We start from the raw sequence: 120,985 nt of genomic DNA on the forward strand, positions 1-120,985 counted from the left end.
TCCTGCCTCAGCCTCCCGACTAGCTGGGATTACAGCCATCTGCCACCACGCCCGGCTAATTTTGTATTTTTAGTAGAGTTGGGCTTTCTCCATGTTGGCCAGGCTGGTCTTGAACTCGTGACCTCATGAGCCGCCCGACTCGGCCTCCCAAAGCACTGGGATTACAGGCGTGAGCCACCGCAGCCGGCCCCATATCTTTTTTAGTACTACTCCACTTGATGGATGTTTCTGCCTCTAAGCTTGTTGGTCACCATGTGATTTGGGAAGGAGGGGACATGGGGTGAGTTAAGGGGGCTAGTTAGGGGACTGGCAGAGTCGTGCAGGTGCAAGAGGCTGGGACAGCAGAGGGCCTGGGCAGGTGCAGGAGGTGGGAGAGCTGTTTAGAAGGTAGAAGCAAGCACTGCTGGTGACATTCTGTACAGATGGTCACCAACAGAGAAAGAGGCATCAAAGGAGAGTCCCAGGTTTCTGGTGTGCGTGTGACTACTGGGTACCAGGCAGATGGGGTTCCTCTAATCCAGAAGAGAGGCCCTGGAAGCTTTGGTGCAGGCAGACGGTGGGGAAGGTGCTGAGTTTGAGATTCCTGGGTGACAACCTGGTGGCAGGCAGAAATAGGGCCAGGAGTCTGAGGCTCGGCCTTGTTGCTGAGATGGGCCCTGTCGGTATAGACAGGCCTTTGCTGGTTCTGGGCCCACAGCTAGGAGAAAAGGGGCCAGGTGAGGAATACAGGTTCTATTAAAGTCCCTCCAGCAGGGCCCTGGGGCTCCACCAGCGCTGCCTGGAGCAGACCCTCTCTGCTTTTGCCCCCCAGACCTCTGAAGGTCATGGCATCCCACGCCTTTCTTTCTTCTTTCTGCCTGCAGTGGGCCTCAAGCAGCCTCAAGAGGAGTCTTTCCCACGGCAGGATTCCCCAGGAGAGAGGCTTCCTCCTTGTGCCGCTTTGTCCTCTGGCGGCAACAAGTCTCGGGGGCTCAGGTACCCGATTCCCTTGCAAATCCCAAGGGGGTGCCCTGAGCTGTTGCCTTTGGGTGGAGAGGTTGAGCTCAGGCTCTCAGGCTGGTGGAAACCCGCTGGGGTGAGCATTCACTGCTCTCCACAGTTGCCTCCCAGGTCTGGGGGCCACTCTCCTGCTGACACCCAGCTCCGCACGACTGTTCTACCGAGATCGTGTCCACAAATGCATCCCCAAACGACAAGTGCGCACAAACCATCCAATTACAGAAGCCAATAGCAGCCCAGAGAAGGTTAGCTCGTAAGCCACCCAAGCTAGGGATGAAAGTAAGCAAGCTGAGACTGGGGGAGAGGGAGTTCTTTGGCGAGGCCCAGAGGCAGGAGAAGGCTAAAGAATAATGAAGAGGGCTGGGCGCCACGGCTCACACCTGTAATCTCAGCACTTTGGGAGGCTGAGGCAGGTGGATCATGAGGTCAGGAGTTTGAGACCAGCCTGGCCAAGATGGCCTTTAGTAGAGACAAGCCTGGCCTGTCTCTACTTAAAAAATAAAAAAATTCGCCGGGTGCAGTGGCGGGCACCTGTAATCCCAGCTACTCGGGAAGCTGAGGCAGAAGAATCACTTGAACTCAGGAGGCAGAGGTTGCAGTGAGCTGAGATCGAACCACTGCACTCTAATCTGGGTGACAGAGCAAGACTTTGTCTAAAAATAAATAAATAAATAAATAAATAAATAAATAAATAAATAAATAGAATAACAAGGTGGATACGAGGAGGCTCTGGAGGCTGCCAGGAGACCGAGGGTCTCAATGACCTGGCAAAGGTCGGCTGGTGTCAAGTGGAATCGGAAGTAGTTGGATGCCGATCAAAGGAGCCCCAGCAGCGTCTAGAAGACCAAGTATCATTTACTCCTGCATGCTTCATTCCTCCCTGTGCCTACCGTGCTCCAGGGGCTGGTCTGAGATGCGGAGAAGGGATACAGTCCTGTTCCTGGACTAGTTCACAGCTGTGACAGGCAGAGGCAGGGCAGGACCCTGGGCACAGTCTGGAAGGTGCAGGGCTAGTGGTCGGTGACTTGGAGATGGTGGGACCCAGCTGAATGTATCCTGAGGGAGAAGTAGCAGACATCCAGGTAGAGAAGGGGTGGGGGAGACCCAGGGAGCGGAAATGCCTTGCAAAGGCGGGAGGCGGGAGAGAGCCAGGGGGCTTGCTAGAGCTGGGGTGTATACACACTAGTGTATCTACGTGCACAGAATAGCAAGAAGTGAGACAAGGCTGTTTAAGCAGCTATAAGGCATCTGCCTTGCCAAATGCCCGGTGTGCCCTTCTGCAACAGTTGGATACAGTGGAGCATATTCAGATGACACAGAGTGACAAGGTAAGATTTGTGTTCTGAAGGCAATGTAGCCTGCTGAAGACTGAAGCTAGAGAGCAGCTGGTTAGGAAGCCTTTGCAGTATTTCATGCTAGACGTGATGGAGGTCTGAAAGGATACGAACAACAGCCATGCTTCCAAGCCGGGCTTTGTTTTCCACCTCTTTACAGAGTAGTTCAGTTGATCATTACAATAGTACTACCAAGTAGGCACTGTACAACTATTATGTCCACTTTGCAGGTCAGGAGACTGAGGCCCAGAGAAATGAAGCAACATCTTCAAGTTCCCCTGTCAAAGCCCCAGAGTTGGCTGGGCACAGTGGCTAACACCTGTAATCCCAGCACTTTTGGAGGCAGAGGCAGGTGAATCACTTGAGGTCAGGAGTTTGAGACCAGCCTGGCCAACATGGTGAAGCCCCATCTCTGCTGAAAATACAGAATTAGTTGGGCGTGGTGGTGCACGCCTGTAATCCCAGCTACTTGGGAGGCTGAGGCAGGAGAATCACTTGAACCTGGGAAGCAGAGGTTACAGTGAGCCAAGATCATGTCGTTGTACTCCAGCCTGGGTGTCAAGAGCGAAACTTCGTCTCAAAAAGAAAGAAAGAAAGAAAAAACCCCAGAGTCTGTGCTAAATGGGAAGGCCCTGGCTGTCAGTGTAGTGAAGAGGGGACAGACAGGCAGATGTCAAGGAGGAGCAGTCAGGCTGACCTGAAAGCTTCTTGGGAGTGGTGAGGGTGAGAGAGAGTGAAAAACCAAAGATGAGGGTAAGGGAGCATCCTGGGTCAAATCACTGCTCCCTGCAAATTCATGTTCACTCGGAACCCGTGAATGTGACCTTATTTGGAAATAGAGTCTTTGCAGACATAATCAAGTTAAGATGAGGACATATTTGACTGAAGTGGGCCCTAAATCCAAAGACTGGTGTTTTTTTGTTTTTTCTTTTTTGAGATGGAGTCTCACTCCACTGTCCAAGCTGGAGTGCAGTGGTGTGATCTTGCCTCACTATAACTGCCACCTCCCAGTTTCGAGTGATCCTCCCACCTCAGCCTCCCAAGTAGCTGAGACTACAGGTGTGTGCCACCATGCCCAGCAATTTTTTTTTTTTTTTTTTTTTTTTTTTTTTTTTTTTTTAGTAGAAATGGGATTTCACCATGTTGTCCAGGTTGGTCTCAAACTCCTGACCTCAAGTGGTCTTTCCCACTTGGCCTCCCAAAATGCTGGGATTACAGGCATGAGCCACCACGCTCAGTCAAGACTGGTATTCTTATAAGCAGAAGGAAACTTGGACACAGGTACAGACACACAGAGGGGCTTTGTGAAGATGAAGGCAGAGGTGGGGTGATGGAACGCCCAAGATTGCCAGCAAACAGCAGAAGCTAGGAGAGGCAAGAAAGGATTTTCCCCCAGAGCCTTCGGAGAGAGAGGGCTCTGCCAACACCTTGATTTCAGACTTCTGGCCTCCAGAACTGTGACAGAATAAATGTCTGTTGTTTTAAGACACCCGGTTTGTGGTCATTTGTTATAGCAGCCCAGGAAATGAATACACTCTCCCCACTTTAAAGAAACCAGGCCTCGGCAAGGGGGATGGTAGCATATCCACCTGAGTCAGGTAACATTCAACACATGGAGGGGCCTGGCGTGGTGGCTCACGCCTGTCATCCCAGCACTTTGGGAGGCTATGGTGGGTGGATTATCTGAGGTCAGGAGTTCGAGACCAGCTTGGCTAACATGGTGAAACCCTGTCTCTACTAAAAATATAAAAATTATCCTGGCATGGTGGTGGGTACCTGTACACAGCTGGTTGGGAGGCTGAGGCAGGAGATTCGCTTGAACCCAGGAGGCAGAGGTTGCAGTGAGCCGAGATTGCACCATTGCACTTCAGCCTGGGCAAAAGAGCCAGACTCCATCTCAAACAAACAAATAAAAAACAAAAAAAAAAAAAAAACAAAAAAAAAACACGGAGTGAAAGGGAAGGCAGATCCTACAGGTGAGCCTTGAAAGGAGTTGAGCCAACCTGAGTCGAGCCAACCTGAGTCATGCCAACCTGGGAGGCCCTTGAAAATGAGATTCTGACAGTGTAATCTCGAAAGGTCTTGATGCGAAGGAGAGAAGGAGCCTGAGAGACAAAGTGGATCATCGCAGGCTGGCAGATGAGCTCGGACTGGGAAGGACACGTTCAAAGCTGGAGGAAGGGCACAGAACCAAGGGCAGGAATGAAGGAGCAGCAGAGACAGCAAGAATAAACCTGGCACGCTGCAGCCTGCACAGAGCTGAGGCTTGCAGAAAGGCCCAACCGCAAAACAATTTTTTGAAGGTGGGGGGAAGGGCAGGTAGGGAGTTTGAAAAGTTTTCTAGAAACAGGAAGACCTGCTTGGGAGTGAGGGCTAAGTTGGCACTCCAGAATGACAGCTATACCCAGATGCTGTTTGTCATTGATCTTCTCTATAAAGATAATGGGGGGAGCATCCTTTTTTTTTTTTAATGCAAAGGGTAGCATAAATATTAGAAGGAGGAAATTAAAACTCAACTGGATTTTTTCTTCTTTGAGACAATGGAGTCTCGCTCTGTCACCCAGGCTGGAGTGCAATAGTGTGATCCTGGCTCACTGCAACCTCCACCTCCCGGGTTCAAGCAATTCTCCTGCCTCAGCCTCCCGAGTAGCTGGAACTACAGCTGTGCACCACCACGCCTGGCTAATTTTTTTGTATTTTTAGTAGAGACAGGGTTAGCCAGGATGGTCTCGATCTCCTGACCTTGTGATCTGCCCGCCTCAGCCTCCCAAAATGCTGGGATTACAGGTGTGAGCCACTGCACCTGGCCCCGATTGGGTTTTAATGAGATACCTGTAAGATGATGAGATCTCTGTCATAGGAGGTATTCAGAGACTGGGGGAGCATTTCATCAGAGGTGTGGTAGAGTAGAGGAGAGTCCTCTGAGACTTTAGAGCGGACACAACCCCTTGGTCCTTGCCAGGCCATCTGACCCTTAGTTCTGCTCCAACATAGGGGAGACAAGCGGGGTGGTTGCCTAGAGCTCTGCCTGCTCTGCATTGGTGAGGAGGCAGCAGGAAGACAGTCTAGCTGCAGGGCCACGGCTCAGACTAGGTAGTACCAGGGAAACCATAACCCTGTGAATGCGATGGTTTTCTTGCTGTGAAGATTTTGTGATGGTAAAAGTACTAACCTAAGTTTTCGGCTTTGTTTTTGTTACCAAGCACCGAATGCAACACGACATCACCAAATCCCCCACCCTCCCATTCCATGCCCACCTTTCCATCTTTGGCCTCCCTCCATCCTTGACCTTTTGCCCAGCCCTGCCTATCCGCAGTGGCCTTGTGGCTGAGGAGCAGAGGAGCAGGGCAAGCCCCTCTCCCTGGTGGCAGGGGGTCTCTCCTCTCCCTCCCTCCTGTGCCTGCCCTCTTTGTTCTCCGTTTCTCTCTCTGCCTCTACAGCTGGCAGGATGAGCTGGCTGGGGATGAGGCAGGGTGAGCCCTTGCAGACCCTGTTGTCTGTCTCTCCAACAAAGCAGGGGATGATGGAATCATTAGGAGGCTCTCGAAAGCGCCTTTGCTCCCACAGTGCAGGACGCACACTCCTCCCAGCCACGCCTGACCTGGTTCTCCTCTACTCAGGTCTCCCCAGAAGCCTGGGTCTACTCCTTGTGTGCTGGCTGCAGGTGGGGGAAGAAAACAGAGAATCGTGCCCTTGGCTGAGGACAAGAATCTGCATGACGTTTTCTTTGACCTTGAGAATGGCTTTTGCCTGCCCCGCAGAGCAGGAGAGGAGCTGGAACATTCCCCTTTGGCTCTGTCAGTCAAGTGTGGCTTCCAGTTCTCTAGGGACTGATGTATTTTCTCATGAGTGAGTCAAACGCCCAATCTGAGGCCTGGGAGACACGGTGGAGGAGGGGAGCTGGGAAAGAGATACTAGCATCAACCTGGGGTGGGAGGATTAGGCTGAGGCCTGCCTGGGCTACTGGTGTGTGTCCTTGGGCCATCAACACCATTGTCATTTCAATAAACAGCGGATTCGGGCTGGGCTGACAGAGGTTTTTCTCCTTTTTCTTGGTTCCTACTTTGCATCCCCTGCTCCTCTTTCATTTGACAGATTTCAGATGCTACAACTCCTTGTGTGACAGCTGGAGAGTTACTGCACCTGTCTGGGCCCCATTGAGTGACAGAAGATCAGAATGGATAGTCACACGCCTGCCCCAGCATGGAAGAAGAGCCTACACTTCCATCCATGCTGGCCTCTTCCACGTTCCCTTCATTTTTCTCTCTAAGATCAAATAAATAGGCGTGTTGCTATTATTTTTATACATTTCATACATGTTCATGAAAGAAAAGAAGCCAGGGATGGGCATGGCAGTGCACACCTGTCATCCTAGCAATTCGGGAGGCTGAGGTGGGTGGATCACTTGAGGCCAGGAGTTCCAGACCAGCCTAGCTAACATGGTGAAATCCTGTCTCTACTAAAATTTAAAAAATTAGCCAGGCACGGTGGCACACGCCTGTAATCCCAGCTACTCGGGAGGCTGAGGTGGGAGGGTCACCCGAGGTTGAAGCTGCAGTGAGCCAAGATCTCTCCACTGCACTCCAGCCTGGGCGACAGAGTGAGACTGTGTCTCAAAAAGAAAAGTGAAGGAAAGAAAAAAGAAAAGAAAAGAAAGAAGCAGAAAGGCTATAACAAGAGTCCTCGGCCGGGCGCGGTGGCTCAAGCCTGTAATCCCAGCACTTTGGGAGGCTGAGGTGGGTGGATCACGAGGTCGAGAGATCGAGACCATCCTGGTCCACATGGTGAAACCCTGTCTCTACTAAAAATACAAAAAACTAGCTGGGCGTGGTGGCGCGTGCCTGTAATCCCAGCTACTCAGGAGGCGGAGGCAGAAGAATTGCCTGAGCCCAGGAGGCGGAGGTTGCGGTGAGCCGAGATAGCGCCATTGCACTCCAGCCTGGGTAACAAGAGCGAAACTCCGTCTCAAAAAAAAAAAAAAAAAAGAGTCCTCACCTAGAAAACAATCGCTATTCACATTTTGGAGCATTTTATTTTCTTTTCTCTCCCCATTCATTCCTCTGGCAGACACTAAGGACTTCTCTGTGACAAGACAGGCAGGATTCCTTCCTTTCTGCTGCCTACGTGTGAGCGGGAAAAATTATACAGAATCTATATAACACCTACAGACAAACAAGGCAGGGCTCTCTCCGGAAGTCCCCTCTCCTCTCTGTCTCCATGTCTATTGCCGTTGATTTCCTCCCCAAGAACCCTTCCTTTTCTTCTGCACATCTATACTTCAGCAGAGACGGGCTTAGTATACCGTGGGAGGGTGCCAAGGCCCAGGTCTGGGTGGGCTGCATGCTGGGAGTGTGCCCCTGGGCAGGGGAGAAGCAGCCCTACCCTTGGTGGGAGCAGGATTCACAGGGACCCTTGTCTAGAGAGCTCAAGGCTGTTAGTGGTCCTGCCTGGTGTCAGCAAAGCGTCACTCTGATGGGCGGAAGGAGAGCCCCTGCAGCAGCTGGGCCCAGAGAAAGGTCCGGTCACCTGGCCCGGTCACAGGAGCCACGGCTTGGTTTGTTCCCATGAGGCTTGGGACCTCCCATGGCCCTTTCCTTGTACCCCAAGTGGTGTGAAGGAGAAGGAGGGGTGGTGAGGCAGCTGAGGAAGGAAGGGAAAGGGAGAGGCAGGAGAACCAGCTTCGTTTCCATAGCAACCACACATGTGAGCCAGCTGCTGTCACCATGGAAATAAGGGGAGCCTGTTCAGAGGCTGCACTGTCTCAGGGGAGACACAATTTTTGACCAAAAAAAAAAAAAAAAAAAATATATATATATATATATATATATATATATATATATCTCCTTTGATAAAAATAATGAAAGCCACACTGCCTGGGATTCGAGGGCACTGCAGAGTGAGGTGACAGAGAGGAGGGGGCTGGGCTGTGCAGAGGATGCTGTGGCTTCTGCTGCTGCGGAGAATTGCCGAGTCAGGGTTTTAGAGCCAAAAGGGGCCTCGGAGACCACCCCCCGCTTGATGGATGAGAGAGGAGGCGCTGGGGAGGGAGGCTGGCAGCTCCTGGAGGTCCCAGGGCAGGAAGAATCAGTGCCGGGAAACCCAGGGCACCTGGGAGAAAAGCAGGGCCACACTGGTTCTGTGGGGCTTTGCTTTTCATGAGCTGGCGTGTTGAGCCTCGAGGGAGGGAGAGGTAGGCGGGCAGGGGCAAGCCCCTTTAGCTGGGACAGGAGGTCCCGCAGACGCCTTGGCCTCTTTCTTCCTCTCCCTTTGCCCCACCCTTCTGCTAGGTTCGGGCTGCCTCTCTGGGAACAAAGCTGGGTGAGCTCTCACCAGTGGGCAGGAAAGGACCAGGAGGGATCCTCCCTGCCTAAAGAAAGGGCAGGGGGAAGGGTAAGAAATGCCTGGAAAACAGCCCTGTCCCGGGAAAGCCACACTGGCCTCAAACTCAGTCTGGTGGCGATGGGACAGCAGGAAGTGGTCCTGGCGAACTGGTCCTTGACTAGAGATTTATTTGGCCAGAAGGAGATGCTCTTGGTAACAGTCAAGTCTGGAAAGATCAGGCAACACACAGGACAGGAAGATGGGGCCTTAATAAATCATATATATATGTTTTTGTTTGTTTGTTTGTTTGTTTGTTTGTTTGTTTGAGATAGAGCCTCATTCTGATGCCCAGGCTGGAGTGCAATGGCGCGATCTCGGCTCACTGCAACCTCCCCCTCCCAGGTTCAAGCAATTCTGCTTCACCCTCCTGAGTAGCTGGGATTACAGGCACACACCACCATGCCCAGCTAATTTTTGTATTTTTAGTAGAGACGGAGTTTCACCATATTGGCCAGGCTGTTTTTGATCTCCTAACCTCGTGATCCTCCTGCCTCAGCTTCCCAAAGTGCTGGATTACAGGCGTGAGCCACCAAGCCCAGCCCCATTTTTTTTTTTTTTATTTAAATCACAGGGCTTTTTGACTGAGGGGTTTTATGAAGTAGAGCTGGGCCCCAACCAGACAGGAGAGGCAAAGGGTGGGCTCTGTCGTCCAAGTGTCCTCCCATGTCACCAGAAGAGTCTCTGCTTTTATCTCCTTTATATGCTTTTTTTTTTCCTTTCACAAAGCACGTTCCTAAATGTCATCTCATTTGCTTCTCTCATCACCCATGAGAGGAGATGTGCCTGTCCTTTTGTGAGGATGAGGACACAGCCTCGGAAAGGTTAAGTTCCAGCCCTGAGGTCCCAGAGCGCCCAACCAGCCAGAACAAGAATCCCAACCTCAGTTCCGGGTGCCGACCCCATTTCACAGGCGGGGAGACTAGACACAAGCAAGCAAAGGTGTGCATCCCGGGCACGATCGTCCCTGGCCTCCTCGAGAACAGCCCAGAGCTTCGAGAAGACCCTGCTCCGGGACAGTGACAAAGGTGAGCCCAGGTCAAGGGCACATCTAGGGGCAGTGGTCTTGCCACCTCTTTGTCCTGGAGCTCCATCGCCTCTTTCCCTAGGCTTTGTGCAGCCTCTGCTGGGAGCCCTGGAGGTGAGGGTGAAGGGTGGGCAGAGCCCACAGGGGGCTGGGTGGGTGGGGCTCTGCCAGGGTGATGGGGGGGCTGGTGGCAGAGGGAGTGGGGGCTGGTTTGACTCTGCCCTCACCTCTGGGAGGCTGGTGCCTCTTGTCAGCTGCCCTTCACTCCCTGCCATCCCCCAGCCTCTAAGGCAGCGACCACGTGGGTGAGTTGCCATGGAAACTGTGGAGTTCTATTTGAAAGCAATACACGGTGTAATGTGAGATGGCTTGTTGGGGGTGACGGGGGTGGGGGAGTGCGAGAGGCAGGTGGGGCATCTACACCTGTCTGGCTGAAGTCCTCCCAGGTCATCTCTTACCACCAAAAACTGTTCGGGGCCAGGCCACCGTCTTTCCCACAAGAAACTCAGCCCCACAGTCCCACTGCCACCACCACCCACCTTCCCCAACCCTGTTTCTTTTTTTTTTTTTTTTTTTTTGAGACGGAGTTTCGCTCTTGTTACCCAGGCTGGAGTGCAATGGCGCGATCTCAGCTCACCGCAACCTCCGCCTCCTGGGTTCAGGCAATTCTCCTGCCTCAGCCTCCTAAGTAGCTGGGATTACAGGCACGCGCCACCATGCCCAGCTAATTTTTGTATTTTTAGTAGAGATGGGGTTTCACCTTGTTGACCAGGATGGTCTTGATCTCTTGACCTCGTGATCCACCCGCCTCGGCCTCCCAAAGTGCTGGGATTACAGGCTTGAGCCACCGCGCCCGGCCCCCCAACCCTGTTTCTAATCTGAGGCAAGAACCCCCCAGGCTCTGTCCTGCCTACCCCCCACCCCAGAGAAGGAGCCATTATCCCTGAGACACGATACTAGGTGGCAAGGAACCGCAGAGGTCATTTTGCTATGCAAGGGGCAGGCCAGAGCTGCAGGGATTATCTGGGTTACAGGGTGCCTGTGTGGGAAGGGGTGGGCAGCGTTGGGGTCCCAGTGCTCCAGAGATGGACATGTGAACTCCCTTCTTCCCCCTCCCCACTGAGGGTTTTTTTTCCTCTTTGAGACAGAATCTCCCTCTGTCGCCAAGCTGGAGTGCAGTGATGCTATCTGGGCTCACTGTAACCTCCGCCTCCCGAGTTCAACTGATTCCCCTGCCTCAGCCTCCTAAGTAGCTGGGATTACAAGCACGCGCCACCACACCCAGCTAGTTTTTTGTATTTTAGTAGAGACAGGTTTCACCATGTTGGCCAGGATGGTCTTGATCTCCTGACCTCGTGATCCACCTGCCTCAGCCTCCCAAAGTGCTGGGATTACAGGCATGAGCCCCCGTGCCTGGCCTCCCACCAAGGTTTAACAGCAAGGCTGGCCAGCGTCTGAGGGCTTGCAGGAAGCAGGAAAGCTAGTTTAAGGAGAGATGGGCTTGACACAGCCTCAGAATTTCCCTGTGGCCACGCCCAGTCCTTGCCATTCCCTGGCTCACGCCTGGCTTAGTTCCTGCTCTCGGTCTTGCCTGCTGTCACTTTTGCTGTGCCCCCCACTCCCACCCACACTCCAAGTGATAGCAGAGGAGTTCTGAATTTGCTCCTCCATTTAGCTGTGTGACTTGGGGTAAATTGCCTAGCCTTTCTGAACCTCACCAGCTTCTTCCATGAAACAAGGATAAGGAAAAAAAAAACCCTGCCTCATAGAGTTGCCGGGGGATTAAATGAAACAATGTATTCAAAGCGCTCAGCATAGCGCCTGGTGTCAACAAAAATAGAAGTATGATTACTATTATTATCCATCCTTCAACACTCAGAACCAACCCCATCTCCTCCAAGAAGCCTTCCTTTCTCCGAGGGAGGAAGCAGGGCTCAGGCGCAGCCACTGCGTGCCAAGAGCTTTGATGCGTTTTCTAGCTGCATCCTCACAACAGCCCTGGGAGGGCCCTGCTGTTTTCATCATCCCCATTTTACAGAGGTGGACACGGAGGCGCAGCGAGCGTCTTGCTCAAGGTCGTTGGCTAATAAGAAGCAGGTTCAAGATTCAAACTCAGCCTGTCTGGTTTCAAAGCCGTGTTTTTTCTACCTGGATATGTACCTGATAGCTGGTCCAGCTCCTTCCCCCGCCATTTCCTTCTAGTTCAAAGCAGGTCATCATTATTGCTTCTGATTTCTTTCTTGCCTTCTTTCTGCCTTGATTCCCTGCACCAGGGCAAAGAGTAAGGAGGTAAGCCCAGCGCTCAGGGAGGGTCAGGAACTCTGACATCTCCTGTTTACTGGAAGCTTATGCAGCAGAGAGCTAGAAGCCAAGGTGTTTGTGGGAAGCAGGTGACCGAAGCAGGTGACCCAGGTGGGGAAAGGGTTCCAGGTGCTGGTCGAGGTGGGTGAGATGCCAACAAACTCTCCCCAAACCCACTCTCTGATTTTCTGCTTAGCTCTGGCTTTGGCTTCTAGACCCCAGCTTCTCAGACCAGGGCTGGTGAGGGCTTGATGGATGATCTTTACCTGGTTTTGTCGTTTGGGGGCTTGAACTGTTTCCTTTAAGGAAGAGAAGAGAGAAAGAGAGAGACTAAGAGAGAGAGAGAGAGACAGAGTGAGAAGGTTGGGGGAGAAAGGAGAAACAGGAGGGAAGAAGGAGGAGGGAGGAAATGGAGAAGGGGGAGGGAAAGACAGCCGGATGGAGAGGGGAGGGCAGGGAGGAGGGGCGGGAAGCCAGCCCCGTGTGGTTGTGAGCTCCGAGGCAGAAGAAAGGATGAGAAAGCAAGAAATCAGCTTCAAGGGAAGGACAAAGCGGGAGGGAGCCGAGGTTGGTGGGAGAGCGAGAGAAAGAGGAGGAGGGCGAGAGAAGGAGAGCGAGAGAAGGAGAGCGAGAGAAGGAGAGCGAGCTGGGGGCAGGGAGAGAGAGGGTGGGGAGAGGCCTGGGGAGAGACGGGAGAACAAAGGCAGACATCGAGGAGCAGCAGGCAGCGCTGCTTTCCCCTCCCGCCACACTACGAGGCCTCAGAGGGCTCTGAGGGGCTGAATCAAGCTGGAGCCAGTCATGACTCAGCCTTGGGGCGCTCCTGCCCCACAGACAAATCCTTTCTGGCTCAGCATTTTCTGCTCTGTTGAGGGGGGTGTACCATCCTCCACCATCAATCCTTAACAGTCCTCCACCGTCCATCCCCCACCGTCCGTCCCCCACCGTCCATCCCCCACCGTCCACCCCCCATCGTCCACCCCCACCGTCCATCCCCCACCGTCCATCCCCCACCGTCCACCCCCACCGTCCACCCCCCACCGTCCACCCCCCACCGTCCACCCCCACCGTCCATCCCCCACCGTCCATCCCCCACCGTCCATCCCCCACCGTCCACCCCCATCGTCCACCCCCACCGTCCACCCCCCACCGTCCACCCCCCACCGTCCTCCACCATCCATCCTCCACTGTCCTCCACTGTCCACTCCTTTCCTGGAAGGGAATCTTCCCTGAGCCCCTGATGAAAGCCCCACCACCCAGGACTTTGTGGCGGGTACCTGCCCTGAGTTCTCCCAGTTGCATGCACTGTCCTGGACAACGCTTCTAGAACCTTCCAAACAGGCAGAAACTGATTGCTGTGCTGGAGGAGTGAGGAGTGGATGTGCATGCAGTCTGAACAATCTGCGCGTCCCCCCAGCTGCTGAAGCCTGGTACCTTTCTAAGAGGTAGTGCCCAGGAACCAGCTCTTTCTTAATAAAAGAACTAAAATGTGGCCAGGTACAGTGGCTCATGCCTGTAATCCCAGCATTTTGGGAGGCCGAGGCGGGCGGATCACAATGTCAGGAGTTTGAGACCAGCCTGGCCAACATAGTGAAACCCTGTCTCTACAAAAATATGCACAAAAAAATTAGCTGGGCATGGTGGTAGATGCCTGTAATCCCAGCTACTTGGAAGGCTGAGGCAGGAGAATCACCTGAACCCAGGAGGTGGGGGTTGCAGTGAGCCGAGATCGCGCCATTGCACTCCATCCCGGGCGACAGTGCAAAATTCCATCTCAAAAAAAAGAAAACCACCAAAAACTCAAATGTGTTGAGAGCTTAGCAGGAGCTAAGCAAGTTTTATGTTGTATCTCATTTAATCCTCACAGCAACCCTAAGAGGTCATGGCATTCCTGTTTCCAGAAGGAGTAATGAGAGTTAAGGAGGTTTGGTTATTTTCCCAAGCTCACATAGCTAATAAGAGGAGGAACCCTGGTGTCTAACTCTCACCTCCCAGGGGCAGAAGTCATGGCCCTCCTGGGTTGTAACCCAGGGCAGGGGCTGCGGTAGGAAAGTATGGGATTAGCTAATGGTTTTGATGGCTTGGGCACATCTTGGAAGTCTCTGTGCCTCAGTTTTTCCATCCAACATCTCAGTTGCTATAGGAGTGGTGGGAGGGAGAGTTGGCCCAAGGAGTCACGACACAAGGTCAGTAAGGCAGTGTTTGAGGGTTGTGTCCTCTCGCAGGGAGGAAGGAAGGCCCCAGGTACCTGGGAGGAAAGCTCTGAAATGGTGTTCCCCTGCTGGCAGCCTTCTCAGCATCTTCTGGGAAGACCAGATGGATGGTAACAAGGCCTCGTTTTCATGGGGCTTCCAAGAACCTTTCTCCAAAGCACTTTCAGATACGGGTAAACACACATGCACAGACACACACACATACACATGCACAGAAACACACAGACACATGCACAGACACATACATGCAGACACACACATTCACAGACACAGACATACATATGCGCAGACACACACAGACACACAGTCACATGCACAGACACACATACAGACACAGACACACGTACAGACACGTACACGTACACACACATGCAGACACACATGCACAGACAAATACACATGCACAGACACACACACATGTATGCACACACACGTGCAGACACAGAGACACGGGCACACACATACACATGTGCAGACATATACAGACACATGCACAGACACACACACGCACACACAAACACATACAGACACACACATGCATACACACATATACACATACACCCACACACCTACAGACACACCCACACCCACAGACACACACGCACACCATTCTTATCGTCAAAGCCACCTTCCATGCACGTAAAATCCACCCGGCTTCTTTTTATATGGCTAGGCGCCTCAGCCGGAGAAGGCCAAGGTCACATAGCTGGGAATAGGGAGAGCAGATACCACCTGGATGCATGGGTAGTGACATACAGATTCTGTCCTCAAGGCACCTCACAGGCTCTCAGGGAATCAGTAGGCACACAGCACCCACTTGCACCCGGCCGCAGCCTACCCTTGCCCACCGCCACAGTGCCTGGGGGTCATCCTGAAGCCACTGCACATGCCATGGCTTCCCCTGGCACCACCCTGCAGCCTGCCTATGCCCCTCTCCAGCCTGAGCTAGGGGTGCATCCGCTTTCCTCCCAGCCCAGAGCCCTGGTGAATTCCTCCTGTCACCTTCCATCAAGGTTCATGTTAGAGTTCCAGTTTGGAAAAAGGCTTCCCCCTCCCCCTCCCTCTCCCACCCCTCTGCCCAGATGGCGGCTCCCCTTCCCTAGGGACCAGTGATGCAGCAACTTGGGTAGCCTGCAGTTGCCATGGTGATAGCCCTCTTTTAGGTTTCCATGAAGTAGGGATGACAGGGAGGGTGAGAGTTCGTCCCATTTTCAGCTCCAGGTGAGGAGGGCTCGTGGAGTGGAATCCCGCCCTCCTCCAGTGGGGTCTGATCCTCCTCCCAGCTCGGACCCAGCCAGCTCAGTGGCATCACAGCAGCTGGGCAGACTGGAAGACAGATAGGGACACTGGACTGAAGAGAGATGGTGGGGGTGGACATGGGCATTGGCACAGTTGCCAAAAAATGGAGGCCAGGACCTGGGGTGGGAGCCAAGGCATGAGGGAGCTGGGAGGCGGGACAGGCTGGAGCCTCGGAGCCTCAGAAGAAACCCAGAAAGGGTGGGTCCCTTATTTCTGCCATCCACCCAAGGGGTCTCCCGCTGCGCTTCCCCAGTCAAGAGAAGGCCCCTCTGCTCTTCCAACATGATCTGTAATTTCCGGCAGACATTTGAGGCCCCTGACATCTGCATAATGTGGGCCAGTCTCTTAGCAACGGGGAACAGCTGTCTGGCATTTCCAAGATTAAACTGTAACTATACGCGGTCCTTGCCAGGGGGAGGGGGTGGGGGAAGGGGATAAACACTGCCTCCTGGCATTTTCAAACTCATTTAGCTTTTATTCATTTCCTGCCTCCAGTAAAGAGGCCAGGGATTTGGGCTGGGCTGGGCTGTTACTGCCCTTGCCGCCGCCGCCTGCCACGCGGCTGCCACCACCTCTGATGCTGAGATTGCAGACGGCTCTTCCCCCAGATCTGCTCGCATGCAGGTCGGGGAGAGAGGATTCAGCACTCGCCTTTTTTTTGTTGTTTTTTATTTTATTTTTTCTGGGTGCTTCGATCCTGGCACTGTAGCTGCAGTCCAAGAAGAAAAGCCAGGGTGGGCCATCAGTGAAAGCCCCCCAATCAGCTCGAAGCTGGGTTAATTCCGTCAAGCTCCTTGGCTAATAGCAAGCTGCGTGACCTTGTGCCAAATTCCTTCACCTGCCCGCACCTTCACTTCCCTGTCTGTACAAGGACATGATGCTACCCTGAGGTGGCTGTGAAGACTGCGTATGCACTCAGGCACCGGATTCATGATTAATCATCGTGGCTCTCTGCTCCTTGGATTACCTTCCGGCCTCCATGCTCTGTTAGTGACCTCGGGTCCTGCCACTGTGGCAGAGAGACACAGGCCATTTATTTGGGAGCTGCCACCTTGAACTCCATTTCCCTGGCGCCTCAGGCAATGACACTTTTGCCCTGCAGGACTTAAGCAGGGCTCAGCCGGCCCTAGCAGGGCCCTCTCTGCGGCTGGCCAGAGGTGTCCTCATCCCCTGGCCTGCTTGGGACAGGCAGCTCCTGTTTCCCAGTTCCTCTGCCAGCTCCTGCCACTTGGCCGCAGTGCCTGAACTCGTGAACGTGGTGTTTTGGTTTTGCAGCAAGAAACAAAAATAAAAGGGCGGGTGTGGGGCTGGACGGGAGGGTGAGAGGGAGAGAGAGGAGGAGGGGAAAACCCTCCAGCCGCCTGTGCTGGCCAGTTCCAGGAATGTGTTCTCGGACGTCAGTGCCAAAGCAGTGACCCAGGCGGCGGCCAGGCCGGGTCTGGAGGCCTTCCCAGGAGAAGGGAGAGGCTGCTCCAGGGCCGGGAGGCCGCCTCGTCTCCGCCTCCCCCACGCCGCCTCTGCTGACTCATCGCTGCCCCAGCTGGCAGGAGCCTTTTCTGGGGATGGCTGTTGCTAAGATTCCTTGGAGATGACTGATTGCTTCTCCTTGAGCTTTGTGAAAACATGTTTGTAGACGGCACGCAAACACACACATGCACTCCTGGGGGCTTACACGCCTGGCCTGGACACCTGTGCATGGGCGTTTGTGTGTCCAAATGTGTGTGCACATGGAGGACCAGAACACGCTCCCATCCCCATCACCTCGGGGCGCACGTGTACGGGCCCGCACGCCCCCCACTCCACCCGAAAAGGAGCTGAGACTCGCCAGGCTTTCCTGGCAGTAGGGGAAGCTGCCGCTGTGCCTGCTCTCATCTGAAGGAGTTTCAGGTTGCCTTGAAACATTCTTGGCCTCTGTCCCTCCTGCCCTCTCTGGGTTTTTGGTTTGCTTCATTCTGCTGTAATGATCTAATCTTCCCTTCTCCCCAGGCCTGCCAAGTTTTTGATGTCTGGTGTTTCAGGCACTCAACTGGGAGCTGCTTGAGATCAGGCTGCCTGGCTTGGAACTGACTTGTCGAAGAGGCTCCAGGGAGTCTCAGAGCCTCTGTTTCCCTCCTGGGAAGAGAGGAGACTAGTGATGGCATTCACGGAGGGGAAGCGCTGGGCCTTTCTCTGAGCTCTGCTGTCGAATGCTGTGGGAGGTGTTTGTCCCTTCTCTGTGCTGGGCGGGGCCTTGGCTGGGGTGAGTGTGGGGTGCTCAGTGCTTAGCCTGCAGCTCTGGATGCCCAGCCTCCAGGGCCTTGTAGCCAGCGCTGTGTGTGACCTTAGTCACACTGGGCTGTTACTGCCTTGGTTTCCCCACCTGCTGGGCTGAAATTGGACTCCTTGCTGAGTCTTCCAGGGTTTTAATATGACAGGGCTTGGCAGGCACTTGGACACCAGGCAAGGTTGTTTGTCACCGGTTCTTGAAGGGGTGGAGGGACAGGCAGGCCCCGGGCCAGCACAGAGCCAACACTCTCCTCTCACAGGCTCTGCTAGGCTCAGGCTCAAGTGTGGCTTCTTTAAATGGACCCACCACGGGGGCCAGATCCCAGGAGTGCTCTCTGCTGTGATTCTCAGCTGTTGCTAGGGAAGGCTGTGAACCTGGCCTCCTGGGATGAGCTGTGGCCAGCCTGAATTCAGTAGGCTTGGCAAAGCTCGCAGCAGCCACAAGAAAAATATCCCTCTGTGCTCAGGTCCTCATCCCAAAATGAGGACAAGGCTGGCTTCAGAATTCCTGCTGCTTTTAACAGGCAATGATATGGGTGGGAGCAGGGTTGGGGCTTGGGAGGTGGAGTGGAAATTAAGAGAGTAAAGCAAATGATAAAACTAAAACTAAGTGGCACATAAAATAACAGCTCTTTTTGGGAATGCCAGCAGCCTAATGCAAGCTCCCCAAGGCAGGAACACTCGACTAGATGTGTTATTTTGGATAGCGCCACAAGAGTGGCAAATCGTAACGGTCTCAAGGCAGGAGAGTACCACAGCACTGTGTCCCTCAGACGCCAGCCTCATCATTCAGGGTGCATCAGCCCCATGCCCAAGGCTCCCAGCCCACCCACGACCCTTGCTGCAGCCTCAGGACAAAGCAGGACACCGAGCAATTTGCCTGGAGTCCTTGTTTTCACCAGGAGGTGGCAAGCGCTTCCATATGAATTGCCTGTTGGTCAGGTTTGGAAATTACAGTCAGTCAGTAACCACAAAACCTGTGAGCCGGGAATCCCCGATGGGTGAGCTCTAGGCCCTAGCAGAGGTCTCACAACTGAGGCGGACGTGCTGGGATCTGGTGGTGAGGGTGCAAGTGGAGAATGACCGTAAGGACGCATCTTTGTTGAGCTTTTTAGTGCGTGCCAGGCACCTTTCTAAGTTGCTGCATGCATCCATCCGCTGATCTTCACAATGGCCCTCTGAAGGAGGAAGCTTCAAGACCTGTATTTTCCACATGGGAAAACTGAGGTGCGGTGATGTTAAGAAGCAGCTGGTCAGTAGAAGTTTGTCTCCAAAGCCTAGCCCTTAGGCACTTTCCTTCACTGCTTCCTGCTGATTGCCATGCAGGCAGTCATGGCACCAGGTGTCACCATCTTCTCCAGTGCTGCCACAGGCAGAGGAGAAATCTAAACTCCCATGCCGATTTTCCATTTCCACAGCGCTTCTGCCTCTAACCTCTGGGAACTCACGTATCAGCCAAGACAAGCCTGGTGGCAAATTTTATTAAGGTGTTCTCGGGCTGGGCTCGGTGGCTCACATCTGTAATCCTAGCACTTTGGGAGGTTGAGGTGGGCTGATTACCTGAGTTCGGGAGTTCGAGACCAGCCTGATCAACATGGAGAAATCCTGTCTCTACTAAAAAAAATACAGAATGAGACAGGCATGGTGGCACATGCCTGTAATCCCAACTACTCGGGAGGCTGAGGCAGGAGAATCGCTTGAACCTGGGAGGTGGAGGTTGCGGGGAGCTGAGATTGCGCCATTGCACTCCAGCATGGACAACAAGAGCCAAACTCTGTCTCAAAAAAAAAAAAAAAAAAAAAAAAAAAAGGTGTTCTCTCGCTGAGTGACCAGAGCATGTGATTCAACCCTTTGGACTTTATCTTCTCCCCTTCTGTACAATGAGGGACCTGTGAGACCCCTCAGTTCCTTTGCTTTCCTGACATGCAACAATCCTAAGAAACAGCTTTCTCCCAGGACTCCCAAGCACATTACAGATGCTACTGAGTTGCCTGGTCACACGTGCATGCGCACACACGAGCGTACCTACGGGTGCAAAATCTTGAACAGAGTCCCACAGATGCGCTATGGAGCCTGGGCAGGGCTTCCAAAAGACTTGTATTTTGATTGTACTTTTTATGGTAGCAACGATCAGGGAGCAGCATCAGGCTGTAGATGCTTACGAGCAAACATTTAATAGGGCCTCACAGACGTGAACAGCTGTCAAAGGATTTCACAGCCAGCGTTGTTTGAGATACTCATACGTGTGTTCTTGTTTGTAAGTCTTGTCTTCCTACTCATAACACGTTTTAAAACAGGATTTTTTTTTTTTTTTTAATGGAATCTCACTCTGTCGCCCAGGCTGGAGTACAATAGCATGATCTTGGCTCACTGAAACCTCTACCTCCCAGGTTCAATCGATTCTCTTGCCTCAGCCTCCCAAGTACCTGGGACTACAGGTGTGCACCACCATGCCTGGCTAATTTTTGTATTTTTAGTAGAGGTGGGGTTTCGCCATCTTGGCCAGGCTGGTCTCGAACTCCTGACCTCAAATGATCCGCCTGCCTCGAACTCCCAAAGTGCTCAGATGACAGACGTGAGCCACTGTGCCCTGCCCACCAGGATGTTCTGTAGTGTCTCCCTCATACTGCCTGGCATAGTGCAGCCCCTAATAGGCAATCGATTTGTATTTGTGCGTTGGTGGCTACTGGAGACAGGTGAGTTAGGCTAAGAATTGTTTGGCAGTATACATCCACCATCCCCATGACACGTTCGGAAGCCATGATCTGGACAAACCCCCCAGTCTGCTCTGCAGGCCAGCTGCTCACTCAGTGGTCCCACCCCCACTCCCAGCAAGTGCTAAGGCCGCACCCTGCACCTCCTGCTCCTTTTATGTCTCTGCCTGCCTTCCTTTTCCATCTCCTGCACGGGAATTTGAGTCCATGCTCTGAACGAACGCCTTTCCTCCCTCTCTCCTCCTCTTGATTTTCTTCTCTGAGAAGAGCCAGGGGGAGGCCTCTGAGTGGCTGTTGGAGGGGAAGGACTCGAAGCTGGAGGAGCAGGCCCCAGGCCTGGTGGGGGTGTCAGGTGGAGGAGGCGACTCTACCCTGGCTTCTCTCCTTTCCTCTCCTCTTTCAGACCTTTCCTCCCCAGGCCCACCTGGGGAACCAGAAATGCCAGAGCTGTAACTCCACCTCTGGCATCTGCAAGGGGAGCCCGTGGCAAGTCCGAGGGTGGGTGGGGTCTGGGCGAGCGACGAGCAAGCCAAGCAAGCTGGAGGAAGGTCCTGCAGTGTCTATGGTCTCCTGTGCTGGGGCCTCAGGGTTCAGAGCCTGGAACCGGTGAGGATAAAAACAAGTGCGTTCCCCACGCTCCCTCCCCAGGCTGAGTTGATGGGAAGGAAGCCAGCGTTGGGCGTGGGGGCTGCTGGCTTCTGAGTGACAAGCCTTTAGATTAGGCTGGAAATGGCCAGTCAGAAGCTCCCAGTGCTCCCTGGCTTTGAACTAGGCTTGCTTGATCGGAAGCTAATGAGAAACCAAAGTCTCCCAGGTGGCCCTGCAATCTACCTGGTCCAGGCAGGACCCCAGGAAGCTGGACTGAGCTCCTGGACAGGGGCGTGGGGGCGGATGGGGAAGGTGGTGGTGCCTCCTGTCCCGCCAGCATCTTGCTGGGATGAGAAGGTCTGATCTGTCCTTCCGCATCACCCTCAACTCATTTCAGGTCTTTGATGGAAGGCTTCTCTGTCCCCAGGCTTGTAGACCAGGACATGCGCCTTCTCGGGGGTGCTTCTGCTGGCCTTGAGGGTAGGGGACAGGGCCACTGCTCTGCTCCAGTCCAGGCTTCCGCCTTTACTTCCCCAGTCCCTGGAGTGGATGCTGGAGAAAGGCCTTCCACCATCACTCTTCATCTTGCTGGCTACACAGCGACACTGGTGGATCACAGGCACCATCACAAGGAGACCTCCCAAGCCCCACACTGGCTGAACCACGGGTTCTAACCTCTGAACCTCACCCGATCTCAGTTCATCCCCCCAGGGGGCTAAAACCCACCATTTCCCTCTGAGCCCAGAGGCCTGGGCACTGGGGACCACTGGAAACAAGGAGCTGAGTCTGGGAAGGAGCCAACGTCCCATCAGGCAAGGACTTCCGGGAGCCAGTCCAGGTCATAAAGTCAAAGTATTGGCCGCTAGGGTTGGATGAGGCTGCCAGAAAGGTCTGGAAGGGACTGGGTCTGGGGGTCAGCCCTGGGTCTGGGGGTCAGCCCTGGGTCAGCACATGGGGCTGTGTGGGCATAAAGCAGATTCTGCTGCCCTCCTCAGGACCAAACTGGAATCCACACCAGGCCCTGAGCTTGGATTACACCCCAACTCCCCAACTCCAGGGGCACGCTGGGTGAATTTATTCTACACTCTACCCTGACGGCACTGCCCTCACCCAGGGTCTTGCCTGTGGGCTTTTGGTTTGTTTGTTTGGTTTTTGTTTGAAATGGAGTCTCACTCTGTAGTCCAGGCTGGAGTGCTATGGCACTATCTGAGCTCACTGCAACCTCTAACTCCTGGGTTCAAGCGATTCTGCTGTCTTGGCCTCCCGAGTAGCTGATATTACAGGCACGCGCCACCACACTCAGCTAATTTTTGTATTTTTAGTAGAGACAGGATTTCCCCATGTTGGCCAGGATGGTCTCGATCTCTAGACCTCATGATCTACCTGCCTTGGCCTCCCAGGGTGCTGGGATTATAAGCATGAGCCACTGCACCTGGCCTGTAGACCAGGACATCTGCCTTCTTGGGCTGAGCTCTTGATTTTGGAGAGATGCTGCCGAAAGGTCGCATTACTTAGGACTGTTTCAGTTGCAAGTTATAGAAACCCAAATCAAACTAGCTTAAGCAAAAAGAGAGTTTATTAACCCTCAACTGGGTACCACCTTCAGGCACAGTTTGATCCAGGGATTCAAACAATGTCATCAGGGTTTTAGCTCCTTCTTAGTCTCTTAGCTTTGTCTCCTTCTATATACTGGCTTCACTCTGCACATGGGCTTTCTCTTGTGTCAGAAAGATGACAACTAGTAGCTTTAAATTCACATCTTTCCAGTCTAATAATCACCAGAAACACAATTTCTTTCTTTCTTTCTTTCTTTCTTTCTTTCTTTCTTTCTTTCTTTCTTTCTTTCTTTCTTTCTTTCTTTTTCTTTCTTTCTTTCTTTTTGAGATGGAGTCTTGCTCTGTTGCCCAGGCTGGAGTGCAACAGAGGAGTCTCTGCTTACTGCAATATCCACCTCCTGGGTTCAAGTGATTCTCCTGCCTCAGCCTCCTGCGTAGCTGGGATTAATTACAGGCACTCACCACCATGCCTGGCTTATTTTTGTATTTTTAGTAAAGACGGGGTTTTGCCATATTGGCCAGGCTGGTCTCGAACTCCTGACCTCATGATTTGCCCGCCTCAGCCTCCAAAAGTGCTGGGATTACAGGTGAGAGCCACTGCACCCAGCCAATTTCTGTCTTTCATATACTAGGGAAGACTCTTAACTGACTCTTTTTTTTTTTTTTTTTTTTTTTTTGAGACGGAGTTTCGCTCTTGTTACCCAGGCTGGAGTGCAATGGCGCGATCTCGGCTCACCGCAACCTCCGCCTCCTGGGTTCAGGCAATTCTCCTGCCTCAGCCTCCTGAGTAGCTGGGATTACAGGCACGCGCCACCATGCCCAGCTAATTTTTTTGTATTTTTAGTAGAGACGGGGTTTCACCATGTTGACCAGGATGGTCTCGATCTCTCGACCTCGTGATCCACCTGCCTCGGCCTCCCAAAGTGCTGGGATTACAAGCTTGAGCCACTGCGCCCGGCCTCTTAACTGACTCTTTAGGGACCATGCCCATTAAAGAATCAATCAACATAAGGAGCAGCCTCTGGCTGGGCTGTCAGGGTCACCTGCCTACCCTTACATTCTTGGAAACAGGTAGGGAGAGAAGTTCCCCATGAAAACTGGAGAAAGTTGGTTGGGGAAGCAAGTTGGGTATGCAAAGCCATCACTGCCATATTCTTCTTAAAGTGACTTGAAGTTCCCAGGAGGACTTTTCTTTTGTTTGTTTGTTTCTTTCTTTTTTTTTTTTTTTTTTTTTTTTTGAGATGAAGTCTCCCTCTGTTGCTCAGGCTGGAGTGCAGTGGCACAATCACAGCTCGCTGCAGCCTCAGCCTCCTGGGCTCAAGCGATCCTCCTTCCTCAGCCTCCCAAAGTGCTGGGATTACAGGTGTGAGCCACTGTGCCCTGCTGCCCAGGAGAACTTCTGTCTTCACATTGGAATGGCAGCACAGGAAACTTAAAACTTGTCAGGTCCACCCCAGCTCGCTTGACAAACCAGAGGACTGAGGCCAAGGTGAGTGCCTTGCTCAAAGCCATCCCTCATTCTCCGGCAGAGCCATGACATCACTGTCAGCTCTATGTCTAATTATTCCAGTCAAGATCCAAGTGCCTGGCCAAAGGGTTGTCTGAGAATCCCCGCTTCCCCCAGAGTGGAGCAGCAGTCAGGAGGTGAGGAGGGTATTTCAGGAGGCTCCTTATTGATTACCCCAAGGTGTCTAGGCTACTCCTCACTCTCCTCAGGGTCCTGGGCAGAGAGCCCTCTCACCTCTCTTCTGCCAGTGGAGGCCAAAAAGACTGCAAATGGCTGTCAGGATTTGAGAAGGTGTGGCTGGGAGACTGGCTAAGAATGCATGGAGATCGGCCAGGCACGGTGGCTCACACCTGTAATCTCAGCGCTTTTGGAGGCTGAGGTGGGCAAATCACGAGGTTGGGAGTTCGAGACCAGTCTGGTTAACCTGGTGAAACCCCCATCTCTACCAAAAATACACAACATAATCTCAGCTATTCGGGAGGCTGAACCAGGAGAATTGCTCGAACCCAGGAGGCAGAGGTTGCAGTGAGCTAAGATGCTCCACTGCACTCCAGCCTGGGTAACAGTGCGAGATTCCGTCTCAAAAAGAAAAAAGAATGCATGGAGATGACAATACAGGGAGATGGGTCATCTCCACATGTGGTCCATATGATTCATCTGAGGGTCTGAATGTCAAGCTCACCTCCTGGGGAGGAAGTGAGCAGTGAAAGGCATGGTGAATTCTTACCAACATGGGGTCCTCAACCCAAATCATCTATAGGTGCTGTCTTCATTGGGTTCCTCAGCCAAGGCAGGATGTGATGTCAAGAGAGAAGCCCAGAGGGAAGGCAGCCACGCCTCCTCACCACAGGATCACAGCTTTGCTCTCTTCATGTGTACACGGCCACCCTGACCCATTTCACATGCTCTCCACACAAGCCACCTACCTCCTGCTATGCCCATGCCGTTCCATGTGCCCTGGCCACTAGAACACTGGCCCATAGAAAGCATAATTTTTTCCTATTTTTAGTAGAGACAGGGTTTCTCCATGTTGGCCAGGCTGGTCTTGAACTCCTGACCTCAGGTGATCTGTCTGCCTTGGCCTCCCAAAATGCTGTCATTACAGGCATGAGCCACCGTGCCCGGCCAGCTTTCATTATTTCAATCAGTGGTTCTCAGGGTTGAATCTCCTCCTCAAGGAAGAATTTTGGAAATGTGTGTGCCCTTATGAGCGTTGGTGGTGGTGGCAATGTTGCCTTCTTAAGCAGTCATGCCTAAGCATTTACATACAGAATGCAGTCATTAATGACCATTTACATATTGAAATACCTGTTGTTTCATTTTAATTTTTTTCTTTATGATATAGTTATATTTTTGAAAAAAGTATATATTTGAAACGGAGTTTCACTCTTGTTGCCCGGGCTGGAGTGCAATGGTGCCATCTTGGCTCACTGAAACCTCCACCTCTTGGATTCAAGTGATTCTCCTGCCTCAACTTCCCAAGTAGCTGGGATTACAGGTGCCTGCCACCACACCTGGCTAATTTTTTATATTTTTAGTAGAGACATGTTGGCCTGTTCACCATGTTGGCCTGGCTGGTCTTGAACTCCTCACCTCAGGTGATCCACCTGCCTCAGCCTTCCAAAGTGCTGGGATTACAGGCATGAGCCATGGCGCCTGGCCAATTAAAAATATTATGTCAGTAGATAGGTTATATTATCAACACATTTACTTTCAGGTTGCTTGCAAAATATTTAAATATCAATTTTAGACGGAATATCATTGGGTCTCAAGGGGTTAAGACCCACAGTTCTAGATGACTGGACTCATATTGCCACTCTTGTTTTAAGACCAAATCTTGCTCTGTTTCCTAGACTGGAGTGCCATGGTGCAATCTCGGCTCACTGCAACCTCAACCTCCTGGGTTCGTGTGATTCTTGTGCCTCAGCCACCTGAGTAGCTGGAACTTCAGGCACAGGCCATCATGCCTAGCTAATTTTTTTTTTTCTTTTTCTTTCTTTCTTCTTCTTCTTCTTTTTTTTTTTTTTTTAGTAGAGATGGGGTTTTGCCATGTTGGCCAGGCTGGTTTCAAACTCCTGGCCTCAAGTAATCCACCTGCATCAGTCTCCCAACGTGCTGGGATTACAGGTGTGAGCCATAGCACCCAGCCCACTCTCATTATTTTTAAGCAGGGCACGTTCCCCTCTAAATTTGGCTCACACGCACACATTTAAGCCCCTGTCACAGCTATCTGCACCCTCTCTGTGCACGTCCAGGACACATCTGGTCCAATTCTGTCCCCTCCCTACCTTTGCCTGCCCCCAGCAGGCTGGTACTCCCAGCACTGCAAGGTCAGGCCCAGACTGGTGGAACTCAATCATGTGTGGACTCAGAGAGCCAGCCAGGGTATCCAGCCTCTCCTGCCTGCTATTGAGTCTAGGAAAAAGATGACCAAGTGTGGTGGCTCATGCCTGTAATCCCAGTACTCTGGGAGGCTGAGGCAGGAGGACTGCTTGAGCCCAGGACATCAAGTCTACAGCGAGCCATGATTGTACCATTACATGATTGTACCATTGCACTCTAGCTTGGGTGACAGAGTGAGATTCTGTCTTAAAAAAAAAAGAGATACAAATGAAAAAGGAAAGAAGATGGATGTTGTGCTGGGTGTGGTGGCTCACCCCTGTAATCCTGGCACTTTGGGAGGCCAAGGTGGGTGGATCACTTGAGGTCAGGAGGTCGAGACCAGCCTGACTAACATGGTGAAACCTCCTCTCTACTAAAAATAAAAAATTAGCCTGGTGTCGTGGTGTACGCCTATAGTCCCAGCTACTTGGGAGGCTGAGACAGAAGAATCACTTGAACCGGTGGGCAGACGTTCTGGTGAGCCAAGATTGTGTCAGCCTGGGCAACAAGGGCGAAACTGTGTCTCAAAAAAATAAATAAATAAAATAAAGGAAAAAGATGAATGTGTTCCTAGGAAAGGCATTGCTTCTCACCACACCCTCTTACCTGCTCAGCCATCATTCACAGAGCCAGCCCATGAGCCCCTCATCACCCCGCACCAAAACACCACCTTCCCCAAGCGAAGTACAGCCTGGGCTCTTTTAGGTCAGGTCTGTCCTTGTTACAAAATGATCATTGTAAGAAAAAGGAAGAAAGCCACAGAGTAGAACTCATACCTACTCCTATTATTCAGAGAAAGCCCCTGCTAATACTCTGAGTTCTTCTTGGAAATCATACCTCCATATTTTATGTTTTATCTTTTGTTTTTTTGAGACAAAGTCTCGCTCTGTTGCCCAGGCTGGATTGCAATGGTGCAACCTTGGCTCACTGCAACTTCCACCTCCCCAGTTCAAATGATTCTCCTGCCTCAGCCTCCCAAGTAGCTGGGATTACAGTTGTGCACCACCACACCTGGATAATTTTTGTATTTTTAGTAGAGATGGGTTTTACCACATTGCCCAGCTGGTCTTGAACTTCTGACCTCAGGTGATCCCCCTGCCTCGGCCTCCCAAAGTGCTGGGATTACTGGCATGAGCCACTGTGCCCTGCCCGTATTTTATGTTTTAATAACCCCTCCGCACATGCTGTTTTGTACCCTGCTTTTTTTCCCCCCACTCATTTACCCATCTTGAACATTTTTCCAGGCCTTAACTATTCTTCTACCAAGAAATGTCAATGGCTGCCAGTATTCCATAAATAAACCAGTGTTTACTTCACCAGCCTACTGATTGCTAGACATTTTGTACCTCAGTCGTGACTTTGTTTGAATCTCGGCTCTGCATTTACTAGCTGTGTGCTAACAGGAAGGTCACTTCTGCTCTCTGGGCCTCGGTTTGCTCATCTGCCCGCTGAGCAGCCTAATGCCCCAGTACCCTTGGACATTGCTTTGAAGATCCCCGAGTGGGTGGATGACGCAGCGCTTGGCACAGTGCCGGTGACACGTCCCCCTAAGTGTTTTCTCAATGTGAGTCTTCATCAGCTTCTCTGCTGTGCCTTCTTCAGCTTGTTTGTGAGTTCCTGGTTCATCCTGACCGCTCTGAAAGGCCACCCCAGGGTTTTCCCCTAACTGTCCTTCTCTCTCCTGGTGTGTAAGTCTCTCTCCTGGTTCCCAGCAGGAGCGTGGGAATGAGTGCTTGTCCCGGACGCCGGACTGGAAACCAGCACTTAGTGGTGACCGGACTAGGATGGCTTGGGCCAATTTCTTTCCAGGCTGTCTGGATTTCAGATCAGTTCTCCTGGGATAGAGCCCTCGGGAATTCCCATGATGCGAATGTTCCCGGGCCAGCAGGAATGGCTGCCTACCCACCTCTTCCAAGGTGAGGGTGAAGATGTGCCCAGGTCCCTGGGTGTATGCCAGGCTGTGTGCACTCACCTTGATGTCCAGAGATGTGACCCTCCTGGACAGGGGCTGTGCTCTAGGAGCCACCCACACCTGCCACGCGTCACTCTTTCTGGGGCTGTCTCTGGGAAGGTCTGACTATGGCTGCGCTGGACCAGCTCAGTAAGCCTTGCTACTTCAGCCAAGCCTCCCCTCTGTCCAGCCACTGGCATGACTCATCACGGCGCCCATTTCTTCTGCAAAAGGAAACGCTCAGACCCACGCCCCTAGTTACAAAAGAGGCCACTTAGCTGAGGATCTGCTTCCAACAACTGGAATGCAGACCCTGAATAACCCCAAGCAGAAACCTCGTGTATGGAGCTTATGTGCGCAAGCACACACACACGCATCTTCTCACGCACCCTCCCACGCGCTCTCACTCTCCAGCAGGCCCATCCTGTCTGCTTACACGTTCACACACATGTGTGCATGCACGCACCTACCCTGCTCCTCTGCCAGGCGGCAGTTACTCTGACGCAGCTTATGTTTTTCCTCATGTTGTTCTGCGAAAAAAGAGAATATGTTTGGAGAGACCCCAGCTGCCAGACAGTAGTGCTTTTTTTTTTTTTTTTTTTTCTCTAATTATGGCCCCATAGGTCATATCTCAATTTTTTCTTTCTTTTTTTTTTTGTTGAGACGGAGTCTGGCTGGAGTGCAGTGGTGCAATCTTAGCTCACCACAACCTCTGCCTCCCAGGTTCAAGCGATTCTCTTGCCTCAGCCTCCCGAGCAGCTGGCACTACATGCCACCATGCCACCATGCCCCGCTAATTTTGTATTAGTAGAGACAGGGTTTCACTACATTGGTCATGCTGGTCTCGAACTCCTGACCTCGTGGTCTGCCTGCCTCGGCCTCCCAAAGTGCTGGGATTACAGTCATGAGCCACTGTACCCAGCCAGATCTCAATTTTCTTTACCACTTGAGCAGTGAAAGAGAAAGGGGCACACACTGCAAACCAGAAATGAGACAGAAGCCTGGTGCAGTGGTGTGCACCTGCAGTCCCGAATACTCAGGAGGCTGAGGCTGAAGGATTGCCTGAGGCCAGGAGTTTGAGTTAGCCTGGGCAACACAGCGAGAACTTGTCTCTAAAAAACTTAAAAAAAGAAAAAAGAAATGAGACAGAGGCCTCTACCCTGTGACATCCTGGTTATCTGATCGCAGTTGGTGCACACGCTGAGTGGGATACAGAGATTCTTGCCTCCTCTTGACCTGCACAATAAGCCGGGCAGTTCAGAGTGCTGGTGAGAGGTGGAGAGCGGTCATGAGAGAGAGGACTCAGAACTGGCTTTGGGAAGGAAGCAGGAATGGAGATGGGCCTTGAAAGATGGAGAAAATCTCATCAGAAAAGGCCGGGTGTGATGGCTCACACCTGTTATCCTAACACTTTGGGAAGCCAAGGTGGGAAGATTACTTGAGGCCAGGAGTTCGAGACCAGCCTGGGCAACATGGTGTGACTCCCTCTCTACAAAAAGTAAAAAATAAATTATGTGGGCATGGTGGCCAACACCTATGGTCTCAGCTACTTGGGAGGTTGGGAGGGGAGGATCACTTGAGCCCAGGAAATAGAGGCTGCTACGAGCTGTGATTGTGTCAAGGCTCTTTAGCCTCGGTAACAGGGCAAGACTTTGAGAAAAAAAAAGGCTTAAACATCCATCCCCCTCCAAGTCCAAAACCAGTACAGTCAGCCTAGAAACCTTTATAATCTCATTTTTTTTTTTTTTTTTTTTGAGATGGAGTCTCGCTCCGTCACTCAGGCCAGAGTGCAATGGTGCGATCTTGGCTCACTCCAACCTCTGCCTCCCGGGTACAAGCAATTCTCTGCCTCAGCCTCCCGAGTAGCTGGGATTACAGGCGCCTGCCACCACACCAGGCTAATTTCTGAATTTTTAGTAGAGATGGGGTTCTAGACCAGTTCAGGCTAGTCTTGAACTCCTGACCTCGTGATCCACCCGCCTCGGCCTGCCAAAGTGCTGGGATTACAGGCGTGAACCACTACGCCCAGCCCTATAATGTAATTTAACAAATATTCAAATATTTACAGAGGGCCGACCATGTGCCAGGCACTGTCAAAAGATGTCAAGAGAAGAAAAACATCCCGTCTTCTGACACTCCCCAGGGAAGCACCGTCACCCTTCGAGCATACATTTCCCACGCTTTCTGAGACAGGGTCTTCTCAGATGGGCTGGTCAGCACCATCCTGCTGCTTCTTGGGGACTATTCATCAGTGTGGCAGAAGCGCCAGGAGCTGTCAGGAGTGGGAGGACCCTGTAACTGCTTCTTACTCTCTTCCCACAGCACATGGTTCACAACCTGGGAGATTTTGTCCTTCAAGGACATGTGGCGATATCTGAGACATTTTTTGGTTGACACAAATAGAGAAGGTGCTACTAGCATTTCAAGTGGGTCGAAGCCAGAGATGCTTGTAATCCCCCTGCAAGGCACAGGACAGCCCCCACAATGAAGAGGGAGCTGGCCCCAAGTGTCATCAGGGCTAGGACCGAGAAGCGCTACTGTACCGTATCAGTTCTGATTGCTGCGATAGTAATTCCTTAATAGTGTCTCTCTCCATTTTTCTCTCCTTGTTTTTTTCTTTCTTTCCTTCCGTGTTTTTTTCTTTCCTTGTTTCCATCCTTCCTTCTTTTTTACAGAATCTCATAAAGGCAACCTCCGTCTCCTGGGCTCAAGCAATTCTCCTGCCTCAGCCTCCAGAGTAGTTGGGATTACAGGACCCCGCCACTACACTGGCTACTTTTTGTATTTTTAGTAGAGGCAGGGTTTTACCATGTTGGCCAGGCTGGTCTCAAACTCCTGACCTCAGGTCATCTACCCACCTTAGTCTCTCAAAGTGTTGGGATTACAGGCGTCAGCCACCATACCCAGCCATCTCTCCCCATTTCTTTCTTTCTTTTTGAGATAGAGTCTCACTCTCTTGCCCAGGCTGGAGTGCAGTGGCATGATCTCGGCTCACTGCAACCTCCGTCTCCCAGGTTCAAGCAATTCTCCTGCCTCAGCCTCCTGAGTAGCTGGGACTACAGGGGCCCGTGACCATGCCTGGCTAATTTTTATACTTTGAGTAGAGATGAGGTTTCACCATGTTGGCCAGGCTGGTCTCAAACTCCTGACCTCAGGTGATCCACCTACCTTAGCCTCCCAAAGTGCTGGGATTACAGGCGTGAGCCACTGCGCCCAGCCATCCTTTCCCATTTCTAATGCATAAATCCAATCCATTATGGCCTGGAAAACTAGTTATTCAAGCCTGCTAAGACTGCTTCTAAAAGAAGAGTAAAGAGGTACATAATCCAGCGCCATAGACTACCCCATGAGTCAAATGCATGAGCTTTGTGATCCTGACTGAGCTTTGGAACTGGACTCATGACTCAGTGGCTCTATCAAGGTGGGCAGTGCCTTCAAGAGAGGTGTTCATGTACAAAGAACAGATCCTGCCCTAGGACATTTAACAGAGCTCTCTGTCACCCCAAGGGCGGCTTCCTCCTCTGGTTGGACCCTGGCCCAGTCCTGTGATTTGTGCCTCTTCTCTCTGGGCATTGAATCCTGGCGTCTTTGGCTTCTGCTCCTCACTGTTCCATTTCCTGGCCATACCCTGTGCTTTGTGCCACCCCATGATTTGGCATCCATGCTCCATCTTGCCCTCCTGCCTCCCCCTGGCCCCCGCCCTCAGCCAGGCAAATAGAACAATAGGCCCCTTTCCTCCTTCTGGATATTCTACAATGTTCTGCATCAACAGGGTGGCCGCACTCGTGGCCTCTGGGTATGGCTTTACCATATTTGGTTCGGGAACACACCATGTATGCGATGTGCCAGCACTCTGTTCTTGGCTCGGGCAAGCTCATTCCAAATTTTTCAGGACTTCTTTGGTTGCGAGTGATGGAAATCGGCTCTGGCTGGGCTAAGCAAAACAGGACTCTTCTGGAAAGACCCCAGCGGCATCTCAGGAATTCCAGGGCATAGCTGCCACCGGGCCTCAGGGATGAACTAAAACCAGGGCACTGTGGGAGCACAGAAAGTCCTCCCTCTCCTCTCTGCCCTCCGCCTCCTGCTTCTGCCCCCATCTGCTTTCTGGGATGTTCAGAACTTTGGGTAGAAAATACCCAGTGGAAATAACAGTGGCTGGGCTTACATTCGTCCATTCAGGGGAGCCTTCAGCCTGGGCTGGAACCTCTTGGTCTCGATTCAAAACTTTTTGGGGAAAAGACTTCTATTGTAGGTGTGCAAACAAAATACTTGGTATCCATAGTGACATTTACCTTGATGGCCAAGAGAGGACACTAAAAGAGAAGGAAAGCTTTGTTTTTGTTTTTGTTTTTGAGACAGAGTCTTGCTCTTTCACCCAGGCTAGAGTGAAGTGCTGCAATCTCAGCTCACTGCAACCACCGCCTCCCGGGTTCAAGCGATTCTCCTGCCTCAGCCTCCCACGTAGCTGGGACTACAGGTGCCACTATGCCTGGTTAATTTTTTGTATTTTAGTAGAGACGGGGTTTCACCATGTTGGCCAGGATGGTCTCGATCTCCTGACCTCGTGACCTGCCCTCCTCAGCCTCCCAAAGTGCTGGGATTACAGGCATGAGCCACCTCGCCTGGCTGCAGGAAAGCTTCCGTTTTGGGTAATGAGTTTTGAAAGGCAGGGCAGGGTCGAAATGAAATCAGAGATGCTCAGTAGTGCAAGTCTAACATGTGGAGGGCTTGGCTTAATTCCACTCAGTCTAACACACTGTTAGGAGAAATGACTATAGCTCCAATCCCCAGGGAGCTCGCCCTCTAATGAGGGGCTATGACAGAGAAAAGTACCAAGGTGTGCCACCCAGAGCCGTGCCATAGACGGAGTGTCCTGTGCACCAGGGCAAGGGGTGGGGAGCTCTGCCAGGTCAGCTTAGCCGAGGAAGGCCAACATGAGGGAAGTGACATTTGAGCTGAACCTCCAAGGATGGAGAAAAGAGCTGGGGGCAGAGCGAGTGGGAAGGACAAACCTGGGGCTCCTCAGATTCCCCGGGGTCTTGGGCAACTGCAAATGCAACACGGTTGGGAGGATTTCGTCTTTCCGCTTTTCAGCCCCGTTTCAGGTTCCTCCGAAGTTACCACAAACTTAGTGGCTAAAACAACACAAACTTCTTATCTTATAGTTCTGAACGTTAGACGTCCAAAGTCTTTTGGGGCTAAAATCAAAGGAGAGAGTCTGTTTAGCCAGAGAGAATCTGTTTCCTTGCCTTTTCTAGCTCCTAGAGGCCGCCTGCATTCCTTGGCTTGTGGCCTCTTCTTCCATCTTCAAAGCTTATCACTCCACCTCTGCTTCCATTGTCCTGTCTCCTTCTTCCACTTTAGACCTTCTAGTCTCCTATAAGGGCCCTTGTGATTACATTGAGCTCACCTGGATGCAGGGGCATACCCTCCCCATCTCAAGGTCCTTGACTTAATTGCAACAGCAAAGTTGCTTTTGCCTCACAGAGTAACGTATTCACAGGTGCTGGGGATGAGGATGTAGACTTCTGGGTGGCAGGCACTGTTTAGCCTACCGTGGCCTCCTTCACCACCCTCCTCACTCTTCTTCTGCTGCAGGCAAAGCCACCCATCTGACGGGATAGCCTGGGGAGCGCACGGCACTCCTGCGGGGTGGCGGCCGGGAGGGAGGAACTGCTTACCTGTGCTGGTGGAGGGGGATGTGCAGCGGTCCTGGGTTAAACAGACAGAGCAGGCCTTCTCCTGCTGGCAGGTTCAGGTGGGTCCTTACTCTCTGGTTCTACTTTCTCCAGCTGCAATTGGAAGATTCGTCAGAGTTGTGCAAGGACTAGGTTTGAGGAAGGAAGGCAGTTCCGCATCCAGCTCTGCAGTAATAAACCCTGACTTTGTGTGCAGGCTCCTACTTAGCTCCTTCTGTCTGTTCTCAACAAGCCAAGAGCCCAAAGAGGAGGAGAAGTGAGTGTGGGGTTCCCCTTACCTGCCACGATCCAGGCTCACAAGCCCTCCAAAGGTAGCTATCTAGGCCATGCGAGTGGGGAGTACAGTGCCCAGAATAAGGGCGGAAAACGGCCCATTGTCTTCCACTCCGCAAAATACAAGGGAGTTTTGTGTTCCATCCTGGGGCTACATTTAGAAGGAGACATTAGAAGCTGGGGGCGGTGGCTCAGGCCTGTAATCCCTGAACTTTGGGAGGCGGAGGTGGGCCGATCACCTGAGGTCTGGAGTTAGAGACCAGCCTGGCCAACGTGATAAAACCCCGTCTCTACTAAAAATATAAAAAGTTAGCTGGGCATGGTGGCAAGGGCCTGTAATCCCAGCTACTCAGGAGGCTGAGGCAGGAGAATCGCTTGAACCTGGGAGGCGGAGGTTGCAGTGAGCTGAGATCGCGCCACTGCACTCCAGCCTAGGCAACAAAAGCAAAACTCCATCTCAGAAAAAAAAACAAAAAAAAAAAAAACCCCAAAACAGAAAGATATATTAGAACAGAACCTGGGAGCGGGAGCATGTTCAAGAGGAAAGGACTAGAAACATGTCACATGATAAGCAATTACAGGAAGAGAAGAGTTAACATTTGTTGCCTGTCTAAAATGTTACGGCATTTGCATACAGGTGCTCTAATCATCCCAGAAGCCCTGGAGAAAAGTGCATTTATATTCATTAAACAGATGAGCAGACAGGAGCTCAAAGAACTCAAGAATATCTCCGAAAGTCACACAGGGAGGGAAGTGGTGAGCCTGGACTTGAAGTTGGGGGCCTGACACCCCCTTCCCCAAGCCAAGGCTTCAGCTTTCTTCCAGTGCTGCCTCTCCATAAATGAATTTTGTCTGGAAAAAGCTTCTGATGCAACTGCTAGTTGCTTACCCAATGCCCCTTTCCCTTTCTTTTTTTCTTTCTTTCTTTCTTTTTTTTTTTTTTTTTTTGAGATGGAGTCTTGCTCTGTCACCAGGTTGGAGTGCAGTGGCACGATCTCAGCTCACTGCAACCTGTGCCTCCTGGGTTCAAGGGGTTCTCCTGCCTCAGCCTCCTGAGTAGCTCCAACTACAGGCATGCGCCACCATGCCCAGCTAATTTTTGTATTTTTTTTTTTTTTTTTTTTTTTTTTTTTTTGAGACGGAGTTTCGCTCTTGTTACCCAGGCTGGAGTGCAATGGCGCGATCTCGGCTCACCACAACCTCCGCCTCCTGGGTTCAGGCAATTCTCCTGCCTCAGCCTCCTGAGTAGCTGGGATTACAGGCACGCGCCACCATGCCCAGCTAATTTTTTGCACTTTTTTAGTAGAGACGGGGTTTCACCATGTTGACCAGGATGGTCTCGATCTCTCGACCTCGTGATCCACCCGCCTCGGCCTCCCAAAGTGCTGGGATTACAGGCTTGAGCCACCGCGCCCGGCCAATTTTTGTATTTTTAGTAGAGACAGGGTTTCACTGTGTGGGCCAGGATGGTCTCCATCCATCTCTTGGCCTCATGATCTGCCCACCTCAGCCTCCCAAAGTGCTGAGATTACAGGCGTGAGCCATCCTGTCCGGCCGTTTTCCCTTTCTTGTTTACCAATAGCATCATCATTTTATTTGAGATGTGTTCAGATTTAAACAAACCAAAGATACACTATACTCCTTTGCAACTTGGGGAGACCATGGGCCACACTTCCGGCCTATATGACGTAAGCAGAAGGCTGCTGGGTATTTCTGGGAATGTTTTATTTCCTGTTGCTTTCCTTTTTTCCTTCCCGCTTGGGGTGTGGATTGCAGTTTGAAGGTGGAGCACCTACTTCATAACTGCGAAGCAACAATGAGAATGAAAGTTACCTATTAAGGTTGGTAGAGCCGGGCCTGGTGGCTCACACCTGTAATCCCAGCACTTTGGAAGGCCGAGACAGACAGATCACCTGAGGTCAGGAGTTTGAGACCAGCCTGGCCAACATGATGAAGCCTTGTCTCTACTAAAAATACAAAAATTAGCTGGATGCGGTGGCGCATGCCTGTAATGCTAGCTACTTGGGAGGCTGAGGCTGGAGAATCGCTTGAACCCAGGAGGCAGAGGTTGCAGCGAGCCGAGATCGTGCCATTGCACTCCAGCCTGGGCCACAGAGCAAGACTCAGTCTCAAAAATAAATAATAACGAAATAAATAAAAATTTAAAAAATAACTTTAAAAAAAGGATGGTAGAGCAGCAAGAGGAAAAGAAATGAAGACACTCAGGACCTCACAGAGCTGTCACACCAGCTCCAGCCTGCCCAGCCCCAGCCTTATTGTAAGATGAGAAATGTCATTCTCTGCCTTTAAACAAAGCCGCACTTGTCTGGTTTCTGCTTCATGTGGTCGAACACACTCCATGTTAGTAAGAAGGAACGTGACAGTACTCCTTAACTACTTGAAGGACTGTCTTTGGAAGTGGGTTTGGACTTTTCCTATGTTGCTTCCCAGGCTGGGAAGCTTGGAAAAGTACAAGGAGGCTTGTGCTCACCAGATTAACATCTGCTTTCTAGACTTGCCGACTGTGGGCTGAACGAGGAGGAGGGCTGGGAGGGCTGCTGACTCAGGAAGGAGAGCCCTCATCTCTGGTTTCTCTATCTGTTTCAGGGGACCCGACTCCCCCACTCTTTTAGGTCAGGTCACCTAGAAGCAGAATTCGAGGTGGGGTTTCTTGTGCAAGTGGCTTTTCAAGGGTGGGCTCTCAGGTGAAGCTTGTAAGGAAATGTAGGGAGATGGCTTGGCAAACATGTAGGTTTGAAGCCTCAGCCTGATCCCATGGGAAGCTCTGGAGCAGAGTGGATCCATAGAATTTGTCCCACCTTGAGACAGCAAGACGGGCCTTTTGTACCCTAGTATCATTCAATCATTGCCTTTGTCTAGAAGCACCTAGAATTCCTGGCCAGGTAGCCAGGGGGCCAGGGCCTTTCTCAGTGGAAGCACTCAGCTCTGAGCAGACCCCACTCACAGAAGCTGGGGAGGGGCACACCAGCCTGCAACTGTGTCCAGCAACTTGGATGTGTAACTCCTAGCCTGAAGCTGTCCTTCTGGGTCCACTGGCTTCCAAAGTTTAAGGCTGCCAAGAATCTCAGAGGCTGGAGTCTGAGAGCCTGGAAACCAGCCAGTCTGTCCCCGGGAACTGTTTATGAAGGAAGGGCTCTGTGGTAGGTAAAATAATTTTGGTCCCCCCAACTCCCAAATTCATGTCGACTTGAAACCTCAGAATGTGGCCTTCTTTGGAAACAGGGTCTTTGCGGATGTAATTAGTTAAGAATCTCAGCCAGGTGTGGCGGCTCATGCCTGTAATCCCAGTACTTTGGGAGACTGAGGCAGGAGGATCACCTCAGGTTGGGAGTTTGAGACCCGCCTGATCCACATGGAGAAACCCTGTCTCTACTAAAAATACATACTTAACCCGGAGTGGTGATGCATGTCTGTAATCTAAGCTACTCAGGAGGCTGAGGCAGGAGAATCGCTTGAACCCGGGAGTCAGAGGTTGCAGTGAGCCAAGATTGAGCCATTGAACTCCAGCCTGGGCAACAAGAGCGAAACTCCATCTCAAAAAAAAAAAAAAAAAAAAGAGAATCTCGAGGTAAAGGCATCTTAGATTTAGGATGGCTCTAAATCCAGTGATGAGAGTTGTTAGAAGAAGAGGAGAGAGACACAGAGAAGAAGGCCATGTGATGCCAGAGGCAGAGACGGGTGAGCAGGGCCAGACGTCCTGCAGCCACCAGACGCTGGTTGAGGCAAGGAAGGATTTTCCTGGGACCCTCAGAGCGGAATGGCCCTGCCGGCACCTCGATTTCAGACTTCTGGCCTCCTGAACCGTGAGAAGAGAGACATCTGTTGCTTTAAGCCATACCCTTTGTGGCAGTTAGTTATGGTATCCTCAGGAAACTGATATGGGCCCCAAGACCTGGTACAGTGGAAGACGCACTGCACCCCCTGGGAGTCAGGCACTTGGGGCTCCTCTGGGCCTTTCCCTGTCACTAACTTCCTGTGTGACCCAGGTCAAATCATTTCCCCTCTCTGAGCCTCAGTTTCCTTATTTGTCATAAGAGGGGAGTAGACAAAATGTGGCAGGGTGGGAGACTCGCAGAATTCCCAGGCTGGGAAGCTTTAAAGAAACATAGGAATGATCCACGGTGCCCTCCACAAATCTCTGCACCGGGGGCGTGGCCTTGTGGTCCCAGGTGATTTGGACACAGCCAGGCAGGCACCCCCACCTGAGGCCCCATTTGGGCATCCCTGGAAGAACAGGTTTCTGAGGACCCCTCTAGCTCTAGCTCTCTGAGCAAGGAAGGATCTCATGAGCAGCAGCGCACAGGAGTAAGGGTAGCAGGCTGCACGGTCTACTGTTAAAACAGAGGAAGCTAAGTGCAGGCACGCACGTGGTGTGTTTACACCTGCCTGAGTACGACGGGGTCAATCCATCAAAAAGTGCCTGTGTCTGCAGGAACAGCTTTGCAGGGAGCGCAGGAGTGGCTGTCTCTGTGGAAGGATCCTGGGCTGGGTGGTCTGTAGGCTTCCTTCCTATTGTCTGTTCCTGTAGGTTCCCTGCCCCCTGCCCTGCCCCAGACAGAGTCTTGCTCTATCACCCAGGCAGGAGTGGGGTGGCGTGATCTTGGCTCACTGCAACCTCCAGCTCCCGGGTTCAAGTGATTCTCCTGCCTCAGCCTCCTGACTAGCTGGGATTATAAGCATGTGCCACTATGCCTGGCTAATTTTGTTTTGTATTTTTAGTAGAGATGGGGTTTCACCATGTTGGCCAGGCCAGTTTTGAACTCCTGACCTTGTGACCCACCTGCCTTCGGCTCCCTAAAGTGCTGGGATTACAGGTGTGAGCCACCATGCCCGGCCTGTTTCTGTAGGTTTTGATTTTTTTTTTTTTAAATGCATGACTAAAAAAAAAAAAAAAAAAAAAAAAAAAAAAAAAAAAAAAAAAAAATTCAACAATATATTTTATTTTATTTTATTTTTATTTATTTATTTATTTATTTTTTGAGACGGAGTTTTGCTCTTGTTACCCAGGCTGGAGTGCAATGGCACGATCTCAGCTCACCGCAACCTCCGCCTCCTGGGTTCAGGCAATTCTCCTGCCTCAGCCTCCTGAGTAGCTGAGATTACAGGCACGCGCCACCATGCCCAGCTAATTTTTTGTATTTTAAGTAGAGACGGGGTTTCACCATGTTGACCAGGATGGTCTCGATCTCCTGACCTCGTGATCCACCCGCCTCAGCCTCCCAAAGTGCTGGGATTACAGGCTTGAGCCACCGCGCCCGGCTTTAACAATATATTTTAAAACAAAAAGCAGACCAGGCATGGTGGCTCATGCCTGTAATCCCAGCACTTTGGGAGGCTGAGGCAGGTGGATCACCTGAGGTCGGGTGTTCAAGACCAGCCTGACCAACATGGAGAAGCCCTGTCTCTCCTAAAAATACAAAATCAGCTGGGCATGGTGGGGTGCACCTGTAATCCCAGCTACTCAGGAGGCTGAGGCAGGAGAATCGCTTGAACCCTGGAGGTGGAGGTTGCGTTGAACCAAGATCATGTCACTGCGCACCAGCCTGGGCAACAAGAGCAAAACTCCATCTCAAAAAAAAAAAAAAAGCTGGGTGAGGTGGTACATGCCTGTAGTCCCAGCTACTCGGGAGGCTGAGGCTGGAGGATTGCTTGAGTCCAGGAGTTCTGGGCTGTAGTGTGCTACGCCGATTGGGTGTCTGCACTAAGTTCGGCACCAATATGGTGACCTCCCGGGAGTGGGGGACCACCAGGTTGCCTAAGGAGGGGTGAACTGGTCCAGGTTGGAAACAGAGCAGGTCCAAACTCCCATGCTGATCAGTAGTGGGATAGCCACTGCACTCCAGCCTGGGCAACATAGTGAGACCCCATCCCTAAAAAACAAGACAAACACACAAAAAAAACAAAAAGCAAAAAGCCCTGGTGCTTAGAAATAAAAACGGAAAAAGGAAAGAGGAGTTTCTTTCTTCCTCCCTCTCCCCTTGCCAGCCCTGGTGCTGGATCTATTTGTTCTGCCTCTACTACTGGGGTGCTGAGAAGTGTGGACAGGGCACGACGCCCAAGGAGCCTTGGAACCAGCAGGGGAGGAATCCACACACAAAGACAAGGGGCTGAAAAGTAACTGCAAGAGGAACAGAACAGGGACAAGCTTGAGGCGGTTTATGTTTAATTTCGTAGCACAAAGACTTGTAATCAGTGGTTATTATTTTTAAAAATCAGGTAAATTCCCAAGTAAGTGGTGCAGACAGAAAGTCCCGTGGGCTCCAGGGGAGGAGATGGGGCTGTGAACTGAGTGACAGGGAGGACTTGTGGAGAAAGACAGTTCCGAGCTGGCTGCAAAGATGGAGAGCTGCCCAGGGCCAGCGGGTACTGCTGGGGTCTGGGCGATGGGGGCCTTTTGCATCCCCTGAGTCCCTGCACATTGTAATGTAATATGTTGACATGAAGGTTGCTGAGACCAAAATGAAAAGACATCTGGAGAAGAGCTTCTTCAACTCTCTGTGGCCAAGGGCAAATTGTTTTCTTTCTAACTTCTAATCAATTACAGGCTGCTTCTTTTGTAAAACAGAATACAAAAGAATTGCTGGAAAAATGAAAGGAAAAAGAGACCCACAAAATGCAAAGCCAAGTGGTTTAATACTAGATTGAGCTGACATAAAATGACTCTGTCAACTTGCTAGAAAAGGACATCATCTAAATGCTTCCTGTCAATTCCTGAACTTAATCTCATCCTGGACCCGGAACAAGCAGTTTGCAGAAGGGCAGTGGACCACACGTTGAGTAGCTCTGCATGCGAGAGGGCCTTGGAGATCAAGATGCTGAAGCATTCAAAGGAGGTGGCTAAAGGGTGGGCTTTGAAAATATCACTTCCCAGCCCCATCTCTCCCCTGACCTGTGCTCATGGATATATGACTGCACATTTTTTTCTTTTCTTTTCTTTTTTTTGAGATGAAGTCTTGCTCTTGTCACCCCGGCTGGAGAGCAGTGGTGCAATCTCGGCTCACCGCAACCTCCGTGTCCTGGGTTTATTTATTTATTTATTTATTTTAAAGATGGGGTTTCACCATGTTGGCCAGGCTGGTTTTGAACTCCTGACCTCAGGTGATCCACCCACCTCAGCCTCCCAAAGTGCTAGGATTACAGGCGTGAGCCACCGTGCCCGGCTCCTGGGTTTAAGTGATTCTCCTGACTCCACCTCCCAAGTAGCTGGGATTACAGGTGCCTGCCAACCACACCCAGCTAATTTTTGTATTTTCAGTAGAGATGAGGTTTCACCATGTTGGCCAGGCTAGTCTCGAACTCCTGACCTCAGGTGATCTGCCTGCCTTGGCCTCTCAAAGTGCTGGTATTACAGGTGTGAGCCATCTCACCTGTAATAGTGCCAATGACTGCACTTCTAAAATGTCCGTGGATATGACTGCACCGCTATGCAAGGGTTCTGGGAGGCAGGCAGGCCAGGCTGGGATATGAGATGGCTTGGCATGTTAATAATTCAGAATGCCTTCACACTGATGTTATTTTTATTTTTATGTATTTATTTTTTGAGATGGAGTCTCACTCTGTCGCCAGTCTGGCGTGCAGTGGCACAATCTCGACACACTGCATCCTCCGCCTCCCGGGTTCAAGCGATTCTTCCGCCTCAGCCTCCTGTGTACCTGGGATTACAGGTGCACACCAGCATGCCCAGCTTATTTTGTATTTTTAGTAGAGATGGGATTTCATCATATTGGCCAAGATGGTCTCGATCTCTTGACTTTGTGATCCACCCACCTCAGCCTCCCAAAGTGCTGGGATTGCAGGCGTGAGCCACCGTGCCCGGCCTGCCACACTGGTGTTATTTAAGTATTTGCTTAATGCTTGTTTGGAGGAGAATCTGAGCCCTGCAGGAAGAGCACAGGGCAGAGGAGGGGAGGCTGGCAGCAGCCTCAGTCTCCCCACTGCTCACCTCAGCAATTTGGCTCTGCCCTTACTTGCAGATGCCTCACAAGCAAACCCCTGCTAGGGACCAGATACTCCTCAGCCATCGAAATGCAAGATGATGAATACATCCACCTTAGAAGAACATCAGTGAGCGCTTGTACGAAGCATGTACTTTGGCGAGGTCTCTCTCCACCCCAACGTAGCTTATCAAACTGGGTGTCCCCCCGGAGAAGTGCCGGAGGACACAACTTTCCAGTCCTGTTGCGGGACCGATGATGCTGAACCTCCTTCTGGGTGAGTGTTCTGGTCACCTGCACCTCAGGCCTCCCTAAATGGGGTCTGTTAGGGAGCAGTTGATTAGCTTGCTTCCCTGCTGTGGTGGGGATGAGGAGGAGGATGGTAATGACTAGCCTCTGTTGACTGAGTCGGGCACTGTGCTCAGCACTTTACATGCGCTATCTCATCTGATTTTCACAATGATGACCATGATGCTGGGGGGAAGTGTGAGTACTGCTCCCATTTTACAGATAAGGAAACTGTGGCTCAAAGTTTTAGCAGGCTGCCAATGCCACACAGGTAGTTGGTGGCGGAGGTAGGGAAACCCAAGTCTATCTGACTCAAAGCTCATGGAGGCCTCAAGTGAGTGAGGAGGGAGAAGAGCCCAGAGCAGGATTTTGAAGAGTTTCTCTGAAAGGAGCTGGGGCCCTGGGAAGGGGAGGAGAAGCCAGGCTGCTGGGCAGCTGGGACAGCTCTTTCTGGTCTATTCTGGGAAGAGGATGGAACTGAGAGAGGTGGTGTCTTCCGCATTTCCTTGGAAGAGGAAGGAGGCAGCCTCTCCCCTCTGCAATTAGTAGTTCAGCTCTAGGCTCAAGCTGGCAGCACTGGACCCTTGTAGGTACTGAGTGCTTGGTACTGGCTCTCACCAGGCGGTGTTACACCCAGTCCTTCCTACTGGGGTTGCGACAGGCCAGGTAAGTACGAGCTGATGATTTAGCTCTAACACTCCTCAGCCATCGAGCAGCAAGATGATGAATACAGATATTAAATGTGGGGCTTTTACATTATTTTTTGAAGTGAAAGATGGATTGAAGTGGGGATAATATCTGGCAAGACTAATTACCCCTCCCGTTGCCCCTTTTCTCACCAAATCCCAGAATCAGGGAGGATGTAGCCATCTGCAGTAGGAAACTCACTTCTGGGCTGGCATGAGGTGGCCAACTCTACTCGGAACGTCTCCTCCAGCCAACCAATACAGCGTTGCTAATGTATTGAAATTTTTACTTCTTGTTTTTTTTTTTTTAAGATGGAGTCTCACTCTGTTACTTTTTTTTTTTTTTTGAGACTGAGTCTCACTCTGTCACCCAGACTGGAGTGCAGTGATGCCATCTCAGCTCACTTCAACCTCCACCTCCCAGGTTCAAGCTATTCTCCTGCTGCAGCCTCCTGAGTAGCTGGGACTACAGGCACATGCCACCACGCTTGGCTAAATTTTTTTTGTATTTTAGTAGAGACGGGGTTTCGCTGTGTTAGCCAGGATGGTCTCGATCTCCTGACCTCATGATCAGCCTGCCTCGGCCTCCCTAAGTGCTGGGATTACAGATGTGAGCCACCACGCCCGGCCATATTGAAATACTTTCATTCTGGTTGGCAAATAGCCATCTCTGAGCCCCCTGAATACTCCTTAATTGTTCCAGCCTGCTCTCCTTGGGACCCCAAGACTTCTGCTTGACCCCAGCAAGCAAAAGGGCACCTCAGTGAACCCTAATGCATTTGCAATGTCCATTCTGATTGCTGGGGCTGCATGCCGTGCAGGCTGTTAAAATTTGTGAATATCACCTCTGGCAAGACCCATTGCCTCAGTGTTGAGGAAAGACCATTTTGGGGAAATTAGAGCCTCTGGGTTCTAGTCCTATCACCAACAGACAGTTTAACTTGGATGCATTGTCTTCTATGGGTCTCAGTTTCTTTACCTATAGAATGAGGGCGCGAGGCCAGGTGAGCTCTGAAGGTTTTGACGGAATCCTGTGATTCCATCCTCATCCTCCAAACAAGTGTGTACCTGTATGTGTACCTATGTGTGTACATGAGTGTGTACGTGTGTATATTTCCACGCGTCCTTGCTACTGAGCTTCATTTCCAAATGCAGCAAAACCTGCTACCAGGATCCTATACCATCAGGCTGGCCCAGGGCAAATGCCTGAAAGTCTCTGCGCCATAGGCTGGAGCCTGTGCTCTGATCCCTTCTCTGTGTCCCTTCCCCCTCAGCCCTGGACTGTTCAAAGCTGCATAGACTCAGACCCTCTGTGCCCCTCGCCAGAGCCCTGTCCAAGCCAGCTCTTCCTGCTGAGCTGTGAGCTGGCAGAACACAGACAAGCTTCCCTCCTCTTTGTCTACCTTCCTCCTCCTAACCCCAGTTCCAGGTTCAGCCGCGCCGGACCCCAGCTTGGGAGGCCCCCAGAGCGCACAGGTACTGGATATTCCCAAAGTCCAAGTGTAGATGAGGGTGGGACCAGAGTGGGCATGACCAACATGGTGGTGCTGGCATCTGTTGTAGCTGGTGGGGAAGAGGTTTGAGGGAAAGGAGGCAGCCCCTTCCCCAGCACTGGGAAGCGGGTAGGGTCTTCTGGGGTGCTGGCAGAGAGGGAACTCTCAGCTCCTACCCTGCTCCTTGAGTGCAGGGCATCCTCCGCCACCTGCCCTCACCTTCCCATTGGGAGCCCCAAGTCCTGCAGGCTTGGAGATGATGTGCTGTCTTCCAGGGAGAGGTGACATGATTATATCTGTGCTTTAGCAAGGTAGTAGCTCTGTGATTTGAACCCAGAAAGGGAGCCCAGAAAGAGGAATCTTCTTGAAAATAAGAGCTCCCCTCACTCAAAGGCCACATACATATGGTCTGTGGATTAGCTGCATTACATGGGATGCTATAAAAGGCAGATTCCTGTGCCCTGAGAATGAGAGGGGAATGGCATATATATGCACTTCTTTTTTGTTTCCTGAGAGAGTTTTGTCTTGTTGCCCAGGCTGGAGTGCAGTGGCATGATCTCGGCTCACTGCAAACTCTGCCTCCCAGGTTCAAGTGATTTTCCTGCCTCAGCCTCCCGAGTAGCTGGAATTACCGGCATGCGTCATCACACTCAGCTAATTTTGTATTTTTAGTAGAGATGGGGTTTCTCTGTGTTTGTCAGGCTGATCTTGAACTCCTGACCTCAGATGATCCTCTCGCCTCAGCCTCCCAAAATGCTGGGATTACAGGTGTGAGCTACTGTTCCTGTCCATATTTGCACTTTTAACACGTTCTCCTTTCCCTGAAATTCTTTCTTTTTTTGAGATGGAGTCTCACTCTGTCACCAGGCTGGAGTGCAGTGGCGCGATCTTGGATCACTGCAACTTGGCACCTCCCGAGTAGCTGGGATTACAGGTCCATGCCACCACACCCAGCTAATTTTTATATTTTTAGTAGAGATGGGTTTTATCATGTTGGCCAGGATGGTCTTGATCTCTTGACCTCATGATCCACCCACCTCGGCCTCCAAAAGTGCTGGGATTACAGGCATGAGCCACCATGCCCAGCCTGTCTCTGAAGTTCTTATGCACGCTGAAGTTCATGTGCATAAGATTTTCAGGGAAAGGAGGTCATGTTAAAGTTAACACGTTAATCTGTGTTCTAATGAGCTTTCCAATCTTCTTTCTAGGGACATCCAGATAGAGGTATCTTTCTTTGCAGCTATAATTTGGAATTCTCTAGAATTCTGTTGGAGCCTTCAGGATCTGTTACTTCCTGCTTCTCTCGGCTTGAAGTGGATCTCAGAGGCTTAACAGTGCTGCATTCAGGCTCCGGGCCCTTTCCCTTCACGGTGCTGGTCCTTCAGGGCTTCCTGATCGTGATGGAGATTCACAATGTCGATTCATGATGTCGTCTGCTGCCATCCCAGAGCACTTGGTGGCTCACTGTCATAGCCTGGCTTTGTTTCCATGTTCTGTTGAAATTGCCTATTGGTTGTTCTTCCACAGATAATTGTGCGTGTCTTTAAGGAAGGTTTCCTAATCCTGGGTCTAAGAAGGTCTATGGATTGGCAGCAGAGGACCAGCAAACCTTCTGAAATTAACACAGAACTGAGTGTGTGTTGGAAGGAGATGTTGGAAATAGATTCTCAGTGCTGCAAAGAAAAATCAGCACGGAGACAAAGGATCTTTCAGCAACGCAATTTTACTTCCTAGACTGCAGGAAGGGTACTCTCACTAGCCACCTCGCCATGAGAGTACAATGAATAAAGGAAAACACACAAATTTATTCCTTATGCATTTGGGGTTGTCCTTACTGCTGTGTCTGATCTCTGTTGGCTGGAGCCAGACCTCACAATCTAAACTAAAACCCGATTGGCTAACAACTTAAAACTTTTCTAAACAGGTAAAAGCAATGGAGAGCTGGGACATGGCTGTGAGCACGTCCAGCACAGGTATCTTGGTTAAAGTACAAGGACATAGAGTGTGCTACGTGCCTGTAAGCATGGCATGCCTAACAGCTACATAGGATAGGGCTTAACAAAGTTATTAGCACACTTACTCTTTAACAAGAAAGGAAACTTGAAAAAGGAACTTTCCTACTTCCCACAGTGTTCGTGTGTGTGTGTGTGTGTGTGTGTGTGTGTGTGTGTGTATGTGTGTTGTATTTTTTGGGGCAAGTTCATAGCTTTCATCAGATTCTCAAAAGTGTCTGTGTCTCTTAAAAATATATTAAGAGACCCTTTAAGGGCAGGGACTTGATCTTAGCTATGTCTTTGTTCCCCATGGTGCCACCAACCATGGTGCTTTGCATAAAACACATGTAAACATGATGCTCATTGAAGCTCATTGTTTCTGTTGAAGGGTGATGGTCTCCACCCTCTGGATACACCAGTCGGGTTAGCCAGTCGGGTTTTAGCATGGGAGGTGCCATCTCAATGGAAAGACAGGATAGCACTTTCTCTTTTAAAAAAATCCCTGTCACCCTGGAGAGTCCACACACCGTGCCTGGGCTTGGTAGTGGCATATCCTCTTTCCCCAAGATGGGTGGGGAGGTGGAGTGGGTGGACAAGAAAGATACCATCCCCCCCCGCCGGGCATGGTGGTTCACACCTGTAATCCCAGCACTTTGGGAGGCTGAGGCGGCCAGATCACCTGAGTTCAGGAGTTCGAGACCAGCCTGACCAACATGGAGAAACCCCGTCACTGCTAAAAATACAAAATTAGCCGGGCATGGTGGCAAGCCTGTAATCTCAGCTACTTGGGAGGCTGAGGCAGGAGAATTGCTTGAATCTGGGAGACGGAGGTTGCAGTGAGCCAAGATGGTGCCAGCCACTGTACTCCAGCCTTGGCAACAAGAGCAAAACTCCATCTCAAAAAAAAAAAAAAAAAAAAAAAAAGGATAAATTTGCCCACCAAATAGCTATCATTCTGTGTGAGCTTTTCCTTCCCGTGCAGGGAAGGGGGACCCCTCTTCTTCTTAAAAGAGGTGATAATTGATGGTTTGTGCTCTGCAGCTTTTGTAGGTTGGGTAGACCTGGAGGAGAGTCAAGGTTTCTTTTAGATTCTTTCAACAATGGAAGGCAATTGGAATTGGGCCCTACCGAGTCAGCGTACCTGTCATCTGTGTCTGCGGTGGCTGGACCAGCTGCTTAGGGAAAAACACAGGCCCCGAGCTCTTCCAGGGACACGTTTCCAGGTCCTTTCTAGCCTGAAAATATCCGAGTCTGAGAAACGAGCCTGGGATTGCCAATAGCAGTGGGAATGTGTTAGGTGTGGGCAGAGTCCCTGCCATAGAAGGTATGGTTTCCATTGGCTGAGCGCGTTCCAAGAGCCAGGGGTGCTTGGCTCCTCCTAATCGTGATGGAAGCCTGTGTTCTCAGTCACCCTGGGAGTGGGCCGTGGGTTCCTCCTTTACAGGTGAGAAAGCTGCACCGAGGTCCCTAGGGTCCTGAGGCCAGGGAGCAGGAAAGCCCCGATCTGCCTCTTTGTGCCGCTGCCACCCAGCCCGGGGAGGGCTCTGGGAAGCTGGCAGTAGAAACCTTGGGCATTTGGGTTGTTGCCCTGCCACTTAGCTGTTGGCCTCAACTCATATTTCGGGCCTCAGTTTCCCTGTCAGTGAAAATGGGAGGATACGTGCAAGGAGGGCAGTGACAGAGCAGCAGCCTCAGGGAACCTCTGGAAACCAGGAGGGGCTGTGGAAGTGCCAGGGGCCCAGGGAGCCTGAGCCGGGAGTGGGAATGGAGCGCGGAGCTGGGCTGGGGGTGAAGCCTGCCCGGGCGTAGTGTGGGAGTGGTGGGTTCGCCCACCCTTCCCGTCTCCTGTCTCCCGCAGGCGGTCCCCTCAGTCTCCTCCCCCGCCCTGTCCTCTGGGCTTTCCTCTGGGCTGGCTGTTCACACACCTCCTGAGTGTGAGGAATGAAATTGACCTGAGCCCGCCCTCTCCTGGCCTCCCGGGAAAGTGTGCATTTGAATGGAAAGGATTCGTCACCTGGATCCTGGGAGGTGCAGAGGAAGGAGTCCTGCTCTCAACCTCAGGGAACCCGGTTGTGGGTGTTGAGTGGGCGCTGCCAGGGGACTCTGGCTCCAGCCTGGCCTGGCTCTGCCAGGGAGGACACATGGCCGGCCTGGCTTCCGAGAGTTGGGCCAGGGTTCGGGCCGGGCCTCAGGCAGATCCCCATGGCCTGCATCTCCACTCTCCTGGCCTCCTACGCAGGGTGGGGTTCCCTTCCTTCTGTGGATCTTGGATCCTCTCCAGCCCTGGCCTGGGAACTGGGCCACTCCCCTCCTGCCAGCTTGTGTCCCTACACTGCCTGACCCTGGCTCGGCTGTGAGGGACAGGAGAGCCGCAGGGGCAGCCGGCCGCATCCGGGAGGTGGAAACCGAGAGCTGGCCCAGCCCCTGGCGGAGGAGCAAGGCACACAGCTGGCCAGCTGCCTGCTGGGGGAATTTCTGAATCGCCTACTGGCTGAGACTGTCAAAGGCACGTAAAGCAGAGCAACTCCATCTTAAACAGGAGCTGGGTAAAATGAGGCTGCATTCCCAGAGGTTAAGGCATTCTAAGTCACAGGAGAGACAGGAGATCAGCACAAAACACAGGTCATAAAGACCTTGCTGATAAAACAGGTCGCAGTAAAGGAGCCGGCCAAAACCCACCAAAACCAAAATGGCAATGAGAGTGACCTCTGGTAGTCTTCACTGCTAAACTCCCACCAGCGCCATGACAGTGTACAAATGCCATGAATGTCAGGTAGTTACCCTATATGGTCTAAACAAGGGAGGCATGAATAATTCACCCTTTGTTTAGCATATCATCAAGAAATAACCATAAAAATGGAATGGGCAATCGGTAGCCCTTTTTTTTTTTTTTTTTTTTTTTTTTTTTTTTTTTTTTGAGATGGAGTCTCACTCTGTCACCCAGGCTGGAGTGCAGTGGTGGGACCTCGGCTCACCGCAACCTCCGCCTCCTGGGTTCAGGCAATTCTCCTGCCTCAGCCTCCCGAGTAGCTGGGACTACAGGCACGCACCACCATGCCCAGCTAATTTTTGTATTTTTAGTAGAGACGGGGTTTCACCATGTTGACCAGGATGGTCTCGATCTCTTGACCTTGTGATCCACCCGCCTCGGCCTCCCAAAGTGCTGGGATTACAGGCGTGAGCCACCGCGCCCGGCCTTTTAAAAAATATTTTTAAGGTTAAAAAGTGTTTAAAGTTTATAATTCTTAGTAGGAAAACATTATCTGAATGGATACCCAAATGGCAAACCACTGTAAAATGCTTCAGCACCACTTGGGGAAGAGGATTAGGGATTATCTTCAAAGCACCCCAGCTGTTTTGATGAGAAGGTCAGAGGTACCCTGGTTTGCATTATTGTGACATTCATAAGGTGATCTAGGTTGCTTTTTCTCCAGCAAACGCTTTATTTATCAGAACGGCATTACACTTGATCTCCAAATTTGGCTGACAATTTGTTGATAAGATTAATAACTTTTGTGTTGCTCTGATATTTTGACATATTTGCTGGGTTCTGAGCCACATCCTGGAAGGCCACTGTAACTTCTGGATCCTGCATGGCTGCAAGAACCTCTGGATCATTAAGAATTTCAGAGTCCAGGCATTCTGGCCATTCCCAGCATGCCCCCTCCCATTCCAGGCATTCCTCTGGCACTTCTCCTGCCTCAGCCTCCCAAGTAGCTGGGACTCACAGGTTTGCACCACCACGCCCAGCTAATTTTTGTATTTTTTAGTAGAAACAGGTTTTCACCGTATTGGACAGATTGGTCTCGAACTCCTGACCTTGTGATCCACCCGCATCAGCCTCCCAAAGTGCTGGGATTACAAGCGTGAGCCACCACACCCAGCCTCCTTTACTTTCTTAAGAAACTTGCTTTCGCTTTGCACTGCGAACTTGCCCTGAATTCTTTCTTGTGTGAAATCCAAAAACCCACTCTTGGGGTCTGGATCAGGACCCCTTCCCTCTAACAAGACCAGAGACTAGAATAGGGGGCTGGCCTTGCTGGCAGAGGCCCTGAAGAGCTTTCTCCTAGCTCCAGGCCTCACCACCACCACCCTCCACCCCACAATCCCCTCTGTGCCCACCTCAGACCTGCAGCCTCCTCCAATGGCGAGTTCCAGCTGAAGCGGCTCATCTGTTTGCCCACCACCCATGGAGGGCCCTGGCAGGGAGGGGCCTGTTCTCCCCTGGCCCCTGCCCTTCTTTCTTCTCAACCCCACCTGCAGCCTATGGAGGTCGGGGCTGTTTCCCGTCCTCTCTTCTGGAAACCCACGTGCCACCTGGCCAGCGTGGAAAGGAGGCCCTGCCGTGTTCTTCATCTTCCTCCTCACAGCTGTGGGGAGCTGTGGGGTGGGGACAGGGGAGAAGGATAGGTTTTCTGTTCCAATACCCTCCAATTCTGTTTCCTAGACTGGAAGGCCCTTTGTGTATGGATGTCCTAGATGGCGCCTTCTAGATAATGTGTGGGCCATTTGTTAAAAAATTGTTAAGAATTGGCCGGGCGTGGTGGCTCAAGCCTGTAATCCCAGCACTTTGGGAGGCCGAGGCGGGTGGATCACAAGGTCAAGAGATCGAGACCATCCTGGTCAACATGGTGAAACCCCGCCTCTACTAAAAATACAAAAAAAAAAAAAAAAAAAAAAATTAGCTGGGCATGGTGGTGCGTGCCTGTAATCCCAGCTACTCAGGAGGCTGAGGCAGGAGAATTGCCTGAACCCAGGAGGCGGAGGTTGCGGTGAGCCGAGATCGCGCCATTGCACTCCAGCCTGGGTAACAAGAAGGAAACTCCACCTAAAAAAAAAAAAAAAAAAAAAAAAAAAAAAAAAAAAATTGTTAAGAATTTCAAAATGGGTGGGGCGCGGTGGCTCACGCCTGTAATCCCAGCACTTTGGGAGGCCTAGGTGGGCGGATCATGAGGTCAGGAAATCGAGACCATCCTGGCTAACATGGTGAAACCCCGTCTCTACTGAAAATACAAAAAAATTAGCGGAGTGTGGTGGCGTGCACCTGTAGTCCCCGATACTCCGGAGGCTGAGGCAGGAGAATCACTTGAACCCGGGTGGCAGAGGTTGCAGTGAGCTGAGATCATGCCATTGCACTCCAGGAGCGACAGAGCGAGACTCTGTCTCAAAAAAAATTTCAAGACAGAGACCACAGATCACGAAGCCCAAGCAGCTGATCCTTTCATGTGCAGAGCCTCGTGTGACGGCTCAGGTTGAACACCCACAAAACTGGCTGTGGTCCCAGAAAGCCCTAGACCCTGCCTGGCCTCGCCATTTTTCTCCTGGACCAGAGGTACCATGGCAACCTTGGCTGGAACGCAAATCTGTCTGAGTGGACGTTTACCCCACCCCGCTCCTTTGCTTCCCACACTGTCCTCAGTGGAAATGTCTAATGCTCCATCTTGACCTTCCTCCCAGGGAAACTGAGGCAACAGGGAAGCCTGGGGCCTCCTGATCCCATGCAGTCCCACCCGTCCCAGTTGGCCAGGGCAGGGCTGGTGGTGGCAGCGGAGTCCAGGGGCTCCCCTGTACTGCCCATGGCGTACCAGTCTCAGTGTTCTTGGTGGTGGGGGCCAAGGAGAAGCCCCTGCCTTGGCCTTCTGTTACCCGTTAGTACCAGCGTTCCTGAGCGGATTCTGGGGGTGCTTTGCCAGCTCCAGACCAGGCCTCCCCACAGCCTCAGCTGGGCACTTTGTTTGAGACAGGGTCTTACTCTGTGGCCCAGGCTGGAGTGCAGTGGCGTGATCTCGGCTCACTGCAGCCTTGACCTCCTGGGCTCAAGTGATCCTCCCACCTCAGCCTCCCAAGTAGCCGGGACTACAGGTGCTCACCACCATGCCCAGTTAATTTGTGTACTTGGTGTAAAGATGGAGTTTTCCCTGTTTCCCAAGCTGGTCTCGAACTCCTGGGCTCAAGCAATCCTCCTGCTTCAGCCTCCCAAAATGCTGGGATTACAGGCATGAGCCACCATACCTGGTGACATAGAATGGGTATTGGTTCACTCGACAGGGCGGGGCCTGGGACAGTGTTGCTTAGTGTCCCGATGCCTCATCCCATCTTTCTGCTCAGCCATCCTCGGTGCATTTGGCAATGCCACAATGCCAAGCATTATATCCTCTTATTGAAAATCAGAGTGGAAGGGCAAGTTCTCCTGTACCTGTTCCTTTTATGAAGAAGGAACATCTTTCCCAGAAGCCCCCATCAGACCTCCTGTTACATCTAATTGGCTCAGCTAGTTCACAGGGGCATAGCTAGCTGCAAGGGAGGCTGGAAATAGAGTAGCTGGCATTCTCAGTTCTGCCTCAGTAGAAAACAGGACGGGGCAGTGGCATGGAGATGGAAAGAGGTTATCTGCCCCTGCTTTATCTAGAACAGGTGCTTTCAACCCCAGAAGGATCAACATTCTGTCCTGGAAAGTTCCTGTCAGAGTGGGAAGTTTTACAGCTTCCTTGGCCTCTAGCCCCTGGACGCACCCCTACACCTCACCTCCAAGCTACGACAGCTCAAAACACTTCCAGGCATTACCAAATGTCCTGCCGGGGAGGGGAGTGAAATCACTCTCATCAGGTTGGTCTTGAACTCCTGGCCTCAAGCAATCCTCCCACCTTGACCTCCCAAAGTGCTAGGATTACAGGTGTGAGTCACCGTGCCCAGCCCACCCTCCACGGGGAAGCACTGATCTAAGAGTCTTCCCTAAGCCATACTGAGGAGTTAGGGAAGGCTTCCCTGGACGAGGTACTGACTGAGCTGATTGGAAGGATGCAAAGTGGTACAGCCGGGGAAGGTGGAATGTGGGCTGGAGCCGGGTCTTTAAGCCCAGTGTTTAAGCCACTATACCTGAGAACACAGTGGTTCACGCCTGTAATCCTAGCACCTTGGGAGGCCAAGGTGGAAGGCAGCACTGATAATAGAATCGGTACATGGTGATGGCAACTGCTATGGCTGGAGCTATTTTCCTGATGACATGGGGACACCAGTGGGTGGGAGGGGTTGCAGAAGAAACTACCACAGTCTTGGAGACCATGAGACTTAATGATTTCTGCCCAGCGTCTCCTACCTCTGATTTCCTCCCAGCTAGACAGAGTCCTTGACAGTGACAGCCAGAGTGGCGTCCTGTTGGGAGAGTCGGAGTTTACTGCCTGCTCCACTCCTTTGCTGTCCATCAGATACTCAGGGCCCACCTGTGCTGTCCTCGAGCTGCCCCCACCTCCACTGTTTTTGGGAAAGTCTTTGGGGGGCGTTCTTTTTACTTAGTTACTTTCCAGAACCCCCACACTCTGCTGTCTACTCACTGGGCTCTCCCTGAAGTCCCTTTGCTGGTTGTCCCCCCAGCAGGCTTCATCACGCTGGTGTTCTTCAGACCTTGGTCCCTTCTCTTCTCTGTTCACACTCAGACCCTTCAGGACCTCATTTGGCCTCATGGCATTAAATACCATCTATGCACACAGCACTCCCAAATGCGCACCCTAGTTCAGGCCTCCCAGGCAAAGTCTACTCTTGGATTTTTTTTTTTTTTTTTTTTTAGATGGAGTCTCACTCTGTCCCCCACGTTGTAGTGCAGTGGCACGATCTTGGCTCACTGCAACTTCCACCTCCTGGGTTCAAACGATTCTCCTGCCTCAGCCTCCTGAGTAGCTGAGACTATAGGCATGTGCCACCATACCCAGCCAATTTTTAAATTTTTTTTTTTTTTTTTTTTTTTTTGAGACGGAGTTTCGCTCTTGTTACCCAGGCTGGAGTGCAATGGCGCGATCTCGGCTCACCGCAACCTCCGCCTCCTGGGTTCAGGCAATTCTCCTGCCTCAGCCTCCTGAGTAGCTGGGATTACAGGCATGCGCCACCATGCCCAGCTAATTTTTTGTATTTTTAGTAGAGATGGGGTTTCACCACGTTGGCCAGGATGGTCTCGATCTCTTGACCTTGTGATCCACCCGCCTCGGCCTTCCAAAGTGCTGGGATTACAGGCTTGAGCCACCGCGCCTGGCTAATTCCTGATTTTCTTTCTCTCCACTTCCCAACACCCAAATCTGCTGCACCAGCATCTTCCCCACCTCAGGTGAGGAAGGCTTCATCCTCCCCGTTGCTCAGGCCCCAAGCCTTGGGGGCACCCTTGACTCATCTTTCTCCCATAGTCCCTATTCTGTGTGTGAGGAAATCTTGTCTTCACCTTTAAAACAAGTCCAGGGTCTGCCCACATTTCATCACCTCCACTGCCTCCACCTTCTTCTCTTGCCTGCATTATTGCAATTGCCTCTCAGCTGATTTTCCTGATTTTCCCTGGGATCCCTAAAGTCAGTTGTCAACACACCAGCCACAGTATTCTCTTAAAAAAAAAAATACACACACACACACACACACACACACACACACACACAGAGAGAGAGAGAGAGAGAGAGAGAGAGAGAGAAAGAGAGAGAGAGAGAGAGAGACAGAGAGAGAGAGAGAGAGGTAGAGAGACAGAGATATGGGGTCTTGCTATGTGGCCAGGTTGGTCTTGGTCTTGGCCCAAGCAATCCTCCCACCTTGGCCTCCCAAAGTGCTAGGATTACAGGCATGAACCACTATGTCCAGCCCACAGTAACTTTTTTTTTTTTTTTTTTTTTTAAAGCAAGAGTTTTGCTCTGTTGCCCAGGCTGGAGTGCAGTGGCATGATCTCAGATCACTACAACTTCTGCCTCCCGGGTTCAAGCAATTCTCCTGCCTTAGCCTCCCAAGTTGATGGGATTACAGGTGCCTGCCACCACACCCAACTAATTTTTGTATTTTTGTAAAGACGGGGTTTCACCATGTTGGCCAGGCTAGTCTCAAACTCCTGACCTCAAGTGACCCACGCACCTCGGCCTCCCAAAGAGCTGGGATTACAGGTGTGAGCCCTCATGCCTGACCCACAGTATCTTTTTAAAAGGCCTTGGGGTATGCTATGACTGTGCCCTGACCCTGCAGAGCCATTTCCTTTAGACATCCGAGTTCCCTGATGGCCCTCAAGACCCACCTGACCTGACCTCTGAACTCGCTTGTTCCACACTTACTCTCCTTCCCTCCGTCTGCTGTCACCACAAAGGACACTCAGCTGGAGAGCTCCTGCCTGTGGCCTTTGCTTCAGCTGTGCCCTTTACCTGGAAGTGCTTCCCCCAGATGCCACGTGGCTTCCCACACGGCCTGCAAGCCTGCCAGCTTCTGGCTTTATTTTTCCCACAGCACTTCTAACATACTGTATGATTCACTTATTTCTTACATTATTTGTCAGTCTTTTCTTGCTAGAATGCAAACTTCACATGAGAGACAGGCTTTGTCTTTTCTTATTCACTGATGTAGCCCAAACACCCATACAGCACAGGACACCTAGCAAGCCCTTAATAAGTATTTGCTGAATGTAAGTGAAGTCATTTACACTTTTGTATAAATACATGTACCTTCTGCTTTCCCCCAGATAATTTGCCTTCTGTCTTTTCTCTGTAGATTTCTAGAAGGGGTTATTTCTTGTATCACAGTGCACGAGGAAAGGCATTTCGGGGGTTGTGGGTTTTAGTCTTGAAATAACACTGAGTAGACTGAAGACCCACTGGGGGGCAAGGACTCAAGGAGAGAGAAGCCCAAAGAACTGCCTCATGCTCCTCAAAATCAGAGGGGACAGGTGGCAGCCTCCTGGGTGTGACAGAGAGGAAAGGAAGGGACAGCATCTCACCCATGTTCATTATGTGACCACAGCTGGCTCCTCCAAGGACAGGAACAGAGAGACAGGCATGGAGAAATAGACAAGCTACGAGAAAGGGCAGAACCTTCCAACCTTTTGTCTTTTTTTTGGTCTTTTTTTGAGATGGAGTCTCACTCTGTCACCCAGGAGTGCAGTGGCGTGACCTCTGCCTCCCGGGTTCAAGCGATTCTCCTGCCCCAGCCTCCTGAGTAGCTGGGATTACAGGTGCCTGCCAGTATGCTGGCTAATTTTTGTATTTTTAGTAGAGACAGGGTTTCACCATGTTGGTCAGGCTGGTCTTGAACTCCTGACCTTGTGATCAACCCACCTTGGCCTCCCAAAGTGCTGGGATTATAGGCGTGAGCCACCACGTCTGGAACCAACCCTTTTTCTTGGCAGGGTGGGCTTAAGAAGAAAATCAGTCTCTGCATCAGGAAGGTGTCTGGATGCGGCAGGTGGGGCAGAGTTGCTGAGAAGCTGAGAAAATGCACGCTGCAATGAGGGCCCTTCCAAGGCTCTGGTGGGATTTGATGCTTATAGTCTTGTCAGCTTTAAGAAAACGTGCCATTTGCTGTGATTCTTCCCTCTCATTCTAAATATCCACTTTCTATCCTTAACGTTGTATTTGTGAATTTGTATTTTATTTTATTTTGAGACGGAGTCTCACTCTGTCACCCAGGCTGGAATGCAGTGGCGAGATCTCGGCTCACTGTAACTTCCACCTCCCGGGTTCAAGCAATTCTCTGCCTCAGCCTCCTGAGTAGCTGGGATTACAAGAGCCTGTGACCACGTCCGCTAATTTTTGTATTTTTAGTAGAGACGGGGTTTCACTACCTTGGCCAGGCTGATCTTGAACTCCTAATCTTGTGATCCAACCGCCTCTGCCTCCCAAAGTGCTTGGATTACAGGCGCGAGCCACCACACCAGACTGCATTTTTTTTTTTCTTTTTTCTTTTTTTCTTTAGGGCATAAAATTTTTCTGGGGGTTGTATTTTTTTTTTTTTTTAAAGAGGGCTCCTAACTTGTATGCACTCAGCTCCCACAGAACCTGGATGTCACAGGAGGTTGAAGGCTCTGGCCCAGGCTCCCCCGGTGCAATCTGTCACCGAAGCCGGCTGCATTGCTGCATTTCTGAGGGCACCTAATGAGAATCTGATTTCCCTGAGCCAGTTGGGGTGGGGGTGGGGGTCCTATTTTCTTACGTGCATCTCACACTGATCCTTCCCGAGCTGGCAAAGGGTACAGAGATAGGGGACTTGTGAGGTTGGAGCACCCTCTGCTGGGAAAATAGAGGTACAGCCGGGAGTTGCTGCACTGAACCTGGGTTGTTGGACGCAGGTCAGAAAGCAGAGGGGACTCGGACTTAGCTCACAGACAAGCCCCTGTTTGGGGACATGGGCACACTGGAGCACACACACCCCATCTCTGAAATTCACATGTGAACATGCTGCCGTGTGCACTTCCTCCATTTCCATCCCACTGGGAGGAACACTGACGGGAGTAACTGCAGTTCAGTTCTGACACCAACCCTCCTAGAGTTGGCAGCAGACTTTGGTTTCGGGGCTCAGTTCTCCACAAAACTGCCCCTATTTTAGTACCAGGGGCACATAGGGTCCCTAGACCACCTGCAAATTTAAGCATCCCCACTGCTTCTCCAGTTTTGATGAATTGCTGGAATGACTCAAAGCTCGCTGAAAGCACAATACTGTGCTTACCAAATCACAGCTTTATTATAAAGATACAGCTCAGGAACAGGCACATGAAGAGTGACAGAGAGCAAGGACTGGGAGGGAGCACACGGCTTCCATGTCCTCTCTCCACGGAATCAGGGATCGCCAGCCCCTGGCGTCTCAGTGTGTTTACCAACCAGGAAGTTCCACAGAGCCCCAGCGTGCAGAGTGTTTATTGGGGTCCCATTGCCTGTGCTTGACTGACTGAACATTGACCGCATGACAAACTCAATCTCCAGCCCCTTCCCTCATTCCTGGAAGTTGGTTGGCTGAAAGTCCCAACCTTTAATCCTGTGGGTGGCCTATCTGGTGACCAGCCCCTGCCTAAAGTGATGTAGGGGTCCACCCTGAGCCACGTCATTAGCGTAACAAAGATTTTCATCTCTCAGGAAATTCCAAGGGTTTTCGAAGCTCTGTGCCAAGAACCGGGAAGAAGACTGATGATACTCTTTGTCATTAAATGACACATCCACACAGGCACAGGAGTCATGTCTCCAGTAGCCTGGACGCCACAGCATTTAGCCAGTCACTTTGTTTCATCCACAGACTCCCCAGGGTGGTGGCCAAACAAGCCGAAGCCCTCTGAGGGTTCCCCTACTGACCTTCCTTAAAAGGAGCCCCTGGCCCGGGGCAGCCTCACCCCAGCTGCCCTTGGGTTCCCTCCGCTCCATGATGCCTGCTTCCTGAAGAAAAGTTCAAGGCCACTGGGCAGTAACCCATGTTTAGGGCACAGGCTGGCCTTGCCAATCATTGTGTTCTTTTGTTTAAAACTAAACAAAATAAATCCTAAACCTCCACTTGACAAGGCAGGCCTGGTCCCCTGAGGACACCGCAGCTGCCACCACAGTCAGACCCCAGAGGCTGCCATTTGTATCATAAACTTGCAGGCCCGGGACCATGAATGACCCCCTGCACCGGGACCACCACTGCCCCGGACACTCCACTGAGCTTCAGCGCTGCAGCGACCACAGGGAATTCTCTGTGGCCCTTGGTTCTTTGGTGCCAGCTCCTGTATTTGGAGTGGATATCTGGGTAGGCATGATCCAATGTCCCAGCTTGTCCCCGAGACTTGTAAGGTGGGGCATTTTCAGCCGCCAAAAACAAAGTGGGATGTCTGTGTCCTGTTCTTTCAGGCCTGTGACCCTGCGCTGCCACACCACACCCCGCAGTGCTGCTGGCCCCTGGCCTTCCCACCCCGCCCTCCAAGACCCTGGACAGAGTCTTCTGTTTTTATTCGAGCCTGAAGCCGTGGCCTGAGATTGGAACGCCTCCTGTGGAATTGCCAACATCGATTAGTTGGGTGTTTCAAAGACGGCTGCTTAGTTTGGCCCTTCCTGGGCTCTGCTGGTCCCCCAGTCCCCCACACCTCTCCCTCTTAGGAGTGAAACACCGTTGTAAGGAGGGCATGCTTATATTAAGCACTTATGGTATGCCAGGCCTTGGGTTTGGTGTTTCATGTGTGTGATTTTGTTAAATCTTCAGAGTCACGTTCTCCAATGGCTGTCAAGGCCCCACCTGATCTGGCCACGTTCCCTCTGAACTCACTCCCACCACACTCTCCTCCTCTCCATCTGCTCCAGCCACAGAGAACGCACCCCATAGAGGAGGTGGTACCACTATCACTCCCTTTTACAGATGAGCAAACTGTCGGAGAGGCTAAATGAATTGCTCAGTCACAGAAACTGTCATTGGCAAAGCCAAACAGAATTTAAACCCAGAAGTATCAAATGCCAGAATTCACAGGCTTAACCCATTCACAGTTCTAGTGCACAGGTATCCACACTCCTCCCGCTGGACCACACCCAGCACAGCTTCCAAGCCATGCAGAAGTGGGGAGAATGCATCAACCTGCCCTTAGAATTTGGCACAACAAAGCATCATCTCAGCCTTTGCCCCCTTCCATTAGCCAGTCCAGCCTGGCAGAGGGGCAGGGAGGCATCGTGGCTAAGCCCTCAGGGAGCCATAGCCATATTGCCAGGGCCTGGATCTTGGCATTGCTACTTACTGGCTGGGCAAGATGCTTAACTGCTCCATGCCCCCGGTTTCCCTGGCTGCAAAAATGGTTTTTTGTTTTTTGTTTTTTGGGACAAAGTCTTGCTCTGTGGCCAGGCTGGAGTGCAGTGGTGTGATCTTGGCTCAGTGCAACCTCTGCCTCCTGGGTTCAAGCAATTCTCCTGCCTCAGCCTCCCGAGTAGCTGGGATTACAGACATGAGCCACCACACCCAGATAAGTTTTGCATTTTTAGGAGAGACAGGGTTTCACCATGACAGCCAGGATGGTCTCGATCTCTTGACCTCATGATCTGCTCACCTCGGCCTTCCAAAGCACTAGGATTACAGGAGTAAGCCACCATGCCTGGCCTCCAAAATGGGGATTATACAGTGTTCAACATGCAGAATCACCATGAGGATGTGTGGGAAATAGAAAAGTTCCTTTTTAAAGTTTCCTTTCTTGTTAAAGAATAAATCATAAGTGTGCTAATAACTCTTTGTTAAGCTCTAGCCTATGTAGCTGTTAGATATGCCATGCTTACAGGCACGTAGTACATTCTATGTCCTTTAACCAAGGTACCTGTGCTGGACGTGCTCACAGGCATGTCCCGGCTCTCCACGGCTTTTACCTGATTAGAAAAGTTTTAGGTTGTTAGCTAATGGGGTTTTAGTTTAGATTGCGAGGTCTGGCTCCAGCCAACAGAGACCAGATACAGCAGTAAGGATGACCCCAAATGCGTAAGAGATAAATTTGTGTTTTCCTTTGTTCATTGTACTCTTGTGGCACGACGGCTAGTGAGAGTACCCTTCCTGCAGTCCAGGAAGTAAAAACTGCATTGCTGAAAGACGCTTTGTCTCAGTGCTGATTTTTCTTTGTAGCACTGAGCATCTATTTCCAACAGGATGCAAGGCGTGAGTGATGAAGCCGCACTGAGTTGGGTACCAAGGGACAGCAAGCCCAGGGTGCCGTCTCCCCGGGCTGCAGCCTGACCGCCTTCAGAGGCTGGGCCAGTGCCTCAGAGCTGTCTTTGACCTTGACACCCCTTTTGCTCCCACAAGGCCCCTCTACCCCCACGTCATCCTCCATGGGAGAGCTGCAGCCGCTGCAGGGGTCCTCCTGCCTGCCAGCCTCCTGACCTGCCGAGCTGACAAGTGCTTGTGCAGTCTTGCCCTAGTGGAGCAGGACTCCTCTGAGCTCTGCCCAGCTCCAGGGCGGGCTGCCTCGAGGAGGGGAATGCATGTTCATGGAGCTCTTCCCGGGTGCCTGTTTTTCTTCCTCACAAGGGTGGAAGGTGGTCACAATGACACGGAGACTTGGAGTGGTCGGCCCAGGGGTTGGGCTGCTGGGCCTTTCGAAGCGCAGATTCCAAGCTGGCGTTCCTCGGGAGCAGAAGTTTGGGAGGTTAGAGAAAGTGCATTGCAAAGACCTCCCACGTTTAGAAGACAAAGCACAAATCTCCCGAGGACTTTTGGAGCTGACCTGACACCTAGCGGCCGTAAGTGGGAATTACTCTACCTTTGGAAGCTCTGGGCTTATTTGAAAGCGAAGGGGTGGCCCGGAGGGTTTGGGTGGCAGGTGGGGGAGATTTTAACTTCCCTGTACTCTCCATCATTTCCCCAAAGCCACCCAAACAAAAATACGATTTGATAAGAACAATTGCTGCGTTTTCCATTTTATTCAAAAGATGAGAACAAAATCATCTTGAAAAAATGTGTTTTTCTTGATCCATAAACATTACAAATTTGTAACTTGTTCATTACACATTTTGCTATTTCATAACCTCTCCCTGCCCACACATAACCCTCAGGGCTCCACCTGGGCACCCACGTTGATGGGAAACTCAGTTACAAGCAGTGAACTGGACAATTATATGGATTATAACAGATTTAAAAGACAGGATCCCATCCCATTACAGGTGGCTCACACCTGTAATCCCAGAACTTTGAGAGGCTGAGGCAGGCAGATCACTTGAGGCAGGAGTTCAAGACCAACCTGGCCAACATAGGGAAACCCCATCTTCACTAAAAATATAACAAATTAGCTGCGCATTGTGGCGCAAGCCTGTAATCCCAGCTTCTTGGCAGGATGAGGCATGAGAATCTCTTGAATCTGGAGGTTGCAGTTAGCTGTGTTCATGCCACTGCACTCCAACCTGGGTGACAGAGCGAGACTCTGTCTCAAAAAAAGGAGACGTGATCCCAGACGTCAAGGACTTCACTTTATTTGGGGAGATAGAGCAGATATCTACAGAGTACCTTTTTTTTTTTTTTTTTTTTTTTTTTTCCGGAGTTTCACTCTTCTTGCCCAGGCTGGAGTGCAATGGCGCAATCTCAGCTCACTGCAACCTCTGCCTCCCGGGTTCAAGTGAAAGAGATCCTCCTGCCTTGGCCTCTTGAGTAGATGGTATTACAGGTGCCTGCCACCATGCCCAGCTAATTTTTGTATTTTTAGTAGAGACAGGTTTCACCATCTTGGCCAGGCTGTTCTCGAACTCCTGACCTCAGATGATCTGCCTGCCTCAGCTTCCCAAAATGCTGAGATTACAGGCTTGAGCCACTGCACCCAGCCTTTGTGTTTCTTTTTTCTTTTTTTTTTTTTTTTTTTTTCTTGAGACGGAGTTTCGCTCTTGTTACCCAGGCTGGAGTGCAATGGCACCATCTCAGCTCACCGCAACCTCGGCCTCCTGGGTTCAAGCAGTTCTCCTGCCTCAGCCTCCTGAGTAGCTGGGATTACAGGTACATGCCACCATTTTTTGTATTTTTAGTAGAGACGGGGTTTCACCATGTTGACCAGGATGGTCTCGATCTCTCGACCTCGTGATCCAACCGCCTCGGCCTCCCAAAGTGCTGGGATTACAGGCTTAAGCCACCGCGCCGGCGTGTGTTTCTTTATATTCCCTTCATCATCCTCATTTTGACTTCGAGCCCCTAATCCACCAAATTGATGGAAATTCCATTTCAGGAACTTGCTCAGGATGGTGCCAGTGAGCCTCCTTGGTACCCGCTTGTCAGGAGAGGCTCTCTGCCTATTGGTCACTAGTCCACATTGATTATTGCTGGGGGCCTTTTGTTCCAGCCCAGGGGATCCCTGTAAGCTGCTGCTCTGCTGCCCTCATGCTATGTTTGGGGCAAGGGAGCTCTGCCAGGCTGGGAGCCCAGACCAACAGTCAGTCTCCAGGGCACAGCTCAGCTACTTGCTCTGAGGTTCTGCCAGACTTGAAGGCCCCCCTCTCCTCCCAGCAGTGCTGGGGAAGCTCCTCTGAGGGCTGCTGTGATCCACCCTTCTCACCCTTCTCTGTTCTGTTCTCCCAAGTAAGCTTCGGCTGGGGGAAATGGGCACTAGGGAGGGATGAGACTTGCTAGAAACTTCTACCCTGCACCTAAATCTTACAAAGTTTTTTTTTTTTTTTTGAGACGGAATCTCGCTCTGTCACCCAGGCTGGAGTACAGTGGCGAAATCTTGGCTCACTGCAACCTCTGCCTCCTGGGATCAAGCAGTTCTCTGCCTCAGCCTCTCGAGTAGCTGGGATTACAGGCACCCACCACCATGCCTGGCTAATTTTTGTATTTTCGTAGAGATAGGGCTTTCATCATCTTGGCCAGGCTGGTCTTGAACTCCTGACCTCGTGATCCACCCGCCTCAGCCAACCAAACTGCTGGGATTATAGGCGTGAACCACCACTACCGGCAAGGCTAAGATTTTAATAAGGAAGAGAATGGCGGGGGGGGAATATAGCACATGAGTGGGGACATAAATTGTTTCCAATATTCTGCTGCATGTGCAGAGGGGTCTTGGTGTTTACCTCCACCCTTGGTGAAGCCAAGTGAAACCCAGGGGATGGTGACGTAGTTCTTAGACCCTTCTCTGGTGCGCCAAAGCTCCCGAGAGTGCCTGTTCTACCCACCTAGTCGGTGACTGCTGTTCTTGGCCGTTCCTCTTCTTCCTTCGCTAAGTTCTTTCTGTCTCCCCAGTTTCCCAAGGAATTTAAAGGTGAAATGCAGAATGATAGACTCCTAGAATAGACTGGGAAGGCTTTATTACAGCTGCTCCATTTTTAAGGGGAGCCACCCAGGCTCCAAGGTTACGTGGCCAGGATGAGATGCCTGTTCTCTTGGTCTCCCGTCCTGGCTCCCTCCTTGTGACCCCACAGCATTGTTTGCCTCCTAAAGGCCCCTGTGGGTGGGCACGGTGGCTCATGCCTGTAATCCTGGCACTTTGGGAGGCTGATGAGGGTGGATCACCTGAGGTCAGGAGTTTGAGACCAGGCTGGCCAACCTGATGAAACCCCGTCTCTACTAAAAATACAGAATTTTGCTGGCTGTGATGGTGGGTGCCTGTAATCTCAGCTACTCAGGAGGCTGAAGCAGGAGAATCACTTGAACCCGGGAGGCAGAGGTCACAGTGAGCTGAGATCGCACCATTGGACTCCAGTCTGGGTGACAGAGCGAGACTCGGTCTCAAAAAAAAAAAAAAAAAAAAAAAAAACCAAACCCTGCCCTTGCTCCCTCAGCATGTGTTCCCCCTGTCACTGCCTCCCACCAAGGAGGTCTCCCCGGACTGTTTCTAATTGCTATGACGATTGCCCTCGGCCCTGACCTGCTACCTGAGGCTCTTTCCCTGCTGCCTAGCAACCCCATCACGTTCCCAATTGTCTGTGCAGCTCTTAACCAGGCTGCACCAACATGTCCCCTGGTCGTCACTAAAAGCCACAGGTGGTCCCCCAGGTGACGGGCACACCACCAGCAGCCCAGGACGCCCAGAACCAAGCCAGACTTTATTTGCTTGTGTCCAGCCCTGGCCACAGCGTCTGTCCATCGAGATTTTGGCCATCTCTTGGTCTCCTCCCTGCCACCATCCGACTTGCCAGGGCTTCTCTCGCTAAGACTTCTTTCCAGACCAGACTTGTTACTACGGCTTCACTGTCTTGAAGAAACTAGTATGAAAGGTAAGGGAAAGATGCTGAGTGCCCATACAACCTCGTGGCTGATGGGAGAGAATGTTAAGACAGGCTCAAATCCAAAGGAGACCATTTGTAAAGCCATCCCTGGCCCTAGACGTCATGTTGTTAACCATTATATCTCCCCCACTACATACGTGCATGCGCATGCACACACACACACACACACACACACGCATATTAGAAGTCCGTGGGAAAGGCATGCAAATGTGCACCTAAAGTTGTTTGCAAGAGCCTTTGGGGAGGCAGAGTGAACTATGGAGGGAGATAAAAATAAATCTTCATTTTTTTCTTTGCTATACTTCTGTGGGTTTAGAATTTTTACGAGACATTATTTGTAACTTTAAAGATGAAAAGGATTCATGCAACAATAAAAATTAAAACTCTAGGCCAGGCATGGTGGCTCACATCTGTAATCCCAGCACTTTGAGGGGCTGAGGTGGGCGGATCACCTGAGGTCGGGAGCTCGAGATTCGCCTGACCAACACGGTGAAACCCCATCTCTACTAAAAATACAAAAATTAGCCAGGCGTGGTGATGGGTGCCTGCAATCCCAGCTACTTGGGAGGCTGAAGCAGGAGAATTACTTGAACTGGGAGGCAGAGGTTGCAGTGAGCCAGTATCTCGCCATTGCACTCCCGCCTGGGCGACAGAGTGAGGCTCCATCTCAAAATAAATAAATAAATAAATAAATAAATAAAAAATTAAAACTCTGTTCTCAGCTCTTCAATCAGAGCTGATAAAGTGCAGTGTGAGCCAGGTGCAGTGGCTAACGCCTATAATCCTAGCACTTTGGGAGGCCGAGGTATGTGGATCAGGAGTTCGAGACCAGCCTGATGAACATGGAGAAACCCCGCCTGTACTAAAAATACAAAATTAGCCGGGCGTGGTGACGCACGCCTGTGATCCCAGCTACTCAGGAGGCTGAGGCAAGAGACTCGTTTGAACCCAGGAGGCAGAGGTAGCAGTGAGCCGAGATCGAGCCATTGCAATCCAGCCTGGGCAGCAAGAGCGAAACACTGTCTCAAAAAACACATAATAAAATAAAAATAAAATTTAAAAAACAGTGGCAGTGTGTGATTTGAGGGGCAATTTGAGGTGGCCCCAAGGGCCCCCTGCTCAGATGCTGAGACTCAGGGACCTAGACACCAGTTCTGGCTCTCAATGGTCACGTGACCTTGCCTGCAAACCTGGAGACTTGGCTGGGCATGGAACCTGGTCTGGAACCTCTGAAATGGGCACTTGGCATTAGCTTCCCCAGGAACAGGAGGTGCCATTTTAGGTAGAGGGGCAGGTGAGGAGGCATGGGACAGGCCACTGAGCAGCACAAGAGCGGGAGGCATGATGGTAGCAGGCAGGCCTGAGCCACCCTTGGGGCGCCCTTGCTGGATGCCAGTGTCACCACCGAGTGACACCCCATGCCAGCCCCTGCGTGCAATTCCCCCACTCACTCCTTACAACCGCCTCCCAGGGGCCGCAGTTATCTCCCCATTTTGAAGGGAGAGGAGCCCCACGCACAGCCGCAGCCTTGTTCAGCAGAGTGCGGCTTGCAGCTGGGTGGGGCTGCCTTTCCTGTCTGCATCATGGTTTCTTCACGTGGAGGATGCTGAGTGGGGCAGGGCTGGAGGGGGCGGGGCCGCGTCCGGCAGAAGCGCCTAAGAACATAGGCCAGCCACAGAGCCACCGAGACGGAGGGGAGCCCAGCTGCAGGCTCGTGCTTGGCCCGGGGGCCTCTGTGTCCTGCGCCTGGGCTAAGAGGTCTAGCACAGTGAGAGACAGAACAGCTGTGGACTCCTCAGGCCTGGAGTCATGGCCAGAGCTTCGAGAACTCGGCTGCTTTCCCTCCGTCACTCCACTCTCCCTCCCTCCCTCCCACTCTCCCTCCCTTCCTTCCTTCTCTCCCTCCCTCTTTCTTTCTTTCTTTCTTTCTTTCTTTCTTCTTTCTTCGAGACAGGGTCTCACTTTGTCACCCAGGCTGGAGTGCAGTGGTGCAATCTCGACTCACTGCAGCCTCTGCCTCCTGGGCTCAAGTGATCCCCTTACTTCAGCCTCCCAAGTAGCTGGGACTTCAGGCATGCACCGCCATGCTCGGCTAATGTGGTTTTGGTTTTTAGAAGAGACGGGGGTCTCGCCGTCTTGCCTAGGCTTGTCTCGAACTCCTGGGCTCAAGGGATCCTCCTGTTTCAGCCTCCCCAAGTGCAGAGATGACAGACATGAGCTATAGCGTCTAGGGAACCTGGCTTCTTTGCTGCACTTACTAGAGCTCTGTTTCATCACTTGCTAAGTGGGTGAAGGCAGCACTGTCATGGGGTACCATGAGGCTGCAGAATGTGCTTGTCTGGCAAGTGGGAGAGGGTGGGCACGTGGTGGGCTTGGTGTGGGTTGCTTACTGGCATCACCACCATCACGGACCTTCCCTCTCTCTTCAAGGAGTTTGGCCTAAGATACAATATCCCTCGCTTGCCAACTGATGGCAGAGCGGAGACACCTGTAGTCCCTAATGCACCGTGTGCCTCTGCCCTCTGTCTAGGTCTCTGTCTTGCCAGACTGGGCTGCAGCATTGCTGCCTCCTCTTTGGGCTGCAGGGGCCCCTGGCACACACACCTATGGCTCCTCTCACCCCACTGGGGCCTAAAGATCCTTTGCCAACCCTCTTCCTGGGCTGTGAGTGTGGGCTCCGGCTCCTCCCGCTGGCTTCCCCCAGCCTCCAGCCCAGCAGCGCTGGATTGGGCTCAAGTTTTGCTAAAGAAGTGAACTGGGAATGAGAAAGAGGGTAGGCAGTGCGGCCTGGCCTTGGCATGCAGGGAACAGGCGGGTGGGTGAGGCTCCAAGTAAGAAAGTGTAGACAGGGCGGCGGGAGGAGCTCCCATCAACCCAGCCAGGGCTGTGCAGGGAACAGGGAGCGTCACGGGGCCTTGGCTGACCTGAAGTTCACCATGCCTGTCTTCTCATCCAGCCTCTTTATCACCTCTCTGACCTGGTACTGGTTCAGAGGGACCTTGTTTTGCTGAGGAGGAGGATAGACATGTGCAATTAATAAAACTCTGTTCACCCCCACCTTGGGCACCTCCCCACTGCCTCTCACACATGCACGCACGCTCCTCACTCCTCCTGGGACCGCAGATGGTGACTGATCGAGAGCTCAGGGGAAACTGATTCTGTAGCATGGAGGGGCTGGAGAAAGCTCCTCATCCATGCATCATTGTTCAGATTCCAAAGGGCTTCCCTTTTTGGGGGGCAATAAGGGAGGAGGAGATCAGAGTCAGGTGGAGCGAGTGGCCGGGGGAGGGGACAGGACTCTCCTTTGCAGCCTGTGAAGTTCATTCTCATTCCCTGCCATTGGGTCCCGGCCAGCCTCTTCACCTCTGGCCTGGGCACTGGGCACCAACTGTCTTATCCGTCCCTGCCCAGGCCCCCGGGAACTTCTCCTCTGGAGTCCTATTCCTACAGGGTACAGTTCTCTCCTCGGATGCTCCCTTCAGGTATGCATTACGGGGGCTTTTGGCACCTTTATGACATGAGGAGTGAGAGGAATGTGGGATTTCAGGCAAAATGACAGGCCCAAGGTGGAACTATTGGGACTTCGGGATGTGATCTCCTCTCACTTCCTTTATTATCTGCCCAGTAGTGAAATGCAATGGGGAGAAAGATCTCCAGATAGAACATGCATCTCTGGGTGGTATCTCGGGTCATCAGTGGCATCAAGCCACGGGACAGGAATGACTTCAGCAGGGGTTGGGGGAGGTCTTGGGCTCCCCTCTGGGCCTGGAGAAATGAGGGGAGTGTCCCACGGCCAGTCCCAGGAAGCTCTAGGAAGTGCTCACAAGCTCTTTGGCTCCTCCCCCTCCTCTCTCCCTCTCTCTGACACACATACACACACACACTCCCGCTCGCACGCAGCCTGAGGCCATAGGACCCAGCATACCTCTATCATCACTTTCTGGAACTCGCCTACAGACATCCTCATTGTCCCAGTAGGGTTCAGGCTCTTGAAGAAGTCCTCCACTGCGATTTTGTGCTGGTCTGCATAGCTCTGAGAGAAGCAGGAGAGACCAGGAGCAAACACTTGGCTTGCTTGCTTTTTTTTTTTTTTTAATTATTGTACTTTAGGTTCTGGGGTCCATGTGCAGATCATGCAGGATTGCTGCACAGGTACATACGTGGCAAGGTGGCTTGCTGCCTCCATCCCCCGGTCACCTATATCTGGCATTTCTCCCCATGTTATCCCTCCCCAACCTCCTCACCCCCTGCTGTCCCTCCCTAGCCCTCCTCCACGGACCCCAGTATATGATGCTCCCCTCCCTGTGCTTGTGTTCTCATTGTTCAACGCCCGCCTATGAGCGAGAACATGTGGTGTTTGGTTGCCTGTTAAAACACTTGGCTTTCTAAAGTTGATCACAGCTCCCCCTTCCCTTGCCCAAAGGCCGGCCCACGCTTCCAGGGGGCTGAGAAGGGCAGAAGGCCAAGGTGAGGCGCCTGCGTCTCCCGGGTGTTGGCCGTCCCCTAGGACCAAGAGCCGAGTGCAGGCCTGCCAGGCCTGGCAAGGGTGCATGCCGTGATGCCTCTTGTGTGCTCACAGGCTTCTAGGAGCCCCTTGGCACCGCCCAGATGCTCCCTCCATTCCTAAGGTGGAAGGACGGAGGTCAAGGCTGTTCAGGTACCTCAGTGTCAAGGGGATGGGGGCAGTGATCCTATCTACCTATGTGATCTGTTAACACTGGTATAGACGGTATGCTGTGGATAGCAGGTGGTTGGTCGGAGATCAGTAGGTTAAACCACAGCTGCATAATATGATCATGGCTCTATGAATTCCTAGGATTCTCACAGTTTCACATCAATGCTCATATGGAAACGTACTTTGTCAGACTATTTTTAAAACAGTATCTTTTTTTTTGAGAGGAAGTCTCGCTCTATTGCAGGCTGGAGTGCAGTGGTGTGATCTTGGCTCACTGCAAACTCTGCCCCAGGTTCAAGTGATTCTCTTGTCTCAGCTTCCCGAGTAGCTGGGATTACAGGCATCTGCTACCACGCCTGGCTAATTTTTGTATTTTCAGTAGAGACGGGGTTACACCATGTTGGCCAGGCTGGTCTCAAACTCCTGACCTCAAGTGATCTGCCCACCTCAGCCTCCCAAAGTCCTGGGATTATAGGTGTGAGCTACTGCACCTGGCCTTATAATATTCTTTTGGGTCCTTTTTAATTATCCGTTTGTTTCTCTTCCCCCTGCCACCCCCCAGCCCCTACTCTCAGAAACCCCAGACAAGGTCTTGTTGTATCGATAGCTATTCCTGGCAACGTACTGCTCACTGAGCATTTCCTCAGGGCTCAGCCCTGGGACCTTTGCTCTTTGCTCCCCACACTTCTTCTGGAGCACATGGCCTCTCACCCTTCCAGAGTGACCTCCAGAGCTACACTTCCAGTCCTCTATCCTCAACAGCTGCTGGACACCCCACAGGCACCTCAATCAACACAGCCAAAGTACATCTTGTCCCCCGATCTTGCACACTGCTGTTGAGAGCTATGGCAGATGCTGTGGGTGAGCCCTCGGCACCCGCTGCTGTTTCTTCACAGCGGGCTTCTCTTCCATGCAGAGGCTGCGAAGCTGAAAGTGACATTCCCCAAGCCCCCTTGCAGCTGGGGGTCAGAATGGGATGGCCTTTGCCAAGCACCTGCCTGAGATGTAAGTGTGAGGCTTGTGTCTGATTTGAGAGAGGCAGGTGGCGGGCAGCAGCGGTGGCTGCTTCCTGACTGAGCGGGGGATCCTGCAATCACGCAGCTTGTTGATCACAGCAGAAGCAGCACCCTCTTGGCAACCCAGTTGGGGTGTTTTGAGAGCCATTTCTGGAATCTAACAGGAGTCTGTTTATTCAGCTGTCCTGACTTGTATGTGGTCTCTCTCCTGTAATAAACCCCCGTGTGCTTTACATAGATGGAGTAAATTCTGTGGCCAGCAACTAAGAACCTTGCCCAGCTAAGGTGGTGCTGCTAAGACCCCACACAGCCCTGCCCTGGAGGAGTTCACAGGGTTGCAATCAAATGGCGAAGGTGAAGCCAGGCCAGGTGCAGTGGCTCAAGCCTATAATCCGCTTTGGGAACACTTTGGGAGGCTGAGATGGACGAATCGCCTGAGGTCAAGCGTTCAAGACCAGCCTGTCCAACACGGCAAAACCCCGTCTCTACTGAAAATACAAAAATTAGCCAGGCATGGTGGCACATGCCTGTAGTCCCAGCTACTCGGGAGGCTGAGGCAGGAGGATCACTTGAACTCGGGAGGCGGAGATTGCAGTGAGCAGAGATCGCGCTACTGCGCACTCCAGCCTGGGCAATACAGGGAGACTCTGTCTCAAAAAAAAAAAAAAAAAAGAAAAGAAAAGAAAAGAAAGAGTGAAGCCAAGGGCTGCGGGAACACACAGCAAGGGTGTTCACTCTTGACCATGGAATCCAAGAAGAGTTTCCCTAGGAAGTGACATTTGAGTAGAGACCTGAGAAGAATGGGTAGGAATGAGCGAGACACAGAGGCAAGAGAAAACGTGTTCCAGGTGGAAGGGCCTGTCCTGCAGGTACACAGACCTGCAGAGAAGAGAGAGCTGAGGCAAATGGGGTCGGGGAGCAATCCAGCGGCTGAAACGTGGAGAGGCAGGAAGGGCCAGGGAGCAGGCACCTTCCCTCTCTGCACTTTCCTGCCTCTGGCAATCTTTCTTTTAGTTCCTTGGGCTGGACTTCTTGAGTTATCTTTGGGTTTTTCTCATCATCGCAGGCCTTTCTAACTCAACACACACACACCCACATGCATGCGATACGCACCCCCATGTACTCAACCATTCTCCAAGTCCTGGAGATGTTTCCATAATGACAGCTCTTACATCTGCCTTTCAATTCCATTACTGTTCTCAGCCAAGCCATCATTCCACATCTAGAGTGCTGCAATAGTTTGCCTGTTGGCTTTCCTACTCTTTTTTTTTTTTTTTTTAACTTCTTCAGTTCACTCCCCACTGCTGGAACCCCTCAATCCTGCTGGATTCACATCACATCCACTGCCCAACAGTTCTCTCCGGCTCCCTGTTCCTGATAGAATCAAACCCGAACTCAAACCTAAAATCTGACGGCAGCGCCTTGCAGCCCAGCCTCTGTTGCTATCCCTCTTGGGGTCCTCTGTGAACCTGGAGTCATGTGTTTGTGTCCCCTGAACATGTTGCATGAGGTTCCAGCTCGGCACCTTTGCTGGCGGGAGTCTGTCCCTGGAACACCCACTCACCCTTGTGGCTCACCTGAATCTCTGACGTTCTTTTTTTTTTTTTTTTTTTTTTTTTTTAAATAAGACAGGGTTTCACCATGTTGGTCAGGCTGGTCTTGAACTCCCGACCTCAGGTGATCCACCTGCCTTGGTTTCCAAAGTGCTTGGATTACAGGCGTGAGCCACCACGCCCGGCCAAATCTCTGAAGTTCTTCAAGGCCCTTACCCAATCCCATCTCTGCCAGGAAATCATCCTTTTCTGGTTGCCAAATCCTGCATTGATCTCTTATTTGGATTCCGACTACATTTTCTGCCTCCGTCACTTATTTATTATTTATCATATGACACTTTTTTTTTTTTTTTTTTTTTTGAGACAGAGTCTCACTCTGTTGCCCAGGCTGGAGTGCAGTGGCACAATTTCAGCTCACTGCAGCCTCCGTCTCCAGGCTTCAAGCGATTCTTGCACCTCAGCCTCCCAAGTAGCTGGGATGATAGGCACCCACCACCACACCTGGCTAATTTTTGTACTTTTAGTAGAGATGGAGTTTCATCATGTTGGCCAGGCTGGTCTTGAACTCCTGACCTCAAGTGATCTGCCCACTTTGGCTTCCCAAAGTGCTGGGATTACAGGTGTGAGCCACTGCGCCTGGCCACATGGAACTGTCTATAGTCTGTGGGTCATCCCTGCAGCCATCCCATCTTTCCAGCCAGACTGTTGGTCCCCTGAGGGGAGGACTATGCTTGACTCTGAATGTCTTGTTTGGTCTCCAAGATTCATTTTCTGTACATCCTTAAAACAAGAGGTAGGATCCCCACTTTGCCTCAGATAGCTCCATTCCTGCTTCCTAGAGTGCCCTCTCCCCTCACAGAACACATTTGCTTTTGGTTCCATCTGAAGTCATCTTACTCATACAAATACTTGGCCTTTAGATTTTTTTACATAACGATTTTCATGTGGGAGCTCTTTTATTTAGTTCTGGAAACTGAGACACAGAGCAGACCCATCAGGGGCAGAAAGCAGCCAGGGACACCTGCGAAACATGCACTGGCAGAATGCCATCCCCATGCCCGGTCCCCAGATAGCAACCCCTCTTTGGCCAGCAGTAGGCTCCCGGCCCCCACCGCAGGGTGAGAGGCCTGCAGTAGAAACACCAGAGCAGGGTCTGGGCACTGGTCTGTGAGACAATGGGATTAGAAGAGCAATCACATCCCTTTCAGCTCTAATATCCTGTGATTTTGCATTTCCACCGTTACATCTGCCTCCTGTGATGGCCAGAGCTAATCTAAGAAAAGATGAGTCAGGGGCAAGTTACCATTAGAAACAAAAGACTCGAGTGTCTCTCTTTGGCTGAAGCTGCCAAATAGCTGTCCTGACCACAGGGATGTCTTGACATTCTTACCAGCTGTTGGAAAGAACAGCTTTACATCTGCCTCCTGTGACTGCCAGAGCTAATCTGAGAAAAGATGAGCTCGGGGCAAGTTACCATTAGAAACAAAGGACTGAAGTGCTGAAGCTGCCAAATAGCTGATCTGACCACGGGGATGTCTTGACATCCTGACCAGCTGTTGGAAAGAAACTGTGTCTATAATAAGCAGGTGCTCATTATTATTATTATCATTTCTGAGACGGAGTTTCAGTCTTGTTGCCCAGGCTGGAGTGCAATGGCACGATCTTGGCTCAGCGCAACCTCTGCCTCCTGGGTTCAAGCAATTCTCCTGCCTCAGCCTCCCAAGTAGCTGGGATTACAGGCATGCACCACTACACCCAGGTAATTTTGTATTTTTAGTAGAGACGGGTTTCTCCATGTTGGTCAGGCTGTTCTTGAATTCCCAACCTCAGGTGATCTGCCCACCGCAGCCTCCCAAAGTGCTGGAATTACAGGTGTGAGCCACCGCGCCTGGCCAAGCGGGTGCTTATTCTAGACCAGGCATCCTTCTAAGCACTTCATGCATTTTACATAATTTGATCTTCCAAGCAACCCTACTGAGGTGGCTACTGTTGTGCCCATTCTGCAGGTGAAAAGAAGTGACCCAGAGAGCTTCAGTGACTTGCCCTTGGTTATACGTTAGCAGGTGGAGAAACCTGGGTGGGAGAATCCATCCTGTCTACTCACCCCCTTCAGCTAGGTCTCAGCTCTTCCCTTCCTCTGGGGATTAGGAAGCACTGCTGAGGGATCCAGTAGCCACAGAGAATATTCCATGTCTGCAGTCCAAAGCACTGAGACATTCCTTATCAGAGAGGGTTGTACAGACGCTGTTGGGAGGGAAGTCTGGAAGCTGATTTGGAGCCAAAGATCAGCTTTCTCTAGGGCTCCCCAGAGGCCCTGAGAGGAAGGCAGGAGCTCACCTGGATCAGTTTCATGGGGTTTGTCAACAAGGAGATGGTGTTCTTGGCAGAGGGGCCTTGTACTCCCTTGAATACCACGTCCAGCTGCGGGTGAACAGCATACACTCCGTCCAACATTTTCATGAACTGCTCGGACACCAGCACGTTCTGTGGCAGGGAGAGAGGGGACCCATGATGACGAGGACACTGCTATCGTGCCTGCCCAACCAGTGCACCCTCCCCCTTCCAGCCAAGCCGAAGTCAGGAAGTTTTGTCTTTTCCAGTTCGTTCTCAGTGCTGCTTCTGAACTGAGATAGTTTGGGTGTTTTAGAGCTTGTGAATTGACTTGTAAGCTTCCCGTGTAATTCTGATGGGATGTTTTTGTTGAGTACTGGTGGCTTGTCACCTGCTGCCAGCTCAGCTCTGCTCTCAGATGGCATCTGCATATGACAGATGTGATACAGCTATCGAGTGGCAAGATGGTCCTTAAACAAAAGCCCTGAAGTGTCCATGTCTGCATGAGTGTTGTTCTTCAGAGAAAGTGCCTGGAAGAGGATCTCTGATTTCATTAAGTGACCCGGAACAAACCGGAAACTTGCCCTTCTGGAAGTGCCCTCAGAACTGGTTTGTAGGACATGGGAGAAAACGTGTCCTGTGAAATAGTGTTTCATGAAACCTGGGCTCCACCAGTTGGTCACCCTGCTTTATTCCGCAGATGTGGAGTACATTTTTTGCCCTTCCAAGGAATTAAACACCTGCTTAAGGGCAGGAGGCTTTCTAGCTATTCTAGAGAAAGTTCTAGGTGCATCTACAAAAACAGGAATTTCTATACTGTTCAGAGTTATGGTGGCATTGTTGACAAAAGGGAAGGAGAAGGCTAATTAAGGCCGGGCAAAATGGCTCACACCTGCAATCCAGCATTTTGGGAGGCTGAGGGGGCGGGGATCACTTGAGGTCAGGAATTTGAGACTAGCCTGGCCAGCATGGTGAAACCCCGTCTCTATTAAAAATACAAAAAAAGTAGCCAGGTTTGGTGATGGGCGCTTGCAATCCCAGCTACTCGGAAGACCAAGGCAGGAGAATCATTTGAACCTGGGAGGCAGAGGTTGCAGTGAGCCGAGATTATGCCACTGCACTCCAGCCTGGATGACAGAGTGAGTCTCCGTCTCAAAGAAACAAACAAACAAACAAACAAAAAGCTAATTCAGACCTATTTGTTCTGGTAGGCTTGTTAAGGGCTAATGTAGTCACAGCTTACAGGTTTATGGGCCGTCTAGGGCCGACATAGCATCATTTCTTATGTTCTCTCAAACACACCAAGGCACTGCCTGGTTCCATGCCTTCTAACCTGTATTGCCAGGGAGAGGAAAATACACATGCCAACAAAATCTGAATCTGCAGTAGAGACTCAGGGCAGTGAAGGCAGCATCCTGGAGTGCAGATTCAGAACTGGAGCATGAGGATGGGGAAAGGGAGGAAGACCCAGGAGTACAAGAAGGGCCTGGGGCAGGGAGGATGGGTGAAATCACAAAACGAAAGGAAAAGCAGCTCTGTTTGACAATGTCTCCAAATCTGTAGCAAGTAGAAACCCATATTGTATTAATTGTTCAGTTCTAAGGAATTTGGGTTTAAATATTCAAAATGCCATCACTGGAGGCTGAATGTGGTGGCTCACGCCTGTAATCGCAGCACTTTGGGAGGCTGAGGTGGCTGGATCACTTGAGGTCGGGATTTTGAGACCAGCCTGGCCAACATGGTGAAACCCCGTCTCTTCTGAAAACACAAAAATTAGCTGGACGTCGTGATGTGTGCCTGTAGTCCCAGCTACTTGGGAGGCTGAGGCAGAAGAATCGCTTGAATCTGAGAGGTGGAGGTTGCAGTGAACTGAGATTGTGCCACTGTACTCCAGCGTGGAGACAGAGTGAGACATCATCTCAAAAAAAAAAAAAAAAAAAAAAAAGAGCTGGCATATATAAAATCACTTCGGGAAAAAAACGAGTATAAAATGGTAGATAAGTATAGGCTATTATCAGATGCCACCTGTATACTGATTCAGGCAAGAATTTCCGGCAGGATCTGAAGTCACCTCCTGGGGCTTTCCTCCTTTATCAAGAAATTTTCACCAGCAAATACTGCTCTGGGTATAACAGGCCAACTCATGAAATGAAAATAAATTTAGTATGTGTTTTAATATCCAGATTCTACAAATTTTGTGATTCCGGAACCATTCTGGGACCCAGGGCCATTCATTAGCAAAGCTGATGTTAAAGAATTCTGTTTTGGAGTCCTCCTGCTTTTCTTTTTGGCATTTTCTTATCTCTACTCTCAGGTGTTCATGGCCTGGGTTTCCAGCATCTGGTAAATTATTTCTCACTATGATGTTACTGACTAAATAGCTACTCTTCCTAAAAGGATCCCTGGAGAGAGCAGAGTTGTAACAAAAGAAATGACTCTTTCATGGAGCACTTGTATGAGGGTCTGTGAGGGATAAAGCTGTTGGCTCCGGCCAACAGAGAGTATCAAGTGCACAGGGTCACCGGCATGCACGCAGATGCAAACAACTACCATTTGATCACTTACAGAAATATCAAGCTCTTCCATCCTGGATTTGGGGTTCCTCTTGATAGACAGGATAAGTAAAAGGGCCCCATCCACACTTATGGGATTCAGGAAAAGCTATAGAGGGAGAATCAAGACAAGAGGAGGCTGAAATGGGAGGAGAGGCTGGCCCAGAGCACAGCTTCTCCAGCTCAACAAATCACAACCTCTGTCTCACACTCAGACTTCTCTGTAAGTACTTATCTCCTTGTCCATCTGTTTGTTTATCCATCTGTCTGCCTATCTCACTGCTCATCCATCCATTCATCCATCCACTTGTCCATCTGCTGATCCATCCACCTGTCATCCATCCACCCATTCATTCATCCGTCTACCCACCATTTATCCATCCCACTGCTCTCCCATCCATCTATCCATCCATCCACCATCTGTTCATCTCACTGCTCATCCATCCAACCATCTATCCATCCATTCACCCACCTGTCTACTCATCCATCTCACTGCTTATCCATCCATCTGTCCATCTGTCCATCCATCCATCCACCCATCCATCTACCAATTTATTCATCTCACTGCTCTCCCCTCCATGAATACATCCATCCACCCACCCACCCATCTGTCCATGTCATTGGTCATCCACCCAACATTTGTCTGTTCATCCACTTGTCCATCTACTCATCCATCCACCTCACATCCATCCACCTCTCATCAATCCACCCACACATCTGTCCATCTAACTGTTCATTCATTCAACCATCTAACTATCCATCATTCATCTACCTGTCCGTCTACTCATCCATTCACCTGTCATCCATCCATTCATCCATCCATCCACCCATCCATCCATCTGTTAATCACTCCTCATCCATCCAGCCAACACATATTAATTAAAGGCTTGCATATGCCAGCCTCTGGACTAAGCACTGAGGGATGCATAGGCAGACATGGCAAGGTTTCTGCCCTCAGGTAGCTTAACACTGTAACTGCGGGAGACAGGCAAACAAGCCAATAGCATCAGAAGTGTGTTGACAGCAGAGACAGAGGTACATATGGGTACTGCAGGAGCAAGGAAAGGAGCATGCAGCATAGAGCAGGGGACCATGGAGCTAAGCCTTGCAGGACTAATGAGGATTAGTGAGGTCCGAGGAAGGGGAGCAACACCAGAGGAAGAAATAAGATTCAAAGAAGAAAAGAGTAGGCAAGTGCAAAGGCATAGGGGTGTGAAACAGCATGAGATGTTGGCGAGCAGAAGCAGAGAGAATGAGCCCACAGAGTTGGGATGGGCCACATCATGGAGAACCTTATAGGCATGGAGAAGGAACAAGGACATTATCCCAGGGGTGCTCGGAGCTGCTGAAGCATGGATAGAAGTTAACGGAAGGGACTCTGGAGGCTGGTGGCTCTGCTTACCAGCTGCCTAGCCTTGCATTAATTCCCTGACCACTTTGTACTTACCACCTGTGGCTGCTCTAAGGACTTACCATATTAACTCAGGCAAAGCATTGAAATGAGTGCCTTGTAGGCAGTATGCAGTCAATGAACAATAGTTCTTATTATTGAAGGCTTTCAGCTAAGTGGCTTCATCATGAGACAGTCAAAACTCTTACTGAGTAACTAGAATGTGTTAGCTGTTTCCCAGGCTCTGATGTACTCCTTTGAGACAATGCAGACTGGAGCCCTGACCTCATGGAGCTCAGCATCTAGAATCCTTTGCTGGACTCACTTCCCAATGGGACTTCCTCATTTTTCCAAGCTTAGGGGAAGGGGCACCAGGGCTAGATGTGGAGACCCCTAGATAATTCCTGTAACAGGCTGGTCGTGGTGCCTCATGCCTGTAATCCAAGCACTTTGGAGGCCAAGGTGGGTGGATCACCTGAGGTTGGGAGTTCAAGAGCAGCCTGACCATCACGGTGAAACCCCGCCTTTAATTAAAAAAAAAAAAAAAGATAATTCCTGTAACAAAGTTGATGTGGTCTCCATGGTGGCCAAACTAAGAGTTTTGTCTTAAACTCTTCTCTTTTACTTCTAAAACCTTTTAGAAAATTGAAATGTATTCATTATATATGGTCATTGTGGAAAAATGAGAAAAGTGGTAAAAAATGGTTTGAACCTTGTATACCCACAAAACAGCAAAGACCCTCTTGCCATTTTGCTGAGGCGATTGCGTAGTCTTTTAAAATTCAGGTTCTCAGACTGTCCCTGTCTTCCTCAGCCACCGGGGCTGAGCCACCCACAGCCTGGGTCAGTCTCTGTCTGGGTGGGTCCCACTCCACCCCAGCTGGGACTCCAAGATCTCCTGGTCCCTGGATGGCCAGTCTGTTTGGTCTGGTGTCACTGTGCTCCTTCTGCCTGTCGGAATCTGGCTTCCTCCTGTCTCCTTAGCACCTGCTCATGTTGTCCTCTCAGAGGGCAGCCCCCTCCTCACTGGCTCCTCACTGCTTTCCTTCTTCAAGGGTCTTGCCTCACATCTGTGGTCCCTCCAACCACCCTCACCTCCTGAGGGAGTCTGAGTTGCCATGGAAAACCGGGTAGAGTGGGCTTCATTCTGCCTCTTGCTACTTGTGTGGCTCAAGCAAGTCGCACAGCCTGTTTTCTCATCTGACAAGTGGGGCTAACAGAACTGCACTACCAGGTTAGGCTATGAGTAGTGAGAGTGGGCTCTCGGCAGGAGCCCCAGAAAGGGGGGCGGTTCATATAAGTCCTCATCTTTCATCTGTTTTCCAACTGCTCAATAGCATCTATGTTATAAATTAGCGTCTACAAATAAATTAATTTAAAATGAAATATGTATTTATTAATTCATTTAATGAATATTCACTGGGTTACTACATGCTCAATACTATGCTAGGTATGAGGGACTACGTATGAGAGGTTTAATGATGGGCAAAACCAAACACAGTCTTCGTTCTTTTTTATGAGATGGAGTCTTGCTCTGTTGCCCAGGCTGGAGTGCAATGGTGCGGTCTCAGCTCACTGTAACCTCCGCCTTCCAGGTTCAAGTGATTCTCCTGCCTCAGCCTCCCAAGTAGCTGGGATTACAAGCATGTACCACCATGCCTGGCTAATTTTGTATTTTTAGTAGAGATGGGGTTTCACCATGTTGGCCAGGCTGGTCTTGAACTCCTGACCTCCAGCGATCCACCCACCTTGGCCCCCCAAAGTGCTGGGATTACAGGTGTGAGCCACTACACCCGGCCTAAATACAGTCTTCGTTCTGATGAAGCTTTCACATTCAAGGGGATGATAAGCAAGCAAAGAGCCCTCAAATGCACCGAATGAGAACGGACAGCAAGTTCCATGGGAAGTAGGGAGCAGGGCTCTGGGAGCAGTTCCCCTAGGCGGAGGATTCCAGAAGCAAGCAAGTAGAGGGGAGTGGCCAAGCCCTGTGGTAGGAGGAAAGGAGTGGAGAGAAGACCTGGGGACCTTGGGTGCAGAGCAAGGGAGAGCGCGGGGTGAACTGAGGCTGGGGGGCACTTGGGGCTTAGCAAACGGGGTCTGAGCAACACGAAGCCGTGCGGGGGGCGGTCTAAGCCAAAAGAGAGAAGACTGAAGGGCTGGGGAAGGGAAATGCACATCAGATTTGTGTTCAAAAATATGCTCTGAGGGGTAGGCACAGTGGTTCATGTCTGTAATCCCAGCACTCCGGGAGGCCGATGTGGGAGGATGGTTTGAATCTGGAAGACGGACGTTGCAGTGAGCCGGGATTGCACCACTGCATTCCAGCCTGGGTGACAGAGTCAGACCCTGTCTCAAAAATAAAAAAAGCACACTCTGGTGGCAATGTTGTGAAGATCCTGAAGGAGACCCAGATGAGAGGAAGGAAGAAGACCAGTTAGGAAGACCTGCAGGGCACCAGGGGGCACTGAGGGTGACACTGGCTTTAGAGCAGAGAAAGGTCGCGGAGCTTACAGCCGAGAGATGGCAAAAAATACATGCATATATGAAGTACAGATGTTCCCAATGATTCTCTCCAGTATTATGCAGCCCCCACCTCGCCCCAACACATATATACACACACACACACACACACACACACACACACACACACACACACACAGTAGCCCCTTTCCAGCAGAAGACTACCTTCAGAACTTTGAGGCTTTCATTGGACTCCAGTCCTTTGCTGATTTTGGAGGCCCCTTCGTTGCTGATGTCATTGCCGCTGACATCCAGATAGACCAGGCAGCTGTTGAGTCGGAGGACCTCCCCCAGGGCCAGGGCCCCCTCATTCCCGAGGCCATTCATGGAAAGGTCCAGTTTTGTCAGGGTCACATTACCCTCCAGGGAGAGGGGAGAAGCACCAGCATCAAGGTTGCACGTGACTCATCCAACCAAAAGGGCCCCAATTTCTACCCACTGTTGGCATCCTGACTGGGTGCTCAGTGGTCCCCAGGAGCAACAGATCTGCCAGATTGTTCCAGAGCTCCCAGCAGGGCTCAGTTTCGAGTATTCATGAGACTCCCTCCCTTTGGCTTCTTGTCATTCACTACCCATTAATTAAACTGCCCTCTTGAAGTGTCTCCAAAGATGCCACCCTGGCCTCAGCAGATATGATTATACTAAATAATGTGCAGGCCGAGCGTGGTGTCTCACACCTGGAATATCAGCATTTTGGGAAGACAAGGGGGGTGGATCACAAGGTCAGGAGTTCGAGACAAGCCTGGCCAATATGGTGAAATCCCGTCTCTACTAAAAATACAAAAATTAGCCAAGCGCGGTAGCGGGCCCCTGTAGTCCCAGCTAGTCGGGAGGCTGAGGCAGAAGAATCACTTGAACCCAGGAGGCAGAGGTTAGAGTGAGCTGAGATTGTGCCACTACACTCTAGCCTGGGCCACAGAGTGAGACTTTGTATCGGAAAAAAAGATTAACGTGCATCCAGGGATTGTGGGAGGGAGACCAATAACTTGAAAAGCATTTGATGAGATCTCAGTATGACCTCATTGTTGGTGATCATGAGGAAGAGGCTGAGAATGGCAGGAGGGAGGCCCTGGCTAGCCTCAGTCGGGCTCCACACACCATTCCTGGAGAGTTCCTTACCCGGAGACCATTGCACAAGGCTACAGCTCCCCGTGTGTGAAAGTGATTCCAGCTCAGATCCAGTGACGTGAGCCCCACATTGGTAGCTGAAACAGGGAGGGAATTGGCTTAGTGTCTCCCACAGCCCAAAAGACCCATTCTCAGAGTTAACAGATGTCCATGACGTTGGGGATAAACACCACTCAGTGGTCATGCAAGGTAAAATTCTCAGATAATACTTTTTTTTAGTTATTCATTTAAACACAAAATTGTAAGACAATTCCCAAAGCTGGCAAAGATGTGGTGAAATAATCCTCCTTGCATAGTTTAGGTGGGAAGGAAATTGCTATAGTCTATTTGGCAGATATTGGCTGATCACAGATTATTTTCCCATTAAAATGTGGACACCCTGTCATCACCTCTGACACTCTCTCTACCTGAGACGACAGCACAGAATATGGGAAGAGCAACATGCTTGTAGAGGTTTACCATGGCATCACTTATAAAAGTAAGAATTATTTGGCCGGGCACGGTGGCTCACACCTGTAATCCCAGCACTTTGGGAAGCCGAGGCAGGTGAATCACCTGAGGTCAGGAGTTTTGAGACCAGCCTGGCCAACATGGTGGAACTCCATCTTTACTAAAAACACAAAAATTAGCTGGGCGCGGTGGCGCATGCCTGGAGTCTCAGCTACTCAGGAAGCTGAGGCAGGAGAATTGATTGAACCCATGTGGGGGAGGTTGCAGTGAGCCAAGATGGCGCCACCGAACTCTAGCCTGGCTGAACAGAGCGGGACTCCATCTTAAAATTAAATAAATAGGCAGGGCATGGTGGCTCACGCCTGTAATCCCAGCACTTTGGGAGGCCAAGGGGGGTGGATCACAAGGTCAAGAAATTGAGACCATCCTGCCCAACATAGTGAAATCCCGCCTCTACTAAAAATACAAAAATTAGCCAGGCGTGGTGGCGGGTGCCTGTAATCCCAGCTATTTGTGAGACTGAGGCAGGAGAATTGCTTGAACCTGGGAGGTAGAGGTTGCAGTGAGCCGAGATTGCGCCACTCCACTTCAGCCTGGTGACAGAGCGAGACACTGTCTCAAATAAATAAATAAATAAATAAATGAATGAATGTAAGAATTATTTATCTGGTGGAATACTTTGCATTAAAATAGACGGGCGTAGCTGGAAAACATCTTCAGGGGCTGTATTTACACAGGAACACCGTGATGGATGTGGTATATTATGACACACTATATCTTTATCATGGCAGGCCATGGCTGCAGTGGTGACTCCAGAATTTCTCTTCAGCAAAGCCTTAGGAGCACAACCAGTTGGAAGTAGGGAGGCATCAGGTTTGTGGAGAAGCTGGGTCTGCACAGAAATTATACTTTGGTTTGCCCTAAAGATGATTTTGCTTACATGTTCCACAGGGTTGGGACATTCTATTTAAACACATTATTATTGTTGCTTTTATTTGGGGAGGGCAGTTATGCCCAGGACGCCATCAATGGTAAGGCTAAAGTCCTCTTGAACCATGACTGAATGGAAGGAATTGCCTTTAGGCCTCTGGCCCAGGAATAATATCTTATTTCTTATTTTATTTTATTATTTTTTTGAGATGCAGTTTCGCTCTTGTTGCCCAGGCTGGAGTGCAATGGCGCGATCTTGGCTCACCGCAACCCCGCCTCCTGGGTTCAAGCGATTCTCCTGCCTCAGCCTCTGGAGTAGCTGGGATTCCAGGTGCCCACCACTACACCCAGCTAATTTTTGCAATTTTTTAATAGAGGCGGGGTTTCACCATGTTGGCCAGGCTGGTCTTGAACTCCTGACCTCAGATGATCCGCCTGCCTCAGCCTCCCAAAGTGCTGGGATTACAGGTGTGAACCACCGCGCCTGGCCTATTTTTTATTTTTTATGGATAGTGCACTATGTTCAGATCCTGCCTCTATTTGTGTCAACTCTGGGTGTGTGTTTTTAGCAAAGTGCATAACACCTTACGTAATTTTGGGAGCAAACTTTCTCTTGCCTTTGTTACCTGCTCCCTTCTCTCTTTCACTCTCTTCTTAACCCTGATTTCCTCTTCTCTGCCAGTTCTCTCATTTAAGCTACTCCTTGCACACCTGCATCACTCAAATGGCCACACAATTTAGATTGTAATTCTGATCTCACCACTTACTACCTGTGCGACAATTGGCAGGCTACTTATCCTTCCTTTATATCTGTTTTCTTATCTGTACAATGGAGATATAAACCTATATAGAGTGTTTTTTAATGAGGGTTGATGTAAAATGCCCAACATGATGCCTGTTACATAGCAATCACTTCAAATAATAAGGTTTTTTGTTTGTTTGTTTGTTTTGTTTTGAGACAGAATATCACTCTTGTTACCCAGGCTGGAGTGCAATGGTGCGATCTTTGCTCACTGCAACCTTCGCCTCCCAGGTTCAAGCGATTCTCCTGCCTCAGCCTCCCGAGTAGCTAGGGATTATTGGCCCAAGCCACCATGCCAAGCTAATTTTTTGTATTTTTAGTAGAGATAGGGTTTCACCATATGGCCAGATTGGTCTTGAACTCCTGACCTCAGGTGATTCACTCACCTTGGCCTCCCAAAGTGCTGGGATTACAGATGTGAGCTACTATGCCCAGCAATAATAAGTTTTTTTAAAAGCTGCATTTGCAGTATGTTTATAACCATTTTAAAAGAGCACAGGCCAGGCGTGGTGACCCACGTCTATAATCCCAGCACTTTGGGAGGCCAAGGAAGGCGGATCACTTGATGTCAGGAGTTCAAGACCAGCCTGGCCAACATGGTGAAAACCATCTCTACCAAAAATACAAAACTTAGCGGGGCATAGTGGTGGGCTCCTGTAATCCCAGCTACTTGGGGGGCTGAGGCACAAGAATTTCTTGAACCCGGGAGGCGGAGGTTGCAGTGAGCCAAGATCTTGCCACTGTACTCTAGCCTGGGCAACAAAGCGAGATTCTGTCTCAAAAACAAAACAAAAAATAGAGCACAGTCTGCCTCATGTTAAATTTATGACCTCGTTTTTCAGGCAGAGACTCAAACTGCCCCTCGTGGAAAGGCTCTTCCTTTACATGTTGCTCCTCCCTGACACACGGTATTTTACACCTTCTGCCCTCCCATCAGCCCTAGTGATCTGATCTGCACTTTCAGCTGAAGATCTTGTCTCCTACTTCACTGAGAAAATAGCAGCAATGAGAGCCTTTAAACACCATCGTGAAATCTACCCATTTACCTGCACCAATATCCACCCTTTCCTCATCCGTTTTGCACCGAATGAACTGTTGTCCCTCCTGCTCTCTAAGGCGAGCTCTGCACTTCGGTTCTGGACTCCACAGTCTGCAGCCTTCTCATGGACTTTGCTCCTGTAATTACCTCCTCCTTTTTCTGTAGCATCAGTTTCTTCTGTTTTTCCTCTCAGCATTTTCCATTGTTAAAAACCCTCCCTGGGGCCGGCCACGGTGGCTCACGCCTGTAATCCCAGCACTTTGGGAGGCCAAGGTGGGTGGGTCATGAGGTCAAGAGATGGAGACCATCCTGGCCAACATGGAGAAACCCCATCTCTACTAAAAATTCAAAAATTAGCTGGACGTGGTGATGAGCTGACCTCAGGTAACCCCAGCTATTCAGGAGGCTGAGACAGGAGAATCACTTGAACCAGGGAGGCAGAGGTTGCAGTGAGCTGAGAGCCACTGCATTTACAGAGCGAGACTGTCTCAAAAAACAAAACAAAACAAAACAAAAACCAAAAAAACAAAAAGACACCCTCTCTGGACTGTCTCCCTTGACTCCCACCCCTTCTTTCTGTTCCAGCCTTCCCAGAAGAACTTCTGTAACTGCCTATAGCATTCTTTCACCTTTGCATTCTATTCTATATGCATGTGCCACCATGCCCAGCTAATTTTTGATTTTTTTTTTTTTTTTTGAGATGGAATCTCAGTCTGTCACCCAGGCTGGAGTGCAATGGCGGGATCTTGGCTCAATGTAACCTCCGCCTCCTGGGTTCAAGCGAGTCTCATGCCTCAGTCTCCTTAGTAGCTGGGATTACAGGCGCACACCACCACACTCGGCTAATGTTTGTATTTTTGGTAGAGACAGGGATTCACCATGTTGCCTAGGCTGGTCTTGAACTCCTGACCTCAGGTAATCCACCTGCCTCGGCCTCCCAAAGTGCTGGGATTACAGGTATGAGCCAACTGTGCCCAGCCTAAATTTTGAATTTTTTGTAGAGAGAGGGTCTCACTATGTTGCCCAAGCTGGTCTTGAACTCCTGGCTTCCCACCTCAGCCTCCCAAAGCACTGGGATTACAGGCATGAGCCAGTGTGCCAGGCCCTCATTTTCAACTCAACCTCCTCCATTTGAGTCTCCATACTCACCCACTCCTCTAAAACAGCACTTTCTTTTTAAGTTCAGGGGTACATGGGCAGGTTTGTTATATGGTAAGCTTGTGTCACAGGGTTTGTCGTGCAGATTATTTCATCATCCAAGTACTAAGCCTGGTATTCATTAGTTATTTTTCCCATTCCTCTCCCTCCTTCTGCCCTGCACGCCCAGTTAGTCCCTAGTGAATGTTTCCCTCTATGTGCTCATGTGTTGTCATAATTTAGCTCCCATTTTTAAGTAAGAACATGGGGTATTTGGTTTTCTGTTCCTACATTAGTGTACTAAGGATAATGGCCTCCAGCTCCATTCATGTTCCTGCAAAGAACATGGTTTCATTGTTTTTTGCGACTGGATAGTATTCCATGGTGTATATGTACCACATTTTTCCTTTATCCAGTCTATCATTGATGGGCATTTAGGTTGACTCCATGTCCTTGTTATTGTGAATAGTTAAAATAGCACTTTCAAGACAGGTGAGGTGGCTCATGTCTGTAATCCCAGCACTTTGGGAGGCCAAGGTGGGTGGATCACGAGGTCAAGAGATTGAGAACATCCTGGCCAACATGGTGAAACCCCATCTCTACTAAAAATACAAAAATTAGCTGGGTGTTTGGCATGAGCCTGTAGTCCCAGCTACTCGGGAGGCTGAGGCAGAAGAATTGCTTGAACCCAGGAGGTGGAGGTTGCAGTGAGCCGAGACTGTGCCACTGAACTCCAGCCTGTCGACAGAGCAAGACTCTGTCTCAAAAAAAAAAAAAAAAAAAAAAAAAAAGCACTTTCGAGGCCACTAACTCTTTCCATGCCAATTGCCATGGTCACTATTTTATCCTCGTCTTATTAGACCTCTCAGCAGCATTTGACGCCACCGCCAACCTTCTTCCTGAACTGCTCACCTTCTTCCTGAAACGCTCCCTTCCTGGGCTCCTTGCTTTTCTGGTTTTCCTCCTGTTTGACCACTCCTTCTCGGGCTCCTCTTCCTCCTCTGTGAAACCTTAAAGTGTTGGCTTGACTCAAAGGTCAGTTCCATGGTCACCTACTCAACTCTGTGTACACTCCTTGCCTAGATGACCTCATCTTGCCTCATGGTTTTAAATACGTCTATATACCTATATACCTATGACCCCCAAATGTGTATCTTCAGCCCTGATCTCTTCACCAAGCTCTAAACTCATACAGCAAACCGTCTGCCTGACTTCTCTATGTAGGCATCAAATGGCTGTTGCAGACATCACGTGGCTGAAATGAAAACTGGCCTCCTCAGAGGTTGCGGTGAGCCGAGATCGCGCCATTGCACTCCAGCCTGAGTAACAAGAGCGAAATTCTGTCTCAAAAAAAGAAAAGAAAAGAAAAGAAAACTAGCCTCCTCTCTCCTGCCTCTGCTGCTCCCTGAGTTTTCTCCATTCCTGTAAATAACACCATCATCCAACCAATGGCTGAAGCAAAAAGACCATGAGTCTCTCTCTCTCCTCTTTCCCCCATTCTCCACATCACCAAGTCCTTTTGGCTTTACCCCCAAAGGATATTCTGAATTCATCCACTCTTCTCTATCCTACCTCCTCCCTGAGCTCAAGCTAGTTTCCTGTCTTGCCTAGACTCCGGCGACAACTTCCTTTTTTCTACTCATTTGCTTGGGGTTGACCATTTAGGTTGTTACTTTTTTTTTTTTTTATCTCTTTTAGGATGATGCTGTTATAACCTCCTCACACATTTCTCTGTGTATGTGTGAGAGCTTCTCTGAGACAATTCCGCTTGATGGGAAGGAATTTCTGCATCACAGAATACACACATTTTCAAATTTACCAAGGACTGTCAATTTGTTCTCAAAAGTGCCTGGCAGTTTGGAATTATTATTTCACTCTGTTGTCCACAGCCTTTGACATTCACTGGCTTTAAACTTTCCCAGCTTTCGTAGATGACAAGGAGAACCTTTCATTTCTCTAATTAGCAGAGAGATGTGAGCACTGCTTTCTTCTTTTGCTATGCATAAGCCTTAACGGTTGCTCTATTGAGGCTACTTATCATTGTCTAATTGAGCTAAGGATCTTTTATCAACATTCTGAATACTGATGTTTTACTCTATAAATTCTGTAAATATCTACTCCCTGTCTGTTGATTGTCTTTATTTTATTTTATTTTATTTTATTTTTTATTTATTTTTTTTATTGCATTTTAGGTTTTGGGGTACATGTGATGAACATGCAAGATTGTTGCATAGGTACACACATGGCAGTGTGCTTTGCTGCCTTCCGTCCCCTCATCTGTATCTGTCATTTCTCCCCATGCTATCTCCTCCCACCTCCCCACCCCCCTCCCCTCCCCCATTTCCCCCCAATGGACCCCAATGTGTAGTGCTCCCCTCCCTGTGTCCATGTGTTCTCATTGTTCAACACCCGCCTATGAGCGAGAATATACGGTGTTTGATTTTCTGCTCTTGTGTCAGTTTGCTGAGAATGATGGTTTCCAGGTTCATCCATGTCCGGTTGCTCCCAGTTGTGTGTCTTTTTTATCATATGCATGTTTCAAATGTATTGTTGTCAAGTACGAGAATTTTAAAAACTTTTAGATTCAGGTGTACATGTGCTGGTTTGTTGTATAAGTACGTTGCATGTCGGCCGGGCGCGGTGGCTCAAGCCTGTAATCCCAGCACTTTGGGAGGCCGAGGCGGGTAGATCACGAGGTCGAGAAATCGAGACCATCCTGGTCAACATGGTGAAACCCCTTCTCTACTAAAAATACAAAAAATTAGCTGGGCATGGTGGCTCGTGCCTGTAATCCCAGCTACTCAGGAGGCTGAGGCAGGAGAATTGCCTGAACCCAGGAGGCGGAGGTTGCAGTGAGCCGAGATCACGACATTGCACTCCAGCCTGGGTAACAAGAGCGAAACTCCATCTCAAAAAAAAAAAAAATACGTTGCATGTCACAGGGGTTTGCTGTACTGCTGATTTCATCACCCGGGTAATAAGCACAGTACCCAAAAGATACTTTTCAATTGCTTTTGGATCATTTGTGCTTACTGGGCCATACCTAACAGTCCTTACTTAGCCTTCCTGAGATCAGCAAGTTGTTAGTTGTTTCTGTGTTCTTCTAATCATCATAAAGTTTTACTACCCAAGACCAGGTGTTTGCTGCTACTGCTTCTCTCCTCTTCCTCCTCCTCCTCCTCTTCTTTTTTTCTTTTTTGAGATGGAGTCTCTCTCTGTCGACAGGCTGGAGTATAGTGGTGCGATCTCGGCTCACTGCAACCTCCGCCTCCCAGGTTCAAGCGATTCTTCTGCCTCAGCCTCCAAAGTAGCTGGGACTACAGGCATGTGCCACCGCACCAAACTAAGTTATTTTGTATTTTTAGTAGAGATGGGGTTTCACCATGTGGTCTTGATCTTTTGACCTTACGATCCACCTGCAAGGGCTGGGATTACAGATGTGAGCCACCGTGCCTGGCCCTCTTCTTTATCTGAGATGGAGTCTCTCTCTGTTGTGGAGTGTAGATTATGGTTCACTGATTATGGTTCACTGCAGCCTCAACTTGCTTTTTTTTTTTTTTTTTTTGAGACGGAATCTCTCTCTGTTGCCAGGCTAGAGGGCAGTGGCGTGATCTCAGCTCATTGCAACCTCCGCCTCCCAGGTTCAAGTGATCCTCCTGCCTCAGCCTCCTGAGTAGCTGGAACTATAGGTGCCCATCACCACACCTGGCGAATTGTTTGATATTTTATAGAGACAAGGGTCTCCCTATGTTGTTCAGGTTAGTCTTGAACTCCTGGGCTCAAGTGATCCTCCTGCCTCAAATTCCCAAAGTTCTGGCATTACAGGTATGAGCCACTGCACCCAGCTGATTCTGAGTGTATTCTGGGCAGGGTTTACATCACTTTTATACTCACAACATTGAAAAATAATGTTAAAAAGGGAGATTCAGCTCTGCAAAGCAGTGATCCTCCCCCATCCTTCCCGTTTGCTGTCCCTTCCCTCCAGGGAGACTCACCCAGCATCTGTCCCAGGTGCTCTCCTCCTACATCAGAGAATTGATTGTGGCTGAGATCCAGCTTCTTAATTCGGTAATTGCTCTACAGAAACAGGGGAAAGAGAAGGATTTTTTTGTCTTCTGATTGCAAATATGTTACTTATTGGAGGACAGTATGATGGGGGTTCCAATGTACAGAAAATTAGGTGGAAACAATGTCTCAGGCATTTTTCGTTCGGCTGTTGATGTTTGCTGGGAGAACTTAGTGCCACATAAACAGCTCTACTGTTTGCTGTGGCTTTTGCTGGGGTTGGCAGGGTCTAAACACTCCCTAATCCCTAACATGTGCAAGTAGCCTCACGTTACTGTGTCCATAGCAGCCCCAGGTTGCCCAGATCTCCCAGGAACATCACCCACGTGGCTTGGCTGCACTCCCTGCCTCTTACCGACAGGACTTGGCAGAGCAGTGCTGCAGATTCTTCCTTGAAGTCATTTCCTGTAGTGAGGGTGGTGTGTCAGCAGAGCACTGCTAGACCATGACTCCCCTCCTCTCCCACCCTCACCCCTTCCAGTCCACTTCCATTTAGAACAATCAGACATGGAAAAGGTGGCAGGGGCCAGACGCATTGGCTCATGCCTGTAATCACAGCACTTTGGGAGGCCGAGGTGGGAGGATTGCTTGAGCCCAGGAGTTTACAACCAGCCTGGGCAACATAGGGAGCACCTGTCTCTACAGAGCTGGTTGTAAGATGATTATTTGTGAAATTTGATAAAATACAGATTCCCAGATTTCTCCTGCTAAAGATTCTGATTTCAGCAGTCTGGGATAGGACTGGGGGATTTGCATGTTAACACATTATATTACGGGTCTTAGCCAATACAACCAGAAAAATAACTAGGAGCTATAAATATTGGAAAAGAAGAGATAAAACTTTCATTATTTGCAGATATGATCACCTATCTAAATAATTCTATAAAACTAACAAAATGTTAGGACTCATAAGATAATTTAATCAGGTAAGCGGATATAGACTCAATGGACAAAAATTAATAGCTTTCAGACACATCAGTAATAACCCATTAGAAAATATGATAGAAAAACATTCTGTTCCCATAAGATAAAATAATGGAAGACCTAGAAATAAACCTAATATGAATAATGCAAGGCTTATAATAGAAGAAAGCAAGACTTTACTTAAGAACATAAAAAGACCTGGAGGAATAGAGAGAAACCATGTTCATAAATGAGGAGACTCAATATTGTGACTATGTCGGTTCTTTCATAAATTCATCCAGAATAGTAAATGGAAACCCCCAATCAAAACCCCAACAGCTGTTATATCTTTTTTTCTTTTTCTTAAATAGAACTTGAAAGAATGATTCTAAAGTTCATCTGGGGGAGAAACTGTACAAGCATAGCCAAGATTATTATTACTAACAACACTAACAGCCAAAATTGCAGAATCATTTTGAAAAAAGAGATTCAAGATTACTTTGAAAAAAAGGGGTATCTTTGTCCATTCACATACAAAATATATTTATTGGCTGGGCGCAGTGGCTCATGCCTGTAATCCCAGCACTTTGGGAGGCCGAGGCAGGTGGTTCACTTGAGGTCAGGAGTTCAAGACCAGCCTGGCCAACATGATGAAACCCTGTCTCTACTGAAAATACAAAAATTAGCTGGGCATGGCAGCGGGCACCTACAATCCCAGCTATTTGGGAAGCTGAGATAGGAGAATCGCTTGAACCCAGGAGGCAGAGATTGTAATGAGCTGAGATGGTAGCACTGCATTTCAGCCTGGGCAACAGAGGGAGATTCCATCTCAAAAACAAACAAACAAAAATATTTATTATAAGATTTTATAACACATTAAATTGTACATAATCATTTTTTGTATTAGTCACAACATCTTATGTAGTAATTATAATTTTAAAATTCTTTTTTTTTTTTTTTTTTTGAGAGGGAGTTTCGCTCTTGTTACCCAGGCTGGAGTGCAATGGCGCCATCTCGGCTCACCGCAAGCTCCGCCTCCTAGGTTCAGGCAATTCTCCTGCCTCAGCCTCCTGAGTAGCTGGGATTACAGGCACGTGCCACCATGCCCAGCTAATTTTTTGTATTCTTAGTAGAGACAGGGTTTCACCATGTTGACCAGGATGGTCTCGATCTCTCGACCTTGTGATCCACCCGCCTCGGCCTCCCAAAGTGCTGGGATTACAGGCGTGAGCCACCACACCCGGCTATAATTTTAATATTCTAAACAAATATTAAAACAATTCAATGACACAGAAATATATAAATAGATTAATGAAAGAGGGAATCTGGAAGGAAACCTGTATTTATAATGGGAGTTTAACACATGTTAAAGACGACACTTCAAATTAGTCAGAAAAGGATGAATTATTCCATTGATGATGCGGAGGCACCTGGTTATCAGTTTTGGAAATAAAATATTCGATGTCTACCTCATACCAGGTACAAAAAAATTATTAGATATATTAGAGACCTAAGAGTTAAAAAATTTTTGAAGAAAATAAGGAAAATATTTTTACCTAACTTTTTTTTTCTTTTTCTTTTTTACAGATGGGGTCTCACTATGTTGCCCAGGGGGGTCAGTCCTGGGCTCAAGCAATTCTCCCACCCCAGCCTCCTGAGTAGATGGTACTATCGGTGCATGCCACCACTCCTGGTTCAGGAAAATATTTTTTATAAACTTTAGGAAAGAGTTTTAAAGCAAGGCTGCAAAAATTAAATCCATAAAGTGAAAAGACTATAAAACTTGACATCAATAAAATACACAAACTTTGCCACAAGAAAGTACCATAAAAAAAGCAAGGCTGGGCACAGTGGCTAACACCTGTAATCCCAGCACTTTGGGAGGCTGAGGCAGGTGGATCACCTGAGGTTGGGAGTTTGAGACCAGCCTGACCAATATGGAGGAACCCCATCTCTACTAAAAATACAAAAAAATTAGTTGGGCATGGTGGCGCATGCCTGTAATCCCAGCTACTCAGGAGGCTGAGGCAGGAGAATTGCTTGAACCTGGGAGGCAGAGGTTGCGGTGAGCCGAGATTGCACCACTGCACTCCAGCCTGGGCTACAGAGCAAGACTCCATCTAAAACAAAACAAAACAAAACAAAACAAAAACAAACAAAAAACGTTACTTGAAAGCAAAATTAGAAATGAAATTAATCCCCTTTCTCCCAAATAGCGGGGTGTTAAATAAACTATACTATGTCCATGACTCAGAATGCTAGCAAGCAGTTCAAGGGAACTAGATAAATCTATTGTTCTGCCATAGAAAGAAATCCAAGATATATCTAGTGGGAAACAAGGGAAATTGGAGAATAATACCTGACATGTAACAATATTTATGTTAAAAATACATGAACTAAGGCCAGGTACCATGGCTTATGCCTATAATCCCATCACTTTGGGAGGCTGAGGTGGGAGGATTGCTGGAGCCCAAGAGTGTAAGACTAGCCTGGGCAACATAGCGAGACCCCATCTCTATAAAGAAAACACACAAACTTTATTTCTGTATTTTTTTCTAGACACTTTACAGATCTCTGTATCTTAAGTGTTTTTCAGAGATATACTCAAGTATAGATTCCTTTTTATATACCTTTCTTAGGAGTTACTAGGATTCCTGTACCTGCAAATTTATCAATTCAGGGAACACGTTAGCTTTTATTTGTTCAAATATTGCTGCTCATTCATTTCTTCTCCTTCTGGAAACTTCTCATTCTACTCATTCTTTTATATTCTTTTGTCTTTTATATTCTCTATGTCTTTGTCTTTCTATGCTGCAAAGATAGATAAAATATGTTTTCCACTAATTCTATTCACCTGTAACTAATGTGCCATTGAATTTATTTATTGAGCCTTTAATATCAGTGACTATACATTTTTCGTTGTAAGAAACTCTTGGTGAGGGAAGGAGGAGAGGTCTTTTTTTTCTTTAAAAAAAGCGATTTGTTCTTTTATGATTTTATTTATTTTATGTTCTTAATCATATTAAACATAGTTTATAATTGGGTGCAAGGCATCTCAATTTGCTTGTGGTTCCAGTTAGTGCCCCTATTCAGTTTGCGTGGTAAAGTATATGATAAATTATTGTGAATATATCATCCGAATCATCAGATATGGTGGAGGGGCTTAGGGGAGTGTGACTGGGAGGGTTTAGCAGGCATAGATGCAGTTTTTGGTCTCCAAGACTAGAAAGACATGGTCTGGTTGGCCAGAAGTTGAATTCTGTTTTCCCCTCTTCCCTCCCTCTGAGTCCCAGTATCCTCTCCCTCCCTTTCCATGTGCTCACCTGAAAGCTCAAGGCTCCAGATGGAAGAAGTATTTGTCTCAAGGAAATCTGAGATGATTCTGGCCCCCTCCAAACCAAGTTGATTGTTGGAAATATTCTAAAAGGCAAGAAAACACTTAGGTATGTAAAAAAAAACCTCACCAAAGGGCCCTCATGAACAAATGATGTCTTTTGTGGTTTACTTGAGTCCTGTGTCGAGGGAGTAGGGTTGGGGTGGGAAAGGATTAGAAGGATTCAGGTGGTGCCAAGGACCAAGAGAAGGGCGACAGGAAACCAGCCTCTAGTCCCGGCTTTCCCAGTGCCTCACTGTGGGACTCGTGAGATGGCTAGTCTCAAGGAAGCTGGCTTCAAGGACTCCCTACTTTCCCAGTTTAGCCCCGGTGCTTCAGATAAGCGCATTATTATTTTTTCTTTGTATGGAAACCCCAAACAGCTTCATTTAGAGAGCTTGGCAGTGAAACAGCGAAAAATGCATTTAGAGTGCATAATCATTGTAAATTCCACTCCATGATTTGGGAAGTGTGACTTGTCCTTTCAAGCTAGTGGGAGAGACTTTATGTAGTGGCCGTTATTGTCTTAATTGGTTGTTTTCCCCTTTCCTTTGGATATCTTTTTATGATGGCAAACTACACTTAACATACGATTTACCATCATCGCCGTTTCTCAGCGTCCAGTGCTGCGGCATCAGCACATTCACATCGTGCACTCATCACCACCAGCCATCGCAAGGCACATTGTCTTTTATGAAATTATTTCATGTCTTTATTTTCTTTAAGGAAGGAAGTTCACTTTAAAGCAACTATGCAGAGGTACATTTATCTTTTTTTTTTTTTTTTTTTTTTGAGACAGAGTCTCACTCTGTCACCCAGGCTGGAGTACAGTGGTGTGATCTAGGCTCATGGCAACCTCCACCCTACAGAGTTCAAGTGTTTCTTCTGCCTCCACCTCCCAAGTAGCTGGGATCACAGGTGCTCAACACCACACATAGCTAATTTTTTATATTTTTAGTGAGCCATTACAGGCCTGAGCCACCATGCCTGGCCACATTGATCAGTTTAAGGGCTTCTAAGGTCCAGACAGAAATAACTTTTTTTTTTTTTTTTTTAAAGTCTTGCTCTTGTTGCCCAGGCTGGAGTGCAGTGGTGCAGTCTCACTCAGCTCACTGCAGCCTCTGCCTCCTGTGTTCAAGCAATTCTCCTGCCTCAGCCTCCTGAGTAGCTGGGATTACAGGTGCACACCACCACACCCAGCTAACTTTTGTACTTTTAGTCGTGACAGGGTTTGGCCATGTTGGCCAGGCTGATCACGAACTCCTGACCTCAGGTGATCCGCCCTCCTCGGCCTCCCAAAGTGCTGGGATTACAGGTGTGAGCCACTGCGCCCAGCCAGAAATGGTTTCTTAGGATTTTCTACAGCTGTAGAAAACACAGCCTCTCATATGAGGCCCTCCTCTGAGAAGTCATGAAGGGAGGGCAGGGGCCTGGAGGCAGCCTGGGTCCTGGCAGGGCCTCTGGCTTGTCCCCAGTGGGTTGTGAGCCCCCAGGGGTGATGGCAGGAGCAGCGCAGGGAGGCACAGTACCAACTCCTGGAGGTAGTAGTTCTCTTGCAGCATCTCCACCAGGCTCAAGATGCCCTCCTCCGTGATGCCGTTATCTTCCAGCTCCAGTTTGCTAACAGTCGTGTTGGACTTCACTCAGCACAAGGGGAGGGGGAGAGACACAGAAGGCGTTGGTGACCCAGTCCGCACCCACTCGAAGCAGACTAGGAATTCCGAGGGCGTGGCAAGGGCGAGGAGACCAGCACAGGGGCTGAGCCAGCCTGGGGAGTTTGGCTTGGACGATACGCTTACTCTGGGAGAATTTAGAAAAGGATCCTGAAAGCAATGAAAACCCTGACAAGTCAGAGGCACAAGGATGAGCTAAACAGATTTTAACTAAGCCCCAAGGAGAGACGACTGTGACCTACTCGAAGCTTAAGGAAAACTTGATATATTGAATAAGGATATTTAAACATAAAGATTCTTGCCAGGAGGTCCTTTAAAGCATTGATTTTGCTTTCTTAAGGCCTTTCTTCTAATTTAGGCTTAAGTCTTATCTGGTACACTCTTTTAAATTTTTATTTATTTCTTTATTATTGTTTTTTGAGATGGGGTCTATGTTGCCCAGGCTGATGTCAAACTCCTGGGCTCAAGTGTTGCCCTGCCTTAGCTTCCCGGGTAGCTGGAATTAGAGGCGTGAGCAACCACACCTGGCTCTGGTACTGTCTTTAATAGGAGGTGGACTCAAGGTTGTTTGGAAGGAATTGGACATAAATTTTTGGTGAATATCTAGAGCCAAGATAGTCTGCATTTTTTTTTTTTTTGAGATGGAGTCTTGCTCTGTCACCCAGGATTAAGTGCAGTGGCGCAATCTTGGCTCACTGCAACCTCTGCTTCGCGGGTTCAAGCAATCCTTCCTACCTCAGCCTCCCAAGTAGCTGGGCTTAACAGGCACCCACCACCATACCCTTCTAATTTTTGTATTCTTTTTAGTAGAGACAGGATTTTGCCATGTTTGCCAGGCTGGTCTTGAACTCCCGACTTCAGTGATCCGCTCGCCTTGGCCCCCGAAAGTGCTGGGATTATAGGCTTGAGCACGCCCGGCGGCCGCTAGTCTACATTTCTACATGGAACAAGAGGAGAGGAAAGGACTCACATTGGAGCACGAAGGACTGGGGTTAAGCTCTAATCAGAACTTTGATTTTGCCTTCCCCACCTTGTTCCCAGTACACACAGGGACAGAGAACAGACACAGGTTTGGATTGGAGCATTTCAAGGCCCACTAAGGAGCAAGAGAAGTAGCGAGTGGAAGGAGTGTTAATGCTGGTCCTCCCTGACCTTCTCCCCTGATAAAGGAAAGTGTGATAGTCCCAGCTATTGCAATGCAGGATGATTCACCCCGGGGCTTCCTGGAATGTTTTCTGGTCTCAGCTCTCCGGGTTGGGCAAAATTCAATTGCCTTGAGTTGTACTCAAAAAGGTGAGGGAGGGGCCAGGCACGGTGGCTCAAGCCTGTAATCCCTGCACTTTGGGAGGCCGAGGCGGGTGGATCACGAGGGCAAGAGATCGAGACCATCCTGGTCAACATGGTGAAACCCCGTCTCTACTAAAAATACAAAAAATTAGCTGGGCATGGCGGCGTGTGCCTGTAATCCCAGCTACTCGGGAGGCTGAGGCAGGAGAATTGCCTGAACCCAGGAGGCGGAGGTTGCGGTGAGCCGAGATCGCGCCATTGCACTCCAGCCTGGGTAACAAGAGCGAAACTCTGAAACTCCGTCTCAAAAAAAAAAAAAAGAAAAAAAAGGTTGAGGGAGATGGCTCAGGGGGCCTCCCAGTCTGGGTGCTATTTAGCAGTGTCTAGAAACATCAGTTGAATCATCACTGCAGAGTCGTACTGGGGACCAGCACATTCTAGGGTGAAGCAGGAGGCCCAGTCCCCAATTCCATCCACATTTATTCCACATGGGCCGGTGTCTATTTGTCACTCTCTGTGTTCACTGCTGGGGAAACAAGAATTAACAGAGAACATTTCTACTCCCACCCACCTGCTGCCCCCAAGTGCAAGGGCACAGTGCTAGGTGGTCGAGGGATACGGGCAAGGATGAAACAAACATGAAACCTGCTATTAGAGTGCTCCTAATCTAAGCCAGGGAAACACAAGCATGTGAAAAGCTAATCAGTACAAAGAGCAAATAGAAGTTCAGTCCCCCAGAATGTCACAATGATTAGTTGTCAAATGAATGATGCAGAGAATGAAGGAAGAAGAAACTCCCCACAAACAGAAATTGCTGTTACTAAGAAACAAGTGGTCCAAGCCCTGAGAGGATTTCATTATCATCCATGTTTTTCCCACGAAGGTAATGGTGCATTCCTAGCACTTCATTAGTCAGCCTTTCCACTCTCAATAAATCTCAAGATGGCTTTGTTCTTTCCCCGCTCCTTCCTTTCCATCCTCAGAAAACAGTGCAAGCTCACATTTCATGTAACTTCTTAAAGGGCATATGCCAAATGCAAATGTTGTTATATTTTTAAGAAAGAATGAGTGTGTTGGGGAAGGTGAGGAAAAATAAGACCATGTATTCTAGGAATACGCTGTTCAATGCCAACAGGGGGCTAGGCAGTCAAAATGAACAGCACACAAACATATCCCTCTTACATCCTAACAGTGATTACAGTCGTCCACCCTTATTCCTGGGGGAAAACATCAGGACCATTGGTAAATGCCTAATACCAAAGATAGTACCAAACCAAAACTATGTTTTTCTCCTATACATGCTTACCTATGATAATTTTGATTTATAAATTAGGCACAATAAGAGGTTAACAATAACTAATAATAAAATAGAACACCTATGATAATATGCTATCATAAAAGTTATGTTGCCCAGGCAGAGTGGCTCATGCCTGTAATCCCAGCATTTTGGGAGGCCAAGTCGGGAGGATCACTTGAGGCCAGGAGTTCAAGACCAGCCTCACCAACATAGTAAAATCACGTCTTTACAAAAAATACAAAAAAATTAGCTGGGTGTGGGGGTGCAGGCCAGTAATCCCAGCTACTTGGGAAGCGGAGGCAGGAGAATTGCTTGAACTGGGAGGCTCACACCTGTAATCCTAGCTCTTTAGAAAGCCAAGGCGGGAGAATCTCTTGAGGCCAGGAGTTCGAGACCATCCTAGTCAACACAGTGAAACCCTGTCTCTTCTAAAAATACAATTAGCCAGGTGTGGTGGCGCATGCCTGTAATCCCAGCTACTTGGGAGGCTGAGGCAGGAGAATTTTTCCTCGCCTTCATCAACACACTCATGACTTCTTAAAAATATAACAGCATTTGCTTTTAGCGTATGCCCTTTAAGAAGTTACATGAAATATGACATTGCACTGCTTTCTGGGGATCGGAAGGAAGGTACAGAATGGTAGAGACAGTCAAAGACAAACTGCAGGGAGACTGACTCGGCCGTGTTCAATGACGCAGACATCCGAAAGAATGATGAATGAGGAAGGCAACTCTGTGCTTCCATATTTATTCGGTTATGAAATACATGGCGAGCTCCAAAAAGCCTTGAAATACACTGTCATTCTGTAGCTTCTCCTGTCTCTCAGTCACTCATTCTCTATTTAATTCACTGACTCCTTTTCTTCTTTCAGATCCTTTATAAATAATATTTTTAAAGAATTCTTTCTCAGCCTTGAAACTGTCCCCATAAACTTTATAAAATTGATCAGGGAAGAAGGTAGGGGATGAACGGAAATAAGCCCAGCTTGCAGCATCGATCATGAGGTCAGCTGCTCTCTGGCCCCTTCCTCAGAGTTGTTTGCTGCTTGTTGTCCCAGAATCATAAGATCATAGCTCCTTTTCACTGCTCTACAGATAACATGGCAAGCATTGTGAAATGTTAAGTTTTCCATCTGAGAGGCTGGTAAAACTACTGACATCAGCTGGTCTGAAGGACCCCCAGAGGAGCTGACTCACCAAAGCATGCAGTTACTACATCCTGATGATTTCATTCCCCCTTGTCCTGACCAATCAGTGACCCCAATTTTTCAGCCCCTTGTCCTCTGAGATCCCCTTAAAGACTGTTGGCCAGGCCAGGTGCAGTGGCTCATGCCTATAATCCCAGCAGTTTGGTATGCTGAGATGGGTGGATCCCCTGAGCCCAGGAGTTTGAGACTAGCCTGGGCAACATAGTGAGACTCCTTCTCTACTAAAAATGTAAAAATTAGTTGGGTGCAATGGTGAACAGCTGTGGCCCTAGATACCCAAGAGGCTGAGGCAGGAGGATCACTTAAATTCAGGAGATCAAAGCTGCAGTGAGCCATGATCATGCCGCTTAGAACAGACAATATAAGAGCTAGGACGCCTCCTAGTTTATTGGGGATAGATTGTAAGATTTCGTATGCAAATAGAAAGTACCATTCTGGTTTGATGTGGGGTGGGGTATTGAGGGGGTTAGCTAATGTGTAATTGTCTGGGTCAGTTAAAAGTCAGGTGTAAACAATGTTAGGCTCATTAGGCATAGGAGAATAAAAATTAGTCCGAGGATGTCTTTAGTTGTGTAGTAGGGGTGAAATGTAATTTTGTCGGGGTCAGATGTCACTCGTGATGGGTTACTTGATCCTGTCTCATGCAGAACAAACAAACAACTCTAGACCAGAACTCCTTAGGGAAATGAATGGAAGGGTTCCTTTCACCTGCTTGCTTGGCCACTCTGTGATCATTAAACTCTTTCTTTGCTGAAAACTCTGCTGTTTCGGTGTATTGGTCCTTACTGCACAGAGGCCATATAAACCCGGTGCTCTTGTAAGTCCTCTTTATTTTTCTCTGTTCATTCTTTCCATGGATAATTTAACTATTACCAATTTTAAATGTCACCTCTAAAGACACATCTACCTCTCTACCTTACTAAGCTTTTTCATAATGGAATTTTCTGTTTACTTTTCTAAGTGAACAGTATTGTGCTGACAAAAACAGGTTTTCTGTTTTTCTGTGATGGGAGTCAGTTTTGTGTACAAAGTAATTATAACTATAAAAAGTCATGATGAACTCAAGGTCAATTCCTTGTTTGGTTATGCCCAGCTAAGAGATAATACTATTTCTATGGGAAAACTTGATGTACTCTACAGTGTGGTCTTTAAGTATCAGAATGTTGCAAAAGGCAGACGTTGAATGGAATGGGTCAGTAGTAAACCCATTTCTAGCAAAGGTGAGCTTTAGAATGGAGACCCAGGCTGGTATTTTATTGGTGCTCTTACACTGATAATTGGGCCCACTCACTTTTCATGGGTCCAGGGGCTGGTGCCTTTGTTTCCTGAACAGTAAAGAGTATATAGACTTCTATTTTTTTCTCCCCAGAGTTTCTAAAAGGAGCATAGACTTCTAAGGCCTAGGTTGCTAGCAGCCTCATAGCAGGAGCTAAAGAAGAGTTCATGCCTGTTGGGGAAATCATCTGGCAGCCAAGCAGGGCCCAGGGCAGTGTGGGCATAAAGGTCACTATACAGGCTCCATAGGAGAGGCCCTCTGAATCTTGGGCCTACCGCTGTCCTACCAACCCTCCACCTCCACCAGGTTTCATGAGCCCCCGTTAGCATGCTCACCACCAGGGCTATAGCAATCGCCTTGGTACCCCTGGGGCCCAGGCCGTGGTGGTTGAGGTTCACATAGGACTCCTCCATATTCCGGATGAAGTATGAGACGGGCACTACACCCACCAGTTTGCAGGCCTCCAGGTACAGCTCCTTCTGTCCAGTGGTGAAAAACTTCTCATTATCTGCAGAGAAAGATGGGCTCTAGTAGGATTTCTTTTCCACCTTTGCCTTCTCTCCCCTCTAGCCCCAGGTGACATTCACTCATGTCTACACTCTCCTCTGCCGGAGGATCTGTCCCTGTGGGTATGTGCTAAGAAGCCAGCTCCAGTCTGGGAAGTCAGTCCATGGTGGGAGTGGGAGACTCTAACTCCAGAAAGCCCCAGATGAATGTTTCTCTTTGGGTAGGAGATGAGGCCCATGGTTTTAGGCCTGAAGCTTTTCTAGAAGCTAGCAGCGTGTTTCACTCCACCTGTCCCGGTTGGCCACATCCAATGACAGGTCATCAAAGACATAGAAAGGCCCAGGCCCTCTTGCCCACCTTTGGACAAATCTGAAAGACCAAAAAGCAGATGACTTCTGATGGTTGATGGAGTCCCCATTTCACTTTTAATTTTGCTACAACTATTAAAAGTTTTGAGTCATGAACAAACCTTCACCAAAGACTTAGAGAGGCACCAACATTTAAAAGCCCAATAGGACTGAGTGAGACTCTGTCCAGTGAATATGGAAAAACCTCCAAATCAGCGAGAAACAAGCCTGCTTGTATGTGAGTGGTCTATCTTCTTTCAAAGGCTAGGATGCCATTTTCCTTATAAAAAGGACTAGTGTCCTTGCTTTATGGATGATAAACCTAGCCTCAAACGATGCACAGTTGGTCAGTGCTAAAACCAGCTAACAGAAATAGGGACTGCACCTTTCCATTCTAATCCCTGGGGGCCCTTATTCCTTACGCTTTAGGCCAGCCTGGCCCGGGGTCCCTGGGCTTTGGGCCACCCTGGATTCTGGGTGCCCCACAGCTGTGTCCTCATTAGGCAAGTCCAGCCTATGGCAGGGCTTCCTGGGGCCAGCTGCCGTCTATGTCTGCATCTGTTTTTCCTTCGGATCCCAGGGCCTTTGGCCAACCCACCCCAAACAAGTCTAGGGCTGACAATGGGAGCTTTGTTGGTAAAAGAACAACTGCTTTACAGGGAAGCTGATTTTGCAAGCACAGCTACAAATCAGACTTCTCTTTGGGATGCTTGTACAGCAGCGTTCTCAACCTCAGCACTGCTGGAGTTTTGGGTTGGATAATTCTGTTCTGAGCGCTGTCCTGTACATTGTAAGGTGTTCAGTAGGATCCCCAGCATGGGCCCAGAAGATGCCAGCAGCAACGCCCCATGCCTTAGTTTGCCCAATGTCTCCTTGGTGCAAAATTGCTTCCAGGTGAGAACCACTGTTGTGGAGAAAAACAGCTCATGGCAAGTGAGCAAACCAGGCTCCTCTCTCCCTCTTTGATAGACTCGCAGCCGACACTGCTCCCAGCTGGCCTATTTCCTATGTCCCCCCTGCCCATTCTTAGTGTCTCAGCACCCACTGCAGGGGCACCGGGAGCCAAAGCTGCTGAGCCCAGCATTTCTGTTCAGAACAGGGTTTTTAGTGCCATATTTAGACATTAGAGGTTCCTGCTGGCCAAAGCAGGGGAGGTAACCCCCAGTTTCATCCCTGGTACTAATTCCTCTGGGTTTGATGCTGACCCTTTCTAGCTGTGCTCCTTGTGGTTATATTTTATGGGCAGCTTGCAACAGCGTTAGCACCTGCTGTGGTTGTGGGGAAGAGGGAGGAGAGTGAGATAGAATCGGGACCCTCGGGCCAAACGTCCAGTGTCGTCCTTTGCCACCTTCCCCAACCAGGTGAATGGAGTCGGGTGTTGGAAACAACATTAGCGACAGGCTTGAAGTGGATAAGAAGCCAGAAAAACAGCAACAAGCTGCCTGGGGGACAGTGGGGAGGAGGTCTGCTTAGAGGGGTGAAGTTGTGTGTTGTATGTTGACCACGGTGGGGAGGCTTATAAGCTGACCCTATACAGATGAACTTCGCAGTTTAAGTTGGCAGAACGGGCCTTCCTCCTTCTCTGCAGCCTGCCAATCACTCCCACCAGCCAGTTGCAAGGCCACAGGAGAGGAAGGGCAACTGGGCTAGCCTTGGCCTGGGAAGCTTAAGGCTGGCCCCTCCGATGGAACCACTGTCATTCTTCCCTTGCTTCACAAGTGTTCTCTTTTGGTGCTTCCCTTCTCGGGGAAACTGGGAGGAGAGAGAGGGTGGAGGTGTTGTTTGCATTCACAGAGTCTTTGTTTCAGCTCTGCCAGTCCCGATAGCCGGGCATGCTTTGATTTATCAAGAACAGCAGGGGAAACCAGAGCTCCGAGGTGAGTGTGGGAAAGTCACTGGGATGCAAGATGCACCACAGAAGTACTGCAGGGGCCTGGAGTATGGAATAAGACAGGACTTAGCGTGAGTCAGACATGGGATTGGTCAGCCAACGTGCTGGGCAAACCCCCGCTGTCCCTGGGCCATGCCTATCATCTCTTTAAGGCCCAGTTCCTCTTCTGTTGAAAACGGGCAATGATGCCTACCTCCTAGGACTATTGAAAAAAATTGCATAGGATGCCCCACGTCGAAATGTTTAGAAGACCAGAAAACCCTGTTTGTGTATTGATTCAACTTTTAACAAGCCGACATGAGGGCCCTGCTCTTGAGGCAGGTGACTAGTGTGGGAAGCTGCAGCTGCTGTCTCTGGCCAGCCTGGAGAGGGAGTCCAGGCAAAATTAAGCACAAGCCTTTCTGCCACGTTCCCTCCACAGGCTGTCCACAGGGAGACTCTGGAAAGGAGTGAGATGACAGCTCCCGAAAACCCGACTTCGGCTTCTGAGGAGAGGCTGCCCTGACTGCCCCCGAATGCCCATGCTCACCTTCGATCTCCAGGTCTGTTTCTGAATTCTCCCGGTCTGGTTTCACTTTTCCGACCGTCTGCGGGGCTTCGGCCTCACAGTAGAACGCTTCTTCACTGCTCTGTGGTGCTGGCTCGGTTGGTGTCTCATCTGGAAGAAAAATGTATCTCCTCAATGTCTGGAATAAAGCCTGCCGCCACCCCTCTGTCTCTGCTCCCTTCCTCAGAGTCTCAGGTCCTCAAGGTGCCAAGCCCTGCCAGGGCAAGTCTGCTCGACAAACCTCCCTTCCAATAGCAGTGCCTCTAGCTGCAGGGTCTGCAGAGGCTTGTGAAATTAACTTCCTGCTGCCCCATGGAGACTGGCTGCCCCTGCCCGCTTCCCTGTCTGGTGCCTGCCTTGGAGATTGGCTCCTTGCTCACACTTTCCCCTTCTTAAATGTTTGGGTGGGTTTCAGGGTCTGCTGTTACTCTTTCAGGTGAAAGGGTGGGTCCCGATACATAGGCTTCCTTATTGTCAGGCACAAATGGTGCCAGGGAGTATAAGGGGCAGGGCAGGGCAGGGCAGGGCAGGTGGCAACTTAGGTCAAATAGAAAATAAAATGGACCAATGGGCCAGGAGCAGTTCTAGAGAATGAGAGAGAGAACTTGATTCCTAAGAATTTGACTTAGCTTCTCTTCCTTCCAATCTAACACTGATTTTGTTAGAAGAAGGAGGGGCTTGAAAATCTCCCTTGGGTCGAAATGATCTGCTATAATTAAACAGATGAGTTCTGATCTGATGAGACATTGGTGAGGGGAGCAGAGCTGCCTTCACTCAAGTCCTCTGCACTTGCTAGATGTGGTTTTTTTCTCACCTCTGGGCCATTGACGTGTGATCAGCCATAGACTCCTGAAAGCCAAGGGCTTCTGGAAGCCACACATAAAATCCAGAGCCCAATCCTCGGGCATCAGCAGGACTCAAACAGTTTCAAGAAGCCATGCCATGCCTCCGGATGACCTGTCAGAACTTAGCCAACCTACTCACTGGGTGATTGGGTGGGCTGAGCATTTGTGGCAGGGGTCCCAAGTTTTGACTACCCAGATTCTAGGATGGTGGGGTTCCTAAGGAGTCCAGGCAGGCCTTTCTTAGTCCTCCTCCATAGACCCAGGTGCCAACATTAATCTCCCAGCCAGTCTGTGGGATACACAGTGCAGGTAGCAGTGGCCTAGTAGTTAGAAGACAGACCGCGGCTTGGCTGCCAGACTGCTGGGTGCCCTTAGAAAAGTGATGAATTTCTGAGTCTTAATTTCCTTGTCAAACAATTTAGAATTCCATTCAACCAGTAGAATGCTGGTAAATATTTAACAACTGATTCTCCAGGCAAGAAACAACAATAAACAACACCAAAAGCATCCTGATTTATAGTGTTAGCCAATTCATGTGGTGTAAATATTCCCAACGTGGCTGATTTCAGACCATAAATATGATATCAACCAGCCCAGACAATAAAAATTAAAGCTGGCTAGAGCCAGTATGGCTAGCTCCAGCCCAGCACTGCAGCCAACTCTTCCTGTTTGCCGAGCTCTGAACCCAAGTCAATGTCACACATCATCCCACTTCTAGAGGGTCCCAGGTGAGGAAAGAATTGGGCTTGAGGATCCTGTGATCCCTAGGTGTTGTACTGAGGCAGCGGGGATGGGCCTGAGTGGAGAGGTGGGATGCTCTTTCACCTTCTGTCTCAGGCTGAAGAGGTTTGTCATCGTCCATAGTGCCAGGACCCTCTTGAGGGCAACTCAACTTCTTGCCACCTCTTCACTGCTTCCCCAAGAAACACACCTATCCATTCACCTCTGTCTCAAACTTTGTGTACTTCCCTCACATGGGCACACCCTAGGGGAGCCTGCAGTATTCTTCCCTCTCAGCAAGCCCTGGGAAGAGTGGGCTTTGGTGGGAATGGGATGCGCATGAATTTGACCCCAACTCTGTCTGGGAGAGGTGGCTCCTTCTCCAGTTCATCCGGGGGAGTGGGACTGCTCTGTTGCTGGGAGCCCTGTCGGAAAGATGCCCAACCACCTGAGGCTTTGTGACTTAGGAGCTGCTTTCATTTCATCTTCAACATTCTGTGACCTCATGCACTCATTGTGATTCACATGGTAGACCTGGCAACAGCAGGCCTCCCACCCTCTGGGTGGTTCTGCCAGGCACCTGTTCTCATATGTCCAGTGGGGCCAAGCCCAGGCTTGGCTGTGAGTTCTCAGGTGCTGTGGAGGGGCCTCTCAGTGGTGGTGTATTTCCCTCTGAGTCAGGACCCGACCAAAGCCCCTTCATTAGGTGACTGTGAAGAGCTGCCACCATGTTCTTCTCGCAAGATAGCTGTGCCCGTAATCCCAGGTACGAAGCATTTCAGTGATGGGTGAAGTCAGTTTTCTTCTGCCCAGCTCTTCTTCCTTTTTTTTTCTTCCCTGTGGGACAGCATCTCAACCTTGGAGCTGAAGATCAAAAGCAAAGCACAACGAACATATGTCCTATCACTACAGTTTGTTGCAGCCAAAGCATCGTTCAATCCAAACTACAGGGCTGCCTACCTTGAGACCATTCAACCAGCATTCCCACACTCAGCCGTTCTTACCTGTCTTGGAGTTGAAGTCCACTTGCAGTTTGGTGTCAGGAGAATCTGGAGGTGCATTTGTTCTTTCTTGATAAGTTTTCAAGACATCAACAGTCAGGTCAGTGACTGGAGAGCTTGGGGATGTGAAAATTCCTTTTATTTTTCTTGCTACTCGGAATGAGGAAGATCTAGAAATTTGTGCAAGGAAAACATGATTAGAACCATGAATCAAAAGAAATATGGATGCCTGAGATGTTACTTGTTCCTTCAAGCATTCATGCTGAGAAATACTTATTGAGTCTCTATTATTTATGGACGCTAAAAGAGGCACCGCTGTGGGGAGGGGATGCAGACATGATTAACGCAGGACCCAGTGGCTGGGCGCAGTTGCTCATGCCTGTAATCCCAGCACTTTGGGAGGCTGAGGCGGTTGGATCACGAGGTCAAGAGATTGAGACTATCCTGGCCAACACGGTGAAACCCCGTCTCTACTAAAAATACAAAAATTAGCTGGGAGTGGTGGTGCGCACCTGTAGTCCCAGTTCCTTGGGAGGCTGAGGCCGGAGAATGGCTTGAACCTGGGAGGCGTAAGTTGTAGTGAGCCGAGATCGTGCCACAGCATTCCAGTCTGGCAACAGAGTGAGGCTCCATCTCAAATAAATAAATAAATAAATAAATAAATAAATAAATAAATAAGACAGGACCCTTTCAAAGCATGTGCAATGCGTGATAGAAATTGACAAGGTCACCCTAGGGTGAGGGTCCTTGGCAAATATTTTTGCAGAGTTCTTGCTCATATAAACAATTTGAATCATCCTAAATCAGTGTGGCAGCCCCATTCCGGTGGCCCAACCTCATGTGGTCCTTCTAAAGAAATAGCAAACAGGCCAGGGAGAGTGATCAGCTCCTAGGATGACCAGGTAGACATGAGTCCTGATGGTCCTCAGGGCATCTGGCTGGTCCACACTATTGCAGAGGATAAGGAAGCATTAAGGGGAGAAAGACGGACCAGAGAGTATGTGTGTCCTGGTCTAGAGTTCCGGGTGCTCTACTTGGACAGCACCATCTGGTATCAGGTACTAATGGGTGAGTGAGAAAATCTAGAGGTAGATACTCAAACTAAGCCACTAGACAGAGGCTCCATCAGCCTGGGTCTAACAGCAGCAGGGAAATGGGGAAGGATCTTTGGGGAAAACGCACTGGGAGTTCAGGGGAAGGGAAGGTTTATTCACACTGGGGAACTTTCATGGACTCTGGACAAATAGGGTCTGAGGAAAAGGCATTTCCAGGAGGTCAGAATGAAGGAAGCAGCAGATTCCTGCATGGGAGTACAGGCTGTGAAGAGAAGCAGCGAAAGGGGAGGCCACCAGGGCCAGGGCAGTTTTAGGGAGACATCCAAATGCAATTAAAAGGCAAAAAGGAGACATTGAAGATATTTGAACAGGAGACTGATATCATCAGAGATTTTCTTTAGAATGATGGACAGCAATATTTTTTGCATAATAGTCATTTCTGGAAAAAATAGAAATGTTTAAGAACCATAATTTTAAAAGTATGTATCTTAAAATTCCTGAAATGTAATACCTGTAACTTCTTTTCATAAGTTAGTTATTTTTCAGAATTTCTGTATTATTAAAGGGTATCTTTTTTTTTTTTTGAGATGGACTCTTGCTCCGTCACCTGGGCTGGAGTGCAGTGGAGCAATCTCGGTTTACTGTTATCTCCGCCCCCTGGTCCAAGCGATTCTCCTGCCTCAGCCTCCTGAGTAGCTAAGACTACAGGCATGAACCACCACACCCAGCTAATTTTTGGATTTTTAGTAGAGATGGGGGTTTCACCATGTTGGCCAGGCTGGTCTCAAACTCCTGACCACAAATCATCTGCCCACCCTGGCCTCCCAAAGTGTTGGGATTACAGGCATGAGCCACTGTGCCGGCCAAGGGTATCTTTCCTTTCTTTTTTTTTTTTTTTTAGACAGAGTCTTGCTCTGTCTGTTGCCCTGGCTGGAGTGCAGTGGCATCATCTTGGCTCACTGCAACCTTTGCCTCCCGGGTTCAAGCAATTCTCCTGCCTCAACCTCCCGAATAGCTGGGATTACAGGCACGTACCAACACACCCAGCTAAGTTTTTGTATTTTTAGTAGAGACCGAGTTTCACCATATTGGCCAGGCTGGTCTCGAACTCTTGACCTCAAGTGATCTGCCAGCCTCCGCCTTCCAAAGTGTTAGGATTATAGGCATGAACCACTGTGCTCACATTTTAAAAATTAACCTTTTATTTTGCAATAATTTTAGATAACAGAAGTGACAAATATAACAGACTTCACATTTACTCTTCACTCAGCTTCGCCTTATGTTAACATCTTATATAACCACAGAAAAATGATGAAAGCTAAGTTAATATCAATACAATGCTACTAATTAAACTGTAGACTGTATTTGTATTTTACTAGTTTTCCTATTAATGTCTTTTTTTTGGTGCCAGGATGCCATATTACATTAGTTATTGAGACTCTGTTGATCTCCTCCAAACTGTGACATTTTCTGTCTTTCTTTTGTCTTTCATGACCTTGGTGCTTTCAAAGAGTACTGGTCAGATATTTAGAACATCCCCAGTTTTGGTTCAGCTGATGTTTTTGTCATGATTATTGGGAAGCGTGCCACATAGCTGATGTACCCTTCTTGGTGTGTGTCAGCAGTACATGATGTCAAGATGTATTATATTGGTCACTTGGTCAAGGTGGTATCTGCCAGCTTTTGCTACAGTAAAGTTGCTATTTTTCCTTTTATACACAATACAGACTTAGATACTTTAAGACTCTGCAAATATCCTCTTTCAGCTTAAATTTTTGCCCACTAATGTTAGCATCCATCAATGGATCGTGTTGGGAGGAGGTCGTGACGTGTGTGTGATGGAGTATATGTTATTTGCTGAGAGGCAACGGCGAGAACACCGTGCCATCCCCAAGCAGAAAACTGCTAAGACAGTAGGCAATATGTACCGGTCATGCGCTAGTTAAACCGGCTACCAAAATACAGGATGTTTGACCTTGTCCCCATTGCTGACTCACAAAGAGTGCTTTCTAGCTCATTTCTATTTTAGCAGTGAACAGCCACTATCTGTCTGTTTAGTCTATCTTTATTCTATGAAGAAACACTGGGCACTTGCGTATTAAAAATAATCACTTGTTCACAAAGAATAAATATGTGGGTCAGAGTCTGCTTTGGGCTTTCAGCTGGGAAATGCTGTCAGTCCCCTGACGGTCCCTCTCTGATCCCACTTTTGTACTCTATCTGTGTTCCTGTTTCTTAATTCCTTCACCGTCGCCTGGGTTGGAGTCTCTATGACTGAGCTGGTCTCAGTAGGATTATGCTCAACAATTAACTGTGGTGTTCTCATGGTGATTTTCTGTGCAACCCTTCTACATTTATGGACTGGAATTTTTCTACAGGAGTTGCCCCTCTCTGCCACTTAGTTGTTTATTCAGTTGTTTATATCTATAGGGACTCAGGTTTATTTTATTCCTTGGCTTACAATACAGTGCTATCATTTCTTTTACTGTTCAAGTTCCAACTTTGGCCACTGGGACTTCATTCAGTTGGGCTCCTGTGCCCTTTTGACATCCCCCTGCCCCTTTTTTGAGCCCTTCCTTACTCTCGGGCACCACAGAAATTACTTTTCTGGCTGGGCATGGTGGTGCACGCCTGTAATCCCACCACTTTGGGAGGCTGAGGCGGGTGGATCACCTGAGGTCAGGAGTTTGAGACCAGCTTGGCCAACATGACGAAACCCTATTTTACTAAAAATACAAAAAATTAACCAGGTGGCAGATACCACCTTGACCAAGTGACCAATATAATATATCTTGACATCATGTACTGCTGACACACACCAAGAAGGGTACATCAGCTATGTGGCACCCTTCCCAATAATCATGACAAAAACATCAGTCAAACCAAAACTAGAGACGTTCTAAATATCTGACCAGTACTCTTTGAAAGTGTCAAAGCTATGAAAGACAAAAGAAAGACTCAGGAAATGTCACAGGTTGGAGGAGATTAGCAGAGCCACAATAACTAATGAGCCAGGTGGCGTATACCTGTAGTCCCAGCTACTCGGGAGGCTGAGGCACAAGAATCACTTGAACCCGGGAGGTGGAGGTTGCAATGAGCAGAGATTTCTCCACTGCACTTCAGCCTGGGCCAGAGTGAGACTTTGTCTCAAAAAAAAAAAATTGCTTTTCCAAGGAGAATTTTATTTGGAAACCTAGATCTGAGAGCTGTGTGCTCACCACCATGTGGGTGTCACTGCTTCTAGTCTTTTTGGTGAACAGAGCTAGGAAATATATAGGTGTGCATATACATTAACCCACCCATAACACACATTTATATTTATTTCCATACCACTCTATCTACATATGTACACTGAACAAAAACCATGAGTCTATACTGATACCTCGATCCCCAGCCCAGCACTCCATGACTCATTCATGCCTTCTCCTTTTTCATATTTGTCATTTCTTTCTCCTGGCCAGAAACCTGGCTCTTGTTTTCTACCATATATCTACTTAATTGTGCATCTCTAATATATATACATAATTAGTTTCAGAATTGCTAAGTCATAGTCCTAGAAACAAATTTACTAACTAGAGCACAGTGTCTGTTAGTATATAAGGTTGTGGTTGTTTATCCTTATGGCAACCAGTCAAAATACATTTTTCCCCAGTCAACTCTTTCTTCCCATCTGCTTCAGTGAGTTATTTAATTCACCTGTAATACAGTTAGATTAATTAATTAATTATTAATTAATTAATTTTGTGAGATGGAGTCTTACACTGCTGCCAGGGCTCACTGCAACCTCCACTTCCAAGGTTCAAGTGATTCTCGTGCCTCAGTCTCCTGAGTAGCTGGGATTACAGGCACCTGTCACCATGCCTGGCTAATTTTTTTTTTTTTTTTTTGTATTTTTAGTACAGACAGGGTTTCACTATATTGGCCAGGTTGGTCTCGAACTCCTGACCTCATGATCCACCTGCCTTGGCCTCCCAAAGTGCTGGATTACAGGTGTGAACCACCGCGCCCAGCTATACAGTTAGATTTATTTGCTACGGTTTGCATTTCATCTTTTCCCACACATCTGGTTGATTTTATTATGGTTGACATACGGTAGGATTCATTCTTTGTGGTGTGCAATTCTATACATTTTGACAAATGCATGAAGTCCTATACCCACCACCAGAGTCCCATTCAAAAGAGTTCCATCACCCTAAAAATCCCCTCATGCTGCTTCTTTTACCTCTCACCCCTCCCTATCTCCTGTCAATCACTCTTCTCTTTTCTATCCTAACAGTTTTGCCTTTTCTAAATTGTATTAATGAAACCATACATATCTAGTTTTTTGGGACTAGCTTCTTTGATTTAACAAAATGCATTGAAGAGTCATTCATGTTGCTGCAGAGTTCCTTTTAATTGCAGAGTTACAGTCTGTTAAAGAGATGTGCCACACTTTGCTTATGCATTCACCTGGTGAAAGACATCTTCATATTTTCCTCTTTTTTGTTGATAATAAATAAAATAGCTATAAACATTAATGTGCAGGTTTTTGTGTGAACATGAGCTTTCTTCTCTTTTGAGTAAATACTTAGGATTAGGATACTTGAATCATAAAATAGGTGTATGCTAAACCTTGTAAGGAGCTGCCAAGTGATATTCCAAAGTGTGGGCTTTTTTTTTTTTTTTTTGAGACAGAATCTTGCTCTTTGCCTATGTTGGAGTGCAATAGTGCGATCTTGGCTCACTGCAACCTCTACCCGCCGGGTTCAGGAGATTCTCCTGCCTCAGCCTCCTGAGTAGCTGGGATTATAGGCTCCCGCCACCACGCCTGGCTACTTTTTGTATTTTTAGTAGAGATGGCGTTTCACCATATTGACCAGGCTGGTCTTGAATCTCTTGATCTCAAGTGATCTGTCCACCTCAGCCTCCCAAGGTGTTGGGATTACAGGAGTAAGCCACTGCGCCCAGCCGTGTATGACCATTTGAATTCCCACCAGGAATGTATGACAGCATCAGTTGCTCCACATCCTTGCCAACATTTACTATTGCCAGTTTTTGGTTTTGTCCTTCCATTTTACCAAGTGCGTAGTGGTATTTCATGGTGGTTTTAGTTTGCATTTCCCCAATGACTGATGACGTTGAGCATCCTTCCGTATGCTTATTTGCCATACATATATCTCCTTTGTTCTTCCTTAAGATCTTTTGCCCATTTTAAATTGGGTTGTTTATTTTCTTGAGTTTGGTATATTCTTGATATATTCTGGAAATAAGTCTTTTATCAGAAATGTGATTTGCGAATATTTTCTCTGTGGCTTGTCTTCTCATTCTCTTAACGTCTTTCAAAGAGTGAAAGTTTTGATTTTAATAAAGTCAAATTTTGCCAAAATTATACAAATATTATCAGTTTTTTTCTATTATGGATCACATTTGGTGTTCTATCTAAAAATTCTTTGCCTAACCCAAGATCTTGCGGATTTAACTTGTTTTGTTCTAGAAGTTTCATAGTTTTGGCTTTTGCATTTAGGTCTATGAGCCATTAAATTTTTTTGTTTGTTTGTTTGTTTTGTTTTTTTGAGACAGAGTTTCACCCTTGTTACCCAGGCTGGAGTGCAATGGCACGATCTTGGCTCACTGCAATCTCTGCCTCCTGGGTTCAGGCAATTCTCCTGCCTCAGCCTCCTGAGTAGCTGGGATTACAGGCACGCGCCACCATGCCCAGCTAATGTTTTGTATTTTTGGTAGAGACGGGGTTTCACCATGTTGATCAGGATGGTCTCGATCTCTTGACCTCGTGATCCACCCGCCTCGGCCTCCCAAAGTGCTGGGATTACAGGCTTGAGCCACCGCGCCCGGCCTAAATTTTTTTTTTATTGTGGTGAAATATGCATGATAAAAATTGCCATTTTAATCATTAAATTTAACAATTTAAACTGTACAATTCAGTGGGATTAAGTACATGCACAATGTTGTGTGGTCATCACCGCCATCTATTTCCAGACCTTTCTCTACGACCCATTTTGAATTAGTTTTTGTATAAGGTGTGAAGTTATAGGTTGAGATTCATTTGTTTCACATGTGGACATTCAATTGTTCCATCACCATTTAATGAAAAGACTATTCTTTCACCGTTTAGTTGTCTTTTCACTATTGTTGAAAATCAGCTGAATTTGTATCTTTTCAATTTTGTTGTGGGGCTAGTATTTCAGAAACCACATAACTAGCAGGTGCTCTGATTAAACTGTTGTGCTTTTAAACTACTGGTTTGTGAGATAAGCCTTGATGGTGCTGAGAGGTGGGTCTGAAAACTATTGGGGTGGGAGGTGAATTGACTGTACCATTAATCCAACGAGCTTGGCTTACATTTTGAGTACAGTGGGAGTTTGCAGTAAGGTTTTCGGCAGCAGTGACCTGATACGATTCACAGAGTGGAAAGATTGCCGTGGCTGCAGCGTGGAAAATTGATTGAGCTGTGGGGAGGAGGGCGGGAATCAACACTAGTTAGGAGTGGCTGGAGGAGTGGATCATTAAATAAATGCAAAGAAGACCAAACCACTTGGATTTGGGAATCAATCAGATATAAAAGAGAAAGGGGAGAAGAAAAAAGCGGGGGCCAGGATAGCTCAGTAGATGGTTGTGCCACTCCTAAAGGAGAGAACCAAGGAGCTGGGGCAGGGATCTTTTGGAGGATGGTGGCAGGGAGGTGATGAGTACAGCTTTGCCTGTGTTGAGTCTTTGAGTTGCTGCTGGATGTCCATTGGGAGAGGTCCACAGGCAAAAAGATTTATGGATCTGTGGCCCAGGAAAAGGATCGCTGCTGGATGACCATTGGGAGAGGTCTACAGGCAAAAAGGTTTATGGATCTGTGGCCCAGGAAAAGGATCTGCGTTAAAAATGTAGATGTGTGAGTTATCAGAACATGGATGGTATTTGAAGCCATTGGAGCGGTGAGACTTTCTCAAGAAGGGACAGTGGAGGAAGAGGAGGGGAGAGGCCAAAGGAGAAATTCTAGGAGCATCATCAGAGAAGGACGGCTGGGTGCGGTGGCTCACGCCTGTAATCCCAGCACTTTGGGAAGCCAAGGTGGGCAGATCACCTGAGGTAGGGAGTTCAAGACCAGCCTGACCAACATGGAGAAACTCCGTCTCTACTAAAATACAAAATTAGCCGGGTGTGGTGGCACACGCCTGTAATCTCAGCTACTCAGGAGGTGGAGGCAGGAGAATTGCTTGAACTCAGGAGGCAGAGAGCTGAGATTGCACCATTGCACTCCAGCCTGGGCAACAAGAGCGAAATTCTGTCTCAGGGAAAAAAAAAAAAAAGAAAGAAAGAAGAGGATGTGGTGAGAGGAACAGAAGTGAAGGACACAAGAATAGGACATCCATTAAGACAGGCGGAAAACAAAAATGTCACAGAAACCAAGGGAAGAGAATCTTACAAGAAGGGGGAAGTTAGCCGGGCGCGGTGGCTCAAGCCTGTAATCCCAGCACTTTGGGAGGCCGAGGCGGGTGGATCACGAGGTCAAGAGATCGAGACCATCCCGGTCAACATAGTGAAACCCTGTCTCAACTAAAAATACAAAAAATTAGCTGGGCATGGTGGCACGTGCCGGTAATCCCAGCTACTAAGGAGGCTGAGGCAGGAGAATTGCCTGAACCCAGGAGGCGGAGGTTGCGGTGAGCCGAGATCGAGCCATTGCACTCCAGCCTGGGTAACAAGAGCAAAACTCCGTCTCAAAAAAAAAAAAAAAAAAAAAGGGGGAAGTTATGCAAAATTACAGCATATTCAAGAAATAATAATGCCCAGGGCGTGTTCTTTCTGCAGGACCCTAGTCTCTTCAAGAAGGAAAGCGTCAGGAACATCAATCAGGTGAGGGAGTTTTGCTGGTGTGATGGTGGTGAAAGCTTTATCTCAGTGGAATGAGCATGAATGAGAGTGATGAATTGTAGACAGCAGCTGCAGACAGTTCTTGCAAGAAATTGGCTGTGAGAGATGGGAACGCAGGGGCTAGCTGGAGGGGACCTGGCACTGAAAGAGGGCTTCTTGACAGGAGTGATTTGAGCATGCTTAAATGTTAATGAGAAGGGATCAGGGAAGGAAAGGAGAGGGGTAGTAGAAGCCTCATCTCGCAGGGGACAGGCGGAAGAGGGTCCGGAGCACGATGGAAGTGCCGACTGCTGTGTTGGGAGAGGAGGAGAAGGTGGTTAGAGATGCTGGTCAGTGCATTGTTGTGGTGGCAGGGAGTAGAGAATTTACACTTGGTGGTTCTGTTTTTTCACTGACGTTGATGGAGTGATGACGTGCTGCGAGGAGGAAGGGAGGCAATAGGGCAGCAAGTCTGAGAAGAATGATCATTGTGAGAATGGGAGAGAAAGCTAATTAACTTGCTGGGGAGGGTTGAGGGCAGAAGTGAGGCTAGAGCCCAGCACACGAATGGCCTCAGTCTATGGGGTTGCTAAGTTTATTCATCGGTGCTCAGCAGCCCAGATGTAAGAGCGAAGAAGAATAGTTTCACTGACCTAGGCAGATATAATCCAAGAACAATGGACAGGAGAGTTGATGATATTGGGAAGAGTGATTTAAAAGAGGGGTCATGGGGATTCCATGCTGGATAGAGAAAGAAATGATGACTGAGAGAAAGCTTGAGAAGGACAGAATAGATAAATCAAGTGTTTGATGGATTTCAAAGAAAGGATGAAGTAGAAGTGGGAGAGGCAGAAAGCCATGAGGGAGTCACACCTCCGAGTGGGTGAGTGCATTTATGATTTCAGAGGGGAAACAGCGTAGCCAGGGAGCTGCCAGGGCAGGGAGCGGCTGAAGTACATGGAAATGAAGGTCATTGAGGTGGTCACGGCAATGAGTTTCCAGGGGTTAGGATGGCTCATCCATACGGGTGACAGGAGGACTAGAGGTGGGAAAGAAGACTGTGAGTCCAGGGCTAAAGTTTCAAAGAATCGGGGAGTGGGCAGGAGGTCAAGGAAAGACAAGGGTGAGGTTGGGGTAAACACTGACGAGTGTCTGAAAATCTCTAATGAACATATGGATGCATGAATCAGTGAATAAGTGCGCAAATGAATGCATTCATTCAGACCAGTCTGGCACATTCTAGGAATATCTAGCCATAAATCCTGAGACTCCCAAAGAAAACACTAGGCTCAGAGAAGCCAGACGACTAGGAGTGGAGAGGCCTCAGGTTATCGTAAGAGTTGAAGATGAACAAATCTCCTCAGTCTGTCCTATCTGAGATGCTGTGTGTTCTCTAGACCAGCACATGCTCAATATGGTAGCCATTAGCTCCTTGCAGTATTCAGGACTTGAAATATGGCTAGTCCAAATTTGCTTGAACAAGTAAAACATCCACTGGATTCTGATGACTTAGTACAAAAAAAAAAAAAAAAAAGGAACATAAAATATCTCATCTTGAACTATCGATCAAAAGTTAAAATACGAAATTTTTTGATCTATGGTGTTAGATAAAATATTGTTAAAATTATTTTCACCTGCTTTATTGATTTAATTTTACTTTTTATATGAGGCTACTAGAAATTTTTAAATTACATGTGAGGTTGACAGTCTATTTCTTTTGGATAGCACTGTTCTAGGCATTGGTCAGTAGCCTCTGTAATCCTGAAGAAAGCACTATGCCACCCCAATATTTGCATATGTTCAACCAAAAGGTTCATAAGTGCAGCCACTCTGTTGGAATTCCATATGTACTTACTGTTATAAGTAAAATTTGAACCCTCAAGGGCTTAACTTTCTTGTACACTGGAAATGTCCCTTTAAGAGAGCATCTTGAGTCTCAGAGTATTGCAGGACCTCCCACTTGCTCCATTAGATAGGTTCTGCAGCCTGGAAACCATGCTAGTGATGGATATAGGTGCTCATATTTGTCTTCATTGTTACCACAGCTGGAAGGAACGGAGGAAACCATCTCCTTTCTTGGGATATTTCTGACACGACGCGCTGGAGACTGTGCAGATTGCACTCGTAATTTCCCTTGGACTGGGGAAGCCTAAGGCTCCACGTCTGCAGGCCAAGTGTCCTTGGAACCTGTAGTTACTGGCTCGCTTAGTAATGCCCACTACAATTGAAAGGGCAGGAGACCTATTTTAGCCAGAAATTGTGCAAGAAGATCCCGTGTCAGCAGCAGGTGGAGCTTTTTTTTGGCCCAAATCCAAAAATGTAATAGCAAACATTGAGGGTTTACCCTGGGTCAGGCACAGTGAGGAAATAGAGGCCCCAAGAGTTTAGGCAACCTGAGAGATTCCATGGGTAAAAAGTGGCAGAGCCAGGATCTCAACTCAGGTGGTCTAACTCCAGAGCTGTGATCCTCATATCACCCTACACCAAGCATCCCCAAACTTTTTACACAGGGGGCCAGTTCACTGTCCGTCTGACCGTTGGAGGGCCGCCACATACTGTGCTCCTCTCACTGACCACCAATGAAAGAGGTGCCCCTTCCTGAAGTGCGGCGGGGGCCAGATAAATGGCCTCAGGGGGCTGCATGCGGCCCACGGGCCGTAGTTTGGGGATGCCTGCCCTATACTTTCCAACACAGCTGATTATGGACCAGGAAACAAAAAAGAAGGAAGCCTCACTTAACTGAGCTCAGAAAAAGCCTCTGAAAGAACATGGATCAGTTGGGCTGACACATCGTGCCCACACATGTGCACTGAACGGCCCAGCCGAGACTGGATCCTTTAGCAGTCCTGGTTCCCAAACCATGCACTGGAATAAGTCAGTGTTTAAGGGCCTCATTCCAGGGCTGCTAAATCAGAACTCTGGGAATAGGGCCGAGAAATTTGTATTTTGAAAGCATTTTCCCAGCAGAGATAAGGGAGCCATTACTCTTGATTAGGATCTGATTTGGAACTTGGACTTCTGGGGTAACTCATGGTGTGAAATGGAAGGAGGGTACAAGGAGGGTTTGCTTAAACCCTCCACTCCTTTGATGTGGTATCAAATGACTGGGCCTGACCTCGGGAGCACCTTTGGCAGATCCACCATTTGTGTTCTAATTTCTCTCTTTCTTTCTTTTTCTTTTTTCCTTTTTCGTTTTTTTTTTTTTTTGAGATGGAGTCTTGCTCTGTTGCCAGGCTGGAGTGGCATGATCTCGGCTCACTGCAACCTCTACCTCCCAGGTTCAAGTGATTCTCCTGCCTCAGCCTTCCAAGTAGCTGGGAATACAGGTGTGCGCCACCCCGCCTGGCTAATTTTTGTATTTTTAGTAGAGATGGGGTTTCACCATGTTGGCCAAGATGGTCTCAATCTCTTGACCTCATAATCTGCATGCCTTGGCCTCCCAAAGTCCTGGGATTACAGGTATGAGCCACTGCGTCCGGCATTGTGCACTAATTTCTAAGCAGCTTCTCAACCTTCAGATTGCTAGGGCCCCTGCTTCAACTCAAGCAAAGGGATGAGTGCTGTTGCCTGAAGGCAGGCAGACACGGCCACCTCTAGAACTAAGAGTAAGTAGTGGGAAGGCCACAATATTAACTCTCTCCTTCTTCCTCCTTTTAGCCTTTTAGTGTGATGATGTACCCAGCTGGTCCAGGATGTGGTGACTCCCCAGAAGGCTTCCCTGAACAACCAAGGCTCCAGTCACAAACTGGAAATTGCACGACTCAGACACTGGGTACTGAAACTGGGTATACTGTCCAGTCCCTCCCGCACAGCATGTTTGGGGCAGAAGATTGAGGGAGGGAGACTGGGGAAGAGAGACTCAAAGAGGGCGCTGGGTGGCACAGAAGTGATGGCAGAACTGGCCTTCATTTAGTGACATATGCTTTGTTCAACCGGTCAGCAGAGGCTTATGTGGTGGCTAGGAGTGCTAGCGAATGCAGGTTCGGCCACTTGCAAAACCAATGAGCAACGTCATGGTATGGTAGAAGGAGACTGACTTTATTATAAACCAAAGTTAGCAGTGGGGAAAAACGGTCCAGACTTTTGCCTTAATGGAACTGCTTCACATTTCCAAGCAAAATGTGAGGCTTTAAGAAGTTTTGGCATTGAGGGTATGCAAGGGGTGAGGCAGTGCAGGTCTCCATGAGGAGTTCCAATGACTTGCCTTGAGTTCCTGCCCATCTGGTGAACCAGCTGGCACCATCTTGGGCTAGGCTATAGATTAACTGTAGCCTTGAAGCAATCTGGTAGGGGAGATTTCCACAGATGCC

The 120,985-nt window shown here is 49.4% G+C and overlaps 1 protein-coding gene across 2 annotated transcripts; it reads right to left on the bottom strand.

Annotated features, from left to right (window-relative positions):
• Nucleotides 1-62,224: 62,224 nt before the first annotated feature.
• Nucleotides 62,225-107,206, bottom strand: LRRC74A (leucine rich repeat containing 74A). 2 transcript variants are annotated; one of them, XM_039469116.2, is made up of 14 exons: nt 106,883-107,206; nt 105,195-105,323; nt 102,256-102,428; nt 96,709-96,816; nt 95,130-95,226; nt 91,259-91,308; nt 90,834-90,915; nt 82,472-82,557; nt 81,518-81,712; nt 77,456-77,551; nt 74,897-75,043; nt 69,241-69,348; nt 68,240-68,322; nt 62,225-65,291 (listed from the first exon to the last, which is right to left on the bottom strand). In XM_039469116.2, exons 1-14 carry the CDS (start codon nt 106,917-106,919, stop codon nt 65,267-65,269), a joined length of 1,416 nt encoding a protein of 471 aa, XP_039325050.1. In that variant the 5' UTR covers nt 106,920-107,206; the 3' UTR covers nt 62,225-65,266. The 2 variants fall into 2 exon arrangements, with proteins under 2 accessions (XP_039325050.1, XP_039325051.1); XM_039469117.2 differs by lacking the exons at nt 90,834-90,915; nt 91,259-91,308.
• Between the last annotated feature and the right edge of the window lie 13,779 nt (nt 107,207-120,985).

This window comes from Saimiri boliviensis, chromosome 2 (assembly GCF_048565385.1).
Source record: "Saimiri boliviensis isolate mSaiBol1 chromosome 2, mSaiBol1.pri, whole genome shotgun sequence".
NCBI classification, from domain to species: domain Eukaryota; kingdom Metazoa; phylum Chordata; class Mammalia; order Primates; family Cebidae; genus Saimiri; species Saimiri boliviensis.

What these genes read in the sequence shown, in the direction of transcription:
- LRRC74A (XM_039469116.2), bottom strand. Translation starts at nt 106,919, where the DNA reads ATGGACGATGACAAACCTCTTCAGCCTGAGACAGAAG. An exon ending in TGCTCTGCCAAGTCCTGTCG is followed by an intron (nt 90,916 to 91,258) that starts GTAAGAGGCAGG and finishes CTGTTTCTGTAG; the next exon opens with AGCAATTACCGAATTAAGAA. An exon ending in TCCAGAAAGTGATGATAGAG is followed by an intron (nt 68,323 to 69,240) that starts GTATGCTGGGTC and finishes CCTCCTCCTCAG; the next exon opens with CAAAACAAGGTCCCTCTGAA.